Consider the following 101,296-nt stretch of genomic DNA (forward strand, 5'->3'; position numbering starts at 1 on the left):
TCACAAATAAGGGGAGATTTAGCAGAACTAAATTCTCAGATGCCTCTGGAGCAGGCTAGAGATTTTGAAGCATATAGAAAGATGGTATGTTCAAGATTTGGCATAAAAGCGGAACACCTGCAGAGAAAATTTCGTTCTCTGACCAAAAAGCCTGAGGAATCCTATTCTTTGTTAGGAGCTAAATTAGTCCAATGTTTGGACAAATGGATGGAACGTGGAAATGTCACTTCTCTAGAGCAGATTAAAAATGTGATTGGGTTAGAACAATTTTATTCTATTTTGCCTGGGGAACTGCGTTATTTAGTTAAAGACAAAAATCCTAAAATTCTATTAGAAGCTGGTGAACAGGCGGATTACATTAATGATTTCAGAAACCCTAGGTCCTCTGAGGTAAAATTTAACAGGCAAAACTGGGACAACAGTAAGAGACCCTTCAATAAAAATTACCTCAGAAAAACATCAGGGAAAGAAGGCCAGAGTAGCACCTCACCTGTGTTGTCAGGGCCTAGGCTGCTGAAAAGAGTGAACCCTGAGGAAACATTTAATAGATCTCCTAAGAGTGAGAGGAGGACTTTTAGACAGTGTTATAACTGCGGAGAGTTTGGGCAAATTCAGTCAAATTTATTTATTTATTTAATTTATATGCCGCCCACACTACCCAAAGGTCTCTGTACTAAAAACAAGAACAAAAATGGAAAAGATGATGGACAGACCAAAAAAATTATACTGCTTAAAAACTGTGGAAGCCATTGAGGGAAGTTGTAACAATGGTTCTGTCTCCATGGCAACTAGCACAACAGAAAATTCTGATCTGCCACTAGCCAAGGTCATTCTGTGTTTTCTTGTAAAGACAGAAGATATTTTAGTACAGAACCCTGATGAGAGGATTATTATTAATGAGAAATCTTATGTGGGAGTGGTTGATACCTGCTCCAACATAACCCTGTGTCATCCTGATGTGGTTCCTAGAGAACAAATACTTCCAAACCAAACTGTTACAATCAAGGGAATAAGTTCTACTCCAGTGACTTTACCTATGGCTAAAGTAAAGATGAACTATAGAGACTGGGTCAGAATTTGGGATGTGGCAACTTCTGATCAAATTCCAGCACCTTGTTTAATTGGGCTAGATCTCACTAAGCATGTGCAGAGTGCTTTACATGTGTCCTGGGAGAGCAGTTAACAACCCCTGAGGGAAGAATGGAATCCCTAACCTCTGGTTCAAACAAGGGATGCCCCAGGTTAGAGAAGAACCCTGAGGTAGCAGAAATGGCTGATGAGCTTATATTGAAAACCTCTAATGATACTTCCTGTATTGGTGAACAGAAGGAAGATAGTACTTTAAATGCTTGTATTACAAAAGCTAGCGAGAATCCCATTCCACTGACCCCTGAACACCTAGAGAGGTCTATAACTGATAAAGACCTGATGTACAGAGAGGGTTTAAATTTGATAGATCATGTTAAGAGTGTTTTTGTACTTACACACTCACAAGGGGGGCAGAAATTACCCACTGCAGCAGAATGGATACTGTAGCAAAGGGAATCCTGGAAGGAGAAAGTTTCTTGGATAGTCAGCTTTATAGCTATTCAGAAACTGATCTCATGCTTTTAAAGAACCCTAATAAAAATAGTTTTTCCCAGGAGCAGAAGGAGGACACTAGCTTGGTGGGTTGCTTGGAAGCGGCCAGTACCCCCACTTTATTGTCTCCTGAGTGCCCTGAGAGACTTTGCTGGGATAAGGATCTTTTGTATAAAGAGAAGTCCTTAGAAGTGGCAGAGCCAAGCTTGGAAAGTACTCCTGAAAAGGAGGAAAGCTTGTATGAAGCACAGGAAATATCATTCTGTCCTGAGGACAAAGTAGTGGAACTGAGATATATAGAGGAGAGTAAATTGCTTTTGCCAGGGTTGGAACCTATAGATATGTTTCACCAGCACTGGAGGGGAGAGTCCAGTAGCTCTGCAGCTGAAGTAGACCATAAAACCTTGCAAGGCAAACCCCTACCTAGCTTATCAATGAATAAAGAAATAGAATCAGATAAAAAGCTCAGCGCATCTAAAATAAACCTATCATTTGAGATTGCACTTAAAAGAAACTCAACTGAGAATCTTAAAGTGACCCGTGATAGTGGTCCCCCACATAGGGAAAACTTGGCAATAAAAGTACCTGTTGGTGAATTTGTGAATGGAGGAAGGCATAAGCCCTGACATCTTAAAGAAGGACGCATCCAGAGATGTTCAGGAGGAGGAGAGGGAACTGCCTACCCTTTCCCCAGCTGAGAAAGTGAAGCCCCGTGCCAGAAAGAAAGCAGGCTTCACTGGGAAAATGGCAAGCAGAGGATGTCCAGTGGACATCGGAGGGCCCGATGACTGCTAGCTGATCAAAGAGAACATGGAAGAAGGAGCGAGAGATAATCAGAATGGACTATTGAGTGACTGTTTAACTATCTATGTAAAAGGTTCCTGATTATATTATATTTCTGTAAGGTTGAAATGTTAATGTCGTAAGTATAAATGATATTTATTTATTTATTTATTTATTTATTTATTTATTTATTTATTTATTTATTTATTTAATACAGCTCTGAGTTTGGAGAGACAGACAGGGGGCACAAGGGTGAACATCACAGCAATGAAATCAAGAATGTGAGCTTTTGCATCCCTGTGAACAACTGAGCACATATCCAGATGGAGGAAACTGGAGCAGTCTAGTTTGGACTTATAATGTTCTTATCTTTAGTGCAATCTATTTTGCCTTTCACTTGTGGTCTTTCTGTTTACACTGCTTGATGTTTCTTCTCCTGTGAGAAAGGTCCAGATGGGTCTTTGGATCACCCTAATTTGTTCCCATTTCAATTAATGACACCTCCCTTCCTGCCCCCTTCTCTGCTTTTTCCTGTGTCTAGCACTCACCAGGCCACAGCAACTTTCCTTTTTTGTTGTTAAATAAAGCTAGTGACATCGCAAAACAGCAATACATCTACCTAGCAGAGGATACATAATACCTCCAACATATCTCATTTATCTAGAATAGCATTGCATGTATCGTAAAATATTGGTTCTTGTAGTCCCTTTCCGGTCTTGCATGACGTGCCCCACTTTGGATGATGTTCTTTCTAATGTAGGTAACTGCAAAGGATACCTATTAATTCTCTCTCAGAATCCTTCATTATCAATGCATATAGATCAAGGAGGGCTGCTTAGAACTAATTAAGCACATCTGCAAACATTTTCTTTGTAAGAAGGCAATTGATACACTTAAAAAGCAGTAGTTTGGATGTTAGAACAGCATGCTGCTATATGCATAGATTCTTGTGTTTTTTCATTCGCTATTTCTGATAATTAATTGGGCAATTGTCTTGTTAAAGAATGCTCTTGATTTGTATTGCCATTTGATGGCAGTGGGGAAAATAAAAATCACACTTCAGATCCTCAGTTCATAATATAAAATGGCTTGCCTTTGTTATGTTTTGTTTTAGATAAAAACTGTTACATAGAACATGGCAACCATGCTTAAAAGCACAGCAGAAAACCTATACAGCCTATATAATAGGAAATAACTGTCTTTTTCTTCTGAATTACATCTGTGATAATAATTATATCCCCTTTTTAGTTCCAAATAATTCCTGAAGTATTTTCTGGGAGACAACTCCCCGCCCTTTCAGATCTCCTTTTCACTCTGGGAATTTCAGGAGTCATAATTGCATTTGTAGCTATAGTCTGAAGTTGCTGGATTTCTGGAAACAAAATAATATTATCAATATTTGACTGATGGCCAAACCAACATTGTACTGCAACCGGGTGAGTGAAATTTTGTTTTGTACTACAGCAGTGGTTAAACAGCTGTACTACAATCCCAGGTAGCCGGCTCAAGGTTGACTTAGCCTTCTATCCTTCCAAGGTCGGTAAAATTAGCACCCAGCTTGCTGGGGGGGGGGGCAATGTGTAGCCTGCATAATTAACTTGTAAACCACCCAGAAAGTGATTGAAGCACTATGGGGTGGTATATAAGCAGCACACTTTGCTTGCTTAAAAATTATATACATATGCATTTCAAGTGAAATCATCTTCATAAATCTAACAAGATATTATCCTTTCTGTAATTTCTTTTTTATGTGCTGAGAGCTTTTTATACTCTTTCTCATTAAAACTATCTCACTTCAATTACTTCTAATAAAGTATAGCATGTGAGATAGTTTGAGTGAGAACAGGCATAATATATTTGGCCAGTCATTGGATCACAGAAGTAAAGATTTAGCCACCAAGGGCTTTACCCAAGATTTACCCACCAAGAGACCTTTGGGTAGAGTGGGCGGCATAGAAATTAAATAAATAAATAAATAAAATTTAATTTGTGGGGCTGCAATTCCCAGAATCCTATGGTAATGTTAAAATAACATTAACAGTGAAAACTATCCTACAATTATATGTATATAATTCAGGGCTTCACAGACCAAAACAAACCAACAAGCAACAGAATGAGATATGGGTAACCACAGTTCTTCCCTTTTATAGTGTGTGGAGCTCCATTTCCACATGCTGTCTTCAGAGAGAAGAAAATGGAGCAGAGAGGAAAGATGGCTAGTAAAAGAACAACAAATAGAAAAGTTGGCCTCAAGGATTCTGAGGTATGAGAAAAAAACTATGGCTGAAATTCTGTTGCTTAGCATAGTAGGCAAGTCATAATTAGAAAAGCTGACCACATGCTTAGTATGTGGGATGTTCTAGATTTAATCCTTGCCACCTCTAGACAAGGAAAGTAAAGCTTCATGACCCAAACTTTGGATGGTGGCTGCCAGTCAGTTAGACCAGGAGTCCTTAACCCTTGTTCTTCTAGAAATTTTGGGCTTCTAGTCTCAAAATCCTTAGCTAGAATAGCCAATGGTCATAGACTCTAGGAGCTAAATTCTAAATACAGTGGTGCCTCGCTTAGCAATGTTAATTCGTTCCGAAAAATCGCTGCTGAGTGATTTCATCGCTAAGCGAAACACGATTTCCCATTGAAATGCATTGAAAACTGGATACAGTGGTGCCCCGCATAGCGAGGTTAATCCATTCCGGATTAACCTTTGCTATGGGGAAACATCGCTAAACAGAACGGAAAAGCCCATTGGAACGCATTCAACTTTGTTTAATGCGTTCCAACGGGGCCCAAACTCACCGTTGAGCGAAGTTTCCCCATCCGGACGCCATTTTCACGCCCTCGGTAAGTGAGGGCAGGGCGCGGCCATTTTGGGTTGTCCGGTGGCCATTTTGGAACCACCAATCAGCTGTTCCCCCGACATCTCAATGCGAAGATCGGTAAGCGATTTTTGCCCTATTCAAACATCGGTATGCGATCGCATTAGCAATTGCAAAATCCGCATCGCTATGCGGATTCATCATTAAACGGTGCGCTCGTTATGCGAGGCACCACTGTAATCCATTCCAATAGGAACGAATTGCCATCCTTAAGCGAAAATCACCATAGGAAACATCGCTAAGCGAAACGCGGTTCCCCAATTGAAATGCATTGAAACCTATTTAATGCATCTCAATGGGGGGAAAAACAATAAATTAAAAAAGAGTCAGAACAAAGTCAAATTTGGTTAAGAAGGGGTTTATTGAGTGCACTTTATGATTTCAAATATTTTAAATAGTAAACTTTAACTTTATAAATAATAGAAAAAACATTTAAAAAACATGAGGCTGTTTAAACCATAATTAAGTGAAACAGGGGACCCAAAATTTAATTGCTATGCGAAACATGGTCCCAACCATCGCTAAGCGAAAATCGCCCATAGGGACCATCACTAAACGAAGTGCAAAAACACTCCGAAAAAGTCATCGCTAAGCGATTTTGTCGCTAAACGGAACACCCGTTAAGCGAGGCCCCACTGTATTTGCCTCAGGATAAGTACCATTCTTGCAGATAACAATCAGGGAGATAGTCTACAATTTTGCCTCAGAATGAGATGATGCCTGTGCAAACTGGAATAGAAATATGCCATATTTGCCGGCGTATAAGATGACTGGGGGTATAAGACGACCCCCCAACATTTCCACTAAAAATATAGAGTGGACGGCTCTGCTGCGGCGGTAGCGGAGGAGGAGGAAGAGGAGGAGGGGAAGTGGCTCTCCAGTGATGGGCGGGCGAGAGGGCAGCTGGCTCAGCAATGAGGAGGAGGGGAAGCGGCCGGGCGGGCAGCAGCAGCGGAGGAGGAGGAGGGGAAGTGGCTCTCCAGCGGCGGGCTCTGGCTGCTCAGGCATGGACGGCTCTGCTTCCCTCCCTCCGTCCAGACCGACCGCCTGCCTGCCCGCCTGCCTTCCTCCCCAACCAGCACAGGCCCGCATCACTCACTCAACGGCAGCAGCTCCTTCCTGGCCCAACTGAGGTGCACCCGGCGTATAAGATGAACCCCCCCCATTTGGAGGCATGTTTTTTGGGCCAAAAAGGTCATCTTATACGCCAGCAAATATGGTAAGATTCTCTCAATGACTGTACAAAGAGTCTCTCACAATAACCAGAATCCAATTAAATATATACACCAGCATATAACTGCAATGGCATAACTTGAAGGAACAAATAGCTGCTAATAATCAAAGTTGCTGCTTGAATTCTTAGTTACACAGTAGTTGAGTGTTGCAGCATGTACGTATCTAGGAGTTCCATCAGGGACTCATTAATTAGCAGCTGTTTGCCACTCCATGTTAAGCCATTGAACCTTGGTAGATGTAACTATTCAACTGGATTCTGGCTGAAAAACCAATGATTTCCAGTACTGCAATCTAGTGAGTTTGGGTTAATCTTCTGATGTAGCATGGAACATCCATGCACAGAATTTGTCTTGTACCTGTGAGAGGATAGTACCAGTGGAGGATGGTAACTTATATTGTACATTAGTGAGGGGAAAAAAAATCTTCCCCTACTCCATTAAGTCAAGAGTAAGAAATCTTTGCACTTCAACCTCCAGAAGCCCCAGCCAGTATGGCTACTTATGGTAAGGGTTCATGGGAATTAGTCCTACAGTGGCAAATGCTTCCCAACACTACATTAGTGGTGGCTTATATAAATATGTTGTGGTCCTGGCTGTACAGTTAGCTGTTGTATGGAAAGATTTCTAATTAGGAGGTAACAGGATGTATTTGCATTTTAGTTTTTGCATGTAAGTCATAATGCAGAACTAAGCCTCATTTGGCTCTACACTGCAATTTTTTATTTTTAAAAACTCATTAAAAGGACTGACTGGATTCGGTGAAACCTGATAAATTGCAACCTTACTTTTGCACAAGCACAAGCCATTAGTACTCAGTCGCATTATCTCTACTGCAACTTTTTCTTAGTTCCATTCATTATGACTGCAGAGAACATAATGGAGCTGTTTGGGCAGAGCGACTCCCAAATTCATTCTATGCTGACACATTATTTGTGGGTACAGTTTTACCATAAATTACCAACAGCAGACAGGAATTGCCGAGCCAGAGCTTCAGGCTCCCTGGTGCTGAATCCATCAGAATGAACAGATTGTAAACTGCCCATTGCAAATATGATATGCAGAAATTTAGCATCCCGTTAATACTTCATAATGTCAACCCCTTCCATTTATATAGCTTCCCCTCCCCGGAAGCTTTGGAAATTGCTTCTCTCATTGCTATATGCCATGCCTGGCAGTTCAGATTTAGTAAGAAGAGTGAATACTTAGTTTTTAAAATGTTTTTTGTCTAAATAGTGATTGTTACAAATAATAATTAAAAATATCTGCATAAGCTTCAGAAGTTAGTTTTTGCTTTTTTTATTTTTATTTCTTTATAAAGCAGTAGGGATGGAATCACCTATCATTTGTATTTTCATTATTTGGATTGCATGCATGTGTTTTGGTACTGCTCACAATTTAAGCCGTTATTTTATGTGCACTTACAGACTGTATGTTCCCATCAGGATTGTTTTTATGAGCTCTTTCTTGAAGCAGGACTCTACTGGGCTATATCATAAACAACTTGTGAATCAGTGGATTCTGAGGATGCTTACATGAAGTAGAGGGCTGTTAATATAGAAAGGGCAGGCTGTGCAAGTGGGAAATTTCTCACATTGCTCCCGAACTTCTTTGTTGCTAGAATCAGAGAAAGAATAGTAATGATGTGCTGGCTAACCTGGTGCAACAGAGCTAGCTGAAGTTACTTTTTTGGACTACCACTCCCAGATTGAAGGATTTCGGGTGTTCTCCAAAAAATGTCTGTCCCAAGCTCTGGACGAGTAACGCTGGCAAAAGCTCAACCTTGCTACTTTTGGAGCTGGTCCTGTTTTGAACCTGACTAGGTTTTCATTAATGTTGTTCCCTTTGTAGCATGGAAGGAATTGCTACTCAAGCAGCACATGGTCCAGACTGGAACCTTTCTGGGTGTGTTGAGCTACCAGGGCTGGCCCAAGACATTTTGCTGCTTTAGAAAAGAACAAAATGATGGCGTCTTCCATTCATATAGAAGAGCCAATGGATCGTGAGGCAGCTTCGAACATGGCATCTAAAAACGAAAAGCAGATGGAGACAGCAGTTATAACTAGGCCACAGCACTCTTTCAGTCTTTCTCTTCCAGCACTTTGATAACTGCCTTCCAGCATTTGCCTGCTGAAGGGACAACCTGAATCTTCCTGATGGTAGGGCTGGCCTTGTGAAGTATCCTTACTATTGTCCATATCGTGCTTGTGCAAAAGTGATTTGGCTCCATTTAATAACATTTAGATATCAAGTTGGGACTATTGTTGACTCCTTGTACTTTTGGACTGCAAATCCCATAATTCCTCATTTTGTTCGCCCTGACAGACCCACGACTACAGATACCTACATGTGGCTGACCTGGAGAAAAAGCGTAACTGGGAAGGCTTTGAGGACTAGTAAAGGCCTACTTCCACCCAGCTTCCTGTTCGGAAAAGAAGCTTCCAGCTAACAAAGTATAAACCTCCTTCCTACATAGGGAGCCAGGGCAAGTCTAGGAGTATGCTAGACCTTGAAGGATTAGCAGCTAGTCCTTTTCTCCATGTAAATCACATTTAGGTGTCTGTAGGTATAAGTCTGTCAGGTGGAAATCCCAGAATGGGATTTGTAGTTAAAAGAACAAAACCCATGCCAAGTTATATGCAGTGAAGTCAATTCCAGTTTATGGCTTAGCCATATTCTCAAATTCTCAAATTTTATATCTGGCCTTAATATGGTAAATAGGAAAGGCAATGAGATTTGCATAAGCCGGGGAGTCAGGAAAGTTTTAAGGATCAGATCATACTTTTGCACTATTAAAGAGCAGGCCAGGTAGGTGGGGCTCGTCAGCCATGGAAGGCAGCCCATCTAGGAGAAGGAAAACTCCAATTTCAAACCTCCACTGCCTTGTGGCTATATCCACTCATGGAAAAGGCTTCAGGAGTTAACCTCAAGGCAAAATCCGGAGCTGGAGTCCCGAAGGCAGCATGTGTCGTTCTGCCAACTCCTGCGACATTGCTGGAACCAGTTGTATCAGCTCTTGCCTTTCCATTTGACCATTTCAGCAATGTGGAGAGGGGGGATCTGCTGCTTGGGTAACAGCCTATCCTCCATATTACCTTACCCGGGCTTCATGCTCTGGAGAGGACACTCCTCGATTCAGAGCATGTTACCATAGTCTCTCGAGACTGAAGGATGCCTATGCTACAGTGGGGTCTTGACTTGAGAACTTAATCCGTATTGGAAGGTGGTTCTCAAGTCAAAAAGTTCTCAGGTCAAATCTGCATTTCCCATAGGAATGCATTGAAAACCATTTGATCCGTATCTGCTCTTTTCCATCCATAGAAACTAATGGGAAGCTGCTATTCCGCCTTCGACCACTAGAGGGGGATATTTTGTTTCTTTTTTTCTTAGGTCAAGAAAGGTTCAGGGAAGGCAGGGAAAATACAGTCCAGGCAGTACAGTACCAGGCAGTCCGAAGACTGTCTCCCAATCCACTCTCTAAACGCTGGGAGGAGTGAGGAAGCAGACAGGCACCCTTTTCACTGGCCAACAGTTAACTGAAAGTTCAAATTTTGCACTTTCCCTGCCTCCCACGTGGTTTTTTTTCAGTTCTTAACTCAAATCTATGTAAGTCAAGTCAATATTTTCCTATGAGAGCGGTTCTTAAGTCAAAATGTTCTTAACTCAAGCCGTTCTTAAGTCAAGACCCCACTGTACTCTGAAGTGGTTTATCAGACTTTCCTTCTGGTTACTCTGGGATCACATGGCTTGCCCAAGATCAAAAGGTGGCAAGGCCCTTAATCTCATCAGCCACGTGTGCTCCAGGTACTCTCCTCTGTCTCCTTTCCTGGGAAGAGATATGGAGTCCTAATCCTGGACCCACACTCGGGCACTACAACCCACTAAATACCAGCTAATAGCTTTCTTCTTAGGCCATGTTTAACCATGCCATCAGAAAACAGCAGTTTTCTTCATTTATGTTTTATTCTTTTTAGGCTGTCAGACTAAAGCAAAACAAAAATAATTCAAAAAATCTACTTCTTTGTTTGAAGAAGTTGACTCTTCCACAGAAGCTCACATTAAAATATGGCTGTTAGTCTTTAAGGTGCCATGTTTTTGTCTCCTTTTTTAATTTTTGTTTTGTTTTTGCCTGACATGCTGGCACAGACTAACATGGTCACCTCTTCTAAAATAACTCTTCTTAGGCTGTACAGTAATACCCAATCACTCTTGCTAGGGAGCAAATTCTGATGACCTTAATGAGTTTCTATGGGCTTAGGATTAATTTTTGCTACAGAAACATCAACTTCCACAATATCTCATCTTATTTTGAGCAACGTTATTCAGCTCCTTCTAAAAATATCTTTCACACTCATACCCTCTATTTGTTCCTATCTCAGCAGGGGATTCAGTTGCCCATTGATTCAGATTAGTTTTAAGAAATCCACATGGCGTTAGTGCAGACCTGAACCAGACCCTTACAGATCCTTTCCACTTCAGAGTTATTTAAACTTGCTTGGGAACTGGATATTTTATTTCATTTCTATCATTTTTTGAAAACACAGCAATTTCAGATAGGTTATCTTCATCTGTCATTTTCTCAGAAAACCCCAGTTCCTATGGGGGAATGTAGAATTAGAACTCTACAGACATTGGCTGTGATGTCATGTGTAAGCATGTTCTCAATATAGAGCTAGGCTGACTCTTCCGGCTTCTTCAAGAAGGGTTGGGGTGACCTCCCCAGGACCACAGCCTCTCACCCTCTGCTTCAATGCCTTGGCAGGAGCAATGTAAACAGGATGCTATTTTACCCTACAAGAAAAGTGCTAACTTCTCTAATATCTTCTCCGAATTCTGTAGACTTTTCTCCATGTTGGACAGAAATCAACACCATTTCCTTCCAAAATAAATAAATAAGTAAGCAGCAGTTTCTACTACCAAATCAAGTAACAGCAAGCCATAATAGGGCAGAGAATGGGGAGGTTATGAGAAAAAAGGAGAGGGGATGTGTTATATTGAAAATCATCTCTGAAGTAACTAGATTACATTCAAGGAAAAATTAAATATATATATGTAGAAGCTTGGAGTCATTCCATATGTATGGCGGAAAGAGATCATGGTTCTAACCTACATCATTCTCAGCCACACATCTATCCGGACAGGCCATAAGATTCTCATGCTTGTGGAGAATGAGGTGGCTTCCCCAACCTACATATATATGTTCAATTTTTAAAAAGGAGAGGGAATAGACCAAGGAGGTTGCTGTTTAATTTCTCACCTCTTACCTATAGATTAACCTTAGATTCTGAAGCCTTTGGGCAAAACCCTAGTTGCCTGAATCTAATTACAGCCCTGCCTCCACCCCAAAGTGCTATAACTTCACTTTGAAAGTAGGACGTATTTTCCCCATTATCTTTAAGGAGACACAGGATCCTGTGAAAAAAATGGGAGGGGGAGATATGCTTGCTGCCGAGTCCAGAACTAGTGGCAGGAAATTGCCCTTTGTCTCTCAGGTAGGGTACCAGTGCACAGGGAAGTCCAGTAGGCCCTCATCCATTCTTCCCCCACCTTGCCAGGAAGATCACCACTTCTCTCTCAGGAAGATGGAGCAATGAAGAGAAGCACATTTTATTTCCAGCAGAAGATGGACCGCTGCCTGCTAAATTGTTCCTGTATGTGTGGGATTTTGCTTTGTATTTAAAAAAATTTCCTGCAAGCCACCTTGAAGATGTTTTGATCAAAAGGTGAGATATATATTTCCAGCATTTCTAAGGACATTTTAATAGAACCACACAAGGTCTGATCTATTAAACACGAAGTAAGGAAATTGTTTTGGAATGTAACTCTTAGAAACTTCCAGATAGGGAGGCCACTAACCATGCTAGCTAGCTGATTTTTGTGAACTGTAGCCCAAGAAGTAACCTTTCCAAATTCTGAAAACTCATCTCACCTCCAGCATGTACTGTGGACTGCCACCTGCTTGCCAGTCTTTTGGTTTTGTAGCCTGAAGCTAGCAGTAAAAACAGGGTTATTGAGCTCAGTGAGTCTACCATGTGTTTGGCTTGCTAAATCATATGTTGTGTGGACTGAATGTGCAAAAGATTCAACCACCATCCAGATTAATTAAATTTGTGCTTGGAAAATAACATGAATTAAAGCAGAGCAGTGAAGGAGTGGAAGAGACACAAATGCTATTGTTTTGAATGATTTTATTACACTTAGGACAAGAAGTGGTAGGTTTTACCATTTAAAAGCAGCTCACTGGTTTGAGTGGGTGACATCTATGATTCCTGATATGTAAGAATTTCCTTTTCCTTACATATAATAATAATGTTTTCTTATTATATTTTCGTAAGCTTCCCGTGCTTTAGCTATAATGGATTCAAGCAGCAAAAGATATCCTTTATATATAAATTAGGTGTAAAAAACACTAAGAAGCAAGAAAGTTAAATGTTTATAAAATTTATAATACATGTACAGTATATTAAATCTAAGCATGGCTTACCAAAATACCTTCCCCAAAATAATAGTTAGCAGTAAGAATGTTGATGCCTCTCCACCCCCACCACCAGACACTGCTTTATCTAGTAGTTTCCTCTGCCACTGTGGCTTATTCCTACCCCCATCCTACTTTGTGCAAGCCGCAGAGGACCACTTTCTTCCTATTCCATTGCTGGCATCTTCTGTCTACTGTGTGCTGTATTTGTCATCTTCAAAAAGAGGCCAGGAAAGGATATAGACTAGAATTCTTCAGAGTTCACTTCACTTATTGAATTATTTCTGCCACTCTTCCTGTTTTGATTTTACCCTTAGTACAAGGGAGTGCTGATAAGTATTGAGCCTTACTGAGAAAAAAATTGAGCTAGGAAACTATAAATTGCAGGGTGTATTGGCCAATTTGTCTATATTCAATGGTGCAAAAATCAGCTACCTATGATTTTAACTTAACTTCCAATTTCTGGTCCAAAATGAACATGGCAGCACCTCCAGAAAAGTTCAATGTGGAAGAGCATAGGACCATAATCACCAAGGGAAAGGTGCAAAGCAGATCCATGATGAAATGCCACAAACTATGTGTGACAGTGGCCCTTCATATGCAACAGTTAAACGTTGGGTTGTCAATTTTAAAACTGGCCATTTCAGTGTTGAAAGTGAGAAACTCAGTGGAAGGCCTGTTTCTGTCTCTGTGCCTGCAAATGTGAAAGCCATCAATGACACGATCATGGAGGACCACTGAATATCAGCCAAAAGTATTGCTATACAGTGGTGCCTCAACTTACGAACGCCCCAACCTACGAACTTTTCGATTTACGAGCAGCTCTGCTCACAAAATTTTGCTCGCAAGCGGAGCTTTGACCTAAGAACAGCAACAACAACAACAACAAAAAAAGGCAGGGGAAAAAGGCGGGAAATTCAAACTGTTGGTGGCGAAGAGGCCGCTTCTTTGTAGTTCTTTTGCCCAAACAGTTAGAGCAGGGGGTCAGGAAATTTTTTTACTCCTGCAGGGCAGGAGGAGGGAGAGGCGGGGGTGGCTCAGGATTGCCGCAGGCACGGGAAGCCAGTGCGCTTCCTGCCCATACCTGGTGGGGGTCTACTCATGAGTAAGAGCCACCAAAGGTGCAGGTCTACTCGTGAGTAAGGCCCCCCCTCCGCTGTGGCCAGCCCCACCACTGCCGCCTTGGCTGCCCTACGCTGCTGGCCGGGGCCTGTCGCCGGCTCCCAGAGTGAGTGCCATTGGAGGAGGCTTCGGTCTGCCTGGTAAGGTGCTGCTTTCTACTTTTCAAAAACTGGGCTGAGGGGAGTTATGTTTCTGTGCTGTGTTGTTGTTTGTTTCTGGTGATTATTTTTGCAGTCCTAGTGTGGGGATTGCTCCATGTTTATTTATTCATTTATTTTGCAGCCTTCGAGGCTTGCTGTCTACTTTTGGTTGTTGTTTTTTTTAAGCCCCAACACCATCCAATGGGGCTTTCTGTGTGCTTTTCTTGTATTTTTTTTAAAAATGCTGGGACGGATTAATCCTGTTTCCATGCATTTCAATGGGAAATGGTGCTTCGAGTTACGAGCATTTCTACTTACGAACATCTTCTGCGACGGATTAAGTTCATAAGTTGAGGCACCAATGTATATCTGAGAATATCATGTGAGAGAGTTGGTGCCATTATCCACAATGACTTGGAAATGAGAAAGCTGGCAGTAAAGTGGATCACCAAATTTTTGACAACCGAACAAAAGAGGAAACGTGTGGAGTCATCGGTAGCTGTTTTGGAACATTTTGCAAGAAATAAGTCAGATTTCCTGGGCAAACTGGTAACTGGTGATGAGACATGGATCTACTCTTATGATCCTGAGACAAAGGAACAGTCCAAGGAATGGAGGCACAGTGGTTCCCCAAGGCCAAAGAAGTTCCAAGTGCAAAGGTCGGTGCAGAAACAAATGGCAACAGTTTTTTGGGATAAGAAGGGAGTTCTGCTGGTGGACTACCTCCAACAGGGTTCAACCATCAATGTAAAATATTACTGTGCTTTATTGACGAAGTTGAGGCAAAATATCAAGAAAAAACGTTGAGGAAAGCTCTCCAAAGGTGTCATCCTGTTGCATGAAAATGCCTCGTCACACACTGCAGGTGAAACAATGGCAAAACTGACCTCCTTAGGCTTTCAAGTGATGTCCCAGACCTGGCTCCTTCTATTATCTGTACCCCAAACTCAAAAAAACACCTAAAGGGATGACGATTTGGGAGTGTTCTGGAGGCAACTAATGCTGCAAATGAGTGGTTACACCAGCAGTTGGAAGAATTTTATTTGCAGGGACTTAAGAAGCTGCAGGACAGATGTCGCAAGTGCACTGACTTCCTGGGGGAATATGTAGAATAGTGTGGCAGTTACAGCTTCCTAGCTCAATTTTTTTCTGGGAAAGGCTCAATACTTGTCAGCACCCCCTCGTTATAATCATGTGCTGTCAAGTCACTTCCAATTTATCACAAACCACCCAGGGTTTTCTAGGTGTAAAATACTCAGAAATGGTTTGAGTTCCCATCCCGTAGCTTTGCAGCCTTACACTGTAACTCACTGAACTATACCAGCCCTTTGTTTCTACCCTATGAAGTCACAAACAGTAGTGCTTTGAAGCCATCCTATCATGTGGTCTATTCTTTTATTCTGCAACCCATTCACTTTTATGACTAGTCTGATGGTCATGACCTACAGCACTTTTTCATTTGAAGTGCTGTTGGAGAAAGCTGCCCTCCTCCTTATACTTCCACCACTTCTCACAAAGCGCTACCCAAGGTAGTCACCCAACCAAAATTATTTAGTGTTAAGGATAGCTTGGGATTCCTGTAGATTTATTTGCAAGTGATGCTTTTCTTTGCCTTAGTGCCAAATAACATATTAAAGTAAAGGGGGAAGGGGGAAATATGTTGAGCTTACAATGTATTGGAAAGGGTCTCTTGCTGAATCCACATCCAGATGAATAGGATTTGTGACATAACACTCTTTTCCTATAATTTTTAATGGAGCTGTGATCAGAAACGCCATTGTTTTTTTAAACTAGCAGTATAGGCATCTTGAATAGTCTAAGTAGACACCATGAGATGCACAATAAAACATTAGTCAATAAGCTAAAACTGGGTTTTCACTGAAACATGTGAAAATTGTTTTCATAAAGCAGAATAATCTAAATTTAACTGAATACTTAGGGCAGAATTTTAATAGTGATCCTTACAACTGTACTGGAAATGAGAGATTGGATTTCATTATTTAAACAACAGTGCCCAAATGGTTCCCAACGGGGGAATCACATCCCTTTGGAGGAATCTGAAGAATCTGAAAACTGAAAGAGCACTGGATGATAGTTGTGGCGTTTGCCCAGGTTATGAATATTCATATGCTATTTGCATAGACCAATGGGAGTGCTGGAAGGGCGGAGTCACAAGGTATAAGAGACTTAGCAGGAGGAGATAGACACAGATAAGGTTTTGAGATGGAGTATTAGAGAGTTGAGAGAGTTTTGGAGTTTGGGCAGGAGAGTGGTGGTGGAGAGTGGATAAAGAAGAATGTTTGTTTAAGAGTTAACAACATTGCTTGTTCTGTCAATAAACAATTTCTATTTGGTTCTTTTAAAATGACATATGGTCTGATCATCTAATAACAGAGAAATAGGAAAGCATGAGTATTTCTAAAAATTCAAAAAGGTGGTGTGATACCAAAAAGTTCAGGAACCATTGCTTTAATGGATTACCTCCTTGATATAAAGAGATACAACAAATGGAAACGTAAACTAAGTAAGAGAGAGTGTAGGTATTCTCCCTACAACAATGAATGAAGTTTTCTTTGATAAATAGAAACTTTGCAACCTAGTTGTGGAGTCCGTATAAGCCTAATGATACATTCAGAATAGGCATAGAAATAAAGCAGGGGTCAAGAATCTAGACCAGTGATTCCCAACACTGGGTAACCAAGGTGTTATTGTACTGTAGCTCCCAGAAGCCTTCACCACTAGCTGTGTTGGCTAGGGTCTCTTAATAACACCTGGGTTATGTAAGGTTAGAAACCACTGATCTAGACTAATAAAAGTTAAAATGAGCCTGGGTGAGCTCTTAATCTACTCTTAAGAATCCTGATCACAATGACCCTCTGAGTTTAAAAAGGTCATGCAATTTTAACCTATGCTGTCAATGCAATGCCAAACCTGGCTGGGAAGTGGCAGGGAGAAAGTGTGTGTAAAGGTGGGGTTAGGATGGAGCATGTTTTCCCATGACATATCCTAACACTAGTTTATTTATATATTTGCATACACTGGCTTCCGCTAATGTCAGGTCCATTCTTCCGAAATTTAAATCACAGCAGGGGAAAACAATCTTTTGAACTTTGGTAAATCCATTCTTAGGGTGCAATTAGACAGCCTAATTATCTAGGCCTGGATCAGTCTAGGTCACACTAAACAGAATTACTTTGAGATTTGGTATGTTATTTGGGGTGATCCTTGCATCCACATGTAAGGAATGACCACACTGCAGCTCAAGCAGCCCTGTTTAGTACGATCAAGACTGATCTTTTTCTTCGAAAAGAAAAACAAACAAACCTCATATCTCCATGCTTTGCCTAAGCCCCTTAATGATCTTGAGAAATGGGACGCTTCCTTTCCATGCACCTATGGTGGAGAGGAGGAAGTTTTCTATTTCTTGTTAATTGTTGCTGACTCAGTACATCAGTGATACTTTGAAAGTGCTTTTTAGAAAAGCCCTTTCATAGCGTTAACTGATGTTTTAGCAACAATGAAAAAGAAATGCAAAGTGTCCTCTCCCTTCCCCTCTGCAAGAGAGTGGGCAGGAAGCTTCCCATTTTTCAAGATCATTTAAATGCTCCAGCAAAGGGCCAGCCAGCTTTGGTTTGATTCCAGCACATAAACTGGAATGAAACCAAAATGAATCAATCCTACCTGAAACAAATAGCCCAATAGCCTCTGACAGGGCTCAAAAAGGTACAGGAAAGCATTGACTGGAGTGGGCTAGTTCACCATGTCACGTACTTCCTGTGGTCCATGGACAAAGAAGTGAACCAGCCTTTCCCCAACCTGGACCAACCTATCTGATTGCACTCTTATTTACTAGTTATTTCTTTTACAACATACTTTTATACAAGATGACTCAGAAGTTACTCCCACTCAGCTTACATCTGGGTAACTGTGGACTGCAGCTAAATCATAAGGATGAGGTGTCAGAAAGACAGAGTGCTCTAATACCAAAGCCCTTTTGACTTGCCAAGTTCCTGCCAGTAAAACAGAAGTATAGAGGAAGCCATATGCTTTATTCTTTCACACTCACAGTTTTCTTCTCGCCTTTCGGAAAAAAGAAATCTTCTGTGCTGCTCCAAAAGATTCCAACCCTTTTGTTGGATCCAAGCAGATCCCTGTCCTTTTCCCTGGTGTCCACTGCCACATTCCAAATGTTCTCTTTTTCTCTGTCTTACACGGTCTGAGTTTTGGCCATGTAGAGACAGCCATCTGTGATTGCTGAGAGGGGCTAGGAAAAGGGCTCCCAAAAATCAGATTTGCCTTCCAAGGCTAGAGTTTAATCCACAGCCATTGATGAAGCTGTTTAAGTTCTGTCCCCAGAAGCATTACCAGAGCCGTAAGATTGTAGCCTAAATGTGTTTAGTACTGTTATGGTTGTTGCTTCAAGTATGTTATTTCCTACACAACTATATACTGAGAAAAGTATTTTTAAATTAATGGATTGATTTTAATCATAAACACAGCCAGCTATCGATGACTCATAACCCAGCCAAAGAGGCACTCGCCAACGCTTGCTCAGTCCACAAGTTGTGGCAGCACAGCTTCACAAAGAGTAACACTAACTAGACTTTGGGTATCAAATGGGGACAGTTTGCTCTGCACTTCATTTGCCAGCATCTTCTTACTCATTTTCTTGAAGGATAAAGTTGTAGCCCACTACATGCAAAATTTAAGATTTTCAGCAAAATCCGGAGTTAAAGAGTGTGCCAAATAAGCAACTTAGTGTTTTAAATGGTTCTCTTACCATCGCTTTGAAATGCCTCCCCAAGGGTTACAGCACATTCCTGCACAACCTTTAGTTAAAAGATCACTTCTATTGAGGCAATCCATTTGCACCACTCCTTTGGGTTGTTCATTCACTGGTTTAACTCTGTGTATTCTGCACTGAATGAGCTCATAAAAGCCAAAGAAGATCGTTTCTCTCTACATGGCTAATAGGTCAAAAGTTGTCGCAAGAATCATACTTGTAATGCTTTCATGCACAGTATTTTAACTGAAGTGACAGCTTCAACCAGACAACTTGAAGGGACAAAAGTAAGGTATGTTTCCAGGTACAGTTGCTTTTCTTCATGGCCTCTTCTGAGCCAAACACAGCAATTCTTTCATAAATCTTGAATTCATCTGGCAAACTACCTGTTTAAGGCATTTGGTAGCACTACATGCCAGGCAACAAATACCACAGCCGTCCTACACTGGTGTCACACTACAATAACTCACAACAAAATAAAAAATCAAATAAGAACAATGGAAGAGGCCTAGCAGCTTAGATATCACTAATTAGTGCAGCTGTGACTGTGGTCATTTTGCATTAATTTAAGTTTGGGATAATCACTTGGTTCTTTTGCACTGTCCATATCCCCCCAACACTCCTCTTTCTCTCTCTCTGTCTCCTGGAAGCTTATGTGATAATACTTTTGCAGCTTTTGTAGCAACAAACAAATGTTGCTACAAAAACGCCATATATATTGCACTGAAAAATTGCTGTTGAGAGGTAGCCATGGTAGGTCCCAGAACAGACCAGACAGCACAGTTACTTTCTTGGTGTGCTTGCACAGTGAAGCCAGCATCAACAAAAGTGAATGACACCACCAATAAATCTTGCTTTCTAAGCAATTAACAGTTTCCACGATTTACAGCCTTTTCTGCATATGATGTTATGACTTCATATCTAGGAATGAAACATTTTCATTATTTCATGACACTGGTAAGGCAGGGACATTTTCTCCATTATATTTAAGCTAATAAAAAGATTTATAACTGTTCTAAAAACAGAAAAATGGGTAAAGAGCCAATACCTTGTTGGAATCTTCGTTCTCTTCCTTGCATGGCTCTCATATTTTCAACATGGGGAAAGTCTACCTTTCTGATCATCTCTAGACCCATTAGCTGCTTAGTCCTAAAACTTGCAACAGCCAATCCCACCCAAACCAAAACAAACTGAAACAAAACAGCCTTGATTTGGACAGTACAAGACAGTGCCTAAACGAAGAGTATTGGTAAAAATGTTCTAAAATGAGATACAAATTATTTGACACACCATTGTGCAAGGCGAATTTCAACAAACATAACTAAAAACAGCACATGGTTTGACTTAAATTAGGGAACTTTCCTCCTTCCTATTACAGAATAAAGTGTTAAATAGTTAACAAAATACAACGTGTTACTCAGCATTACATGTGCAAAACTGCACTGAGTGTCTTTTAAAAGGCTTTATGATCACTGAATGGATTTGGACATAATTTTGAACTCCACACACACGACTGGACCAATGGTTCCGTAGCCACTATTGCACTTGCAAGCATTTAGTCTGGATGTGGGAGATCTGGAGAACTGGAAGCAGTAACTGAAAAGCATCCTGGATATAAGCTGTGCTGTTGCTACCCTAATGGAGAAAGTACATGTGTGTTAACAACATATTGTAGTGGTGTTCATTGATTTTTTTAAAAAACTTACTTATTTGAAATCAATAGAAACTGCTTCTAAAAGAGTGCAGCACCATGCATTATGACTGTTGCAGGGAACTCATGGTATGTTGATGCCATATAAACATTAACAAACACCAAGAAAATCTTATGGGAACAGTTTCCTAAACCCATGCGCACTGGAGTTTAAATATGTATATATTACCCACACTGAAATCCTGTTGCACAGTTACGTGAAAGCACATCTCTTGATTACTGAGTTGTGTGACTGGCATGCAACAGATAAAGTCCACAGAGTTTTTTAACTTAGAGCAATTCACTTTTAAAAGTTATGCTGTTTGTGAAAATGCACAACAGGATTTCAGCTGTTATGAGTCAGCTGAGGTGTTTATTCTAAATTTTTGCTTAATTTGACAACTGTGCTCATGAAGACGGTGAACAAGTTACTGAATAAAAAGGTAATGTCATATTATTACTAGTACTACTATTTTGCATTTATATGGTGATTTTGAGCTCTCAGAGTACTATGTATACATTATTTTCTTGCAATCCCTACAACTATAGCAAAGTTGAGTGTTATTATCAACAAAATTCCCCATATTTAAAATACTAAAGGGCTGAGTCAAAGAGAGAGTGGCTCATCAAAATCCATTTATGGACTTTATGAGTAAGGCAAGAATCAATCTGTGGCTTCTTGATAGGATCTTAATGATTAAACTATTCAGCACAATTTTCCTCTTTTAAAAAAAGCAAGATAAGGATGATTTAGTTTGACTACTAGCAAAAGAGGGCTCTAACTATACACCCATATGCTGAGTGGCCACTAGCCTTGGATTAAGTGCTTTCTGAATCCAGAGAATTCAGAGCAAGAAAGCATGGTGTTTAAAGGCAAAAGAATGGAGATACAATCCAAAGCATGTTAGAAATTCAAATGAGATTTACTTCCAGCCAGGTAATACCGTATTTTTTGCTCCATAAGACGCACCTTTCCATAAGACGCACCAAATTTTTAGGAGAAGAAAACAGGAAAATATAATCTGTTTTCTTCACTCCATAAGACGCACAGACTTTCCACCCCCGTTTTGTGGGGAAAAAGTGCATCTTATGGTGCGAAAAATACGGTAATACATAAGACTGTCAGTGTGTTAAAGGAGATCTTTCCTATGCCCACTCCATTGAAATAAATGGGTTGTGATTAAAAGTTCATATTAATTTTTGAAAAAAAAATACCCTTAACACATTACACTACATGTAATATTAAAATGAATGTTTTAACAATGAATTATCATTTAATTCATGTATTAAATATAATTTAATTACAACAATGAAAATAAATATAATAACATACTGGGATCTGTTTTTAAGCATTTTTCAGTAGGGCAAACACCAAATTAGCCCAGCTGTCATCTTTGTGCCATGGCAAGAAGCCATTTTTTTGTTTGTCTTTGAAATGTTCTTTAAAACCTTTAGAAAATAGAGGAAGACCACTATTGCTAAACACTTGCATATAACTGATAAACACACAAAATGTTGCTGTTGATGAAATGGCTTGGAATTATAATGAGATAACTGTTACTGTATTTTTCAATCTATAAGACACTACTGTTTCCTAAAATCATTACCCTAAAAATTGAGGTGTGTCTTTTACACAGAAGTAAGCCGAGATTGCTGAGAACAAAACAGCACATACCTTGCCTCTGTAAACAGACTCCCTTCAGCCACAAGGCTGAGTTTCCTACAGTCAGGAGACTTAGTTTCTTCCAATCACGAGCCCTATGGAACTGACATCAGCTGACCCTGAACAAACCAAATAGGACACACCTCCTTGGAGGTGGAGCCTGTAGGTTCAAGATTCAACAGAGACAGAATGCCTGACATCCTGAGCTTAGAGGCTGAATCCTCAAAGCTAGGTTTTCTTAATTTTGGGGTTAGAAAATTGGGGGTGTGTTATAAATGGAAAAATACAGTAAGTTTTATGGGGTTTCATGGAGATATAAATGTACACACAGCTTCATTTGAAAGTGACAGCAACGTAGTTCCTTGTGTAAATTAGTTCTACACTTACCTCTAAGAGTACACTGTTAACCATTGGGTTGAGAACTTCAGCTTTTTTGTCACTCTGCTCAAATGAAAACATGGGCAAGGTTTAATATTATGGCAACATTGAGAAAATGTAATAAAATCAAGCATTTCTTTGTTTCTTTCCTCTTAAAGGCCTGGTTGAGCGGTGTTCAAGAAACACAAACAAAAATCCTCCTCATTGCTTCCTTCCACTTCTGGGAGGAAGTTTTCAATTTGGCTTTTATTTTTTGAAAATGATGTAGTGCGCTGCCCTATACACTTAATTCCACCCCACCCCCCCACCCCCGTTTTTGGCCCTTTCATGAAACTAAAAAAGTGTTTAATTTGTCAATATCCTGAAGTGACTTTTTAAAGCCACTTCATGATGTTGGGAATTCAAATAGGAAGACTTGCTTTTGGTTGGTTTCCATTGATTGCACATACTGGAAATGAACCAAATGAAAGTGCTCTCACTCACACCAAAAAAGAAGGAGCCTCCAACAAGGACCAGAAATGTGTATGAGTATGACTGCTCGGGGGAGAGTGGGCAGGCTGGTTCAATTCAGCAAATATGTTTTCTGAATGGCATTTTAAAAAGCAAATTAGCTTATCCCTGCAGCAAAGCAAACAGTGACCTTGCCTGTGCAGTAATCTTCTTAGTTTCTTCAGCCAGTTCTTTATGTAATTTCTGTGTGTGGGGGGGACAATTCAACCCAATTATGAATATAACGATTCCACTAACTTTCACTAAACATTTGATTCTCTTTTCAGTCCATATTTTGTATTCAAGTATAGCTATGTAAGAAAATATATGTAAAGTACATTGGCTAAAAGGGATTATTAGCCAACTTTCAGAGAACTAGTAAAGATTTCCACTCTACCTGAATTGCTGGATGGCAAATAATTCTGCCTCTGAAAGCATATCCTCACCCAAAAGTAAGTGATAGTTACCACAGCTAAAGCTTATAGTGTTCACCTCTAATGTTCACTCCTTTTGCTCAGTTCTGTGGGCTTGTTTGCTATAAACCCAGAGCAAGACAGAGCTGAATCTCTTTCAACTTCTGCAAAGGCAACAAGGTCATAACTAGGAGTCATGTAAAATGCCTAGTTCTGAAGCTGGATCAGATTAATATTTCATGCTGAATTTTTTTGTTTGATCTATTTATTGAAACTTCCTCTGAGAAATATGATAAAACATGCTAAGAAAATGCAAAAATAGACAAATTCCTGTCATCAGCTTAAATTATTCACAGTGAAAGCAATATGATTAAATTATGTTCTCTTGAAAGAAACTCTGGAGAGGTATGCACTGAAGCAAAGGAGACGGAAAGAACTGACAAGAACTTGTTTTAGAATTCTATCATCAAAAAGGAATGAAACATGTTCTATATTTTAAATTGGAATTAAATTTTCTAACAATGTTTACTGCTTCACTTCACATGTTTTTTGGGGATGGCTCATCTCTGAAGTTCATTTGAAGTTCTTGTTGAAACCTCATACTTTTGATATTGAAAGGCTGGAGTTGATCTTTCTTTCTCTAGTTCCAATCTCGGTTGTTTGCATTTCCTCAGTCTTTGTGTTTAACGGGACATGCCCTTTTCTCAACCGGTTCGTACATTCACCGTTTTTGTCAGCATCTTTTAAAATCCATTATAATTCAATCATATAAATGAAAAACAAATCACCAGTTCTGACATGCACCATAAGACCACTGACTTTCAATTTACTATCTATTACAAAACACATCTTTTGTAATAGAAAAATAAAATAAAAGCCACCTAAACTAGAGAAAAGGGGTCAAAAAGACAAGGAAGCAACAAAAGACAGAAAGCCAGCACAAATATCATTAGGGCTTGCCTATGCTGGGAGCAACTCAATTTTATGGGACTTCTCTTTCTTCTGTAAGGGACAGTGCTCGGAAGACAGAAAAGGCAGAAAAGCAGCATTCTCAATGGACCTCTTTTCCCTTGACATCTGGCTTTTTTTCTTCCCAGATGTACCATTTGATCATTTAGATCAGAGATGGGATAATTATAACTAGTGCTAAGTACTCATTTTACCAACCTCAGAAGAATGGAATGCTCAGTCAACCATGAGCCAGGTACCTGAAACCATCAGGGTTGAAGTTAAGCAGAGTCTAGTTACTTTTAAAGAATGGGTAATGAGTATTCTGAATAAAGCATATGATTGCAGAAAATAGCCTTTATTAGAGGCATTTTAAATTGGTAAGAAAAATGGAGCCCACATGCTGCTGTTTGCATGCAAATAAGGCAAGAGACGCAAGTGTATGACTGTCAAACTAAGGTCTTGTCTGCTGCTCTGATTTTAGCTCTGTAGTGAAATATATTCTGTACACTGGATACTTATGGGAATTAGGATCTCAATTTTCTTACTTGCTGGTTCTTGCAAGACTTAGATATCTAAAGTAACTTATCGGTACTTACCCCGACTGAAGTTAAAAGATCAGAAAATTCCTTTGAGAGGGATGATACTTCATTACACATTGTATCTGTTAAACTGTTAAAGAAACAACAGAAATAATGGGAGTATCACTAACATCTGTAGCATGAGAAACCCAACTATCATGGTGAGCTGCAGGAAAAATGCTATGACGAGTCTAATGGGTGCAGCAAAAACATTATTTTGCATATGGAAAACTGCAGGTTCAATCCCTGCCACTTCCATGTAGGTCTGGGAAAGACCCCAATCTGAAACTTTGAAGACCTGCTCACTGGTTGGCATAGGCAAAACTGAGGTAGGCAGTACAGTGAATTGACCCAGTATAAAGCAGTTCCCTGTTTTTCTAGATCTGAAATGACTAGCCATTTGATTAACCAGTGGACACATGTAGCTCTAGCAGCATATCCATAGTTAAGTCCTAACATGAATTAATGACCATTGAATACAAATGTAAGAAGACGAGCCATGGCATATCAGACACAAAGCTTTCCTAAGCCCATATTCTAATATGGGATGAGAAATCCGTTTCCTACAGTGGCCTACCACATCTCTATGGAGAGCCCCATATCAGGAACAGCATGCCTTCATTTTTGTTTTCCCTACCTGATATACTGAGGCAGGTTGTCAGTAATATATAGATAGCCAAGATCCCAGAAATCCTAGGTAGCCTGATCCTCCATGGATCTATCTAATCTACTTTCAAACTGATTCAAGTTGTTGACCATCATTACATTTGGAACAAAAATCCACAAACTGATTACGCATCTTCCTTTCACCTGTCCTGGATCACTGCAGTTTCTACTATTAATGGCAGGAGACATGAAATTCTGCAAAGTCTAGAGGAAGTTGGTAGGAAGGAACTTCTTTCTATCCACTTCCTTCATACTTTGCATAACATTATATATCTCCACAATGTCTCCCCTCACTTGTCTTCTTTTTAACCTAAGTAGGATCAAATGTTGTAACCTTTCCATAATTGTTTCCGTCCCTTTGGTATTTTAGCTGCCCTTCTCTAAAACATTTTCAGTTCCAGAATACATTTCTGAGGTAAAGTGACCAAACTGTACACAATATTTCAAGTGTGGCCACATGATACATATCTACAAAGGTAGTTTTTCATTTTCATTTCCCTTCCAATTATGTCCTATTTGTAATTTGTTTTTTTCAACGCAGCCATACAGTGGGTCAACATTTCCATCAAGCTGTCCATCACAATGTCAAGTTCTTGATCAGCTACTATCATCTCAGATACAATCAGTGTACAGTGGTGCTCCGCTAGATGCTTACCCCGCTAAACGACAAAATCGCTTGACACAGACTTTTTTGCGATCGCAATTGTGATCGCAAAACGATGTTTCCTATGGGGGATTTTCGCTTTACATTGATTAGGTCCTTGCTTCATGAACCGTTTGTTCGCAAAACGATTATTTTTCCAGCTCTGCAAAATGGCTTCCCTTTGCAAAATGGCTGTTTTCTGGACAGAAGCTTCGCAAAACAGCGACTTCAAACAGCTGATCGGTGGTTCTCTATGGGCGATCTTTGCTGGACGATGAGGTATTTCCCCATTGGAACGCATTAACCGGTTTTCAATGCATTCCAATGGGGTTTTTTTTGGCATGACGACGATTTCGCTTAACATTGATTTTAACAGAATGGATTATCGTTGTCATGCAGAGCATCACTGTATGTACAAAACTAGGATTGTGTATCCTATTATGCATCACTTAATGTCCACTTACAGTCAACTGTATTTGCCATTTTAATGCCCAATCCCCCAGTTCCAACATATCTTTTTGGAGATCTTCACTGCCTTCATTTGAATAATGTGAGATCTGCAAACCTGGCTACTTCATTATTTAACCCTAGTGCAAGAATATTTATGAATGTGCCAGTGGACACCAGTCTCAGTACATATTCTTGGAGGACCATAATTTGTGGTAATAGATTAAAATCTAAGAACTGGTTGTGGGATTAAGTGATCTGCTGCACCAGCATGAAAGTGCTTAAAATAGGACACATCTGCCTGGACCAATGTGCCATTAGTGGTGCACTAGGACCAAAGATTGCAGAGTTGAAGACCCGGGACTATTAGCCACCCTCCCAAGACTTTCCTTTTTCCCAACCTTGGTTGCAGTCCTCACAGTAGTTGAATAAGAAAAAGATTTTCCCCAGATACACTTTTTTTTTGCAAGTTAACCCATATCCCAAAGAAAAATATTTGGGTGTGGTTTAGTTTTGAAAGGGCAATGAACAGCCACGAGTTTACAAAACATGAAAATTGTCCTCAGTACATAACACCATCTGATGGTGACAATTTTCAGTAATGAAAGGCTCTCTCCTTCCATCCTGCAGCTCCTATAGCTTCCACATGATGAAGTGGATTACACAGGAACTGGAGAATCTGCAGGACAGATATTACTCTTTAATTACCGAAAATCACTCCCTGCTGGTGATGTCATCTTCCTTATGCAGGAGTAAGGATTCCACCCTACTAAAGGCATAATAAAATAAGCACTTTCTCAAAATTGAAAAAGAAAGAAAAAGAAAACAAGAATATATTCACTTTGTGAGAACTTTTGCTTGATCCAAAGCAGGCTTTTCCACTTCTTGTCCATGAAGAATTAGTTCAGCTAATTTATGGAGTTGCTCAATGCAACGTGCTGTTACTTCAGCAAGGCTTTCAATAGACAACATGTAGATTTCCTACAAAGAAACACAAGGATTCAGCACTAAAGGCATGATGCTACAGATGCCTTGAATTCAAAGGTAATTAATACCATGATTAAATCAGTTCATGTGCTGATTAAAAAGGAAAAGAACAAATCCTTTGAGAAGACAGATATACCCTAAGGCCCATGTACATCTCTGGAGTTTTGGGAAGAGAAATGCCAGTGGGACTATAAAATCTTACTCTCAACAATTCATAATTTATTCTTTATAAATTATGAATGAATTCATTATAAATGCACCACTTCCCATGGCTGAGGAAAAAGCCTTACACTCACAATGAACAATGAACAAAAGAAAACTACTCACCTACAATATTTGGGCCACTTACACTGTCCAAAGACCTGGAAGAATAAACAGGTCTTTGCCTTGTACTGAAAAGGTGATCATGTTGATGCCAAGGGAATGTCCCAGATAGCCAAAGCCCATTCTTACCTCCTCAGTTTGCCACAGAAAGGAGTGCAAAGGGAAGGGCTTCTGAAACTGATGCCAAGGACTGGATAGGTTGATCTGGGAAAACGTTGCCCTTGAAATGTCAGGATGCCACGTTTTTCATGGCTTAATAGCTCAAAACCAGCAATCCCAGATTGGTCCAGAAATAAATTAGCAATCTAGGTAGGTTGGTACAGGGCTGAAGTTATATATTCAGACCACCTTGTCTCCTTCTCTGTAGCTTGGCCCTTGAATGCTTTACTAGCTGCAGTTTTGACACAAGGCAGACCAATGTATAACACATTGTGGTGATGCAATGTAAAGGTTACCAGAGCACAGACCATGGGCATCAAGCTTTTCTTATTCAAACATTTTCATAGATAAGGTACTGACTGCTGGTAGAAAATATTTTGCAGCATGAATACCATATGAGCCTCCACTGATACACACAAAATGGAATGCACCCAAGCATGCATGTCTTCTCCTTTCAAAGGAGCACAACCCCATCCAGAACTAGTTGTACCTTGTATAGTCAAGCAGAGGATCAATTCACTAACATGTTGGCAAAGTTAAAAAGAAAAAGGAAAAGGAAAAAAGAGAGAGAGAGAGAGAGAAACAAAATATTGTGGTACTTTAAAGACTAATGAATTTATTTCAGTGTCAACCTATGCAGACCAAAATCCACTTCTTTAGACACAAGGAGTGCATATGTATGACCTCTATATTTACACATGACCAAGCAAGGATACAAATGATTAAATTGATTGTGGTTTGTTAACATTAGAACTGGACTATCAAGGTGTTAATTACCAGAGGTAGTAGGCCCAAGCTAGAATGATCAGCTGTATCCCAGGTGGACATGGTTGATAAAAGAATAGTTTTTGGGATTAAGGTCAGATTCTGTCAAGGGATACAACTATTTTTGATCCATAACATATTACAGGAAGTTGAGTTATTAATATATGTAGTGCTCTAAGAAGCCTTGATCTCCATGGAGACCCTAAACATGAATGAGAATTTGTTTATGTAGCCAGACTCTGCTGTCTCCCTCCAGGTACTGTATCTCTTTGTAATTCCTTTTTCCTTCAATAGCCACTCTGAGATCAGTAACAGAGTACCATGATCTAATTTTAGTGTTCTAAAATTGCTTTGTCTGTGTTGCCGTTCCTGATATCAGACTTTTGTCCATCCATTCTTTTGTGCAGAGATTGTCCTGTTTCTCCTATGTAGAAAGCAGAGGGGCACTGCTGGCAAATATCTAAGCAAATGCAAACAGTGAGGTATTGCTCCTAAGGGACTAAGAGTGAATAATCCTCTGTCATCTACATATTGCCTGGACTATAGCCAGAAGTTATGCAGCACTCTTTTGAAGAAATGATGAGACCACATCATTAGGGTTCATACAGCAAAGAAGAACAGAAAGAAATCTCAGAGCTCAAATTACTTCTATAGAACCAAATATCTGTACTATACACCGAACAAAGAAATAGAAAAAAATCTACAAAAACCACAGTTTACCATTATTACTTTGTCCATCATTACTTGTCTCTTTCACTGGGATATGTATAAATATAGAGGACCTGTATTTGCACTCCTTGTATTGAAAGAAGTGGATCTCTTTCCTTCCTCGCCCCCCTTTAATTTTGCCCATATGTTGAGACAGACTAACATAGCTAGTTCTTTAGAAACTGCATTAACTAATAGTGCCAGTCTTGTTTGTCTTGTGCTTCAGCTTGTCGGATCCCATCTAGTTCTTTATCAATGCCAGATATATATACCACTCCCACAATGGTATCATATGAAACAGTATCATAGACAAGATGGAATCCTGCGGAATCCTACAATGGGGGTGCCATGGCCCCAACCCCTAAACGTCAGTCGCCTGCTGAAAATGGCTGTCCATGCAGGACTCCAAAATCAGTCATCCACTTGAAACCAAGAAGTGTGAATGGAAAGACCCCCATGTCTAACTCAATAAGTCACTGGCGGAAGGGGGCAGCCACCATGGCCTCAGTCCAAATCCAGGTGATTGAAATGGACTTAGAAAATCAATTTCATCCAAGAGTGCCTGGGGTCTGGTCAGTGACCATCCAAATGGAAATAAATCTCACCTCTACTGTTTTGTTCTTTCTTCCTTCTCTTTTTCCAGATTCTCCTGTTTGAGATTCCTTTTCACCTTCTTGTTCTACTTCATCATCTTTGTTTTTTTCTGCTGGATCCTTTTTCATTTCTAAACACACAGGGAGGGTAGCCTCTGCCAAGCAATCATAAGCTTTCTTTCTAGCCTAGAAGACAACCACCACAAAAGATGACAAAAGTTTAATATTGTGGAATATTATATTCCTTCCATATTCCGTGTATCAAAACTACATATGTAGTTCATAAAGTATAAAGACATTTCCCATGTTTTAAACTGGTGGAAAATGCCTTTGTAAGCATGAAAATTGCTAAGGTGCCTTCCTGTTATAGCAGAGTATAAACTCTTCTGCTACTGCTTGAGGAAAAATTTGCAGAAAAGGAATTGGGGATCCTTCCACATAGCTCTGTAGTTTGGTGTATCTTTCACCTCACACATTCCTTTCCATTGCTGCCCATTTTTTTGCCATTCAGTATGTTCTCCATAATCTGAGGATCCTGACATGGAAAAGCTGTACACCAAAAATTAGCATCTGAAATCACAGTGAAGAAATATTAAGAGAAGGACAGTAGATCTGAAAGGAAAAATTACTGTCATTCCAGGGAATGAGTAAACATCTTTTATCAATCTACAGAAGTCTATTTTACCTAATTATCCTAGACCAGCTCTCTGTGGTTACAGTTGCTGTTCTACTAAATCTTCAGATCTACCACTACCATTGGCCTCCTGGTGTCTTTCTAAGTGGTTCACTCCAGTATACTTTCAATTATTACAGAGTTACATCGTAGTGATGGGAACCCACATGAGGCAGGAAAAAAGATGGAATTCTAGGTGAATTATTAAACAAAGCTACCCACCTTGTTGAGTTTATCAGGAGTAGCAGCAACATGTAGTTCAAACAGCAATTCTGTAAGTATGGTAATAAATTCAACTTCAGGATCTGCATAAAAATGATTAAAAATAAGTAAGCAGAGAGAAAAAAATGGATTATATCTTCTGTTTCTCAGAAAGTCAAATGTTAATTATTAATAAAGATTTCTCCTTTTGTTTCTTTTTGTTTTTTTTCTGTTTTTACTAACAAACAGACCTGCCTGTTTGGTTGGCCTGATACAGGTAATACCCTAGTAAACATTTGGAAACTCTAATTTTTCTTTTTCCCTTCTTAAAGTTTAAGAAATGAGTGAGTTTCTTCAGGCCAATAACAGCATGCTGAGAAAGGCTGAAGGCAGCAGGAAAAGAGGAAGACCAAATGTGAGATAGATTGATTCCCTAAAGAAACCTACAGGCTTGAGTCTACAAGAGCTGAGCAGGGCTACTGAAGACAGGACATTCTGGAGATCATTCATTCATAGGGTCACCATAAGTCAAAGGTGTCTTGACAGCATGTAACAACAATAACAACAACATGTTCCTAACTATTCTTTAATGTGCAGTAGTATTTATTTGCCACTTGTATGCAGTTTCTAGTCTTTCTAAAATTAATATATTGGTCAAATGTTCTGTATGTTCCTGTCTGACAAACCGTCTGACAGAGACTAACAGGATAATCCGTCTTTATCCACATAACTGATCTCTATCCACATAACTGCTACATTTAAAGTGATGCATGAGTGTCACCTGTTGATTCCTCACCAAAAGTGCTTATGGAATGGCACTTGACTATGTCAAAACCCAGAGGAACTAATTCTAATCCAGCAGATACTTGCTACATTGGAAAATATGAGGCTGCTCCAATGCTCCCTGTGAATATATGGGAATTTTTCATTATCTACTCTTTAGTGTAGAAGATATTGCTTCACACTTCCAATCTGTCATTAGTATAGGGGATACAGCAGCCTGAAAACAGTTATAACAGGACTGAACGTCTTCATGTTCTACTGACTAGTCAGCTAAAGGTCAAAAGACTTTTACAATTTCTAACTCTACTATCATACCTAATTTTCTGATTTTGTTCTGTACAAAGGTATGAGTAAGTCCTTTTGATTTTGTGTCATGTTTCATTTGTGATGGTACATTACCTATTATATTTGATCAAGAACAAGTCAAGTCTGAACTCACATCAGAAGCTAAAATGACGAAACTGGGGTTACTGAACTTCAGACATATAAGAAGACAAGACTCACTGGAAAAGACAACATTTTAAGTTGAAGAGTGGAAATTTCAACATGAGATGGACTGAGGAGGAGACTACATTGGCAGATAATAGAAGAAAGGTTCTGGGATTAGGATGGTCAAATTTACATCCACTGACTAACAGCATACATGTCAGTGTGAATCAGCCTCAAGTTCCCACACATTTGATTTTTTTCGTCTGTCACTGGCAATTTTCTCTATTTGTAGTGAATACATTCACATTGGTTCAGAAGGTATGACTGCTTTAAGTGTGTGTGGAGTGCCAGTGGTTGCCAGCCTGGGAATAGGAAACAAAACAGAACTCACAGGGGTCAGTCCCCCTCAAATTTTTAGGAGACTACCAAGGAGACTTCAGATCTTTGTGCTGTTTCTTTAGAAGAAGGTTTGATACCAGTGTTGCAACAAAGTTGCACAAAGGAACCTAGGAGACTGGAGGGGAGATAATACTTTGCAGCTTTTAAAGTTAGTAGTGCTGTAGTTGCACCTCCTGCAAGGTTGGATGGCTGCAGTAGACTCTGCTTTAACAAGATACAAATAAGGGCTGATTGCCAATTGCCTCCTCTCTCTTTCCTGACTCCTGTGTGGTCAACCAAGCCAAATTCACTGAGGGAAACCTGACTCCCTGGGTATAAATTCATAGTGGGCCCATGTGGATTTTTTCGCTCAGTACAGTTGCACCCTGACTCAACAGAGGTGTCATAGCCTTGGATTTGCAAGATCTGATGAAAGTTTTTAATAACAGGACATTTTGGAAATCATTTAAATCATAGAGTAATTTGGAAAAACGGATGGCACATAAGAACAATTTATTATTAAAAGTTGGATGGATGCATTTTCAATAGGAACATCTTGAGGGATGTCATTTAGGGATTAAGTCAGTCATAAGCAGCAGAGACCAAGAAATTCAGTGGTTCTGAATTAAACTTGTCATGTTTGTGACAGCAATTCTCCAAGTACCTTTCTTTGCTCCATTCCCATCATTATCTGATTCCTGTGGAACAAAGACTTCCTTAATAGCAATTAAAGCATTTTTTACTGTTTCCAACTCCTCTCCTTCAAGTGAACCCATGTAGGATTGAATCTGAAACAAGAAACAATCATTTTAACTAAACCAAGGCATGCACAGCTGAGACACAGCATTTCCACAAGGGTGTAGTATATTGTGTGTGAAAAAATGGAGCAGGTGTGTCCTTGCTATCTACACTGGTTGCAGTCATGTATTAGTAGTTTACTTTTATTTGTTTGTTTGTTTGTTTAACTTATATGCCGCCCACACTATCCAAAGGTCTCTGAGCAGCTTACAACAATTTAAATACAGTAAAAAGATAAAACAATTAAAATACAGTGCTCTAAAAATTGCCATCAGAACCCACAGTTGACGTTATTTCAATTAAAAACCTTCTGGAACAGGAAGGTTTTGACCTGGTGCTGAAACGTCATCAACATTGGCGCCAGACGAATCTCAGTCGGAAGGGCATTCCATAGTCTGGGGGCAGCTGCTGAAAAGGCCCTTTGTCTACAAGCCATCCCTCTTACCTTTTTGAGGTAATGGCTCTTTCAGGAGGGTCCCCTGGCTAGATCTTAATTGCCGGGTAGGTTCATATGGAAGGAGGCGGTCCTTCAGGTATCCAGGGCTCAAGCTGTTTAGGGCTTTATACTCAAAACAAGCACTTTGAATTGGGCCCGGGCAGCAACTGGTAGCCAATGTAATTTAAACAGAATTGGCCCAATGTGTTCCCTAGCAGCCCCACCACTCACCAGCCGCACAGCTCAATTCTAAACCAGTTGCAGTTGCCAGACCGTCTTCAAAGGCAGCCCCACATATTGCACATTGCAGTAATCTATATGTTACCAGTACATGCGTAACTGTCATGAGACTCTGCTCATCCAGGTAGGGCCATAGCTGGTATAATTTCTGCAGCTGAAGGAAGGCCCCCCTGGCCATCGAGTCCACCTGGGCTTCCAGAATTACAGGCTACGGACCCTGTCCCTTAGGGGGAGTGTAACCCCATTCAGGACAGGGAAATGGCCCTCTAGCCTGTCCAGTGAAGCACCCACTAACAGCACTTCCATCTTATCTGGATTGAGTTTCAATTTATTAACCCTCATCCAGTCCATTATCAGGTCTAGATACGAATTCAGCACAGAAACCACCTCGCCTGGATTGGTGGAAAACGAGAGGTAGAGCTGAGTGTCGTACCACAGTATTAGATGTGTAGGTTTGTAGTTAGTCATTTTATTAATGTTTTATACCCTTATCTTCCTCCCAAACCCCCAGTGGTGTATTTAATGGCTCACAAGAGGGCTTGTTTAATTTAGTAATAAAACATCACTTTCTTTCTGACAATTCCCTGTATCTTTACTGCCAGAAAAGATTTTATGGTGTTTCACTGAACTGTTCTCTCTAGCTGCATCTGTCAGTTAGCATCGGCAACAAGCAACAACTTTCTGCTATCCATCTAGATGCATCTGCTTCATCCCTGCAAATGTCAAACCACACTGCTTCATTAACACAACAGCATGGGATCAAATGATACTTGCTAATGCAACAAAGGAGGTTTGAACCTTAACAGTAAGATTTTATGTGGTAGGTAGGGTGGGGAGAAATAAAAGCTGGTTGTGGCCCTCTATGTCCCCTTTTTTCAAAAGAGGAAAAAAGGCAGAATCAGGCCTCTAAAAGCCTCTAGATAATGGAATTCTCATCTAAAGCAGTGATGCCCCGTAATTTGTTTATATAATGTATATAATTATTATTATTTATATGCAACAGAATAAAACACTTTAATAAAGAATAGTTCAGCAGAGGAAAATAGATCCTTCATATTTTCCTTTTATTTTCTCACTTTTAGCACCTTTGCCTATTGGGCTATTAACACTGGATTCTATGCACAGAGAAAATTCAAATATTGTTGTCACTACATGATGCAAGGCTGAGCCATGGAGATTATGGAACCCCACTGCATACATACCACTTAAGAGCAAAACTAATTACAGTATACCACATTGGATACCATGCTGAAAATGGCATTTCCACGTCAAGTACCCTTTCATCTCCTGGAGCACTCTCCCCATTTTAACTTTTACCTTTCCCAACTCCTGTTCCACATTTTTAGTTACTTCTCTTAGGATCAGGAAAAAGCACATTAGCATCACAACAAAGTGAGAAAAGGATCCTGTACATCGCTGAAGAAAGGTGGGAAAAAGTTAGCACATGCACACTCTGTTTTGGTGACACCCCTTTGTTCAGGAGTTGAAATCTTAAAAAGGAACTTTTAAAAGCTCTGGGTTAGGGGAAAATGCAACAAGGGGGTTTCTTCTTCTACAACACAGGTGAGTGCTGGACAACACGAACCAAATACCATAGAGACATTTCTAAATGTTATGGGCCACTCAGCCTAAAAAATTATAAATCCAAATGGCCAAATAAGTATGGCCAACATGTTGTTCCTGCTATGATAAGGGAGTTTCTTAGAAGCATAGTTTTCAATCTTAGTGGGAGCTATTCTTGAGAAATATATTCTAATAGGCATTCTTGTTAGCTTGATTTATGCAGTCCATTTACGATACCTTGGCTTCACTTTCATTAGACAGAATTTCCAGAGCTTCCAGATGAGACAGGCCCTGAAACTCATCAAAAAGCAGCCCATAATGTGCCGTTCTTTCAAATGTGACTTGCTGGGCAAGCCTCTGCTTCTCTTTTTCTTTTGCTTCTCTCAGTAGCTGTGGAAATATAGATCATTGTTACTGGTTTATTGGTTGCACAGCAGATTTGACAGATTCTATTACCTTTAGACTCAATGCCTGTAGGCAATAATAGTAAAGTTTGGGGTTAGACCATAGAAGAAGAGGTGAAATGCTTCATTTTTTATTATAACAATTCTAGTAAAATATTTTAAACCAAGCTTCCTGTATCCCTTTTATCATTAATGGTGATTATAGGTGGACACAGTTTTTAAAAACTTAAGTGGCTTCAAGTACAAAATAATGTATAAATAATAGTTAATGTAAATAACCACTACCTGCAAAAATTAAAATGAAAGGGTTTATTTTCTGCACTGTAAGTTATAATAAAAATAATTATGTGAGCTTCAGTTTCTCCAGTTGATTTCAGTAAGACCGGCACAGCAGAATTTCCAGACAGAATGAAGGGTAGTATATAAATGTTCTCAAGAAATAGATAAAATCATATGCCACCTATTTAAGGGGATGTGATGGATGCACTACTGTTCTTAAATCCAGGGTCTGAATTTCGGTTAGCTCTGAACTAGACATGGGCACTTTATATTCATATCTCTAGGGATATGAATACGAAGTGTGGTACCACAGGTGTCACAGAAGTCCATTCCCTCCCCCCCCCCCCAGAACCGGCCAGTCCACTCACTGGTCACCAAGAACTGCACATGTCTGTCACCATCAACACTGCACCAATTGGGGAAGTAGCCGGGCTGGTACTTCCCCACATCCCCATGCAGCCAACCATTCTGATGAGGACGCAGGATGAAGAGTCTCCCTGTTCAGCTGTTGAGCGGTTGGCTGTGCAGGGAGGCAGCAAAGCACTGGCCAGGCTACTTCTGTGATTGGTGCAATGTTGATGACGAAGGACGTACACACATGCCACACAGCGACGAATGAGTGGGCCAGCCAGTTCTTGGGGGAGGGAATGGACTTCCGTTGCACCTGTGGTGCCGCACCTCATAGTTGTATCTCCAGGGATATGAATACGCCCATGTCTACTCTGAACCCCTTTGATAAACTTAAAGATTGTTCAGCCTCATTGTGCCATCCCATTTTCTCTTAAGAAAAACAAAAACACAGTTGCTGTGATTGTAAAAGGGATGAAGAATTATAAACTAATTTGATTTTTTCCAATATTCAATCTAGTCTATCCATCTGCTATTATTTTACAACTTGTTCCCCGAGCAGATAGCTGCTTATCCTGACCCTTTAGGTTCCTGTTCTGAGACACTGGGAAGCAGACTTGCAGAAAAATAATAGTGTCATCAGCTGCAACCAAGGCAGCATCTACTCATACAGTTAACAGAATACTATAGAAAGAGAACACAGTGGAATGGGCCAGATCAGGATTATCCTACTTCATTTTGAGATGAGGAACTGCACCACTGTGAAAGAAATGAATTCTTACCTGTGATTCTGCTTTATAATGATACCACTTAATCACATGCAAACTCTTGATGATATGAAGAGTTTAGACACTTCCTATTCTAGGTATTCCTGGAGGCATAGATAATTAGTGTAGAAAATGATGTTCTTCCATGTGACAAATGTTACCTTCCTCTACATCTTCAACATGAAAGGTCAACACAAAGAAAGTAACCTACATAAAAATCTGTGCTCATTCCTGGATATGTAGTCTGGATAAGTAGTTAGCCATTCATGGTAAGGACTAAACACAGGATAAAAGCTTTAGAGGCCCTTCAGAATGCCAAACACCCTGCCATATTATGATCATAAACAACTACATATACTTTGCTGTTAATTGCTTATGTTACTGATCAGGAGAATTGGTTTATTTTACCTGAGACAAGGAGACTGTTCGTTCCATCAGTATTTTGGTTTTCCTAAACCCAGGATCACTTTCTGCAAGGACATTCATGGTCTTCTTGCCAATGAACTCCAAAGCATCAAGGCCACCCGTTAAGACACTTCTACCCTGTACAGAACAAAGAGCAATACTCTTGTGGATTCCAATCACAGTCCGAAACACACTTATTTATAAGTAAGAAATTCCCATTAATTTTAACAGCACTTGTTCCTAAATAATTTTTTTTTTTTTACAATATTTTTTAGCCGCACCATTGCCAGTGGCTTCTGGGCGGCGTTTAACATTAAAACCTAAAAACATTAAAAACATTTTAAGAAACAGTATAAAATACCATATATTAAAATATTTCTTAAAACAATTAAAACATTAAAATTAATTAATTAAAATGCTGGGTGAACAGAAAGGTCTTTGCCTGGCGCCGAAAGGCCAAGAGTGTCGGAGCCAGGCGGATCTCTCTAGGGAGGGTGTTCCAAAGTTGGGGGGCAACAACCGAGAAGGCCCTATCCATTTGCTATGGATGCCAAACATTTTTTCAATATACAGCTCTATATGACCAGTTATATATGACCAGTGAATATGCAGTTTAAGAATGCTCAACCCCTTCTGTTTTTCCTACCATTCCAGATGGTAGGATTTATGACTTTATTAGTCAATGCTCACATGGAATATGGATTCCAGATGAAGAAGTACTGCAGTTGAAAAATGAAATTAAAAGGAAGTAATTAACGCAAAGGAAGGTCTTCTATTGATTTTTTTTTTAAAAGAGATCATATTGACATAGATGATAGATAAATAGATAGACAGAGATAGAAATACCAATATAGATATAAAATAGTATCATTTCTGTGTTAGGGCACTGGTTTTATGAACCTATGTTCCCTTTGGTTTTTCAAAGAGGAGACTATTCAGGGAGAATAGATTTTACCTATAGGTTTGTAGTTCATAACTAATTATCAGCTGGAAGATCCCTGGGAATGATAGTCATTTTCTAGTGTACCTCTAACTTTATGTGAGATAAAGTGAGACCCATGAGACCAAATCTGTGTGTCATATGTCTTGAAGAGGCCTCCTGCAACACTCACACTCCCCCATTCCTACTCCCTCTGCAATGCACAGGAACCCTGTGGCAGATGTGGGGCGGTTCTTCAGCTGGCAAGCTGATGTGAACAAAGTACTAGGGGAATGCACTAATGGAAACGCTGAGAATATTCTTGTTATTCCTTCTTTATACGATGGTTAGCAGAATCACAACAGACTAAATATTCAAGATACCTTAATTTGCCAAAATAAAACAAAGCAAAACAAATGAAAAAACATCCATTGAATTTAAGGGGTTGGGTGTCATGGCAGAACATGAAGCAGAGGACACGTCCATAAACAACCCCCTTGATTTGGAAATGACTTGCACATTAAGTATAGACTCTGTGGAATAGTTTGTTAAAAGCTGACCAAATGTCACAGGAATGGTCAGTCTAGCACCTGAAAAACGGCAGAGAAGCATATAAACTATTCATAGATTTGACGGGTCATCTTGCAGCCAATGTGGTTTGAGAGTTAGCAAATCTCTGAATGACTCTGCAGCTTTTATAATACAAAGTCAAATGATTTATATATATATATATATATATACAGTGGGGTCTTGACTTGAGAACTTAATCCGTATTGGAAGGCGGTTCTCAAGTCAAAAATCTGTAAGTCAAGTCTCCATTGACCTACAGTGCATTGAAAACCGATTAATCCCGTAACAGGCTGTTTTTATTCCATTTTGGTTTTTTTCTGGTCTCTAAGTCAAATCTCAGTCTGCAAGTCAAACCTAAATTTTGCGGCCAGAGAAGTCTGTAACTCAAAAAGTCTGTAAGTCAAGCCGTCTGTAAGTCAAGGGTCCACTGTATGAGAATATATATATATTCTCATATATATGAGAAGTATCCTTCTGTCTACTTTTTGAATCTGGAATAGCTTACAGTATTCTGTACTGCACTACTGATGGATGAAAGCATTCCACGTGAACCAGAAGGAGATGAGGGTAAAGATGTGTCCTCTGGAGGGTGTTGCTGTGCGGTCTCTTCTGTATCTTAAATGGAAAACAAACAAACAATAACCCCAGATGCAAATAAGATAAAAATATGCTTACAACTTTGATATAAATACAGAGACATGCCCATGTTGGCACAGATTATAAAGAATAATAAGTCACTTGCCATTTGTAAGAATGTTTTCAACTGTGCCAGGATGTCTATCTTCTGAAGGTCCAGAAGAAGGAACATGAATTCTAAGTGTGGCTGCTTTTTCCTTTACTGCTGTTAATCCTTGACCTGCAGTGGAACAAGTATCGTTCATACATAACAGTTCTCCATACATGTATTCTGTTTCTTTAACTATTCCATCTTGGCAATGTACTTAGAAATAAGTGTTAAGTTTTTGAGCTTTGAAAGATTTTATTATGTTTAATATACTGTTGTGTTTTATTATTTATGTAAGTCGCCCTGAGTAGATTTTGTCTAGGGGGGCGGCGGCGGGGTAAAAGTCTAATAAAAGAAAAGTAAAAGTAAATTATGTATCGCAGAAAATCCAAAACAAATGAAATAGGTCTTAATCGGCCAGTTTTATATATGGAAAAGTTGCAGAGAGCTTTTTACTTTCTTTCAGCCTTAGTCAAACTGCTTCCGATATGCAGTACTACAGTGGTGTTGAAGTATTTCTCAGGTTTGTTTTAAATATTTAAAGATAATATATGCAGTGCTTTAAACACTCAAAGGCACAGTGCAAATGCTAAATATTTATTTATTTAGCTGTATATGTGATACTTAGCTCACTTTCCCTCCAAAATTATGACTCAATTTTTTCAGATTTTTTCACAAGTGCTGTTAAAAACACAGTAGTAATATTAAGGCACAATTAAACTAATTAGTCAGTAATCTGTTCATTTACATGTGAAAAATTCCAACTATGGAAACTGCCATTGGTGGCACAATTCAATCACACGATCAGGCACATGACCATACACAATTAGCACCTATCTGATTGCCATAGCAGCTTCTGTAGCTAGAATGCCATGAATGAATGAATGAATGAATGAATGAATGAATGAATGAATGAATGAATGAATGAATGAATGAATAACTTCATTGTCGTATAAAACGACATAGTCATAGGAATATGACTACCACAGTTACAGGATAATGCCCTGGTAATGTAAGTGAATATCTACAGAGAATTCAAAATTCAAAATTTAATTTAAAATCTGAACCTTCTAATTAACCCATCTTCTTAGTATGAAATTTAATCAAATATAAGCAGAATTTAGCTATTTGTTTAGTAATAAAAGAGTTTTCATCATTTAAAAGTCTTTCCAAACCCTCCTCATTTGCATCTGCTGTTAATCTATCTAAACATGGTAGGATAGGTCTCTCCCTATGCGGGTGATGAAAGGGGCAAAGGAAAAACATATGTAGCTAGAATGCCATACATTTATATATTAAACAGTGTACTGACCAATAAAATATTAAAACACAAATTAAGAACAATCTAAAAGTACAAAACTAAAAAAATAGCAGAGGACAAAACTACTAAAACCTCATTCCTCAGCAGCCACCTAATTGCCCAACATTAGAGATGAGGATAAATAAAAAAATGGCAATTGTTTTGATCTGTTATTCATCAAGGTTAACAAATCAATGAATACAAATATACGAATATTCTTTGACCAACTGACAAATTGATCTGTCAATTTGTCTGCACTTTAAATGGCTATAACACTGGCCCTGATGACCTAGAGACACTATATTTGCAGGGTAGCTTCCTCAGACAGATTTCTACAACTCCTGAAAGTTGGGTGAATATTGGAACATGGACCACCGAGGTATATAATCACAAAGAGGGCCCCCAGGAAAGCTCCCCCAAGGAACTTAAGAGACTTCAGAATCACAAGGAAGCTTCCTATGTCTTTCCCCAACACGCCTGCCAACTTTGGTGAAGATTGGATATCAGAACTCTGAGTTATTTACCCACAAATTGGGTCACCCCAGGAGAGTTTACCACACGGTACAGAAGCCCATGGCATTGAGGGAGTTGTATTTAACCCCAGCAGAATGAGAGGTCCCTTTGGCAGAGGCACGAATGAGGCATCGAGTTTGTCTTTAGCTCAGAACAACATTAGAGTTTGCCCTTCGGAGGACTGGAGGCAAGGAGGTATTTGGCAGCACAGCAGGTTTTTTGGCTCTGTCAGGCACGGAGGAAATTGGCAGCAGCAAAGTAGAGTGTGTTGCCCCATTGGGCACTCAGGCATATGGCGGCAGGAAAGCAGGCTCTTTTGGCCCCTCGGGCATTGAGATAAGTTGGCAGCAGCAAAGTAGAGTGTGTTGCCCCATCAGGCACTCAGGCACACGGCAGCTGGAGAGCAGGCTCGTTTGGCCCCATCAGCCACTGATGGAAAAGGCAGCAGGAAAGCAGGCTTTTTTGGCCCCATTGCGGCACTGAGGTAAGTTGGCAGCATCAAGGAAGAGTGTGTTGCCCCATCGCACACTCAGAGACACAGGGGCAGGAAAGCAGGCTCTTTTGGCCCCATCAGCCACTGAGGGAAAAGGCAGCAGCAAATTAGAGTGTGTTGCCCCATTGATCACTCAGGCACACGGCAGCAGGAAAGTAGGCTCTTTTGACACCATTGGGGCACTGAGGCAAAAGGGAGCCACAGGAGACTCTGGTCTTCTTCTGCAACACCACATTTGCCTGTGAAGATACAGTGGTGCCCTGCATAGCGACGATAATCCGTTCCGATAAAATTGTCGCTATCCGAACGTCGCTATGCGGGGCAAAAAAGCCCATAGGAACGCATTAAAACAGGTTTAATGCGTTCCTATGGGCAAAAAACTCACCATTATCCGGAAATCCTCCATGCAGCCGCCATTTTCGCTGCCTGGTAAGCAAGGAAAGGGTGTGAAAACACTGCGGGCGGCCATTTTCTTTACCCGGCAGCCATTTTGGACCAGCCGATCAGCTGTTAGAAAAAACATCGTTATGTGAAAATCGGTAAGCGAAACGCTTACCGATCATCACAAAGCGATGTTTTACAATCTAAAACATTGTTATGCGATCACTTTTGCGACTGCAAAAAACGTGTCTCTATACGGATTTGTCGTTAAACGAATCGCTCATTATGCAGGGCACCACTGTACTTAAGTTTGTCTTAAGCAGCAGCAACAGCAGAAGAATAGGGTCCGACTGCAAGATGTTACTAACGGTGGTTAATCAGGGTGGCTGCTGGGCTTCTTGAGTGGAAGAGCAGCAGTTTGAATCCATGCAATGGGGTGACCTTGTTCCTGCTTCTGCCTACATACTGAGTTAAACTGCTGCTGAGCCACTAGGCTTGTTGATCAGAAGGTCTGCCAACCTACCCCAGCAGTTGCCCGAGTGGACTTTGGATCACCATGTTGGCATGGGACGGCAGGACAAGCATTGGGTGGGGCAGAGCCCAGCCCTCTTGGCACAGGGATGCCTGGACAGGTTTTGGGAGGGCAGAGGAAAAGGAAGAGGCAGAGGCAAAAGGAAGGAAGCAAAAGGAAAGACTCTTGACTTCTTCAGCACAAAGGTAGTTCAGTTTGTCCCCAGGAGGCAACTGAGCAGATGAATAGGGTCCAAGGTGCTCCTAACATAACGACAGTTAATCCACGGGGCTGCTGGTGAGCTGAGCTCCCGTAGTTTGTTCCAAGTTCTGCCTACCTTACTGAGGCTGTAGAATAGCTAGGAAGCTGGAATGAACAGTCTGCCAGTTTTGGGTGGGCCTAAGACAGGTCCTCTTTGGCACAGGGGATGCCCGGACAGGCTTGGGGGGCGGGCTTGAGACAGGCCTGGTTGGAGCTTGGATGCCCAGACAGGCTTGAAAGCAGACTCTTGCCTTCTTTGGGAACATCACATTTGCCTGCATAATTAAGTTTGGCCCCAGGAGGCAACTGAGGTTGCACAACAATAGATGAATAGGGTGGTGCTACTAACGTAACGGTGGTTAATCCACAGGGCTGCTGGGTTTCTCAAGTGGAAGATCAAATCCATGCAATGGGGTGAGCTGAGCTCCTGTAGTCTGTTCCAGGTATTGCCCACCTGAGGCAGTAGGAAGCTGGAATGAACAGCCAGGAATTAGGAATGAATGGACTTTGGAATATCCATGTAGCCCTTTGAATAAGCAGGCAGGCAGGAAAGAACTTGGCCCAATGAGCCAACTTCACACAACAGTCAAGATCTGGAAGGCCCTTGGCCCGATTCTTAGCATAGAATCAGCAGCAGGCAAGCCCAAGGCTGCTGGAGAGGGATGCAGGATTTGGGGCCAACATGGCCCAAGGAGGCTGGAATTGATGAGGGGGGGGAGAAACGCCCACACAGGTTGCACATAGCAGCAACATAGACTATGGCACTGTGGGTTAAACCAATAAGCACTGGGCTTATCCATCAGAAGGTCAGCACTGCACCAAGAGGGTTGGCTGGCCCTCTTGTCATGTTCAGAGGTACCAGGACAGGCTCTGGGTGTGCCAAGAGAGGGTTTAGACTTGGATGCCAAGAGGGCCAGCCTTGGTCTGCCCCAACCAAAGGCAGTCTCCACGTCACCCCATCACCATATCGCTTGGCTTCAGATTGCAGAGCTGTTCTGATTTAACCTGTGTCAGGCAGGAGTTCTCTCCTCCCAGTCAGGGAAGCAGAAAGTGGTAGAAACAGCCTGCTGGGACTGTGTAACCCGGCAGGCAGGCAGGGAGGCAGAAGGTGGAACAAACAGCCTGTCAGGACTACGTAACCCAGCAGGGAGGCAGGGAGGCAGAAGGTAGAACAAACAGCCCACCAGGACTACATAACCCAGCAGGCACGCAGGGAGGCAGATGGTGGAACAAACATAGCCCGCCAGAACTACGTCACGCAGCAGGCAGGCAGGGAGGCAGAAGAAGGTAGAACAAACAGCCCGCCAGGACGATGTAACCCAGCAGGCAGGCAGGAAGGCAGGAGTTCAACACTTCTTGGCCGGCTGGTCTGACTTGATCCAGCAGGCAGGAGTTCAACAGGTCTTGGCCTGCTGGTCTGGCTTGATCCAGCAGGCAGGCAGGAGTTCAACAACACTTCTTGGCCTGCTGGTCTGACTTGATCCAGCAGGCAGGAGTTCAACAGGTCTTGGCCTGCTGGTCTGACTTTATCCAGGAGGCAGGCAGGTAGGCAGGAGTTCAACAGTTCTCAGCCTGCTAGTCTGACTTGATCTAGCAGGCAGGCAGGCAGGCAGGCAGGCAGGCAGGCAGGCAGGCAGGCAGGCAGGCAGGCAGGCAGGCAGGCAGGCAGGCAGGCAGGCAGGCAGGCAGGCAGGAGTTTGACAGTTCTTGGTCTGCTGGTCTGACTGGATCCAGCAGGCAGGCAGGACTTGGTTGGAACTTGGCCCAAGGAGGCGACTGGAATCGGCAGCTGGAGTTCTGACTAAGGGGCAGGTTTACAGTAGTCAGGTCTTTTTTTTTCAGGAGGACTGGAGGGTGGGCAGGCAGGCGGTGTGTTAAGGGAGAGATTGTCATTGGAACCCTACCTCTTTGGGTTCAGTGAAGGGAAGCCCAACAAGGGAAGGTTCACCTTGATGAACAGTAACGGTACTCTCCCAACAGTAACAAGATCCATACGTGAGCGGCGTGGTTGGAATATGTCTCTGAGATGGGAAAACACATGCTCACTGAACGCTGGTGGGGGGGATGGAAAGGAGGTCCATGGCCACACTGGACAACTCCGGCCATATGACTAGTTTCCTAGCCCAGTAATGGAGGGGATCTGATTGGTGGGCCTGAGGGGGCTCAGCCAGATATTCCTGCACCATTATCTCTGCTGAATCCTCCTCAGCTGGCTGTCTTTCCTCTGAGACAAGTGCCAAGGTCACCTCAGAGCTCCAGTAATGTTGGTGGTGAATGGAACCTTCCTTGTGGTTTGGGCAAACCACCCTGCCCCTCATCGCCTGACGTTCCCGTCGCCCCACACAAGCATTGTGCCCCCAACGCCCTGAGGACCTCAATGGAGAGCTCCGTTCACCCCTCCTTGAGGTCTGAGGTGCGTGCTGCCAAGACCCCCTTGATTCGAGGATCACACAGGCAGGCCATACGGTAAGCTCTGTTGCTGTAGACAGGACGGAGTTGCTTCTGCATGCCTGCCTGCAACCTGTTCACCAAAGCCCTGGTCCGTGGAAGGAGGGAGGATCCTGGTGCCACAACTGTCTCCAGGGACTGATCGAGGGCATGAATTAGGGGAATGACCTGCCCCAGGCTTGCCGTATGACCACAGATGTCCGTGGTTTCGGGAAAGGGCTTGAGCACCTTCACCATCTGGGAAAGGGCCAGCCAATCCGTGACAATGATGCCCAGCACTCTCCAAAACGGCCTTCTGCTCCACCAGGTGGGACACCGTGGTGTAGGTGGAGTTCCACCTGGTGGGCAGGTCTGTCAGGAGAACGTGGGTCTCCTGACGCAACTCCTCCTGCCTCTCACGCAGCTGGCGGGCAGCTTTCAGGCTACGGGAGAAGTGGCCCACCAGTTGGCGGCACTGCTCCAGGAGTGCCCACGTCTCCCAGGTGCCTGTGTCCCACTTGGGCTTGACGTGGCTGCCCAGGCCGAGGGCACTGAACACCACAAGGTGTAATTTGTGTGCCATGCATATGATGCCCTCAAAGCCCACCGTGTTTAATGCCGCCAAGCATCTGTGACCGTGTGGCCACGGGTCACCTCCCCCTCCGGTGTCCACTCCTGCAGCACGGACAGAAACGCATTGGCGATGTTCCTCCCTGTTGCCTGAGCTTCCATGTGCTGTGCATGCAGCAGAATGGACCTGTAGCCTGGGGGCAGGGCAAGGGCCTCCCTCTGCAGGCCTGTCACCGATGCCCTGCCAGTACTCAAGTCCTCTGGCTGCCACCAGTGGGCTATGAGTGAAAGCTAGCCATGCTGACCTCCACTCCACAGGTCCGCTGTCAAGTGCACCTTGTGCCCCTGTAGCCGTGAAAAATGGTCACTGACCACCACCCTCACAGACTCATAGAGTGAAGGCGGCACTCTAGAACTGAGACTTCTCCATGAGGGGAGGTCGTACCAGGGGGCAAAAAATGCAGCAACCAGTGGGAGGCTTGGGATTCCATGATGGTCAGTGGAAGTCCGAGCAGAGTGATTGTCTTGGCAAGAAGACGAGTGGCCACCTGCTGGGCCTTGCCCTTTGACCACCGACTGAGGGTCATGGCAGACCCAACAGGTGCCACTTCATGGAGTGTGGCCTGCCTCATGCTCCCGGCCCCAGAAACCCCTGTGGCTGCCCTTTTGAAAGGAGGCGCCTCCTCCTGCCTCCCCTGGAGCTGCTCTTTTCCCTCTCCCAGCCAGCGCAGACAAAGTTCCTTCCCTGGACAGGAGCCTTGGGTGGTGCCTCTCCGGATGTTGGCGGAGGGCGGTGGAGGACAGATGCCTGGGGTCTGACCCCCTCCAGACCACCCCAAGGCAGGTATTGCAGCATGCCAGCCTTGGGCCATTGCTGAGCACCATGAAATGATCCCTCATGGCCCCTCTGCCATGTTTACCCAAACAAGGACCCACTGCCTGCCCCTGACTGCTGACCTGGGAAGAACTCTGTGTCCCAGGAGTGCTGCTGGTCTGGAAGGAAGGAACAGATGACTCTGGGGACAGGGGTGGGGTGGGGGCTGTGAAGCCTGGCCCTGCCATTACTGGTTCCAAATCAGACTGGGGATCTTCAGAAACCAGTAACTCCTCAGATTCCTCTAGGAAGAGAATTGGCAGTCCTTTTAAAAGTTTTCACTTTTAAGTCTTTTCAGTTGTTTGTAAACAACCACACAAATATTTACTAAAGACTAAACTCAGTAAACATACTTAGGATTGCAGATGGCACTCTCATCAATAAAAGAGAGTTAGGGCCTGAACCCACTCCTGGAATAAACCAGCAGAGGGATTGTTTCTTTTAGATTCAGGCTAAAGTCCTGCATCCAAAATTTTTGGGTCAGGATGTGCATCCCCACAACTCCGCCACCTGTGCTGCCACTGCCTCTGCCACCATCACCCACAGCTGTCGCTGCCTGTCAAAACAAGATCAGTCATGGCGGATGGGTTGGTGGTGGAGTGACTGGGCTGGCAGGAGGTGATTGGGCAGAGAGGATGATTGTGTGAGTGAGGGGGTTAGCGAGATATTGGGCCAGTGGGTGATCAGGCTGAGAGATAGGTGAGTGAGTGAGGGGGCAGGTGGGCAATTGGGTTGGTGGCAGGTGACTGGGCTGGTGGAGGTGTGATTGAGGGGGCAGAGGGCGAGCGAGGGGGCAGGTGGATGATCAGGCTGGTGGGGGACGTGACTGTCTTGTCAGGGGCATGATCAGGGTGATCAGGCTGGTAGGGGAAGAGTCGGACAGGTGGGGGGGACAACTGGCTGGCAGGATAGACAATCTGGCGGGCAAGTGAGAGCAAGTTTGTTTGTTGTTGTTTTTTTGCTATCAGGGACTTTCAGATACAAGGAAATGATTCCACATCCACCTCAAATTAAACATACCTTTGGAGGAAGAGCAGAAAAACACGCTCCCCTAGCAGATCCATGCACCTTTTGTCTATGCCTAAATTTGAGTTGATTTCTTTAAAAAGCCGAACCTGATACAATAGTGGTTTTTATTGTCAATGGGATCAGACTCTTAGTTTTTCTTCTGATTGGTTCCAGAAATTGAAAAGGGATGGTGTTTTGTTTTGTTTTTTACTACAACATCCAGGATCCTTCAATTAGCATGGACACTTGTCCATGCCGGTTGGGGCATTCTGGCAACTGTGGTCCAAAATATAACTTTTCAAAGTTCTAGTTAGACAATTCTCTCTACAGTATCAGCAAAATATGGGCAAGTGAATGCAGTTTGTAAATCAAAAAATAAATAAGTATTTTATGAGAAATTGCCATTGTGATAAGATAGAGTGTTATTTGTTATTTGTTTCTAACAAACTCTGTGTTTTTATGCTTCAGTGATATCCAATTAAAGGAAGATGCAATAAAGAGCTAGGAATATGGATGAGAAAAAAACAATCTGATAACACTTCAAGGTTTTGTGATCACCAGCTGAAACACCCGTGAGATACCTTGAGAATTCAATAATAACTATCTGCCAAAGACCATTCTACCATATAAGATATTGCAACACTGCAAAATACCACTCTCGACAAAATACGTGCAAGGGCAAAACATATATGGAGGGAAAATGCAAAGCAGTCAAATTCAATATTTCCTTCAGAAGCAGGTTTCTATTCTTCTGTTTGAAATGAATGTGTTCTCATCCCATCTCACTGGATACCGGCAGAACAAGATACATTTGCTATCAAATTCTGCTGCTCTTGAGGATTGAATAGGAATATTTGCATTGTTATTTTTGCACTGACAGTATGTACCACTCCCATACCCATTAAATCAGGAGGGCACTCCCGCTATAAAGATAAAATCTGAATGGATTTGGAAGCATGGTCTGAGAGAGAAAGGACCTCAGATTAGGGTGACCCTATATCCTCAGTGATACAATTTCTTTGTTCGCAGTTTTACTCTACTACACACCAGGGAGTGATCAGTATCGCAATCAGCACTCTGGTAGCTGCGTGTGATCGTAACACTAGGAAGGCTAGAACGTCTAGTGAGGATCAAATCGAGCTGATGCCAATGCTTGGATCTTGGATGTCTCCAGGAAACTCTGTGTTGCAGCTTTGTATTAAAGAATGTGTTGCTGACACAGAGACCATAGTAACAGCAAAACTCCAGTAAGCGTTGGCCATTTTCATTCATCTTTCCAATGCCAAAACGGCCTAGACAAGTGGGCCAAGAATTGTGATCAGCACCAACTCTAGCATTAAAGTCTCCAAGAATGAACAGTGACTCTCTTTCAGGGACTTTTTTGATAGTAGCTGCCAGATCGTCGTAGAATTTGTCTTTCACTTCTGTAGTGGATGACAGTGTTGGTGCATATGCACTAATGAGGGTTACTGGTCCTGCTGATGAGTGGAGCTGCAGAGACAGGATTCTTTCACTCCCCACAGTGGGTGGAACAATGCATCTCAGGAGAGTGTTTCTGACTGCAAAGCCAACACCATATTCCCTGGTCTCATTCGATGGTTTTCCCTGCCAGAAGAATGAGAAGTTTTTTTCTTTGACAGATCCCGAGTCTGGCAGTCTTGTCTCTTGCAGGGCAACAATGTCCATCTGCAGTCTACTCAGTTCCATGTCAATGACAGCTGTCTTGCGCACATCGTCTATTTCTTGCAGGTCGTTAGAAAAGCCGTAGTCGGGAAAGCCAGGGGTCATTGTCCGTACATTCCAGGTGCCCAGCTTTAGGGCAGAAGTTTTCTTATGATTGTTGCATGGTGCACGGTTGTCGATCTGCTTGTCGGGTTTCACCCTAAACCCCACGCACCCCGTGAGGTTAACAGACCGTGGCGAGGTAGCACCTTACTGGCTGGGGGCTGCCCAGCTTAAGGCGGGCGGTATCTACCTAGTGAGGTGCAATGACCTCTCCCACCGTCAGAAGTAGCCCCTGGCGTCCTGCTCTACGCCAATTGAGCAGAGACTTATAACCGGTAACTGCTACTTCCCGTGTTGTTTCGACGCTGTATGCGAAGCTGGAGTGTCCTCTCCAGGGCACGAAGCCTGGGTAAAATAGTATGGAGGATAGGCTGTTACCCAAGCAGCAAATCCCCCCTCTCCACATCGCTGAAATGGTCCAGTGGAAAGGCAAGAGCCAATACAACTGGTTCCAGCAACGTCGCAGGAGTTGGCAGAATGAAAGAAAATGCCTCCGGTACTCCGGCTCCGGATTTTGCCTCGAGGTTATCTCCTGAAGCCCTTTCCATAAGTGGATATAGCCACAAGGCAGTGGAGGTTTAAATTTGGAGTTTTCCTTCTCCTAGATGGGCTGCCTTCCAGGGCTGACGAGTAACCAAAGAAGCATTAAATAACATTGAGTGCCTGCCTGTCTTGGAAGAGCTGGACAGCGAACCAACCCTAGCAGAAATAAATGCGGCCTTGGATTCCCTCACCTCTGGCAAGGCACCTGGAAGGGACAACATCCCTGTTGAAGTGCTGAAATGCGGTAAGGAGATCATCATCACCGAACTGTATGAAATCTTTTGTCTCTGCTGGAGGGAAGGTGGAGTACCACAGGACATGAAGGATGCAAACATTGTCACATTGTACAAGAACAAAGGAGACAGGGGTGACTGCAATAACTACCGTGGTATCTCTCTTCTTAGCGTTGTAGGGAAGCTGCTTGCCCGTGTTGTGCTGAAGAGGCTCCAGGTGCTTGCAGACAGAGTCTATCCGGAATCACAGTGTGGATTTCGAGCAAATAGATCCACCACTGACATGGTATTCTCCCTCCGACAGTTGCAGGAGAAATGCAGGGAACAACAACAGCCACTCTTAGTGGCCTTCATAGACCTTACAAAAGCATTTGACTTGGTTAGCAGGGATGGCCTTTAAAAATACTTTCCAAGATTGGATGTCCACCTCGTCTCCTTAACATCATCAGGTCCTTCCACGATGGAATGAAAGGCACTGTAGTTTTTGACGGCTCAACATCAGATCCCTTTGACATCCGAAGCGGAGTGAAACAGGGCTGTGTCCTCGCACCAACACTTTTTGGGATCTTTTTTGCTGTCATGCTGAAGCATGCCTTTGGAACTGCAACAGAAGGTGTCTATCTCCGGACTAGATCAGATGGAAAGCTCTTTAATCTCTCTAGATTGAGAGCGAAGACCAAAGTCCAACTGAAATGCATGCGGGACTTCCTCTTTGCAGACGATGCAGCCATTGTTGCCCACTCTGCTGAAGACCTCCAACAACTCATGAATCGTTTCAGCAAGGCCTGCCAAGACTTTGGACTAACAATCAGCCTGAAGAAAACACAAGTCATGGGCCAGGGTGTGGACTCACCTCCCTCTATTACCATCTCCACACAAGAATTGGAGGTTGTTCATGACTTTGTGTACCTTGGCTCAACCATCTCTGACACGCTCTCTCTAGATGTCGAGCTGGATAAACGCATTGGGAAAGCAGCCACCATGTTCTCTAGACTCACAAAGAGAGTATGGCTCAATAAGAAACTGACAACACATACCAAGATCCAGGTCTATAGAGCCTGTGTCCTGAGCACACTCCTGTACTGCAGCGAGTCCTGGACCCTTTGTGCCCGGCAGGAGAGGAAGCTGAACACCTTCCATATGCGTTGCCTACGACGGATTTTTGGTATCACCTGGCAGGACAGAGTTCCAAATAGAGTAGTCCTAGAACGAGCTGGAATTTTCAGCATGCATACATTACTGAAACAGCGACGTCTACGCTGGCTTGGTCACGTTGTGAGAATGGCTGATGGTCGGATTCCAAAGGATCTCCTATATGGAGAATTAGTGCAGGGAAATCGCCCCAGAGGGAGACCACAGCTGCGATACAAGGATATCTGCAAGCGGGATCTGAAGGCCTTAGGAACAGACCTCAACAGATGGGAAACTCTGACATGTGATCGTTCAGCCTGGAGGCAGGCAGTACATCACGGCCTCTCCCAATTTGAAGAGACCCTTGTCCAGCAGGCTGAGGCAAAGAGGAAGTCACAAAGGAAGCAAAACCAGGGAGCTGGACAGGGGACAGATTGGATTTGTCTTCAGTGGGGAAGAGATTGTAACTCTCGAATTGGCCTCCTCAGCCACACTAGACGCTGTTCCAAGTCCTCCACACAGAGCACGCTACCATAGTCTTTCGAGACTGAAGGATGCCTACTAATATCCTCAGTCAAAGTGCAGCTTTCTTCCAGCAAAAGAGGTGGCAAAAACAAAACAAAACAAAAAACAAAACAAAAAAACTTCCTTTGGCATCAGTAGAGACCCCTGGATAACTGCGCCTTCTACATTTCTGCCTGGTGTAAAATCACAGCACCAGGAATAAATCAGCAACATGAATACACAGAGAATTTGCAGATTCTTGTTAGTAAATAAACTCCAGAACAAGTGCATAGCCAATGTTTATAGAGCCTCGTGGCACAGTGGTTAAAACGCTGTACTGCAAGCTAAAACTGTGCTCACGACCTGGGGTTCAAATCCCAGGTAGCCGGCTCAAGGTTGACTCAGCCTTCCATCCTTCCGAGGTCGGTAAAATGAGTACCCAGCTTGCTGGGGGGGCAATGTGTAGCCTGTATAATTAAAAATTGTAAACCGCCCGGAGAGTGCTTGTAGCGCTATGGGGCGGTATATAAGTCCAATAAATAAATAATAAATAAATATAGATTGCTTCTGACTATGTGTCCACTATCAGGACACTTGAACCTCGGTCTGAAAGGAGCCTGGAAGAGTCATTTCCTGACTGTCCTTTTCAACTGTGAACAACAGAAAACTCCAATTAAGAGGTGATGTCTAGCTATCATTATTTCTCTTCTCTGTATTGTTTCAATGTATACTGTGCCTTCTTTAAGATTCATTGATAGTAACCATAGCTCAGTTCTTGGTACTGTTGCATGCTGTATTCTATTCCTTTTTAAAATGGCAAGAGCAAAACATACTAATAGCTCGGAAGAGCAGCTTTACCAACTTAGTTTGCCTTTTCTGCATAGAAGTATCTAACTCAGAAAACCAAAATACAAGAATACAGATTGGGTTGACACAGAGTTGTAGACCAGTTGCACTGATCCTACTGAAATCAGAGTTGGCCTTAAGAGTAGGTGAGCTGGTTGCTCCCCTTGAGCACTGAGAAGAGTGGTACCAAGCTGAGCCAAGTGTGGCAACAAAATGAGACGATGGGCTGCCAAGCTCTGGAAACCTTGGCAGCCTTGGTGGCAGTGGTAGTTTAAGATCAGAAAAATCGCATTGCCGGTCCCATTGCTGGACTAGCATTGCTGCTTGTGATCTGGTGGCACTTTTCTAATATTAAAGGTTTCCCTGCCCCATACCCATGCCTCTTCCCTGTGGCTCTTAAAGCTACCTGAAACCCAGTTTTGGTAGATTTTGCAGCTCTCCACACCAATTTTTGAAGGTGCAAGAATGGCAGACTGTGTCAGGGTTCCACTGAGGAATCTCTACTAGATCTTGGCCTTATACAGATATATTGATGACATCTTGAAATTTTTATTGTGGCACATAATGGCCTGAAATGTGTCCTAATTTTCCAGTCCAAGAATAAGAGGAAAATACAACGATGCGAAACATAGTTTCAAGGAAGTTTTTATGCAACTACAGTGGTGCCTCGCTTAACGAGCACACCGTTTAACGACGAATCCACATTAGCGATCGCGTTGTGATGTTTTAGGTGGCAAAACATCGCATTGCGGTGATCGGTAAGCGTTTCGCTTACTGATCTTCGCATTGCAATGTTTCCCCAACAGCTGATCGGCGGTTCCAAAATGGCCGCCGGAAGAAGAAAATGGCCGCCCGCTCCGTTTCTGCGCCCTGCCCTTGCTTACTGAGGCGGTGAAAATGGCAGCTGAATGGGGAATCTTCGCATACTAATGAGTTTTGTCCCCATAGGAACGCATTAAACAGAGTTTAATGCGTTCCTATGGGGTCCCCCCGGCATAGCGACGTTTCCGGATAGCAACGATTTATCCGAAATGGATTAACGTCACTATGCGGGGCACCCCTGTACTTTTGTTTGTATGCCATTTTCCTGATACCTCAGCATTTAAAAAGCATGTATCTAATTGCATAGAAAATCTCTTAGGAAAACCTGTTTATTTTTGGCTGGAAAAGATTAATTTATCTAGGATACACAATAGAGATAATTAAATAGCAAAGACAAGTAGAAAAATACAAATTGCTGCTTGAAAACATTGCTAATGAAATTATTCCCCATTTGCATTTTTTTAAACTTAATTTTTAAATTTAATTTAAACATTAAAAACCTTGTATGTTTAAGAAAAGCCACACATTTTAAAATCAGGCTGATAGCTGAACAAAAATTCAAGTTTTATCTTTATGATTTATATTAGGACAAAGTTATGTCATTTACATTTTTATCAGTTGTACACAGTTGCAAATCCAACTGTTTCACTGCATGCAATTTTATCAAACAAAGCAAGCATACATTTGCTGTGCTTGACTGGAGAAACATCAATTTTTGAGATTAGGCTAACTTCAACATTTAGTACGAATTTGTGTAAAGCCACTAAATCCAAATGATTTTAGTCTACTGTAGTTGAGAATAACTGGATTTAACATAATGTGATTGCTGAAGAACTTGGACAAAGGGGCTGGTCCACAAAACCAGTTAAGTTGAACCATTTGGACTTAAAGTGCTTCATGGTACATACTTCAGCTGGTTTCATGAATCAGATTGCGAGGGAGTGAACTTTATTTGGGCAGACGGCTGCAACTAGATTTAGGAGGTCACATAAGATGGCTGCTACAACAAAATAAATACAGATAACATCAATCTTTGATTCCACTGGATCACTGGGGCCTTGAGCTAGTCACAGGTTGTGGGGAAGAAGATAAGCCATTCCTCTTTCAACCAGTCAGTGAAGGAACAAAACATCATGCGACGATTGGTACGAGTGAAATAAATTGCAAATCAAGCCGTACTGGCAGAGTTTTCACATTACCTATATCACCATCAACTACAATGCTTTCTAACACATACGCTTCAGCTGAACTTTACCAAGTCATCAGTCATTATGTCATAATATACTGTACGGGCATGCAGACTGAATCATGACAGTTTATATGACCATGTTTTGCTTTAGGGTCAAACTAAACATTGCCTATAAAGCTGTGGCAGTTTCTATGTTGCAAAGCATCCAGGGGAGGAGTACTCCACCCTTCTTGGACAAAACATTCTCACTTCAAAGCCTCCCCCTACCCCAGCCCCTTAAAGGTGAACAGACCTTATGGTCACTTTGCAAATATGAATTTGCATCTGCAGAAAAGAAAAGGAACGGTGGTGGTGGTGGTAGTAGTGGTGTGTGTGTGTGTGTGTGTGTGTGTGTGTGTGTGTGGTTTCAGGGGAAAGTGAGCTGGAAAAGTTTAAGAAGAAAAATCCAGCTCTATTTTAACTTGCATCTTCATTATAACTTTTTGTTTCGCTTTAAAAGGAAGGAGAAAAATATTTTGCAGTACCTAGAAATAAATGTAAATTCTAAAGGTTTATTCATACTACAAAGAAATCAAACTCCTTGGCTGAAATCCTGTTGCTTGGCATAGTATGTCATAACGAAAGTAAGCCCATTGAGACTTATGGAAGAGCTGACTCATCAGATCCCCACAAATACAACTGGTCTACAGTCACAACAGAAAGCCAATAAATAAATAAATAAATAAATAAATAAATAAATAAATAAATAAATAAATAAATAAATAAATAAATAAATAAATAAATAAATAAATAAATAAATAAATAAATAAATAAATAAATAAATAAATAAATAAATAAATAAATAAATAAATAAATAAATAAATAAATAAATAAATAAACAAACAAACAAACAAACAAACTAACTAACTAACTAACTAACTAACTAACTAACTAACTAACTAACTAACTAACTAACTAACTAACTAACTAACTAACAACACTAAGGAACAGGATTTCAGCCAATATATTTAAATATTTTTATATAATGAGTTAACTCATTTGGATACTTAACAACTGTGGCAGAAGCTGATGAAATCAGGGACTTGCCCCATGTTCCCCAAGTTGTCCATCCACTTGCCTTTGGTATTGAATCCCCGCCCTGCAGAAAACAGACAAACAAACAAACAAAGGGACACCTGTCAGCCCCTTGAATTTTTAGAATATAGTTACTGACATTTGTAGAAATGTACTTCAAGAAATACATAGGCTTGTTGATCTATTCCCCACTTGTTTCTACCCAACTCAGATATTATCTTGAGTGCTTTCAAAAAACATCTTGGAAAATAATACCTTCCTCATCAGCTCCCAAATACACTTGCCTTTTTCCTTTAATCAACAATCAGATGGTAGTAGCAGTGGGAACATAAGGACAAACTAGTCTGTCCCTTCCACCTATCCCTCTTCAGCTTGCCAGGCAAAAAATACCCCACAGTGGATCCTGGGAGCTGGGAGCCTTCCCAAGAGATAGTGTAAGGAGCTAATCACACTGTTGCTCCTGGCACACTGTAAAGCAATGTCACAAAGCAACAGAGAAGGAAGGGAAGAAGTAGAGATATTTCTCCTCTTTGGTCATCTCACACCATTGCTGCTCCCTGCTGCTGGGCTGGCAAGTGGATGGAAGGACAGGAGAATTTTTTTAGGGATTGAGGGATGGTAGAGAGGTTTTTTCAAGGAGCAAGGTCTAGTACGGAGCAGGGAGAAGATGCTGGCAATGCTGATTTTAAAGTCCAACACATCTGGATCTGCAGAACACCAAGTTAGGGATAGCCTCATATCCTACATAATTGGGTGAGGTGAGCATTAAAAGACTGAGCCCATGTCCTTCATCAACAAAGAGTGCTGCACACATTTAATTGACACAATTAAGCATTAGAGAAGCTAAAAAGATTACTGCTTACAAGACTTTTATCCACTTGTTCAATAAAATTCAGTGTTAAGAGATACTAGATGCTTTCGCCTGGAAAGAATGAAGTATATTTGTTATTTATGTGTTTGATTCTCTTAGCTCACTGTCAAATGGAGCAAATAAATGATCTCTCCTCACTGCCTTTGCTTACATGTCTTTCCTTCTAAAATCAATCAGGTATTTTTCCAGCTAGCATTCTAGCATGAAAAATTAGATGAATGCTGTCTGATTGAAAATTGATTAAATTCTGCTGACCAGAAAGAAAGTTATTGCTGTTATAGTTTTATTATTTATGATACACACAAGCAATAATTATAATATTACTAGTCCTATGCTTCTACCTCTAAGTGTCATGAAACTTACAGTACATGAAAATTTTTATGTTTAACCTTTTAGCCACCATTCATATCTCCCACTGCAGCATCCATGCCTACACTTTAGCAGAAACACACAGGAGAAACAGAGAGTCAGCATGAGATGGTGAGACAATAAATCTCTGGGACATAGAATGCACAGATATAATCTTAGAATAATCTTGGAAACACAGAGCTGGAAGGGATCATTGAGTCCAGCCTCTGTCAGAAAGATACAGTGGGGATTCAAACTCCCAAACTTTGACTCCACAGCCAGATACCTAAGATTAAAGATGGTCATGAATCAGAAGAATGGTGATTCATTTTGATTTGTGATCCATCAAGGTCGATGAATCAAAAATCACTAAAAATTCACAGATTCATATTAGTTGGGGGCAGATTGTATGAACACGAATTGATGAATTAGCAATTTTTGAACAAATTCTGTGATTTGTTTTTGAATTCCTGCTCATCTCCACCTAAGATCTATGCCTTCTATCAGAAGTTGTGGCTAGACTCCTTATAACTTCACAACCAATTTGGCTCCCCAGCAGTAAAAGGACAGCTGAGTTGTACATGTTGAAAGAAAGACGGCTTTGTTCCCCAGGAAAACCTGACCTCTGCTACTCTTTTTGTGGAGTTTCTGTGGGAAGCCTACCACACATAAAAAAAATCTAAAATACAGTAGGGAAAGGATGCTTTCTCACTCTAGAACAACTCACACAGATCCAACCAGAGGGAAGAGATGGCCAGTGGACATCTCTGTTCGGAGCATGATGAAGAGGAAATATTTCCACATGCAACCACCAAAGGCACTAAGGATTGTGTTCTGTCTTTGCCCATCATCATGATGGACATTCTGCCAGAAGTTTATTTATTAATGCTGTCAATTAGCCTCAATTTTCAGAACTGGATTATTTACATACATTACTGTTTATGGATTTTAAGAATAATTAAGTATGCACACATTCAATTTCCACAACAGTTTTATTCTGGAGTAATGTTCCACATAATTTTGAAATATCCTTCCAAGAGAGGCTAGACTGGCCCTCAGCCTGTTGTCCTTCCTGCACAGGCAAATATCTTTTTGTTTAGGTGGGCCTTTGGCAGTTAAAACAGGCTTGCTGTAAACAGGGCTTTTAATCTAGAAATATGCTTCCTTTTTAAAAAAACTGATTTGTTTTAAATTATATTAAAATTAGCTGATGTCTAAAACAATATTTTTGTTTTTGCCTTTACTTGTTTTACTTATTCTAATCTAATTCTCTTATGTGATGGGAGAAAATGCGGCAGAGATCTAATAAAAAATAAACCCATTATATATTATAAAAGATCCTGTTTATGTCTCTTTGTGTCACAAGCAAACTCCTAAAGCTATGAAGTCATGCTATGATAAGAACAGAAAAGGGGACAGCTTAAGACATATTTTAACCCCCTCCATAAGTAATACCTGAATGCTGATAACCTAAAGTAGCAGCCACTGTGCATTACCAAACAATTTTATCTTCAGAAAAATTAAAGGAATAGACTAAGCAATGCATAGAAGAATGCTAGAACATTATGAAAATCTACATTTTATGGGGAACATAGTGGGGTTTTTCATTCCTCTTCCACTTGTAAAGGATGTCAATGCATATCTCTTCATTGCACTTACATCTGCACTTTTCCTTTGTAAATGCAAAGAGATGGGGATAGGGTGCTTCCAGATGAAACTATTATCATGCAAACATCTTGTCCCGATCAGAGAATTTTACTGGACATCTCCAATAGACCATCTTTGATTTATATCCCTCTGTGTTTTTTCCAACATTTAATTCATTGTTTGTTACTACAGAAAATCCACTGAGAAGATAAATATAGCATAGGTATGCAGAATAACTTTTGATTGGCAGCGCTAGGAGCAGTCTGTCCAAAATCACCCAGGAATAGAACTACCAAAAATAAAAAATAGCTACAACAATGAGGAGTGAAGTTGTTTTTCTAGTACATTTATATTCCATCTTTTCTCTAATAAACCCAAGGTGCTGTACATGAGTCTCTTCCTCTATCTACACAACAACCTGTGAGGCAGGTCAGCCAAACATTCTAACCAGTAAACCACATTTTCCTTTATCTACAATAACAAGTTCCACACACACACACTTCTCAGTATAAGGCAAAGAAAAATTAAAGAGAGCATAGCACAGCTGCATGAAGGTGAAGCTAAGCTACGTACTGTAATACAGTCCTATGTTTTAGATAGGACTGCTGCTGAAAACAGCGTGTGCCAAGTTCTCCTCTTCCCCCTCTACTATGGACACATGCAAAGATGAGCTCAACATAGCAATAGTGCTACGGAATGTGCAAACAGTTCTAAGTGGGATACCTTGAGTGTATTATAAAAATGAAATTACCGTATTTTTCTGTCTATAAAATGACACTTTTTCCTAAAATCATTAGAGGAAAAACTGAGGGTTGTTTTATACACGGAAGGAGGTGGAGGCAAAGGCAAATGAGCAGCCGCGCTCAGCCGCCTCTCACGGCTGCCCATTGACTGCTGCCTCCGCCGCCCGATTGCCTCCTTCAGTGCGACTTGCCGGGGCTCACCTCCAGCTCACGTCACGGCCTTGTCCCCTGCCCGCAGGGAGCCCGTGAGTGGCGCCGGAGGAGGTGATCCGGTGGTGGAGGCAGCAGTCAATGGGCAGCTGCAAGAGGAGGCTGAGTGCAGCTGCTCCTTTGCCTTTGCCTCCTTCCATGTATAAAATGGAATAGGCCTCCTCCAGCGCCACTTGTGGGCTCAGCAAGAGGAGGCAGAGACAGAGGCAAAGGAGCAGCCGTGCTTGGCCGCCTGTCGCTGCTGCCCATTGACTGTTGCCGCCGCCGCCGGATTGCCTCCTCCAGCAGCACTTGTGGGCTCCCTTCAGGCAGGGGACAAGGTGGCGATGTGACCCAGAGGTCACTGGAGGAGGCGATTAGGTGATGGAGGCAGCAGTAGACGGAGGCAGAGGAGCAGCCACACCGGGCCACCCTTCATGGCTGCCCATTGACTGCTCCTCCGCCTCCGGAAAGCAACAAAATCACTGGGTTGCCTTACACACTGGGTGGGGGGTCGTATACATGGAAAAATATGGTAGTAAATACAGAGACATCTATTCCTTACTGAGTCACGCTTTTCATTTGGCAATTCAGATCCAGATTCTGGTTCAAGGCTCACAGATTCACTGCATTCAAGAGGATTGTCCTCAGCGACGTTCCCATTGGAAGGTTCCTCATCTGAACGATTCTCTAAAGTTATCACGTGTCCCTCCTGTTCATTACTGGGGACTTCAGGAGCATGGCGTTTGCTGTCTGGTGGTAGAGCTTGTTCTGTCTTTTCATTCTGTGTTGCTGGGTCAGAAGCTGAAGCATTACTGCCAGGGTCTAGTACTTTTTCCCTTTTATCTGGAGTTAACACATCGCTTGTGCCACCTGACATTTTAAATTCTACAGAAAGAGAAAGAAAGCAATAGATTTGTAGCAGATTATAGTGGCTGTACATATAAAATAAAAGAATATGCTACACTAAAATGCATCCCTTACCATTGAGATCAAAATAAAACATTTCAAAGCTGTATAGGGCAGCACTGAACAAATCTGCCTTGGCACATTCAGCTGAAATATGCAAGAGTATTCAGTCTTCCCATTCAACCTCTCCATCCTCCCTTCACCAATATAAAGCCAGGAGGTCTCTAACTGAACCAAGGCTTTATATCTTAGCTTGCTTTGAAGCAGGTGACCACAGTTTCCGGGCCTACATGAAACCTGCAGTAAAAGTTAATTAGAGATTTTCCTGGCTTATCTGCAGGTGAAAAAAATGTTCATGAATACTGGGCCACAGAGTTGCATTTCTTCATTAATTTGTCTAGGTTTATTTTTCAGTGGTGATTATCATATTTTACTTAACCTCTGTGGCCTAACATCACAAAATGATTTTGGAGCAATTTAATGGTTAGGTATAGAAGTCCTGCTGCTTGGAACAATTGCTTAAGTGTGCCATATATAATATGAGATTTGAAAACCGATTCATTAGAAATAAAATATGGTCGAACTGGGTACCCAAAGCAGAAAAAAGCAAGCAGGGAGGTTTTGAAATAAGAGAAAAAGAGAAGTGGGATGGTTAGGCCACACTGGAGGTCATCTTTCTCTGCTCTTGAGCACCAGTCAGAGAAGTTTTAATAGGATGGCTTAACTTTCATCAATTCACAGTATCCCACTGTCAACTTTTTATAATCATTATAATGGGTTAATCAGTGAAAGAAAAACATAGCCTGGAAAAAAGAACATAAATGTCATATAAATTGAAACAGAGTCTATATTTCTGTATGTGGAATCTAGGATAAAACAAAAACATAGGTCCACTGAATCAGTGGGGATTTGGTGAGTCAATTCCTTCATACGTTCCATTGATCCAAATGGGTCTACTTTAGCTGCAACTTACTTTAGCATAGCAAGTTGCAACTAGAGTAGTAGGTCCATCTGATTCAAAGGAACTTAGAGGTGTTGATTCACTAAATCCCCACTTCTTCAATTGGCCTACTTTAGAGCAACTTACTATGCAAAGCCACAGGATTTCAGCAAGTACCGACAAAAATGTGACTTACCCAAATAATTGTGTTTCAAATATAAAATGCTTGGTGTTTTCCCGATGTTTGATTTATTAAATATTTTTTTCAGCTTTGTTCACCAGTATGGCTTGATACTCCTGTCTAGCAGCATGCTTGTTATCAGAGCAGATCATTACAAAATTAAGTGACATTAACTGATAATATATCTTCTTCTGGGGTAGACTGTAGTCTATAAAGGTTTATGCCATAATAAATCCTTTTGTCTTTAAAGTGAAGTAAGGCTTTTTATTGTTTTCCTTCCAACTGACTAATCATTCTGGAACATCTGTCATGTCATAGCACAAATGATAAAATAACAACATAGCTTTTATTCTTGTGTCAGTCTTGTTCACATAAATCAGCTTGTTGTAATAAGAGCCAGAGAGACATTTTTGAAGAAAATACATAAGGATGTGATAAGAATGGAATCCCCACACCCTTGCCCCATCTCTTACCTCTGAAAGACCTGCTTCATTAGTAGAAACGAGCAGCTGGTAAGAAATGTGGCTGAATCCACAAAGTGATGCTGATTAAAGTGGATGGGGAGGCAAGGGAGACATTTTTCAAGAAAAGACACATGCAGGTTCACACCACCTCTCAGCCATGCAAACTGAGTTGGAGATGGCAATGGTCAACTACTTCTTGAATATCTCTGATACAGTGAAAGCCCTGTTGGGTTCACCCGAAGTTAATAGTGACTTGACATCATATAACAATAACAGGTTAAACAGCAAGATGAACAAAGTGCAACTTTGCAGATGTTGTTGGACTGCAACTGGCAATTCTGAAGAATACAAGGAACTGCAATCCAAGAGAATCTGGAATGCTATACTGTACCCAAATAAACAAAACGTGGGATCTTTTCATTATGCCCAATTGAGTCTTTAGTTTGCCTTTTGTGCTTTGAACTGTAAGGTTACTTTGAGGAGAACTGCTTATAATCCTATCACTTGAAAGGCATTTATGCAACTATTCCATTTTTCTCTGCTTCATGGATTTTTGTGGTAGTAAAAAAAAGGCTGAAGATGCAAATGGAAAGAGGAAGAGTTTGAAATGGACGACCACGACATTATGCCCCCAACCCAAGCTTTGTGAATAAGGCACCGTGAAAACCCTGTCGAAGAGGCACCTTAAAGGAATACCTTGGATTAGACTGACATCTACTGACTGCTAACTTTTCATGCAATGCTCTTCAAAGCTCTTTCCATCCTGTGAAAGTCAGGGTTGATTCACCCACTGCAGGAAACAAACGTGTGTTTTCAAGACATGTAAGCTCAGCAGGGATCACAAACAACTTATTATCATCACGTCACTGCCAGTACAGTCATCCTTTGCCTCCGCGGTATATTACAGTTAGAAGGAAATCCTATCCAAAAGGGCCACAAAAAACTGGTCCTGGCGATGGCGCAAATCTTCTCGAGATTTAATTTTATACGAGCTTGCAAACTTTGGAAACAGTTCTTGAGTAATAAGCACGCACCGAAAGAGCCTCTAACTTCCCCTTCCGTGATTTCTTCTGTAGGTGCACCCACAAACCCACCCTTGTTTCTTTGATGGCAGAAGGAAGGCCGAGATGCATAGGTCCCCCCCACCCCCGCACTGTGGTGAAAGGGGTGCAAGCAGGATCGGGCTGACACCGATCCCGCTTACACCACGGCGCCCAGCAGGAGACAATGGGGCAAGTGAAGTTTTGTCTGCTCTTCCTTAAATTAAGAAGTTTTTTTTTCTTGTGAAAATAACAGGAGAATCCTTTCCTGTTCATTCAAAGGAAAAGGAGGTTGCATAGTTGGAGGGGGGGGGACAAAAAGAGAGAGAGAGAGAGAGAAAAGTAGCCGCCTTGCTCCTTACCGCTGACCAGCCGTTGCCTGCCTGACGCGCGTCCCTGCACTTTCCTCTCTCGGCCCGGCCACGTCGGCACAGGCTGGGAGCAGGCGAGGGAGGGAGAGGAAGAGGGCGGGCGCACCGCCCGGGTCGACAGAAGGCCGAGCCTTCCCTGTTTGGGTCCGACCTTCCTAGCACATCCTACCAGGCTCATTCCCGGCCATTGGGGCAGAGCTGAAAGCGGCGGCTCCGGACAACTTACGCCTCTGTTTACAGCGAATGGGAAGAAAGGCGCGCTACTTTTTCTTGCTATCCTCTCACACGAGAAGAAACAAGCGATGAAAAAAGTGGCGCCCTCGCTTGGTTTGGTTTGGTATTTTCCTTCAGGGCCGTCCCAAGACAGCTTGCTGCCTGAGTTGGAGGAAATGGCCTCCTCCCACCCAAATCATGGCGCCAAATATCTGTCTGTAGCCACACTGGTTTGCCACACGAGGCAGAAAATCCCAGAAGCCTTTCTCCCCATCCCTGGCAGAGAAAAATAAAATAAAAATAATGTCACAAGCTAAAAATTGAGCAGGCCAAAATCCTATTTAAACACACATTCTGCTCAACAGGTGCCCATTCAGTAGCGCTGCCTCATTCGTGCTGCCCAGTCACGGGAACCTGGAGACACACACACAGCCTCATTGGGAATATAGCATTGGGAACATATATAGTCAAAGGTAGCTGTAAGAAACATAAAAACAAAAGTAACGCCTTGAAGGCTGACAGATTTGTTTCAGCATGACTGTTCATGGGTTACATTCCTCAGTTCCTCAGACACGGGGAATTTGTCCAGTCTGCCTTCAGAGCTGTCCACCTATAATCTATTGCCTGGTGTGGCTCACTCACCTCACCTTATGGTACATCCAGTCCCGCTCTGTTCATTACTGCCAGTTCCTTTTTAAACCTTCCCTCTCAAATAATGGCCTTTGCTGCATTGAGTAGCCATTTATCCATTTTGCCTGACCTTTGCAAAAACCAAGTAGACATCAAAAGGGCTTGTTGTCTGTGCACATGCATACATGGATATAGCACAAATTCTGAGTGTTTAATGCAATGCAGTCTAATTATGTTTACTTGGAACCATAGTGGGTGTGGGTGGGCATGTTTAGTTTGCTCTTACCAATATGAATTCCCTCCCCCTCTCGTGCCTCTGGTCCATGTGAGTACTAATTTGGAGTGTTTGTAGTTTGTGTTAGGCACTTGGGACAGGTTGGGGATGCTGCAGTAGCCACACACACACACACACTGCTACCCACAACCCTCTCTGTCTGAGCTGAAAGAGATGGGCTTGGTGTTGAGCACTTCTGGAATGATTGTCCTGGGGAAGTTCAACATCTATGCCAGGATTTCATAGCTGACATAAGTTGCCATTGGCCTAACAAGTGAACGGGAACACGTGCTAGTTGTCTCAGCTAGACAGAAAGCTTATGAGCTAAAATGGGGATTTTGACATTAATTCCTTCCTCATTCCTTGTTTTTGAAGTTAAGGCCCTCAATAGTTTTTTTTTCTCTCTGAGAGAGTGAGAAACCTATTGAAATAGTCTAACGCAAGGATTTCCTGATTGTTATGGTAAGTGCTTCTGCCAAAGCCTTAGCACCAATTGTTATGGAGACATCATTTATGTGGTTGAAATAATGACCAAAAAATTGCAAGAGTTACATCTGTGGGAGGCAAATAGGATAACTTTCAGTGGTTCCACCCCCTGCTAATTAATGAACCCCTGCTTGGATTTTCAGATATGCACTGACTCACTGGATTGATGTGCACCTAGGGATTAACTAATTACCAGCAAGAAGCTGCTATGAGATATGCTATTTGGCTTCCACAGGCATAACTATGGAATTGGATTTTGGAAAAGCTCCTCTTTTCATTGACTGGATCCTATGTGACTCCTTGATACATATCCAAGCTAAGGATAAAATAGAAAGACAGCAGACATATAAGCGTAGAAAGACGATAAGTCTAATCAAATGCATGTATTAATTCACTATGAGGCCTCTTATGTGATGACAATGGTGATGGAATAAAACAAACAGTTCTTCTCATCCAGAATGGCACTCTCCCAATATTGTCCAGCAGAGCTTTTCCAAGTGTGGGTGACATTTTGAAATCTGGCCTGGGAAGAGACATAGACCCTTGACAGCACACTGTAACACATTTTCAAGATACTCTGAGGATACATTTACCCATGTTTGGACTCCATATTTCATATAATATCATTAGGTTTTACATTTCCATATTTGTTAGATAAAGTACCAGTTGCTGGATTCTGAGAATATGGACAATGTGCTTTTTTAAAAAAATCTGGCTATGTTTGGTTTTTATCCTCCATGGCCTACTAAATCTAGCAAGAGGGGATGTCCAGGAGATTGTAAATGTCCCATTAAGAGAAGTGAAGACTCAAGTTCCTGTAAAAGAAGAAATGTTTCAATGGCTTCTGAAGAAATATATCCTGGACTCTGGCGGCGTCAACAACTATAGGACAGTGTCAATAATCCCTTCCTAAGAATGACTGAAATAATGATGTCCAAGCAGCAGCAGTCACTGACAATCGGGATCCATTTCAGTGAGGTTTTAGGATCACTTTGTTCTGAGAAAGTACCTTGATCACTCTTTGGGATGACCTTTATCAGAAGTAAGACAGGGGAAATGTGACTCTTTGATTCTACTTGATCACTTATACGTTTTTGGTACCACCAGTCATAGTCTTCTTCCAGTGAGACTGTTCAGACTGGATGTGTGAAACATAGTTTGACAATGGTTTCACTGCTACTGGGGTGTCTTTTTATTTATTTATTATTTATTTATTTATTGGACTTATATACCGCCCCATAGCGCTACAAGCACTCTCCGGGCGGTTTACAATTTAATTATACAGGCTACACATTGCCCCCCCCCCAGCAAGCTGGGTACTCATTTTACCGACCTCGGAAGGATGGAAGGCTGAGTCAACCTTGAGCCGGCTACCTGGGATTTGAACCCCAGGTCGTGAGCACAGTTTCAGCTGCAGTACAGCGTTTTAACCACTGCGCCACGAGGCTTTTCCAGAAGGTGGTGATAGGAGGTAATCGTTTGACCCTTTGAAAGGAACAATCATGCCTTGAAATTCTGTAGGTTTCCATTCTATCTCCCATAGCATCTGTAATATATAGATTCTACATAAAAACTGCTGGGAGACGTCATCTAGAGAACTGGTCTCAGGTATTCAGTATACTGGCTCATCCAAGATGCTTTGCTCCCTAAGGCAGAGAAGCAATTCCTACTCAAGGTCATGGTACATATTAGTACCAAAGCCTGCCAAGTTACTCTGGCACATGAAGAAAAAAATCATGCAAACACCTCTTTGCTTCCTAATGGTAAAAAAAATTACAAAGATAATGAGTAACTAACAATTGGAAGAAAGGTGGTGTTTAAGTTAAATATATAAAGCCTGCTGCATTTTTTTTAAAAAAATAACCCCCAGTCCTGCCCATTTGTGGGCAATATCTGGTTTTATCTTCCATATGGCAGGTGAAGTAAAAAGAAGACATGGTGCTTTGCTTCTGTAGATCACTTGTGCCCTAGAGATGATGTGCACACCCTTTCCAGTGGCTTTCACACTTCCAGCAACTAAAAATGAACAAGCTAGCTAACTTCCTCCTACGCCTCCTCTGTTGCAGGAGGGCATTATCACTTACAGACGTGCCAAGAGAGAAGGAAACACCATGGCCATTTTAGCTAATAACAAGTGAGGGCAGGTCACTCCTTGAGCTAGACTGACTCCTGCTGTCCCTGATACTTCTATACAGAACTCTTAAAAACTGATCAAAGAGAAATAGGAAAGCAGCTTGATAAGCATTGGTGGTGCTGATGTAAGAATGGATTCAAGATACTTTCTCTGCAACATATTATGCTGTTGAAGACACGATGGACTTACTGAATTGTCTAGACTTTTAAAAAAAAATCTTGGGCAGCAATGTTAACAGCCATTTGACCACCCAAAGAGCTCCGTTGTGTGACTGTGTAGACACAATGGTAGCAGAGAACAGTGTGTCCACCAGCACACAGAAGACCTTCAGATGGCCTCTGGCCCCATTCAGTTGAACTACAGTTTGATTTTTCTCTCAACATTATATCTAATAAGTGTCTCATTAAATTAATCAGAGTCCCCAAGAAAGCAGGGGGGTGCTCAGCAGCAGTCATGCCCAGCCTGGTCAACAAAGCATTTCAAAATGAACAAACAAAATTCTTATGGAGAGAAAACAAGTGCTCCTCTATATCACAATGGGGAGATGCAATCAGAATGATGGTGATGCTAGGTCGTGGTTCTCTTCTTCTCTTCATGTCCTCCTTTAGCAGACTGTCTTAGTACTGGATCCCTTGTATACCTCATTACAGGTTAGGAGGCAAAACCAGATATTCATGGATTGATTGATTCATTCATTTGCTGCTGATTACGATTGCTATTTTGCAACGAAGTCAGCAGTGCAAAAATAACCGGGGCATCTGGACCTCCCAAGGTGCTGTTGGACTCCAGGGCTCATCAGCCCCCAGTCAACATGGTTAATTTCCAAGGGCAATGGGAACTGCAATCCATCAACAAGATGAGTGTGTAAAACCTACCACAGCGGCAATAATGATGATGATCATGATGTTCCTTCAGCATCTAGAAGTAAAAAGAGAAATGTCTCCTGGAGCAGCCCATCCTTTAAATTCCAGGTGCTGAGGCCCACAGCCTTTTATTTATTCCTCTTTTTTTCTGATTTGAAGCAGGAGGAATTGGAAAATCAGAAAGCAAGTTCCGCTTCCTAAGTGACTTTGAGTTTTGAAGCTTTAAAAGTTTCGAAGGGCTGGTGGACGGAGACGGGGAGAGTACTGTACCTCAGCGCAAATGTTCCGGGAGGGGGCGCTCTTTCGCCCCGGCGGCCACGAACTACCCTCGCTGCGGAGGGGAGGGAGGGAAGAGATGATTCTCCCCAGCGCCTCCTGTCACTTAGCGTCAACGAGACGGTTCTGCGTCGCTGTACCCCTTCTCCTTTTTGCCTTCTCTGCCCGAAGGCAGGGAGGCGGCAGAAGGGAGGAGCCTTTCAGAGGCTAAACGCGCGGCCAATAAACTATTTTTCGCTGCATCTCCAGCTCAGAGGGCAGCAGTCCCCCACCGGAGTGGCCTCGCGAATGGTTTGGATTGGAATGGAGTTTTCCCTGCATTCAACGAAGTAAGTGGAGAGAGCATGAAAGGCGGTAGCGAAGGTGGATCGTGCCTCCCCCTTCCCTCTTCTCCTTCTTTAATAGTACCGTTTTCTTTTCTTTTTCTTTTTTAAAAATCTCTGTGTTTTGAGCATTCCTGTATGTGCCTGCTCAGAGGGAAGTCCTACGGACTTCATAGGGGCTTGCTGCTGGGTGAGTGCGATCCTATACAGTACATATCGACTTGTCCAACAGTAAATACTGTGGAAATGGGTGGAATTTGCTTTTGAGTAGGCGAATTCAGGGTTATTCTGTGGTCGGTTTCAGTTCCGTATTCTCTTCTCAACAGGCGAGGTTTCAGTCGTTTATCCTTCCTTGTTCACAACTTAGAAAATGCGAGTATCGTTGTACTTTTGCGATTTTTAAAACAATTGGTTTGGCCTTATCTTGTTCTTTTTATTTATTTCATTGACTGTGGATTGTTTATTCCGAAGTCCCACTGGACTTTGATAAGGTTTGCAGAGTTTCTATTTTTCATATCCTATCTATTTTTCATCGCCTCTAATTCCTCACTTTTGTTTGTTGGATCAATTCATAACGTTACTGTTTTCCTGTTATTTTCCTACTTACTAATTTACCCAATTTCCCCCCAATTAGTCCCGTAAGAGGACATTGTTTTAACACAAAACTCCCTTCACTCACTCCTATAACAACTTTTTCGCAAGACCAGATAGGCGGGATATGATAGTAAGTAAGTAAGTAAGTCAGTCAGTCAGTCAGTCAGTCAGTCAGTCAGTCAGTCAGAAATGTGGAATTGGAGCCCTCCCAACATTGTTTGACTGCAATTCCCATCAGCCCTGGCCAACATAACTAATGGTGAGAGACCTTGAGAATTTTACTCCAGGATCTGGAGAGTTAGAGTTGTCTATTTTGCTCTGGCAAATTTAAGTTTAAAGAGGAGGGGGAAGAAAGAAGGCTTTTAAGATACTCAGCAACAAGTCTTAGTCTGGTTTTAACTGAAAAGCTTCTTGTCTTCTGTGCAATCTATCTTGTCTTACATGTGAACAATCCAAGTGAAACATTATGCTCCACGCTCCTGCAGAGGACGATGGCCAAAGTGTTTCCCATTAATGCAGGGAAAACAAATCCTTGGAATATAATGAGCTGGACATAATAAACAAAGTATTATGCTGCAGAAATATGGCTTAACACCACTGCCTGCATTTCTGGGCTGTCCTAGAGAGCACTGATATGAGGACTATCATGATGAGCATCTGCAGTTCAAAATTTACCACAATACCACTGCTTGCTGGCCAGAGGTTGCCAACACTATTGGCCTGACAATTGAGATTGCATGTTTCCGTAAGTGTAACTTTGTAAATTTGTAGCATCAGAATTGACAGTGTTCATTATTTTGACAAGATTCTACACAGTTTTGAATCATTCATGGGATCCTTGCAACATGATTGTACTGAGAATACATTTTTTAAACACATTAGCGGAAATTTAGTGGTAGAGTAAGTCCATTGAATCAGTGGACATTTGGTGAGTCAATTACTCCATAAGTTCCACTGGTTTGATGGGTTTACTCTAGTTGCAACTTACTACAGTACTGGATTTCAGTGTCAGAACCTGGTAAGAATACAGTAACTGACTCCCCTAGGAGTCCTGCAAAGATTTTAGACCTCCCAGGCAAAGAGACACAGAAAAATATATTCTCGCCAATCCTTAGCTAGTTAGCTATGTTATGTCCATAATTGGATGCAGCACAATCTCTTTGCCATGCTCAGTCCATCCGCAAGACAAAACATATCTCTTTTCCATTCCCTTAGGACAAAATGTTTCTCCATTATACCATATTTTCCATGTATAAGACAATACTTTTTGTCTAAAAACTTTAGACTAAAAATTGACCTCTTTTCTCACAGCTCCTCCTGCTAATGTGCAGGGAAGGACAGCAGTGCCTGCTGAGGGAGGCGCCCCCCCTTCCCACTCTGCACAGAAGCTACAGGTTACGCCTCCCTTTTGTTCAGAGCCGCCCACCACAAACCTGGTGCTGCCCAGGGAGAAGTTCTGGGGCAAAATGGGAGGGAGTGACTGGGAGGTTCCCCTCTCCCTTGGTAGACTCGGCCCCACTCCTGCCACTGCAGGTGTGAAAGGTGCCTCTCAATGCAACAGTGCAGCGCCCTGGGTCAGAAGAGGCTCCTTCAAGCTGCTGTGGCAGAAGGGGCTCTTGAGTGCAGCAGCGCCTTCTAGGGCCTCATCCAGTGCCAGCCTGCTACCCCTTCCAAAGTCCAGGTTCCTGCTGCCGCCACTCATCAGTTGACTCAGCATCTTTGCTGCCAGAGAAAGAGGTGTAGAAGGGGGTGATAGTTCTGAAGTTCCCCTGGCTCTCCACATGGTTGGCAGTTGCTTCTGCTGCTGCTGCCACCTCACTCCATTCACACAAAGCCTGGTGAGGAGAAGGAGGAGGAGGAAGAAAAAGCGCAATTGAGAGCTGCTGCCTCCAGTCCGGGCGGGGCACGGAAATGCGCCAAGCAGAGCCAGGCTCACTGCTGAGCCGTGCCAAGGCTAATCAGGGCTCGGCACCACCTTTGATGGGCTCAGGCACAAACCAATGCGCCGTGCTGCCTCCCACTCAGTGGGCAGGGGGAACCCCTTTGCAACCACCGGCAATACTGCATCTATTCTTGCAGGTGACAGCAAGTGGTGCTGATGTCATCCTGTGCGCTTTCCTTCTCTGGTGGCTCCGGAAGAGTCGCACAAGAAGGAGATTCTCCTTTTCATGTGAGCAGCCCCCAAAGCTAATTTTAGATTTTTTAAAGATTTTGGGTTAGAAAAGTGTGGGGGGCATCTTATGCATGGGGGCATCTTATACATGGAAAAATATGGTATATCACTGCAAGAGAAAGTTTACTTTATATAGCCTAATGAAACATCCTTAAAAACAACAAACTCCATCAGAGTTTATACTTTGCAACCAATGAAAAGCCTACATGTTTAAGGTCAGGAGGTTTCTCATTCCAAAGTTCTCTTCTCCCAGACCAAGTGAAGTGAAGCTCCTTGTATCTCCAAGGCTTTGCTCAGCAAGCTCCTGGCCTGGCTTGCTCCTGGCTGTCAAGAAAGAGAGAGTAAAATCCCCACCATTGCCTTGAATGATGTAATTCACTTGGGACAGTACAATACATGTGCATGTTATTTTAACTGATACTACAATATATATGCAAGTTAATACTTTTTTCAGAACTCAGTTACCATTAATCACAAGACTAAAGCCTCATAAGCCAAACAGCACCTTTGTGTTTCTTCTCTACTTACTTATTATTAAACAAACTGCTAAAAATAATGTCCATCCTTTTCTCTTTTTACACTATTCTCTAAAAGTTTATATTGTACAATATATGACTGTTCCCATTTGTTTAATACAGGTGGCCACATCTATTTTGTAATATTTCTTTGTTAACTAACTTTATAGATAAAACATAACTCAAGCAGCAATTTAAAATGCATTTAAATTTTGTCCTGTTGTTTCTGTTTCACATAATGTAAGCATTCTGTTGTTTACTTTTGTCACTAAGAAAACTGGCAGAAAACTTAATGAGCTACTACTGCCTTGTTGTCTTTTGTGTTCCAAAACAAATGGCCGTGTTTTGGTTTTGGAATATAAACTTATATTCCTTGAGTACATTTCCAAATGTACTCTTACTTTTAATGTACCTCTCTGTGGTACATTTCAAAAGGCAGTCTTAATTTTTAAGGCAACATCTCTGCACCACATAAATTCAATTTGTTGAACTCTAACATCAGCCATTTTATTAAAATCCTTACAATAGTCATCTAGTGAAATAAGATTTCTTTTGAATATAATAATTTTGTCTTAATAATCTAAGGAAAATTCTTTTTACAGGACACATTATTTTTACAGGGCTGACAATGTGGAAAGATGAAGGTGGTCCATAATCAAATATAAAGAATCCACTTGCACTATGGCAAATAGAAGAACCTCAGGCACCAAGAATTTCCTGAAAGCCTTTGCCTTGACTATAACCATTTGGAGTAATACCCAGCCTTTTGTGGAAAATGCATTGACTACAAATTTTTCACACAGATTTCAGGCTACTGTCCCCCAAAAGCTGCCAGCTCTAACAACTGTGCTGGATTTGTCACATAATCATATCCCTGAAATTCTGATTTCTGATTTCAGTTCTCTTCCTAAACTGCAGGTACTAATTCTATCTCACAATTTTATCAGAGCCCTTGATCTTGATATTTTCCGATACAATGAAGAATTAGAACATCTAGATCTGTCCCACAACATCCTGTACATACTTTCTTGTCATTCTGTTATGCAACTCAAACATCTAGATCTCTCTTACAACCACTTTCTATCTGTACCCATGTGCCCTGAGTTTGGCAAAATGAAGAACCTTGAATATCTTGGCTTCAGTGTTAGAAAAATACAGCAGTCAGATTTCAGCTATATTGCTCATTTACAGCTCAAAACTCTGTTCTTAGGCCTAGAAGACCTTGTTAAATATAACTCTGGAAATCTTCCAATGTTCAACACAAAGAGTCTTCAGATTATACTCCCCTTAAACAGTGATTTCCATGTGCTTTCGGATTTAGCAATCAATGCAACAATAAATTTAGAGTTGTCAAATATCCAAGACAAACAGATCAATGACTTAAGAACTTTCTTGTTGCACCTTAACAAAAATGCAGAATTACTACACCTAACTTTAAGCAACATACAGTGTGACTGGAATGGCCTAATTAACATACTTCAAGCTGTGTGGAAATCAACCATTCAATATGTTGTTATCTCTAATGCAGCACAGTTGGAAGTTCCAAACAAAATACCTTTTGATTATACTGAAACTTCACTCAAAGCTTTGACTCTTAAGCAGACTACATTCACGACATTTTTCTCTGAACCAACAAATTTGTATAGACTGTTTGTAGATATGAACATTACTGCTTTGACCATTGCAGATGCAGGTTTGATACACATGCTTTGTCCATCTCAATACAGTAGTTTTAACTACTTAAGTTTTTCAAATAATAGCTTAACAGACGCTGTTTTCAAAAGTTGCGACAATTTAACCCTTCTTGAAAATCTTATTCTACAAAAAAATCAGTTTAAACATCTTGCCAAAGTAAGTTTAATGACCAGTTATATGAAGTCTCTGAAATATTTGGATATGAGCAAGAATTTATTACAGTACAATGGCAATGGTGATGATTGCAACTGGGGTAGAAATCTAGTTGAATTGAACTTGTCATCTAATATGTTATCTGGATCTGTTTTTAAATGCTTGCCTGTCAATATTCAAAAGCTTGATCTTCAAAGCAACAACATTTTAAGTATTCCTAAAGATATAATTGAACTGAGGGCTTTAGAAGAAATGAATTTAGCATTTAACAAACTATCTGATTTGCCTGGATGTGGTCAGTTTAGAAGTCTGACAATACTGAACTTGGAAATGAACTCAGTTGTCACACCATCTTCTGAGTTCTACCACTCCTGTCAAGGCATTAGAGAACTAAATGCAGGACACAATCCCTTCAAATGCTCCTGTGAACTAAGACAGTTCATTAATCTTGAGGAACAAGGACTTGTGAAGCTGGTTGGCTGGCCTGAGTTGTACATGTGCTCGTACCCTGAGAATGTAAGGGGAAGTGCACTGAAGAACTTCCATGTATCTGACATAACGTGCAACACAACACTTTTGGTTACTATCATTCTTATTACTACCATTGCCACAGCAGCAGTTGCATCTTTTCTGTGTGTTCATTTTAATGTTCCATGGTATTTGGAAATGATATGGCAGTGGACTCAAGTAAAACACAGGAAGTGGAAGAACCAGCCGGAAGATCAGCTGAATATTTTACAGTTCCATGCATTTATCTCCTATAGTGAACATGATTCTGACTGGGTGAAAAATGTCCTGATTCCAAATTTGGAGAAGGAAGATGGGTCCATACGCATCTGCCAACACAAGAGAAACTTTGTTGCAGGAAAGAGCATTGTTGAGAATATCATAGACTGCATAGAGAAGAGTTATAAGACCATCTTCGTGTTGTCTCCCAACTTTGTGCAGAGTGAATGGTGTCATTATGAGCTCTATTTTGCCCATCACAAGGTGTTCAGTGAAGATCACGACAGTTTAATCCTTGTTTTGTTAGAATCGATCCCTGCATACATCGTTCCTGCCAGATACCACAAACTGAAGGCTCTCATGGCCAAGAGGACCTACTTGGAGTGGCCAAAGGAGAGAAGTAAACATGGGCTTTTCTGGGCTAACCTCAGGGCAGCCATTCAAATTAAGATTCCATATCAAGAGAAATGAATGACTTGTAGCGAAGCCAATTATTATTGTCTGATCTATGTTATGAAATAAAGGTATATTAAGTTCTTTTTTTCTTTTTCTTTTTTTGTAAATCCAAACAACCCTAATAATAATGATTAAACAAGGAAATGGTGAAATAAAAGTATGGCGTATGCAGTGTCAAAAGAAATTAGTGATCAAATATTATGGTCATAAATGATGTCTTAATAAGTTATCTACTGACAAGGTAACACAGGTACTAACTCTATCAAAATAAGAAGCAAGAAAGAAAACTCAGTTGTTCTGTAAGGATGTATCCTTGTTAAAGGTGAAAAATCTTTCCCATCATAGCAACTAAAAAATAAGTTAATGTAGATTAAAGACCAAAGCTTTTCCTTGAGTGATATGTTTGGGCAGTGACTTTCTCTAGCAATAAACAATACAGCAGCATACCTAGATAGAACAGAGCAGGTCTTTTGCCATCTTAACGACTAAGAAGTTCTATTTTTGCACAGGTTCTCATAGACTAGAGTCCACAGGCAAAAATTTATACCGTCATGGGGAGGGTGGGAGTTTTACATACAGTATCAGTTTCTCTACATAGGCTGCACTGTGCATCTGAAGAAGTACACTATAGCCCACATCTCCAGCTTATGCTAAATCATACTTGTTTTTCCTCAAGGTGCCACAAGATTCCTTGTTGGCTTTGTAGCAACAGACTAACATGACTATTTCCTTTGAAATCTGAACAGAAGGGATCTCTTCTATATGCGGGCACAGACAATGATGACCCTGGATAGGGAATACGATAATTCTCAATCAGGATACAGAAACCATGAGTCAAAAAAAGAACAAGTGCAATGAGGTGGAGCTAACATTAATAATAAATCTAATATGAGAATTGAGGAATATCTGAATAACCCCTTTAATAAAAAAGCACAGGGCTCACCCCAGTGGTTGATGTCCAGTGGTTGATAATGCCTGTATCCCATTGTGCACCTTAGTGCCAGTCTTCCAAGACTTTTCACTCTGTTGCTTCTCCTTTTTGTTGTTGTTGCATGTTCACTTCCTAGCCCCAGCGGAATCAAGTGTGACAATACTGAGGAGAAGGTACAGAAATCCCTTTCTGTTTTCTGCTTTTCCTCTAGAAGTTCAAATTAGTCCTGGATGAAGAGGCAAGGTAATGAACAGCAGCAGCTGCCACAGTAGTGGTGGTGATAGGGAGGAAGTGAGAGGGGGGAAAAGTTAATTGACATCTTACATGCAGTTTAATAATCAGTCACAACCTACAGTTCTACATTAAATGAACACATAAATAAACTGCATGAAAAGAAACATGTATAGCATCATGTATGAATGTCGAAGCAAAGAGACTTCTGTTCCAGGTAATGGATGAACTTTGCTTTGCTTTTAGTGAAACTTGCAACAAAACCTTACACACGGCAACTCAGAAACTAATCCTTCTGCTACTTCATTTCTTCTAGTAACCAGTAGTGTAGTGGAGCCAAGGCTTGTAGGGTTGAAGTCCTAGGACCTTCTGAGCATTAGGGACTACAACATTATCTGGCCCCTTTTTTTTGCTCCCAATACAGAGTTTTTTCTCAGGGGTGGGGCTTCTAAATTTTCAAGCTGAATCTATCTGAACAGACTTTCCCCCAAGTGAGCAGTTGCTTGCTTTTGAAAAAGGACAGGGGACATGTGTGGGTGGTATTGTGGTGATATAGGCAGTTGGGACATGATGTTTAGGGATCATGGGAAAGACTGTGCAACCCAGCATGTATATATGTATTCTTATGCATCCTTCAGTCTCGAGAGACTATGGTAATGTGCTCTGTATCAAGGACTTGGAACAGCGTCTAGTGTAGCTGAAAAGGCCAATTGGAGAGTGACAACCCTTCCACACTGAAGACAAATACAATCTGTACCCTGTCCAGCTCTCTGTTTTTGCTGCTTCCGGGACTGCCTCTTTGCCTTGGCCTGCTGGACAAGGGTCTCTTCAAATTGGGAGAGGCCATGCTGAACCGCCTGCCTCCAGGCTGAACTCTCAGATGTCAAAGTTTCCCATATGTATATATGCAAATGATTGAGATGAGTTATTTACATAATGAATGCTTTAACCAATCAGATTCTGTCTAGTGCTAGCCCATGGGTACTTGAAGGAGTTAATTCCCATACAGAAGATGTGACAGGAGGAAGCTTCTTCTGCTTGTTCTGTTTGTCTGATAGCATGAGGGTTTTTTAAATTGAGAAGTAGTATTTTCAGATATGCTGTCTGCCATTTGTGTGTTCCCCTTCATGGATTGCTGCCTTGTCGTGGCGAAGGGGCTTGAGTAACTCAGAGAAGCTATGGGCTATGCCGTGCAGGGACACCCAAGACGGACAGGACATAGTGGAGAGTTCCGACTAAACGCAATCCACCTGGAGTAGGGACTGGCAATGCCACTCCAGTATCTTTGCCAAGAATGCCCCATGATCAGAAACAAAAGGCTAAAAGATATGACGCTGGAAGATGGGACCCTCAGGTCGGAAGGCGTCCAACATGTTACTGAGGAAGAGTGGAGGACAAGTACAAGTAGCTCCAGAGCTAATGAAGTGGTTGGGCCAAAGCCGAAAGGACGCTCAGCTGTGGACGTGCCTGGAAGTGAAAGGAAAGTCCGATGCTGCAAAGAAAAATATTGCATAGGAACCTGGAATGTAAGATCTATGAACGTTGGGAAGCTGGAGGTGGTCAAACAGGAGATGGCAAGAATAAACATCGACATCCTGGGCATCAGTGAACTAAAATGGACAGGAATGGGCGAATTCAGCTCAGATGATTATCATATCTACTATTGTGGGCAAGAATCCCGTAGAAGGAATGGAGTAGCCTTCATAGTCAACAAAAGAGTGGGAAAAGCTGTAATGGGATACAATCTCAAAAATGATAGAATGATGTCAATACGAATCCAAGGCAGACCTTTCAACATCACAATAATCCAAGTTTATGCACCAACCACCAATGCTGAGGAGACTGAAATTGAACAGTTTTATGAAGATTTACAACACCTTCTAGAACTGACACCAAAGAAAGATGTTCTTCTCATTCTAGGGGACTGGAATGCTAAAGTAGGGAGCCAAGAGATAAAGGGTATAACAGGGAAGTTTGGCCTTGGAGTTCAGAACGAAGCAGGACAAAGGCTAATAGAGTTTTGTCAAGAGAATAAGCTGGTCATCACAAACACTCTTTTCCAACAACACAAGAGGCGACTCTATACATGGAAATCACCAGATGGGCAATATCGAAATCAGATTGATTATATTCTCTGCAGCCAAAGATGGAGAAGCTCTATACAGTCAGCAAAAACAAGACCTGGAGCTGACTGCGGCTCTGATCATCAGCTTCTCATAGCAAAATTCAAGCTTAGACTGAAGAGAGTAGGAAAAACCACTTGGCCACTCAGGTATAATCTAAACCAAATCCCCTATGAGTACACAGTGGAAGTAAAGAACAGATTTAAGGAACTAGATTTGGTGGACAGAGTGCCTGAAGAACTTTGGATAGAGGCTCGTAACATTGTCCAGGAGGCAGCAACAAAAACCATCCCAAAGAAAAGGAAATGCAAGAAAGCAAAATGGCTGTCCAACGAGGCCTTAGAAATAGCAGAGAGAAGAAGGGAAGCAAAATGCAAGGGAGATAGGGAAAGTTACAGAAAATTGAATGCAGACTTCCAAAGAATAGCAAGGAGAGACAAGAGGGCCTTCTTAAATGAACAATGCAAAGAAATAGAGGAAAATAACAGAAAAGGAAAAACCAGAGATCTGTTCAGGAAAATCGGAGATATTAGAGGAACATTTCGCGCAAAGATGGACATGATAAAGGACAAAAATGGGAGGGACCTAACAGAAGCAGAAGACATCAAGAAGAGGTGGCAAGAATACACAGAGGAATTATATCAGAAAGATATGGATATCCCGGACAACCCAGACAATGTAGTTGCAGACCTTGAGCCAGACATCCTGGAGAGTGAAGTCAAGTGGGCCTTAGAAAGCCTGGCTAACAACAAGGCCAGTGGAGGTGATGGCATTTCAGTTGAACTATTTAAAATCTTGAAAGATGATGCTGTTAAGGTGCTACATTCAATATGCCAGCAAGTTTGGAAAACCCAACAGTGGCCAGAGGATTGGAAAAGATCAGTCTACATCCCAGTCCCAAAGAAAGGCAGTGCCAAAGAGTGCTACAACTACCGTACAATTGCACTCATTTCACACGCTAGCAAGGTTATGCTCAAAATCCTCCAAGGTAAGCTTCAGCAGTATGTGGACCGAGAACTCCCAGAAGTACAAGCTGGATTCCGAAGAGGCAGAGGCACTCGAGACCAAATTGCTAACTTGCGCTGGATTATGGAGAAAGCCAGAGAGTTCCAGAAAAACATCTACTTCTGCTTCATTGACTATGCAAAAGCCTTTGACTGTGTGGACCACAACAAACTATGGCAAGTTCTTAAAGAAATGGGCGTGCCTGACCACCTTATCTATCTACTGAGAAACCTATATGTGGGACAGGAAGCAACAGTTAGAACTGGATATGGAACAACTGATTGGTTCAAAATTGGGAAAGGAGTACGACAAGGCTGTATATTGTCTCCCAGCTTATTCAACTTATATGCAGAATACATCATGCGGAAGGCTGGACTGGAGGAATCCCAAACCGGAATTAAGATTGCCGGAAGAAATATCAACAACCTCCGATATGCAGATGACACCACTCTGATGGCAGAAAGTGAGGAGGAATTAAAGAACCTTGTAATGAGGGTGAAAGAAGAGAGTGCAAAAAACGGTCTGAAACTCAACATCAAAAAAACTAAGATCATGGCCACTGGTCCCATCACCTCCTGGGAAATAGAAGGGGAAGATATGGAGGCAGTGACAGATTTTATTTTCCTGGGCTCCATGATCACTGCAGATGGAGACAGCAGCCACGAAATTAAAAGACGCCTGCTTCTTGGGAGGAAAGCAATGACAAATCTTGACAGCATCTTAAAAAGCAGAGACATCACCTTGCCAACAAAAGTCCGAATAGTCAAAGCTATGGTTTTTCCTGTCGTGATGTATGGAAGTGAGAGCTGGACCATAAAGAAAGCAGACCGCAGACGAATTGATGCCTTTGAATTCTGGTGCTGGAGGAGACTCTTGAGAATCCCCTGGACTGCAAGGAGAACAAACCTATCAATTCTAAAGGAAATCAACCCTGAGTGCTCACTGGAAGGACAGATCCTGAAGCTGAGGCTCCAGTACTTTGGCCATCTAATGAGAAGAAAAGACTCCCTGGAAAAGGCCCTGATGTTGGGAAAGTGTGATGGCAAGAGGAGAAGGGGACGACCGAGGATGAGATGGCTGGACAGTGTCTGCGAAGCAACCAACATGAATTTGACACAACTCCGGGAGGCAGTAGAAGATAGGAGGGCCTGGCGTGCTCTGGTCCATGGGGTCACGAAGAGTTGGACACGACTAAACGACTAAACGAACGAATTTGTGTGTTATTATGGAAGATGTTATGAAACTGTTATACTCTGTTAAGCACAAATCTATATCAAATAAAAAGTTCAAGTATTTTTAGTTTATTTTTCAACATGTTATACAATAAACATTCTTAAAGATTTTCCGTTACTAAATATCATTTCAACTTCTGGCACACAGAAGTTTATGTAGGTATAACAAAGGAGAATCTGTTCATGATCTCTGTTTTTTATTCTTACGTTTCATCCACTGTGTGTAAACACATTCACCCCCTTTTTTCATTTTTTAAATAAACAAGTGCAGTACTTGTTTATTAAAATCAATTGCATTTATGCAATAGTTTGTTAGACCACCTATGCATAGAAAAACTAACTAAAAGGTTGCTACAAAATAGGAACAACCCAGATGAAATACAGACGATATGTTTCCACAATATGTGTGTATATTTCTATTACATTGTGAAAAACCTAGGAAAGCTGCTGTGTTTTCCATAAAACTGTCCAGCCCTTTAAAAACCAAGTGGCTTGACCGTGAACTGCAAAAGGGTTGGCAGAAGCAGGAACAGAGGAATGAAGGGGGGGGGGGCTGTGATCTGAAATGTGAATCACACTGAGGCTCCAATCCATCAGTGGCCCTTGTGTGGTCACTAAAAGTGAACTGAATAAATCAAATCACAGTGTAGCTGCAGCCTGTGTTTGTTGTAATACAAATTATGTGTGGAATGGGATATGAAGAACCACTAGCTTCACAAAAACTTGCTTCTCCACTGTTGATATGCACCTATCCAGCAGCCAGCATGTTTGGACTCTCTGTACATGGAGGGTTGCCATGGGGACCGTCATGACGAGGGCATTTGCGCTACATTCCTGCTAGTAAGTATGTTTTCCTTGGTCATAAGTAAAAGCAAGCTCTGGCAAGGCTGCCTCTGCCCAACGGCCATCTAGCAGTCATTCAACCAGGGTGTGTGTGTGTGTGTGTGTGTGTGTGTGTGTGTGTGTGAGAGAGAGAGAGTGAGAGAGAGAGAGAGAGAGAGAGAGAGAGGTGATGGGACCATTTGTCTTCTTCCTCTTTTTCTTCTGGTGTTGAAGGGCGAAGCAGGGCCCCAGGCCAATGGCTTGTAACCATCCTTCTTTCTTTGAATGCTTTCTGTAAAGAAATAACATCTGGTTGCACTGAGGAGAAAAGGAAGCAGACCCGGCTCCATCATGCCTGGAAGGCGTTCTCGGTCGAGCGCCTTCCCTCCTTCCACCCACCAAGGGCCACTTGCTCCTTAGCACATGGAAAAAGCCCGTTCCTCCAGCTGCAGACGAGCTCCGGGACAGGCTGAATGTCCCAACTGCTTGCTTCACCCTGTAAGCAAGACCCAAGTGCCGAAGCTTGTTTCCTCCCACCTCATGACTTTCCCCCTTTTCGTCGTCAGTTCTACATGTACTGAAAAAGTATGCCCGACTCCCGGGACGGTTTCACTTGGTTTTATTTCTGAGGTGCTCTAGGGCCTGGGAACCTTTTAGCACAAAATAAAAAAGCCTGTTAGGTTTTAACACCTAAACGTAGCGAGTGGACGAGTGGGCAATGCCAGACTTTCTGGCGGGGGGGGTGGAGGTGGAGGTGGAAGATTCTGCAAGGAAACGGCAAAGGAGGCCGAAGCCTCGGGAGGCGTCGTGTTGCTGCGCATTCTCCGGACGAGAAAGGCCGGCTCTCGGCTCAACGGCTTCGAGGTGTTACTTGGTTGCCCGACGGGTCACGCCACTTTCTTACTGGAAAAGCGGTGGGAAACACCCGCCTGGCGGAGCTACGAGGGCGGGTCGCGGCAGCGCTGCGCGCTTTCGGTTTAGCGATCCCGTCCATCGTTCCTCCTCACGACGACGTTGCCCCGGAAAGGTGAGGAAAAGACCTCTCCGGCTTATGCCTGCAGGTTTCCTTAGGACGCTGAAGGGAAAAGCCGCGGCTTTCATCGAAGCGAAGCCGGGAAGACGTGAGTAAACGAGCTTTTCCTCGCCGCCAACTTCTCACCTCGGAGCTGCGCCCATTCGCCGCTGCTTACTTTTCAAACCTCTCCCTGCTTTCCCTCCCAACCCAGCCTGTTCCCCCCCCCCCACACCGCTAATTAACAGTGGCACGTGAACGCTGTGCTTTCACACGCCGCTGACTTGGACGCGCGTCGACGCGGGAAGCGTGTCTGTGGGTTCGAACTGCTTCCAGGAGTTCTCAGACGGGATGCTGGGAGCTGTAGTCGAAAAACGTACCAAACACCTTTCGTTAGCATTACACAGGATCTTCAAAATCGTTCTCAGGCTTTCCAAGGGCTTCCTGAGTTGCAAGTTTGTTTCGAGACCCTCCCTCTTGATGGACTGTCATTAGAAATCAGTACTTTTGAGGTTAGATAATCAATGGTTTAAATTGATGTGCGGTTTTTATGGATCGATCGATCGTCGCGGTGGCTACTAACCTCCTACTATAAATTGCGCCCAAATCTAGTTCCTGAGCGCTAAGGGAGCAGCGCTGAGTGAGGTTCCCCTGTCTCTGAGGCACCATCTTCTGTCCGCATTTAACAGGAAGCAACTCAGACTGAGCTCCAGCGCGGGGTAGCGACTACAGTGCTAAGATTCAGGAGACCTGAGTTCAAATTTTCCTTGGGCTACAGAAATTAATTGGGGGAGGGGAATTGCTATTGGTAAGGAGAGCTGGTGCTTGTGGTCACTGTCAGGGTCCAAAAGCTAAAGGAGCCCAGGGGGTCCTTCACTTTAGACAGCTGTACCAGAGGGAAGTTTAAAATGTGCTGCCGAGAATTGGAAAATTGTATATGGTTACATTGTTTTCCAACCCTTCCACACAGCTATTAAATGTGCAGTAAATGTCCTTGTCCTTGCCTCTGGTCACTCTTGTCTGCCTCTTTGGGGCAGTTTCAACTCCCCCAGCCCTGCTGGCAGGATTCATACACCCTTTACAACAATAATAAGTAATGCTCTTCCCTATTGCCAAATGAAATAATAATGATCCTTAGGTTTCATGGTGCATTATTAACACAGTAGATCTCTTAACTCGTTTTTTTAAAAAAGTCCTGTTGTTGCATAATGAAGGACAAATTTAAGCAACCCAAGTGGGCGACAGAGGTCAGTCGGTGCATTACCACCACAGGATACAGGAAAATCCTCCATTCTCCCATGTCTTTTTAATTTAAGGCTCACTGTCGCCAATCTGAAGGCCCCCAAAGGCTTCCCCAGGGCAAACGGGAGTCCAAGGGAACCTTGGAACCTAAAAGGAGGGGGATAGGAAGCTTTTAATTAGCACAAGTTAAATGTTTTCAGCACCTGATCTGGGTTTTTTGGGGTGCAAAGTTATGCATCAGAATTTTGCCCACCGGTTAAAAGCAATTTCTCTGTATGGAATTAACAATTGGATTTAGGCTATAGATTCAAGGAGATGAATTTCTATAAATAACCCCTGCCATGATCCACTATTTGCCCTCCATTTTCCCTCATAATAATGGGAATTGCAGCCAAGCTCCTCTAGACCTTGAGGCCCAAGATGCAATCCAGGCTCCTATGGATTGCCAGACCCATGTTGTCAAATTTACCATCTACCACCAGGTGCAGGTTCATCCTTCAGATGTTTAGGACCCCAAGTCTCATAAACCCCACTGATTTGCTTTGTCCTTCCCACCAGGTATTCCTCCTTTGTGCCTAAGTGCAAGGAACTCTGAGATTTCCACTTTGAAACACATCTCTCCATCAATCTCATCTGTTGTCTCACTGTCAATATGTTTTGAATTCAGATTTCTTAGCAAGTCTTGGGAGCATTTTGGTCTTGGTAGCTAATTAGCATTGCCAATATGCTTTGTAACAAGAGTGCAAAAGTAAAATGAAAGACCCATGCAGCTTCAAAAAGAGGAAGTGTTACAGAGTGGGATTTGGTCATTTCTTGTAAGTGGTGTATTATTTTTAGTTCATGATGCAGTAGTTCTGCAAATCCTGCACTTGTATTAATTTGCTCAAAATGTAAACTTATAAATTCTTGGGATAATACTGTCTGTCATCTTCTCATTATCTTGGAAGTCTTTTCAATATATATTTTTTTCCTGTCAGACTGGTAGATCTTCTGATGTAGAAGCCCAGAGTGAACTTTTGCACCAGCTTTAAGACAGCTTTCTTCCTGCTAGGACTGTCAAGGGCAGTCCCTTTTTTGACTGTTGTTTTGAGAAGCATAAGGTAGGTGGTAAGATCTATCAAATACTGAAATGTATGCTAATTTGTTGTGAAATGAGAAAGGATTGAATATTTTTTTGGTCAGGTGTCTATTCATTCATATACATACCCTGTTTCCCTAAAAATAAGACAGGGTCTTATATTAATTTTTCCTCCAAAAATACATTAGAGCTTATTTTCAGGATATGTTTATTTTTTTCAAGTGGGAGGGAGTTCCAAAGCCTGGGTGAAGCAACAGAGAAGGTCGTCTCCTGTGTCCCCATCAGACACACCTGTGAAGGTGGTGGGAACATGAGAAAGGCCTCTCCTGACTGTCCTAACACTTGAGCTAGCTCGTAATGGGAGATATGGTCTTTGAGATACAGTAGCTTGGACCCAGGCCATTTAGGGCTTTATAGTTAAAACCAGAACTTTAAATGATGCCCCGGAACTAATCAGCAACCAGTGGAGCTGCTGTAATAGGGAGGTTATGTGATCCCTGTAACCAGCCCCAGTCAGCAATCTGGCAGCTGCATTTTGGACCCCCTGAAGTTTCCTGACACTTTCCATTGGCAGCCCCAGATAGAGTGCATTACAGTAATTCAACCAGGAAGTAACCTGGTTACTGCAGTGGCCAGATCAGATCTCTCCAGATACAGATGTAGCTGGCACACTAGTCTGAATTGTACAAATGCACTTCTGGCCACCGTTGAGACCTGGGCATCCAGACTCAGAGACAAATCCAGGAGCATCCCTAAATTGTGCACCTGCTTCATTTAAAATAAGAGTGTTATCCCATCCAGTACCAGCTGCATTTAGGGACGTGGTGGCGCTGCGGGCTAAACCACAGAAGCCTGTGCTGCAGGGTCAGAAGACCAAGCAGTCGTAAGATCGAATCCACGCGATGGAGTGAGCGCCCGTCACTTGTCCCAGCTCCTGCCAACCTAGCGGTTCGAAAGCATGCAAATGCAAGTAGATAAATAAGGACCACTTTGGTGGGAAGGTAACAGCATTCCGTGTCTAAGTTGCACTGGCCATGTGACCATGGAAGATTGTCTTCGGACAAGCGCTGGCTCTATGGCTTGGAAACGGGGATGAGCACCACCCCCTAGAGTCGAACACGACTGGACAAAAATTGTCAAGGGGAACCTTTACCTTTACCTTTACCAGCTGCATTCCTATTCCTTGATCTCCCTTTTGACTGACCAGTCACACTTCTGTCTTGTCTGGATTAAGTTTCAGTTTATTCACCCTCATCTAGTTCATTACTGTTACTGATTCGTGATCAGTAATCAACAATCATTAATGATTACTGATGAGTAGCTTCCTCGGATTTAGGTGGCAAGGAGAGGTAGAGTTGGATGTCATTTCCATACTGGTGGCACCGAACCCAAAAATTCCAGATAATCTCTCCCAGTGGTTTCATATGCAGCCGATGTGACTATAGTTGATTGTGAAAATATTGCTCATGTTTTTCCTCCCCCTTTATGGCTGAAATGGAGGTTGGATTGCATGCATGGTTCGGGGAAGCTGGTTGACATACCATTATGAAGGGGTAGGCAGAGTGTATGGTGGAATAATGCCAGACGAAGAGGTGGCTGCTTAGTCCTCCTCTGGCTGGGAGAGTTATTCCAAAACAGTAACATGTCCAAGCTCTGAGTATACTCTGCAAATCTCCTCTGTTGCTTTGCCAGACCAAATGTAAATGATTAAATGTAGGAGGAACTCTCACTGATGCTGATTATGCAAAGGTTTTAAACTGTATTAGCAATGTATCTGTTTTAATCTGAAAATCTAACAGAGAACCCAAGAAGCACCAAGGAACTTCAGCAAAGTTCCTATTTTTATTCCCCTTATTATAACATTGACAAATTGACGCGACTTATCAGAAAATGGCTTAATCTTGAAGTCAGCTCTACTGCTGCTACAATCAGCTTAACAGTCCCCATGTTTCTCTGCAATGAACCAACACACTAGGAAGTTAAAGAACACTGCATGGATGTCACACTGCACTTTAGGAGCCATCAACAAAACAGGCACAGCAACATTCAGCTACTGTGTAATGCTCAGAATCCATAGTCTCTCAGGTACCCCTCTCTTTTGTAATAGAGGTGTTAACAGTCAAGGATTTTATCTTAATGAATTGACAGGGCAACTTTTTAAAATGTTTGAAAGTTCAGGGGTCAAAATTGTGTGTGTGTGTGTGTGTGTGTGTGTGTGTGTGTGTGTGTGTGTGTGTGTGTGTGTGTGTGTGTGTGTGTGTGTGTGTGTGTGTGTGTGTGTGTGTGTGTGTGTGTGTGTGTGTCTCCTGGCAGGGTAGGTTCATGTTATTATTCTATTTCTAGGTGAACAAACCTTGTAAAAATTTCTGAAAGTTCATCCTGAGAATAAGCAGTTTGTCTGCTGGCTCAGGGAAAATTTGCTGCAAAATAGTGCAGAGTCCGAGTCTGGGAGCTGGATGTTTGGTAGGAGTTGTCTCAGAGACCACTCCAAAGCTCTTGCTGACAATCTGGATGTGCTTGTGTCTTTTTAATACATGAATGCATGAACACATTCCAGGCCAGGAAGAGGGGTACCCACTGCCCTTTTCCCACGTACACTTCTCCTACGTTCAGACAGGTTGCTTATTTTTTATTTGATCAAGTTTTGATTCATGATGAGATGGAAAACTAGACAGGGCTGATATACTGGTCATGCCAGGACAGAGCTTGGAATTTCTGGGTGACTTCCAGACACACAGTGGAATATCCTTTTATAAACCCCCAAGGGTGGTGGTGGTGGTGGTGGTGGGCAGGATGAGGACTTATTGAAGAAACAGTACTTTCATTACCTTGAAATACAAGACACATATGATCAGTATGACATTTTCCTAGTGTCTGCAATTATAATTTAAATAATAACGAATTATAAATCTTAGAAAACTTGAGAGCCATAATTTAATTTCGATAAGTTAACATGTTAATGTGCATTGTTCTTGCAGGGTCCTCCGGTTGGTATAAAGGGATGAGAAATCCAATAAATACGTTGAAAGAAACATTATACACTATGGTAGAAACAAAAAGTTTAGGCGCCAGCATTTTCTTCTGTCTTTGTATCTTTACCTGGAATATCACTTGTACCTCTGTGGAAAATGGATTTATAGCAAATTACTCAAAGAGTATCCGATATACAGTTCCGAAGAACCTACCGCTTCAAACAACCGTTTTGGATTTGTCACAGAACCGTATTTCTGAAATTCAGATGTCTGATTTTGGTTCTCTTTCCAAACTGAAGGCACTAATTCTGTCCTATAACCTCATCAGAAGGCTTGATTTCAGTGTCTTTCAATACAACAAACACTTAGAACATCTAGATCTATCCCACAACAACCTGCAAATTCTTTCTGGTCATCCTTTATCAAGTCTCAGGTATCTTGATCTTTCTTATAATGACGATATAAATATGACAGTGAGCTTTGAGTCCCGCATAATACCAAAGCTGGAATACTTTGGTATAAGTGCTAGAAGAATACATAAATCAGTTCTTTATCTTCTTGATCATTTACAAGTGGAAACTCTATTCTTCGGCTTAGAAGACCTTTCTGAATATCACTCTGGGGCTCTTCCAGTGTTTAATATGAAGAACCTCCATATTGCACTCCCACACAATAGAGGATTACCAGTTGTTGAGGACCTAGAACTCAATGTTACAGAAAGTATAGAACTTTCAAATATTAAAGGTGACCAAGTTAATCACTTGTTAATGTTTTTATCAAAACTGAACAAAAATGGAAGGTTACTAAATTTAACATTGATTAATATACAGCTCTCTTGGATAAATAACTTGGAAATTTTTCATTTTGTGTGGAGATCCACCATTAAATATTTAAATATTTATGGTCTGACTCTTACGAGTTTCAATGATGAAGTGTTCAGTAGTGTAGATACCTCTCTAAAAGCATTGACCATTAAACATACTGAAGTTGCAACATTATATTTTAATCAGAGTATTGTTTACACAAGTTTTTCAGAAATGCAAATTGAAGCCTTGTCTATTTCTGATTCAGGTATATTAATAATGCTTTGTCCTTCAAAACCCAGTCGTTTTACCTACTTATGTTTTTCAAATAATACATTGACGGACATGATTTTCAAAGATTGTAATAACCTACCCTTTCTAGAAACACTCATTTTACAAAAGAATTATCTTAAAGATCTTATGAAAGTGAGTTTAATGACCCGTCTCATGAAGTCTCTGAAATATTTGGATGTAAGTCGTAATTTTTTGCAATATGACGGTAAAAATAATTGTGGCTGGGTTGAAAATATGGTTAAACTGAATTTGTCATCTAACATGTTATCTGAATCAGTCTTTAGATGCTTACCAATCAAGATTAAAATTTTGGATTTACAATACAACCACATTTCAAGTATTCCTAAAGAAATGATAGAGCTGAACAATTTAGAAGAATTACATTTGGCTTCTAATAAGCTAACTTCTCTACCTGGATGTGGCCACTTTAGCAATCTCAGATTATTGAGTATAGAAAATAATTCTGTTATTTTTCAGTCTTCTGAATTCTTTCAAACATGTCAGAATATCCAGACTTTAAAGGGAGGGCACAATCCATTCAAATGCTCCTGTGAATTAAGACAATTCATTAATCTTGAAAAGCAAGGATCAATGGAGTTGGTTGATTGGCCTGAGTCATACAAGTGTGAATACCCAGAACTTTCAAGGGGAGTCCCTTTATCAGAATTTCATATCTCTGAACTTGTTTGCAATAAGCCCCTGTTGGTTGCTGTAATTCTAATTATTGCTGTGGTCTTACTGATTGCTGTTTCGGTCATCTGCATCCGTTTTGACATTCCATGGTATTTGAAGATGATGTGGCATTGGAGTCAAGTAAAACACAGGATTTGGAAGAGCAAACCTGAAGACATGTTCAGTAATGTACAGTTCCATGCGTTTATCTCCTATAGTGAACACGATTCTGACTGGGTGAAAAATGTCCTGATTCCAAATTTGGAGAAGGAAGATGGGTCCATACGCATCTGCCAACATGAGAGAAACTTTGTTGCAGGAAAGAGCATTGTTGAGAATATCATAGACTGCATAGAGAAGAGTTACAAGACCATCTTTGTGTTGTCTCCCAACTTTGTGCAGAGTGAATGGTGTCATTATGAGCTCTATTTTGCCCATCACAAGGTGTTCAGTGAAGATCATGACAGTTTAATCCTTGTTTTGTTAGAATCGATCCCTGCATACATCGTTCCTGCCAGATACCACAAACTGAAGGCTCTCATGGCCAAGAGGACCTACTTGGAGTGGCCAAAGGAGAGAAGTAAGCATGGGCTTTTCTGGGCTAACCTCAGGGCAGCCATTCAAATTAAGATTTCAAATGAAAGTGAAGAAATGAAGATATTGTAGAGAAAATGCTGGTTTATATTTAAATAATTGGATAAAGATGTCATTATATCAGGTAACATAGATATATCATATGATGGAGTATGTATTTTAAAATGCACTTGCTCTTCACAAGTATTATAAGGATCTTTTGAATGCAGAGAACATTGAGGACCTGTAAATTAAATAGAAACCACATTATTGTGATGTAATGGTACAGTATAATATATTTAGGGGAAAACACATTTAATTGGAAATTACAATTTCCACATTAAACATTATAAATAAAATAAGTTACTACATTCAGTTTGGCCAGTGATAATATTTGTATGGCAGGTCCTTGCCACTCTCAAGATGGTGCCTGAGAATCAAGCTTATATCCTTTTTTAAACAAAAAGGTGCACATACATATGGGCCTCAGCAGCAAGTGTCTCCATGGCATGCTGTGTATCCGCATAACATATCACCTTAAGATTGTATTGTTTCTGTTAAAAAATAGGAGAAAGTCTGTGCAGTTCTAAAGAAAAGTATATTCAAAACTGTTCCTTACATTAGAAACAATCCCAAAATTTATGATGTGTAATGAATACATTTAACCAGACCAATGAGAATCTTTGTGTGGGAAGAACAATGGTAATTTATAGAATCTTGATAGTCAGGGTGAACAGTTAAAAGATTTAAAAACAGTATGGAAGATGGATATAGGGAAGATACTGTGTAGATGAAGAGGATTGGAAAACAAATCTGGAATAGAAGGGTTTTAAAAAATATGTCAAATAGGATAAAAATATGTCAATTGGGATAAAAGAAAATGGTTATAAAATATTATGGAGGTGGTAAAATTAAATATTATAGATTCTAAATACAGTATTCTACGAAATGTTGGAAATGTAACAAAGAAGTTGTGGAACACCTTGCCCCGGGATGTGGTGATGGCATCTGGCCTAGATGTCTTTAAAAGGGGATTGGACAGGTTTCTGGAGGAAAAGTCCATTGCAGGTTCCAAGCCATGATGGGGATGTATAATCTCCAGGATTAAAAGGGGGATACCTCAAAATGCTAGATGCAAGGGAGAGGTATCAGGAGACAGGTATCTAGTTGTCTTGTGTGCTCCCAGAGGCATCTGGGAAGCTGGACTAGATGGGCCCTTGGCCTCATCCAGCAGGGCTCTTCTTACGTTCTTATTCTTAAAATGGTCCATATTTTCATTTGTGGTGGAATTGTGAAGTTGTACAAAAAGTATGGGTTAAGGTATTTGAAGAGATCAAAGAATGGTTGGAAGTAAATATTGAAATAGTTCCAAAACCAGCATTGTTACTGATGATAGAAAATTGCGATGTGAATAATATTTAAAAAGAAATTGTAATTAATTTGATAACCGCAGCTCAATTGCTTATAGCAAAGAAATGGAAGAAGAATTGGAATTTCCAGCTGCAAGAGTGCTACGAAGAAATAGAATATGGCAGTTAATGATAAACTGACTTCAGAAATTAAGTTTAAAAAGGAAGAAATAAAGGTTAATAGATTCAATGAAGTATGGGAAGAATTTATAAAAGCTGTATTGTGTAAAGGGAAAGGGAAAAACCCAGCAATGAATATATGTATTTTTGGAAGGACTTCGGGGGTGGATAAAGGAGAAGGAAGATTTTGATTATAAGTAAAAGTATGTAAGATATAATGGTCTCTAGGGGGAGGAGTGCATTTGTATTTTGTGTTTATATATTTAGTAAGTTTTATGTGTTTGTAGTACAGTAGATGTATTTTTTAAAATTTAAATGAAGAGAAAAAACAGATTTTTTTTTTAAAGAAAGAGAATCTTTGTATTTTAAGCTGCACATACATATGACCTAGCAGAGGCCATATCAGAAATCATATATAGGTTTGGCCCAAAATCAAATTTTGTGGTTTGGCCCAAAATATGACAAGCATCTTTTCTCATTTACTAATTTCTGCATCTAAAAATACCTCCTTCAGCCTCATCAGTAAAGAAACTGTGTGGTGGACATCTCCTTTCTGGTGACAAAGTTTTCAAAATGGAGGAGCAACATTTTTCTTTGTATCTGCTAGTGCTAATCTATGATTCGATGAACCTGTTTTAGAATGGTTGTTGTGGGTTTTTCGGGCTCTTTGGCCGTGTTCTGAAGGTTGTTCTTCCTAACATTTCGCCAGTGCTGTCCTCTGAAGATGCCGGCCGCAGAGACTGGCAAAACGTTAGGAAGAACAACCTTCAGAACATGGCTAAAGAGCCCGAAAAACCCACAACAACCATTAGATCCTGGTGTTGAAAGCCTTCACGAATAAACTGTTTTAGAATCTTCGTTCAGACCCTTCACCTCTCTTAAATCTGGAAGAAAACACGAAGGCTACATAGTTTTTAGCACTAAATCATTGCTCTCTTCATTCCCTCCCTTGTGTTTTCAAATATTGTGTCTTATCAAACATATTGAAATATTTTGAAAACTTGCAGGTGCTTTTATGCTGTTTTGGTTGCCCTATATCACTACCATATGGATTTTCAGTTTTTTCTTATTGCCTACACTGCTCCTTTTGCCATGTCATTTTAGGATTGTACTGGAGTAACCATAGTATGAAAAGGATTGTTAGGTGGGTAAATGTGGTTTGGTCCATAATTTCCTGACACTCTGGGAGATAATGATTTGAGGAATCTGTCATTAACCAGATTATCACAAAAAGGGTCATAGTTTTGATGGATGTTGAATGATGTAACTGATGAGGAATGGAGTGATGCCAGCGGTTACCCATATTGAGTAGTTATTCAAAAATTATTTAGATTACTTAATGTGTATGTGCCTTCTTGTCCTAAAATAAATGTAAGAATCAAAGAAATTGGTTGTAAGATATTTCAAGAGTATAAAAGTTCTCTTCATTGAATAGGTTACAGCAGTGTTTGTAAAAAAAAAAAAGGAGTTGTGCACACTACTCCAGCATCCTTGCTTATACCAGCCACAACATCTCACTAAGCTCCCTATGTTGACAGAAAGGTCTAGATGAAGCATTTATTTGCTTTCACTTGACTGAAAAGGAACTCCCCTTCATCATTTCCTGCTCACCTTGGGAAGGTTAGACAATGACTGGGTTGTTGTTGTTTAGTCGTTAAGTCATGTCTGACTCTTTGTGACCCCATGGACCAGAGCACGTGAGGCCCTCCTGTCTTCCACTGCCTCCCAGAGTTTAGTCAAATTCATGTTGGTAGCTTCGATGATACTGTCCAACCATCTCGTCCTCTGTCGTCCACTTCTCCTCTTGCCTTCACACTTTCCCAACATCAGGGTCTTTTCCAGGGAGTCTTCTCATGAGATGGCCAAAGTACAGTGGTATCTCGACTTATGAACATCCGTAGTTGCAAAAAATTCAAGATATAAAAAGCTCCGCCCGCAAAATATTGCTTCGACTAGTGGCCGGAGCTTCGAGTTAAACACAACAACGTGGGGGAAGTGCGGAAAGTGTGAAATTTGAACTTTTAGTTGGCCGTTGGCCAGTGAAAAGGCTGCTTGTCTGCTACCTCGCTCGCCCCAGCAGTTAGAGAGTGGACAGGGAGAGAGTCTTCAGACTGCCTGGTACTGTACTGTATGGACTGCATTTTTTTTTGGCTTTTAAAAAAATTGATTTTGGGATTTTTGACTATTTTAAAAAACAGAGAGACTGCCTGTTCTGGGTGAGTACATACACTGTGCAGTATTTACTGTATTGTACAGGTTTTTTTGCAACTTGATGGGGGAGGGTAGGTCTAGGTGGGGGTTATGTTTCTGTGCCCTGATGGGTCTTGCAGTGTGGATTTAAAATGTGAAAATTACACTGTAATATTAAATTAAAACTAAATGTGAAAATTAGACTGTAATTTTAAAATGTAGAATTTATTTATTTATTTTTGCATTCTGTGCCTTCTAGGGTTTGTGTACTGTGACCTCTCTTTGTTTTAAAATGTGTGAGTTTAAAATGTGCCTTCAAAGTCTTTTTTTTTCCTTTGGGGATCTGTTGTAATAATGGTTGCTGGTTGTTGATGCAGGCAGGCTGTAAAAAGCAGTTTAGACTCCACAGTCTTTTTTCCTTAAAATCAGAAAATATTCTGTGAGGGGCTGTGCTGGCTGTTGATGCAGGCAGACTGTAAAATGCACTTTAGATTCTCTTTTTGTGATGAGGAGTTCTGTGCTGGAATAATTCTGTGGCTTTTAGGGTTTGTGTAATGTGACCTGTCTTTTGTTTTAAAATGTGTGTGTTTAAAATGTGTAGCTCTTTCACCCCAGTGGTTAGGGAAAGGGGGTATGTTTCTGTGTTGCTTTGTTTTTTGTTTTTGTTGTTGTTTATTTTTTCAGTCCCAGCGTGGGACTTGCTCCAATGTTTATTTTTGGATTTGTTTGTTTCTAGTTTTTGTTTTTTTTTGCATTCTCAGTCTGGGACTGGCAGTGTTTTTTTAAAGTATTTTTTTCTTCCCCTGGAATCCATTAATCAGTTTTCAATGCATTCCTATGGGAAATGGTGCCTCAACCTACAGACTTTTCGACTTGCGATCACCGTTTCAACATGGACTAAGTTCGTAAGTCGAGGTACCACTGTATGTGGACCGGGAACTCCCAGAAGCACAAGTTGGATTTTGAAGGGGCAGAGGAACTAGAGACCAAATTACTAACATGCACTGGATTATGGATAAAGCCAGAGAGTTCCAGAAAAACATCTACTTCTGCTTCATTGACTATGCAAAAGTCTTTGACTGTGTGGACCACAGCAAACTATGACAAGTCCTTAAAGAAATGGGAGTGCCTGATCACCTTATCTATCTCCTCAGAAACCTATTTGTGGGAAAGGAAGCAACAGTTAGAACTGGATATGGAAACACTGATTGATTCAAAATTGGGAAAGGAGTACGACAAGGCTGTATATTGTCCCCCAGCTTATTCAACATATATGCAGAATACATCATGCGAAAGGCTGGACTGGAAGAATCCCAAGCCGGAATTAAGATTGCCGGAAGAAATATCAACAACCTCCGATATGTAGATGATACCACTCTGATGGCAGAATGAGGAGGAATTAAGGAACCTTGTAATGAGGGTGAAAGAGGAGAGTGCAAAAAACGGTCTGAAGCTCAACATCAAAAAAACTAAGATCATGGCCACTGGTCCCATCACCTCCTGGGAAATAGAAGGGGAAGATATGGAGGCAGTGACAGATTTCACTTTCTTGGGCTCCATGATCACTGCAGATAGTGACAGCAGCCACGAATTTAAAAGATGCCTGCTTCTGGGAGGAAAGTGATGACAAACCTCAATAGCATCTTAAAAAGCAGAGACATCACCTTGCCAACAAAAGTCCACATAGTCAAAGCTATGGTTTTCCCTGTTGTGATGTACGGAAGTGAGAGCTGGACCATAAAGAAAGCTGACCGCTGAAGAATTGATGCTTTTGAATTGTGGTGTTGGAAGAGGCTCTTGAGAGTCCCCTGGACTGCAAGGAGAACAAACCTATCCATTCTAAAGGAAATCAACTCTGAGTGCTCACTGGAAGGACAGATCCTGAAGCTGAGGCTCCAATACTTTGGCCATCTCATGAGAAGAGAAGACTCCCTGGAAAAGTCCCTGATGTTAGGAAAGTGTGAAGGCAAGAGGAGAAGGGGACAACAGAAGCTGAGGTGGTTGGACAGTTCATCGAAGCTACCAACATGAATTTAACCCAACTCCGGGAGGCAGTGGAAGACAGGAGGGCCTGGCGTGCTCTGGTCCATGGGGGTCATGAAGAGTTGGACACGACTAAATGACTAAACAACAACAACAACAACAATTTATAAAGAATATAAATAAATAAATAAATCTCAGCTGTTTTCACTAGGACTCAAGGTCATTACATGAGTTCATGAGTAGCCAAAACTGCTGAACACTCTTCCTCCCAAATTTGAAGCTTGTGAAGAGGCAGAGATGACCAGGATGATCTGTGCTCTCCCCTATTTCTTGCTGATTAGAGAAAGGCGGGTTTCTTACCATGCATGCCAAAGGGCAGCACCACAGACATCATGGTGAAAGGACTTGTTGAAGCATTCATCAATGATCATAGCCTTAAATGTCTTCAGAAACTACAGCTGATTAAAGAGATGTCAGCTTTCTGCAAAGCTGAAATGACCGGGGGGGGGGAATCTGTTTTCTTTCTAAAAGAAAATTTCAGTTGGCCTTGGATCAATAGTAAGTAAATAGTAAAGAAGGCCAAGAATGTAAATAGACCTTTTCAATTTGACTTGCTCAATCTTTCAACAGAACATTAGCCCCATCTAGTGATCTTTCTTATACTGAACTGGAAAGTGGAAGGCATTGATGTTAGTGGCACTATTTAACTATTTTGTTGGGAAAGAAATGGAAAAGCTGATTAAGGATGCAGCTACACTCCAATTTATCCTGTAGTTTGTGTCAGATTTGACTCAGTTAAATGTATTTGTTTTATTATTTATTTATTTTAATTTATTTCTTTAATTTATACACCGCCCCATTAATGTGATACACTATCTTGGATGGTTTACAACAAATTTTAATGTATTTTTCGTCAACCATGTCATCATAAACTCTGAGACAATGTTATGTAGAGTGACGGGTATTATTACAAAGGCCAAAATAAAACAGACGAGGAAGAGAAAATGACTAGATTTAAAAATGTATAGGACGTGTGGGGTTTTTTTGCATCCTTGTCCTTTAATAACTTTAACAGCATCATATGGCATGTGAAGGAAAAGTTCCTTGTGCTCTTAGAATGGTTTCCTTAATTTTGGAAATATTGGTGGACATTCGGCAGAGGGCGGCAATGGGGCTTGCATAGAATACGTATTTGGCAGGCGCAGGACAAACAAACATGCTTCATCAGAGGTGCAGCTTCTAGGAGCCTGAATTGCTGTTTCTTCACATTGTTATCAGCCACCTCAGCTAAATAAGGAATTTTTGCGTTACTGAATCCTGAACAAGACAATGTTAATTTGGAACAGCACATATTTGTATGAGGAAGGGAGACCAGATAGTGTTAGAGACTACAATTTCTCCATCGATCTTTGAGAAATCTACGTAAGTTTCCTATGAGTTGTTTCTCAGCAGAAGATAGATCTAGTGTCCAGCATAGGTCATTACACCTGCTGGTGCCACTATTAATTCTCCCAGTCGCCTTCATTTCACAGTAATGGCTGGTGGCCCTGATTAATAATAGAGACTTGTGAGCTTACCTTAGGGTTCTCATATTCCAGTCCCCCAAATCTGGGCAGATGAATTTGCATATTATGCAAATAGACAATCTAATCTGCATACTGTAACATTTGCAGTGTGCTAATTGCCATTTTTCATATTATGCAAATTAAGCACATTAATTGTTGTATTATTTTTCTGCCAATATATTTTGTCCTTGGAACCATTTGTATACTGACCACAAATCTGAGGGACCCAGTATATTGTAATTGGTTGAGTGATGATGTATCATTTGGAACAGGGAGAAGTGTGTTTACATTCCTGCTCCATCATAAAACTTCCTTGCATCCTTGAGTAAATTAGTACTTCTCTGTCAAAGATACCTTGCAATGTGCTTTTCAGAATAGTTGTAAAAGTGCAGCTTGAGTATGAATCTCAGTAAGTAACATCATGTTCCAATATGGATGACCCAGAAGAAAGGGAGATGATTTTCTTCCCACCACTTGGAAGAACCTTGACCTATAAAGCCCTAAACAGTCTCATTCAAACTATCTGAAATAACAGATCTTTCTCTATGAGCCTGTCCTGGCATTAAGATAATCGCAAGAGACCTTTCTGTTTGATCCCACCACTCTTATAGGAACACTTGGTGGGGACATGGAAGAAGGCCTTCTCTATTGCTGCTCCCAAACTCTGGAACTCCCTCCGATGGGAAGCTCGGCTGGCCCCATCTTTGTTGTCCTTCTGCAAGCAGGCAAAGACCTTTCCTTTCACATACCTCCTGCATCTATCACAGCTAAGGAGATACAGGTGTTTAATAGCTTTCCAAAGAATATGGATTCTACACAGTTTCTACACACACAAGAATCCTGTTTGAGATATCTAAAATTATTGCAATGTTTAGCCTCATGCCTAAATCCTCTCTGCAAAATCAGAACACTTGTACTGACTTCTCAGGATTAAAGTTCCTGTGAAGATCACTGAGTTAATGTAAAAGAAGTTCTTTTCAAGCCTCAAAAATGCATTTAAGAAGCTGATTTCTGCGTTTAGCAATTGACCTGTTAAAGAATTGCCTTAGAACATGGGCAGATCTGTCTATGCCTTTCTCTCTACTAAGAAGGGAATAAACAAGCTCCAAATCCCTCCAGCACGATTGGTCACTGTCAAGTAGTCATTTAAAACTGGTACTGCTGTGCTTCATTCAAATAAAAGTCGGTGCTATCTAATGGTCCTTGGTATATCAAGCAAGAAAGTGGAAGGTCTTAATGCTAAGGCACTGATTGGTGAGTTTCTGGGAAATATACATACAGTATTGGAAAAGCTCAACTACAGTAATGAAGTTTAACGTGGGGCATGTGTTCACTAGGCAAAATGATTATCTTGGTCGTAGGAGGCAATAAATAAATGTAGTCCTGCCATGCTGAAGGCATTGTAACAGGTTTCTCTATTGCGGATTCTGGCTTCGTCTTAATGGAAGTAACCAAAACAAAAAAATGCAACTGATGTTACAAGAGCTTGGTGTTATAGCACTGGCTTTCATCTGAAGTTCATCAAGGCTCAAGATGAGCTAAGAAGTGTTGGGTGAACTGAGGTTTCAAGAAATCTACCCAGACGGTAGCCAGCATTGTGTGAAACATATTTGCTTACCTAGGGGAGCAGAAATGGCTCTTTGTATTCTTTTATGTATCATGTATTATACCTTCCTTTTGCTTCAATGACCTCAGGTTAATAGATGTGGTTCACTTAGGATCATAGATCTGTAGCTGAAGAGACCCCCAAGAGTCATCAAGTTTTCTTCTCCATGTTATACTCACAACAACCCTGGAAGGTCAGTCAGCATGAGTGAATGATGCAGCTTTGCCCGGTGGGTTTCATGGCTCAGTGAGGACTTGGAACTCCAGCACTAACTGCTACACCTGGTCAAATATGGTCAAAAACCCATTCTTCCTTGGACCTCACCTGAGAATATAACCGGTCATCAGGAACTAGGTGAATTTGTATTGTGGACTCAGGCCTTGCAAACAATGGTGTCATTGCTCTATTCAGATAAACGTCTTCAGGACCAAGCTGTGAAAAATGATTGGTCAAAACAGCTATTTTGGTGGGTATTAACTGCCTACTTTTAAGGAGTGTTTCCCTTTCTCTCTCTCTTCCCTCCCTGCTCTCTCTGTGAACTGGAAACTACCAGAATCTGCTTATAGTTTCATCCATTGTGCTCATATGCCATATTACATATGGTGTATTTATTAGTCCCAAAGTATATCATTAGGCAAACATGGAAAGGACATATAATGCCTCTTTGCTCCTAGGTCAACGCATCCACACCCAATTTATACTTTCTGAGGAAGACCTTTGTATTTAATATTTAAACTGTTAGTTGATCTCCCTTGTGGCCTTATATAACCTCTTTGGGCACACAGTAGAACTGCATTCCTTGGTGCTAGAATTAAGGAGCTTTTATTGAGCAGCAAAAATAATAGCTTCTTATTGGATGAAGTTGTGTAACATTTTTCTTAACCTTGTTTTTTTAAGAGTACATACATCTATAGCAAGCACAATGTGTCTGCTGACTGTATAATAAATCATTTGATTGAAATTACTATTGATTACTTGCTTGCACTCACTTTACTCTCCATCACCACTAGAATGATTATCTTCATTAATCATGAAGAGGGTGGATATATCTGATTCTGGTATCTGAGCTTTGACCATTCTGCCTTGGATGAACCTGCTAGAAGTCGAGACTTGTTACAGATTCTAGCTTTCTGGCAGCATTGCTTTTCCCCAGATGTATTCAAACCCCCTCAATACATTAAGGTGTGCATCCAAGAAAGGGTGAAAGCAGATAACATCACAGCGTCTACGATGGGGAGAAGCTTATTTACTCTCTCTCTCTCTCTGTCTCTCTCTGTGTGTCTTGTGTGTGTGTGTGTGTGTAGCTTTGCCTACAGCGCAGGTGGCATTTGGAGAACAGATGGATATGCTCTGCATAGGAGAGTCTGATACTAAGAATTAGTCCTTGCATG

At 41.5% G+C, this 101,296-nt stretch overlaps 3 protein-coding genes and 1 long non-coding RNA gene across 12 annotated transcripts; 2 read left to right on the forward strand and 2 right to left on the reverse strand.

The window, feature by feature from the left end:
* Positions 1 to 19,215: 19,215 nt before the first annotated feature.
* Positions 19,216 to 64,814, reverse strand: FAM114A1 (family with sequence similarity 114 member A1). 3 transcript variants are annotated; one of them, XM_078394008.1, is made up of 15 exons: positions 64,523 to 64,633; positions 63,817 to 63,910; positions 61,192 to 61,514; positions 56,805 to 56,892; positions 40,382 to 40,495; positions 40,145 to 40,254; positions 38,154 to 38,288; positions 36,185 to 36,337; positions 33,575 to 33,698; positions 31,342 to 31,424; positions 30,459 to 30,632; positions 27,752 to 27,891; positions 25,173 to 25,245; positions 22,733 to 22,786; positions 19,216 to 20,627 (listed from the first exon to the last, which is right to left on the reverse strand). In XM_078394008.1, the coding sequence occupies exons 3-15, from the start codon at positions 61,504 to 61,506 to the stop codon at positions 20,529 to 20,531; spliced, it is 1,662 nt and encodes a 553-aa protein (XP_078250134.1). In that variant the 5' UTR covers positions 61,507 to 61,514; positions 63,817 to 63,910; positions 64,523 to 64,633; the 3' UTR covers positions 19,216 to 20,528. The 3 variants fall into 3 exon arrangements, with proteins under 3 accessions (XP_078250134.1, XP_078250136.1, XP_078250135.1); XM_078394010.1 differs by lacking the exon at positions 63,817 to 63,910 and having other exon boundaries at positions 64,523 to 64,814; XM_078394009.1 differs by lacking the exons at positions 63,817 to 63,910; positions 64,523 to 64,633 and adding an exon at positions 62,672 to 62,691.
* Positions 64,815 to 69,602: 4,788 nt separating this feature from the next.
* On the forward strand, positions 69,603 to 76,124 carry LOC110075223 (toll-like receptor 1). 2 transcript variants are annotated; one of them, XM_020786228.3, is made up of 2 exons: positions 69,603 to 69,736; positions 73,615 to 76,124. In XM_020786228.3, the coding sequence occupies exon 2, from the start codon at positions 73,694 to 73,696 to the stop codon at positions 76,055 to 76,057; it is 2,364 nt and encodes a 787-aa protein (XP_020641887.3). In that variant the 5' UTR covers positions 69,603 to 69,736; positions 73,615 to 73,693; the 3' UTR covers positions 76,058 to 76,124. The 2 variants fall into 2 exon arrangements, with proteins under 2 accessions (XP_020641887.3, XP_078250137.1); XM_078394011.1 differs by having other exon boundaries at positions 69,604 to 69,736; positions 73,633 to 76,124.
* On the forward strand, positions 69,628 to 93,948 carry LOC110075222 (toll-like receptor 6). Of its 6 annotated transcripts, none has more exons than XM_073001146.2 (4): positions 69,628 to 69,736; positions 85,618 to 85,740; positions 87,606 to 87,803; positions 88,697 to 93,948. In XM_073001146.2, the coding sequence occupies exons 3-4, from the start codon at positions 87,677 to 87,679 to the stop codon at positions 91,123 to 91,125; spliced, it is 2,556 nt and encodes an 851-aa protein (XP_072857247.2). In that variant the 5' UTR covers positions 69,628 to 69,736; positions 85,618 to 85,740; positions 87,606 to 87,676; the 3' UTR covers positions 91,126 to 93,948. The 6 variants fall into 6 exon arrangements, with proteins under 6 accessions (XP_072857247.2, XP_072857249.2, XP_072857246.2 ...); XM_073001148.2 differs by having other exon boundaries at positions 87,694 to 87,803; XM_073001145.2 differs by lacking the exon at positions 69,628 to 69,736 and adding an exon at positions 83,294 to 83,413.
* Positions 82,493 to 83,400, reverse strand: LOC144589418 (uncharacterized). The gene is made up of 2 exons (XR_013545508.1): positions 83,291 to 83,400; positions 82,493 to 82,678 (listed from the first exon to the last, which is right to left on the reverse strand). It is a non-coding gene; the product is annotated as an uncharacterized LOC144589418 (long non-coding RNA).
* Positions 93,949 to 101,296: the final 7,348 nt, after the last annotated feature.

Source organism: Pogona vitticeps, chromosome 5 (assembly GCF_051106095.1).
Source record: "Pogona vitticeps strain Pit_001003342236 chromosome 5, PviZW2.1, whole genome shotgun sequence".
NCBI classification, from domain to species: Eukaryota; Metazoa; Chordata; class Lepidosauria; order Squamata; family Agamidae; genus Pogona; species Pogona vitticeps.

Bases quoted from the DNA above. Each gene is read 5' to 3' on its own strand.
- FAM114A1 (XM_078394010.1), bottom strand. From the start codon at position 64,709: ATGAGCCTGGTAGGATGTGCTAGGAAGGTCGGACCCAAACAGGGAAGG. The intron at 38,289-40,144 runs GTAAGCTATTCC...TGTTCTGTACAG, and splicing joins GTAGTGCAGTACAGAATACT to GGTAGAAGTGTCTTAACGGG. The intron at 31,425-33,574 runs GTACTTGGAGAA...ATTTTTATGCAG, and splicing joins TGGGAATGGAGCAAAGAAAG to ATCCTGAAGTTGAATTTATT.
- LOC110075223 (XM_020786228.3), top strand. From the start codon at position 73,694: ATGGCAAATAGAAGAACCTCAGGCACCAAGAATTTCCTGAAAGCCTTT.
- LOC110075222 (XM_073001146.2), top strand. From the start codon at position 87,677: ATGAACCAACACACTAGGAAGTTAAAGAACACTGCATGGATGTCACAC. The intron at 87,804-88,696 runs GTACCCCTCTCT...TTGTTCTTGCAG, and splicing joins CAGAATCCATAGTCTCTCAG to GGTCCTCCGGTTGGTATAAA.